The sequence below is a fragment of the Polypterus senegalus genome, chromosome 10 (assembly GCF_016835505.1).
Source record: "Polypterus senegalus isolate Bchr_013 chromosome 10, ASM1683550v1, whole genome shotgun sequence".
In the NCBI taxonomy this organism is placed as follows: domain Eukaryota; kingdom Metazoa; phylum Chordata; class Cladistia; order Polypteriformes; family Polypteridae; genus Polypterus; species Polypterus senegalus.
Genome location: NC_053163.1, coordinates 67,938,607 through 68,082,785, shown reverse-complemented (window position 1 = coordinate 68,082,785; position 144,179 = coordinate 67,938,607). Strand labels below are relative to the sequence as shown.

The following is a 144,179-nucleotide window of genomic DNA, read 5'->3' as shown; positions in this document are numbered from 1 at the left end:
CAAGAAAATTATTCTTACCTCAAGAAAACAGTACCAAGAATGTGTGATAAAGTGTATTATTTCCAGTTTACTTTTGTTGTCACAAGCATTCCTCAGAAATACATAAGGCACATGGTCTGAAATCAAAACCTTTGCTGCTTAAAAGTGGACATATTCAGTATATTTTAGGGCTTTTGTTTTCACGTTGGACCCAGGTGTCCTTTAAAGCCATTATAAAGCACAAGAGCAACATGGATATTTTTACAAATGTATAATATATGCCACGATTGTGAAGAAATATCTTTGAATTGAAAAATATCAAACTTACCCTTTACGCCCGCAATGTAGCACTGTGGCACAGCGATAAGTGCTGCTGCCTTACAGCTCAGAGATTTGAGTTCTAATCTCAGCACAGGTAATGTCTGTGTGGAGTCTGCACATTCCTCCTGTTTCTTCTCCAGGTGCTTCAAGGTTTTCACACGCATCCCTAAGATAACTGCTAAGTTGATTCTAAGTTGGCCCAGTGAGACTGAATCTGCGTGTGCCCTGAGACAGATCAGCTCCTAACAAAGGCTAGCATCCACCAAGAACCTGATACTGCTAGGAGAAGTTCCAGTCTCCATGACCCCATAATTAGATTGAACAGATTTAGAAAATCACTCTAACCTATTATATTGGGATATGCAGGTTGGGAAATTACTAAATAAATGAAACTCATATAAAGCAAACACCACAAGTCCTGCTTCCAGTCTCTGTCCATACTTACAGTCTTAAACTGTGAGTATTGTGCCAAGAAATTTTGCATAGGATCATTGAAAAGAAAGCAACTGATTGAAGTAGCAGGGGAGTCTGGTGAGAATGACCTTGTAGTTGCCTCAGATTGGTTTGGGAACATCCAGAAATGTCCAGACAGACAAGGTGTCTGTTGATGACAGGAAGGGAACCTGGTTTATCCTGTCAGGTTTTGTGGGTGTGTAGTATTACTTTCACTTTATTATTTGTACTTTTCATTTAGTACTTGTAAATACTGTATAAGCATTTTTTTAGTCAACTTACAGAGTGCCGTGTTTGTGACAACATCGATTGTCTTTTGATGAAGACATGGCTACCATTGTTGCCGACAGAGACACATGCACACTGGTATGGAACCTAATCAAAATCATTATTATTATTTTAAAAGGTCACTAAGGGTGGCTTAAATTTAAAGTATGGCTGAATTTTGTTAAAGGAATTACTTCATGGAAACAATTTGTTTTTCAGCATGTTACTCATAGTAATCTCACCATTATGACTTTTTACAAATTACAGACTTACATTTCTTAGTATATTGGATTTCCATGTCAAGTGTCAAACCCTTACCTGCTGACAGACATTGTTTCTGCTTGGCATCTTTAATGTCTGCAAGCCTCAATGAAAAGTGTGCTTCTGTGTAGATAGATCTATACGGTCACATTATAATTCTAGCCAATCAGTTTAGAAAATGGATTGATAGTGTGACCAGTAGTGAGCGAAACAGCGCCGCTAAACCCCAAACACAACCTCAGCAACTTTAAAATTTTAATTAACAAGGTACTATTGACAGGCCTGTTCCCCGTCTTGAGCACAATATAGCATAACAATGTAATCTATACTAATAAAAGGCAAACCCCTCACTGACTCACTCACTCACTCACTCACTCATCATTAATTCTCCAGCTTCCCGTGTAGGTAGAAGGCTGAAATTTGGCAGGCTCATTCCTTACAGCTTACTTACAAAAGTTAAGCAGGTTTCATTTTGAAATTCTACGTGTAATGGTCATAACTAGAAGCTATTTTTCTCCATATACTGTAATGGATGTTAGCTTGATGGCCATGGGGGCGGAACTGCGTGTGACATCATCACGCCTCCCACGTAATCACATGAACTGACTGTGACCGCAGTACGTAGAAAAGAAGGAAGAGCTCCCAAAGAGCGCTGAAGAAAAACGCTGAATACTTTATTCGCGAGATACAAGTTTAATGAGAAGATACGAGGTATAAACGAGACTTTGGATCAATTTGTAACGGAGTTAAAATTGCTGTAGTGAGAAACTTTTAAGTGCCGGGACTTAGCTAACATTAAACAAAACCGTGGACATCGCAACATCACACAAGAGAGCAGCTCACATGAAATGACTGAACGCAGTACGAGTGATCACTTCCATGCATCAAACCTGTTCAAAAAACATATTACACAATTGACAAGGTAGGAAAAGAATATGCTCCGAGTTGAGCTCCACAGCTAACGCGGTCTTGCGGAAGCAACTTCGTCACGCTGCCACCAAATACTCACAGAAAAATACACAAGTTAATACACACGTTGTCTCTAGAGTTTCTCCACACTCAATGTATTCCTCGCATACCCTTTATACCCTCTGATCTCCCAATTCAATTCAGATGCCTCCAATTTCCAGTAAGGCTCTGCTGCGCGATGACAAGTAATAAGTCTCAGGGACAGACCCTACAAAACGATGCCATTGATTTCAGGCAAGATTTCTTTTCTCCTGGACAACTATATGTTGCATTCTCAAGAGTGAGCTCGTGCAGCTTTGTCATATTACAACTGGAGTGCAGCCAGAAACTTTTAAGTGCCTGGTCTTAGCTAACATTAAATAAAGCCGTGGACATTGCAACATCACACAAGAGAGCAGACCACGTGAACTGACTGAACGCAGTACGAGTGATCACTTCCATGCATCAAACCTGTTCCTGGCTTTATATGTCATTCGTTTATAAAACAGCGGAGATGCTGTGTGAAGGCTGTTTCACAAAAAACCAGTGGAGCGTCTTATATGAGCAGGCAGTCAGCTAAAGAAGGGAATCAATAAATATCTATAATCGTAATAAACAAACAAAAAATAACGTACAAGCCGTGGTTTAAATAAAGGAAATGGGTACTTGAACAGTAAAATAAGTCTCGAATAGCTACACAATAACTATAAGAATCGTAATAAACGAACAATAAAACAGTACAGAACCGCAAAGCAAGGAGAAACGATGGCCTTATTTGGCGTTCGTTTATAAAGCAGTGGAGAAGCTGTGTGAAGGCAGCTACACAAAAAAACAGCAGAGCGCCACACTCTGAATATATTCCTGGCATCACCGTTATACCCTCTGATCTCCCATTTCAATTGAAATGCCTCAAATTGCCAGTAAGGCTCTGCTTCGCGATGACAATAAGTTTCAGGGACACACCCTACAAAAGGTTGCCATTGATTTGAGGCAACATTGCTTTCCTCCTGGACAAAACTATACGTTGCATTCTCAAAAGTAATCTCAGTGCACAGCTTGGTCATATTACAACCGGACTGCTGAACTGACAACGTGGTATACAAAGAGATCCTTAACAGATAGTTATTGTTATATTTTCCCTCAGTTTAAAAAGGTTTTCTTTTCTTCTTAATAAAAATTTAAAAGCAGTTCTTTGTCTCTGCGAAGCGCAGGGATTTTGCTGTATACAGTATATACGTATATGTAGATACAGTATATATGTATGTATGTATGTATGTATGTTGTCACAAAAGCCACGATGAGACAAAGCAAGGTTTGGGGCAGCCACCCATATAATTTGGTTTCCTGGCTGCAAAGCGTTCTTTACAAATGATAGCACTGCTGTGCACAAAACCGAGTCCAATACAGAACTGAGAGCATTAGGGAAAAGGAGGAGGTTTTAAAGGGGAAGACAGGAAGTGAGATCATAGGGGTCGGGCTCATTGTGGTCCTCAGCCATTGGTTCGAGCCCGAACGTGACATCACAGGGGCCGGAGCCGGCAAGGTCTCCTTCGATAGGCTTGGTCCCGGAAGTGACGTTAGAAGAGCCAGGCGGAATCTCCCGGGAATGGCCTGCAGGCAAGGAAGAAAAAGAGTCAGTGCACTCTGCCACATCCTCGTATGTCTCAGAACTGTCCTTACCCGAGCCCTTTAGCTGCCTCCCATGCGCACGTGTGTGACAATGTATGTATGTTTATATATATATATATATATGTAGATCTGTATATATATGTATATATATATATATATATATGTGTGTCTGTGTGTGTATATATATATATATATATATATATATGTATATGTGTGTGTGTGTATGTATTGTCAGGGATGCCAGGGGCAGCGACCCGGCCGGGACACCGTGAGGGACCGGATATGGGTCTACGCCCACCCTGGATTACGTAGGGGCCGCCTTCCTGGTTGCTTTGGGGGCCACGGGTTGAGGGCATGGAAGCCCCACCCTGTAGGGGCCGTGGTCACCGCCAGGAGGCGCCCCAATGCCTTGGGGACCTGTTACCTCAGCACTTCCGCCACACCAGAAAGTGCTGGGGGGAAGAATTAAAAGGGTGCCCGGAGAGCTGCTGGGAGAACAGCCGGCACTTCCGCCACGCTGGGGTGTGGTCAATGAAGGAGTGTCGGGAATCACCTGGAGCTCATCCGGGAGAATATAAAAGGGGCCGTCTCCCTTCATTCAGGGCTAGAGTCGGGTGGAAGAAGGACAATACACGAGAGGAGAGTGGAGGCAGCCCGAAGAGAGGCATCTGTGGCCAGGACTGTGTGTTGGGGTTTGTGCTCTATTGGACTGGGTCTGAGTGGCCATATTTGTAAATAGTATTGTAGATAATAAACGTGTGGTGGTGAAGAACAACATGTCCGCCTGTCTGTGCCCGGGTTGCTTCCACATCTGGCGTAGCCGGCAGGATGCTCCACCTGGGTCGAGGTGGGGACCTGCATTCCAAAAATGTTTTGTGAAAGGCCCAGTGCAACAGGGGAGCCCACCCACGTGCCACAGAGGCGGCGTGCACCCAACCCCGCAGCAGCAAAGTGCTGTATGGACCATTGGGGTCCATTAAAGGACTTTGTCATTAAGGGCGGCTCACCGACGCGGAGCCCAGCAAGGGGACTGCCGAGAAGGTGAGGCTGGAGCTGTGGAAGCCACGGCAGCCGCGATGCTGCCCGCAGAGATGCTCTCCAGGGAGAGAGGAGAGCATGAAGGCCGACCAAAAGTCCCTCCTCAATGCAGGCACGGAATTGGACAGCGTGTCCTGTTTTCTTGCCAGCAATTGGGCAAAGGCGAGAGCAGGGAATGTCCGTCCCGTGCAACCAGGAAACCCGAGTGGGCCGCAGGGAAAGGCCCATAGAGAGCAGTCCGTCGGTGGAACCCCACACAAGGTAAGTCCACCGCCGGCTTCTTCTCTCTCCTTGGCAGCTGTGTTACAGGAGCTGCAAAAAGAACTGCGCCTTGTGCTGTTGCCGCCGGCTGAGCGATGTGCCCTCCGGGCGGAGACGCTTGACTCAGGAGGGATGGCAGTGACGTTGAGTCGAGCGCCGCAGGCGAGACAGGATTGGTGTGCTGCAGGAGCTCCTGGACGGAGAGGTACAGCGGGGAAGGTAGGTGAGACCGACCCCGTAAAGCTCCGGACTCCCGCGGGGCCGGGTCTACGCTCTTACAATGAGCAGATCCAAGCCGCCGCGGTGTCCCAAAGTAGGCGGAGGAAGCGGCTTGGGGAATCCAGTTCCTCTGACATGGGAGGACGTGTCGCTGGGTGCGCACGTCCTGTGAAGGGCGGCGGCTCCTTATGTAGGTGGCTGATTGGTGACCACACCCAGCCACCTGCAACAGTATGTATGTATGTATGTATGTGTATATAAATATATATATACAGTAATCCCTCCTCGATCGCGGGGGTTGCGTTCCAGACCCCCCCGCGATAGGTGAAAATCCGCAAAATAGAAACCATATGTTTCTATGGTTATTTTTATATATTTTAAGCCCTTATAAACTCTCCCACACTGTTTATAAATATTCCCCGCAGAGTTATACAGCATAAGATTCATTGAAATTATGTATATAAACACACTGTTTATATACAGTAAAACCTAAATATTATTTTAAAGATATTGAGTGTCTCCGATAGCACATATGTTACAGCCATTACGATAGACATGCCACCAGCAATAAATACGTACAATACAAGAAAAATAGTATACAGTAAATGTGTGTACAGTGACACTAAACGCACGTACATGTAATAAGTACTGTAAGTAGAAAATTAATTATGGTTACTCACCAACAATGACACGATGACTTGTCCGATAACAATGAGTTTTATTTTACTGCACAACAAAGAAGAGCGTTACAGCCCTTAAAGGAGCCACTTCAGGCGATCGTGTAGCACTGCCGTTGTTCTTCTTCTGGCAGTCTTCAATGCAAATCCCTAAAGCAGATTCCATCCAGACTACTGCCTTATTACATCCACTTACAACTCGTTTTGCACCCTGATTAAAAGGACACTGCGGCCGTAGATCTTCTATTCCTTTCCTACTTTTTAAATAAAAAGAATCGTAGCCTTCAACAAATCCAAAACGTTTACCTTTTCGGCAATCATTAACATCTTCCGTTTGCGCTTGGGCACGGCCCCTGAAGCAGTAGCAGATCGTTTTGGAGCCATAATGAAGGGCTTGACTATGCACAAAGATAAACACAAAAGAGCACAACTCTTTACACAGCGAAACACGTTGATGCTGAATGAGCGAGACGAGACTTCCTGGTTAACACTGCATTCAGCAGGCAGGAACTTAACTGCGTGCTCTGATCGGTTAGCTTCTCAGTCATCCGCCAATAGCGTCCCTTGTATGAAATCAACTGGGCAAACCAACTGAGGAAGCATGTACAGGAAGTAAAAAGACACATTGTCCGCAGAACCCGCGAAGCAGTGAAAAATCTGCGTTATATATTTAGTTATGCTTTCATATAAAATCCATGATAGAGCGAAACCGCGAAAGTCAAAGCGCGATATAGCGAGGGATTACTGTATATGTATGTGTATATATATATGTATATTTATCTGTATGTATGTATGTATGTATGTATATGTGTGTGTGTATGTATGTATTTATGTATGTATGTATATGTATGTGTGTATATATGTTGATATGTGTATATATATGTATATATATATGTAGATGTGTATATGTGTATATATATATAGATATGTGTATGTGTAGATATGTGTAGGTGTAGATATGTGTATATGTAGATATGATTATATGTATATATGTATATGTACTGTATATATGTTTATATGTGTGTGTGTGTGTATATATATATATATATATATATATATATATGACAACACTCATAACAGTGACAAAACAATTACATTGACAATCATGTTACGTTATTTTTAAAATGTTTCCTTTTCTTTTTCATAACTTCTTTAACACACTACTTCTCCGCTGCGAAGCGCGGGTATTTTGCTAGTACAACATAATACTTTCCACTCTCTTCTCTCTTCCCACTGCTCCTCCCTGGTGAGTGTTGTCCAGCTCTGATTCTGACTTGACCTGAGTGAGGCAGAGCTCCTCCTACTATACAAGACCCAGAAGTACTTCCTGTACCATGGCATTGTCAATATGAAGTTCCAGTTCAGCACCTCCAAGGTAGGGCGCACAAAACCAGGCAGCACCCTCCTGGCAGCCTCCCTGGTACCCAACACTGCCAGCCTGCGTGACAACAGTTCCAAGCCACCCAACAGGTGTCCATACAGGTACTGTAGCCATCTAGTGTCCTGGGGGAGTAAATAATTCACCTAAGTTACCTCCCACCTGTTCTTCTAGCCTACTGGCTCCCCGACCAGGTAAGGATCCTCGACTGAGTCTTTCCAGAATGCCAGCATCTCCGCCACAGTGTTGGCACCTTCTGCCAATCTCCTAGTTAAGGCAGGAAATACCCCACCTTCCTTCTTGTCCATGTATTGGCTTGGCCTCCTAACAAAGTAAGGAACCTTAAATCAGCCAGTACACCAGCCAATACCTGCCATGCTTTACAATAGATACAGGAAACACAGAAATAAGAACATAATGCTCAGAGATTCCAATTGAAAAGGAAAATGCACTCTATATTATGATAAATATGAGCAATATGTCCACTTATTTTTTGGGAAAAATTAGGCCAGGAAGTGAAGCCTGAGCAAAGAAGACGGCACGTCAAAGCCAAAAAGTAGGTCAGAGTCAAAAGTCAGAAGGACAGAATTTTTTTCAAAACTGAAATCAAAGACAGAAAGAAAAATGAGGTCAACACCAAAATGACTAACAGTAAGAGATTTTCTGGCAAGAATCTGTTTTTAGTTTTTAGAGTTTGTTCAATCCAAAGATAAACTACAGATAAATGAGTGCTTGCATCTTTTATACTCACAGCAAACTGATATCACACACAACACTGGTGTCATGTCAGCATATGGCAGCAACCAACAAGGCCACAGCCAACAAAATGGTCACGGGCATGAAAAATATATATCTATATATGTATAGATATATATAATCCAATGTCTGTCTGTATGTATGTCTGTCCGCTTTTCACGAGAGAACTACTTAATGGATTTACATCGGGTTTTTTTCTGTAATTTGCTTGAACATTCTGGTTGATTTTGTGATTTCTCTCATTGCATTAAGTACTATAGTTCGCTTGTGGTATCGACTTATTTGTGCGAATCCGAGAGAGAGGCTGCGGGTCGAGGGGAGGTGGGTGGTGCCCTCCTCACTCACATGCCAGCCTCTGCTCAAGTTGGTCTACCTCTCGCCACGTGTTGGAGCATACCTTGCCTCCACTTAGCTAGCTATACCTGTTTTTCAACAGACATTATCATCTATAGATTGTTAAGGAGTAACTTTTGACGGTTTTGAGAGAAAGATCAGAGCTATGTGTGTTATAGAGGGTAGCTACTGATTTCCAGAGCTATCACTGCCACGTGCTTTTCTCCCCACGCGGAGAACGCTCTCCAGTCAGAGCTGAACACAATCAGATACAGAGGCAATGTTTGACGTTGGAGCTTACCTACTGTAACTTCCTCTTAGCCAGAATTATTATTTTTTATTATTGATTTTTAAAGTTTGTTCTGTCCCACTACTACGTGGGCGGAGCTGCAGAGGACTGCTAGTAATTAATAAAACTAAATAAAAATATTTGCAAGAAAAATTAGGAAAACATAACAGTAATAAATAACATTCACAACAAACATCAATGTCTTTTCTACTGAACAGTGTGCACAGATTCTCTGCACTTGGAAATTCAATGGAAGCAACCCATCTGTAAAGTGCCTTAAGAGCCACACTACTATGGTATGTAGCCTTTAAGCTGAAGTTACAATACCTTGTGTTACACAATGACAATAAAGTGCATGAACTTGAACTTGTATGGAATGAGCACTGGGTACCACAAGAGTGTGTTGACTAGCTTTTTACTCTTTTCAATGTCATAAAACAGTGCACAGAATAGTAGAGACAGCAGTACGTAACCTTTATTGATTTTTGAGAAAGACTTTTGAGAGTATCCACCGTGTCAGCGTTGGCACATACTAAGAGCCTATGGCATACCACAGCAAATACTTCATCTCATCAAGAACTTTGATGACAACTTTACCTTTAAGGTGGGCATCAGTGAGTACAACTTCCAAGTTAGGACTGGAGTGAGACAGGTATGCATAATGTCAGCATTGCTCTTTTTATCTGGTCATCATTTGGGTGATGTAATGCACAACAAGAGATCAAGTGAGAAGAATCAGTTGGGCCTTGTTCTCTACTTTGAATGATCTTCACTATGCAGATGACTTTGCTTTGCTCTCTCGTACACACAACAACACATGCTGGAAATATGTTTCACCTTGACATCTGTGCACAAGTGGGCTTGAAAATCAACAGACAGAAAGTCAGAAGTCATTTCACTTAATATCTCAAATCCCTCACCATTCAAGGTGAATGGAGAGGACTCAATTATGACTTACTAGTTTATTATCTACTGTAAATGCCACATGGGCATCCAACCAGAGAAGGGGATGGTTCCTTACCCAGATGGGAAGGTCCAAACAAGCAGATGGGTATCTTGACCAAGAGAAAGGAAGGACCAGACCCGGATGTGATGGCCAGAGGCGCTGGATAGACTGCCCACAGGAAGTGGAAGATATTGCTGGGGACTATTTATTCTCCCAGAACAGGAGATGGCAGCAGCCCTTCATATCAGCACCCATTTGGGTACCAGTAGGGAATGCTGGGAGATGTAATCTGGCAATACAGCACTGCTGGGAACCATGTGTGCCACAAGGGGCACTGTCAGGAGATGTGCTCCCTAACATGGGACTTCCATCGTGCAGTGGCCCTGGCACCAGAAGTACTCCCAGGTCCTTTCCCTCATCAAGGTGAGTCGGAGCTGGGAGGATGTAGAGCAACACTCAACTGGAGGAGGTCCGTGCGGTGCTGAGAGACAGTATTGTGGAAGGAGAAGAAATTATTGCAGAGAGAGAGAGAGAAACACATGTTTTTTTTGTTACTTTTGAAGGAATTTGGTTAATAAACTATCCTTTATTTGAACCCGGGACTCTTTGTGTGTTCGTGTTGGTGTTTGGGGCAGGCTGATGCCCCTGTTTCCATGACACTATCTAGACAGTGTTGTTAGATGGAAGGGCAGGAGCTGTCATCAAAAGCAAACTAAACAATGCCAGAAGTGCTTTCAGGATGCTAAACAATGTGTGGAAGTCATCTCAGTATAGCATCAACACCATGCTAAAGCTTTACCAGATCTGCATTATGTCCACAGTTTTGTATGAATGAGAATGCTGGTGGATGAGACATTTCCAAAATGTCAACATTCCACTCCAGTATCCTGAGAAGAATCCTTTGCATTTTCTGGCTAAGAACCAGCTCAACACAGGAGCTACTCATTAGATAAAAGCAAGAGAGCATGGACACCACCTTCATCAGAAGAAGATGAAGATGGATTGAGCATAACCATCTGAGGAGTGCAAGACTTTATCACAAGAGTAGCTCTCCACTGGACCGCAGAATACAGACGTAAGATAGGCAAGCCAAAGAATACATGGAGGCCATCTGTGGAAAAAGAACAGATGGCCATTTAAACTCAGGCTCTCACATACAAAAGTGGAGGAACTTTATTACTTCTCTACAAAGCAGATGGCATGGTGGGCAATTGAAGTAGTAATGGAAGAGGCACATCATTGCCACCCTACTACTTAGAATGATGCCAAGGTGACCAAAATATACAATGTAGTTTTTGTTTATTTAAAAGAAACTCAAATGCAGATGTTGTCCCTAACAATGATTGTATTTAAGCTCCAAGTAAAAGTGAAAGAGTACTGCAAACTACAGGTATACACACTTCATTGAAGATAGATAGATAGATAAATAGATAGATAGAGATCGTTTTCCTGAGACAGTCCACATAACCTACTGAGAAATATTCTGCATGTCACACTAATTGGTAACTTCATATGTAATACCACAATAAACAAAGACAATTTAAAGTCATACTTTTTAGGTGACATTTTTAGATTTTTTTAGGTTCCAATTCTAGTTGGAAGTATGCTCTTAAATAACACAATGAAGTCAGGTGGAGTCGAGGCTAAGAAGGACCCAGGACCTGGGACCAGTTATGGCTTTGCAGACTCTTAATGTTCTACATAATTTTCAACTCGATACTTAAAATTTCTCCGATCTTGTCTATTGATTAAAAACTCTAAACTGACCTAACATGTCTATGTGCCCTTCTGCTTCTTGCCTCACATCTGATGCTACTGAAATAAACTCTGGCTCCCCACAGTCCTGTAATATAAAAAGTGAGTTCAGAAAGTAGATAGATGGTTGAATTATCAGCTACAATTTTCCATACAGTCTAAGCAAAATAAATTAAATGGCTGGAAGCTCGACCTTCTGATTCCTCATGTACAGGACTGATGTTTTTCGATGTGCCTCTGCAATACTACAGAAAGCTCTGAGCTCATTAGTTAAACTCACAAGCAAAATCAACAAATCTGTCTGACACTATTTACAATGTAAGAGTAAATAAACAGAGAGCCTAATTGAGCTTGAGTGGTAACATCATGGGCAGGATTCCCTTGCGAGGTTCACCATTACTATAGCAATAACAGCCATGCCATGGCAACCACAGGTTCAACAGTGACAGTACCATATCTAGTAGGTGAGGCTGAATAACAATTAGTGAGTAACTGATCTGATGAATATTGTCGCTCTAATGGATATACTGTTAGCTTTATGTGACAAACCATTAATAGAGTTACTTAATGTATTATGAGTTTTATTTAACACCGCTAGTAGAAACTGACTGTGGAGAAACTTATTGTATGTGTATATGATCACTGTGAAATTTCCATTATACCGCTATGCCTAGGTTTGATGAATAATGGTGGGAATGGGTATGCTTTCTACTGTGGCATATGGCTGGTCATTCATCCCAGCCAATACCCCCAGGCCGCGTGATGGAGCCCTCCCTGCAGCATGGAGGTCCCCCGAATGCCAGCAAGGAATTATGGACAATGGAGTTTTTATCCACAGCCCTGCTGGATACCACAGGGGTCGCTAGAAGGTGCTGCAGGGAGGAATAACAATTGTTTTCCCTACAACCCGGAAGTGTGTCCTAGTCACATGGACAGAATAAATGATGTGCTTCTGGGTTGAAGAAAAGCAGTTTTTATCTAACCCGGAAGTGTTACCAGTCACATGGACAGAGAGAGAGAAACACTACCGGGTCAAGGAATTTAAAAAGGACTGTGGGAGATTCCAGGGTTGAGCTGAGCTGGGTGGCAGGGTGGCAACGCGTCTGGGAGAGAGGAGGATTATTGATTATTGTGTATTGTATTTATTTATATGAGTATTGTGGAGAGGAGGGTGCTTTGTACACTTTATTATTATAATAAATTCAACTATTGGACTTTTATCTGGTGTCTGACGTCTGATCTGAGGGTTCAAGGGGATGACAGCGCCCCTATCTGTCACACTACATATTTAATGGCTACCTATATGTACAGCATTTGAGAAGAAACTCTTAAGAAAGAGAGATATATTTACTGTTCCTGTACTCAGCTGGTAGCGCTGTGATCACTGCTGGCCATTGCACCTTACCACAGGAGCAGCTTGTAGGAAGCTGGAAAGAATATGGAGCAAAGATAAAAGTAAGGTGGAAAGTATTCCATAAATGTGGAATGTTCCCTTTTAAATAAATTGGGTGAACTTCTACATGTCTTGGCGAGACACAGCAGGTTTAGGTCCTGTGGCATTTGTTTATTGCAGAGAACCAGGTTAAACTTCTTATTTCAGGCATTATTTTAATGCTGGTCGGCTTTCATTAGATATAATCATGGAGAGGAAAATGTAGAAGGGGGGCTGAAAATGAGTGAATTAGTGATGGTAAAAGCAAGCATATTACAATTAAAACTCATATATGTCATTACATCATTGACATACTGGCTGAATGTGTCTATGTTACTCCCTAGGGAGGAAAGACACATTATCCTGATTGATATTTATTAGCTCGGGAACAGAAATGATTCACTCTGTACTAATATACTAATGAATGAATCATTCTGACCCCAGAATCCCTGTAACTTAACCAGGGAGACTTTGGAATGAACAAACTTGTTGTGGACACAACAATCTGGACTTGCTCTATTCAAATGTCAGTGCCTTCAAATGTAACCCTGCAGCACAACTTAGCAGATCTGACCACATCTTACTATACCCAGGGCCATCTTAAGAGCATTATAGACCCCGGGCACTGGGGCCCCTACTTACACAACCAATCAGCAAGTCACAACATACATAGATTAGCATGGGGACCCAATGGTTGTGTAGCTGACACCTTTATCCAAGGTAACATACAGCATTTGTGATACAACTGGTTACATTTCTTTTGATTTTCCACTTGCAGGTCACATGATTTGGTCAGAGTCACACAGTGTCACTGGCGGGATTTGAACCCACAACCTCAGGCTTTGAAGTCCAGTCCCTTAACCACTACACCACACTGCATCAACTGGACTGAGAGCATCAGCTCTCTTATTCAAATCAGAAGTTTGTATGTGTGTTTGAGGGGTTGTAGTTTGTTTATTTTATACATACATTTATTTATTTTTTTTTTTACTTTTCATATATATTGTAACCACAAGCGGGCACCACTGAACCCCAAAACAGAGACACAATGTCATCTAATACAATTCTGGGTTCAAATAAAAGGTTTTGTAAGCGCACTTTTTCCAAAAAAGCACAAGCCAAAACAATTAAGTATAACTAAAGATTCTCTTTCTCCTTATGTTCTACTGATGAGTGTCGCACATTACCTGCATTGTGAGGGGGCATCAGTTATGGCACTACAAATATATGGTACAATTCCCTAAGGGTCATCTGGCTCACAGGATCCTGTCTGTTGTGGACCTGAGCGGTTGGATCAGGCCAAGGGGACGCTCATATAACACCAAGCTGCGGCAGATAGATGGTCATTTCTGAGGGGGTAGGACTGGACCTCATGTCTGCCTATCTATCTATCTATCTACAACGAGTGTTCTTCTCTGGCTATGTAACTTTCAGAACAAGCTTTGGTCCTTAGAGACCTTGACTAGGAACAAATGAGTTTAGGAAATAAATAAAAAATAGGACTTAACAACACGAGTACCATCACATTGCGTACCATCATCATTAAGCAACATAAGGAGCCCTGTAAAGAGATACACCAGAAATGACAAATGTATTTTTGAATTCAGCTTATATTTACAACAAAAAGTATGCTTTCTGTCTGATGGCAAACATAACACATACCAGTCCAGTCACTCAGAATCAGCAAAGCCTCCCTGGTTCTCCTCAGAAAAACTCTAATCCTTGAATTCTCCCTCAGGCAAAGTCAAGTCCCCGAGTCTTTTGCTGGCTCTAGTTACAATGTGACTAGCATAACTGATCATTCAAAACTAAAGTCCTGGTTTATTTGCCTTCTCACTTCTTCTAATTTCACAATCCAATAAAGCCCAAGTAAGGACACACAGCCATATTTTTACTAATGAAAAATTGACAGTAAAAATTCAGCTTGGGTTAACACGTGTCGACTCCAGCCCATTATGGGGAATGCGTAAAATAAAAGTTGGACTGGTGCAGGTGATAAGGGACCTGCTGAATTTTTATATGCCCCTCAAGTTGATTGGTACAGAATTCCCAGAAATAAGAATATTTTGAATACTGGGTATTTCATATGATGATCTGTTAAGAGCTCTATTAATTACACTAACAAGAATCCATTGCTATTGAAGATAGAAAGACTCCTGATATTGTCACTTTGTAGATTTCTATGTCATGATAAATTGATAATACGTTTTGTTAAAAATATCACTTACAAAACTTCCTGCAGTATTATAAAGTATGCAATAAAACATTTTACTTATGTGCTTTACAAGTAATTTCAAATTCTGCTCAATTAAGCATTAATTATTTATTATATTTAATATAGTACAAAAGCTTGAAAAGGTACAACTTTTTTAATCACACATTTTTAGGCCCTGGCTTATGTTTAGGGTGTACTCACACTGGCAATTTGATCCATGCCCGAGCACGTTTGTCTGCATGTAACCCTGCAAAATCTAATTGGTTTAACTAGACTATTGGCCTTACTGATCGCTCCATGCCAGCCCAACTGTACCATCCCCTGCCCTGCTTGGGAGAGGTGGGCTCGAGCACGCCTCAGTAGCATTCGGGAACAGTGTGAATGCTAAACGTTCCCAGAGTACAAAAAACAGACATGACATCAATGATGCGACAAGTCAGAAAGTGCCATTCTCACTTCATTCAATATCTTTTGAGTATAAAACAGGTTTTTATTCTCACCTTACACATGATCGTGAATTATAGTTGACATCATTTGTCTCCGTAAAAATCTTCTTGTACATGCAGCACGATTAACAGCAAAACACTGCGCTGTACACTCAATAAATTTGTAAGAGGGTAGAACGTCATCCTGCCATACACAACTCAAAAACAACCACAAAATAAGTAAAATCATTTTGACATGCAAGCTGTCACTCCGTGTTCAGTTCATGGTTTGGCCTTACATGAAGTTGCACGGTCATGACGAAAGCAAAGAACGTTAAGTGCAATGTGAGTGCAGACCAGTGGGAGAGTAAGGAGGGGGGCAATTCGCATGGGCACGGTACTGAACAAACGTGGCAAGTGTGAGTACACCCATTTACCTGAAGTATTGCCAATAGTCCCAAAACATGTCGGCCTTGATAAACAACAGGAATAATTCCAGGACATGTGCTTTTTATTGAGACTGCTAAGGCTTTAGTTGTTCTGGACATTGTGATATATACTGTATATATAACACATAAAGTAAATGACAAATTAACTGACCTGCATACTTTTAATAAGCTTCTTAGTAAGTGAAAGTGTTAAATGTTGGAAGTGAATATGCTAGTTTAATATTTGAATTTCACTGTGTATTTAATCCCCTCTCTTGGTGCACTTTTAGCCACAGGCTCATTTCACTAAAGCGTGCCAAGGAGCACCTCTGGGGGTCTTTTCTGTCCATTGCTATCAGGCAATTCAATACTTACACCGGATGTACTTGTTAAGTTTATTTGTATTTATTTATTTATCAATTGATTCATTGATTAACTATTTTATCTGTCATGTGAGTCTCTATTCTTGCTTTCTGTGTTTCTGCTGCTGTATGCATTTTAATTTTCCCATGGCATTAATAAAGTTTATCTAATCTGTTCTAACTTAATCTAATTTTTAAGTGGAAGGTGGTCAATTGTAATTGATGACTTCTGATATAAGATCATTTTTTAAAATAAATGTACCTTCTGTTTCTTGTCCTTCAAGTTAAAGTAAATGTCAGTTCCAAAAGTTTATGTTCCCAAGCAGGATTTGTATTGAATTTTTAAATGCGACTTATCTGACTGACCGTTTTCTTCCAACAAAAATGAACAGTAATTCAGTCGACTGGGCAAAATCACCCAAAGATATCTTCCCGAACACAGAATTCTAACATATCATTTAATTTATTAAATCAGGGTAAATGAAAAAAAGTCCAAATGAATCAAAAAAAATTTTAAAATGTTAAACAAAATAAATAAATGAGGGCAAAAGTTCAAAGAAACAAAACTAATAGTGAAATATACAAAAAGATCCAAAAAGTTACAAAAGGAAAAAGAGAAAAATGCACTCAAACAAAAGACAAATTCTAAACTGATAATCTGAAAAGTGGGCCCAAATATCAAGGAAACTTGGAAAATTGAAACTTAAATAGTCAAAGGATGGATAAATCTACAGAACTGAAACACAAAAGGGAGCCGGAGAGCAGAAGAGCACTGCTACTGTCAAAGCGTAGGGGAAAAATATTGAAAAACAAACCATATTTACTGTATATTACTTTACTATTATAATTTGTCAAAAACATTCAATACGGCTTCTCTGTAAAAGCTGATACAGTCAGAAAAGATAACACACGTGTGTCTGTGATGTGGTGGTGTCTTGTTTTCAAATGAATCATTGCAGGTATGTTGTTCCTATGCATAGCAGCTTGTAAGGCATGTACATGTTACGATTACTCGTTAGAGTATTGCTGTTTTCTTTGTTTCCTTCACATCTGTATCACCTTACCTTCATGTATTCAGGGTCAATGGTGTGTTCAGTTGCACTGCAGTCAGATTGCAACTTGCCCAATACTTGATTAACACATAATTTAAATGCTTGTCTTATAGCAGGCATATCAGTCTATCTGTCTGCTACAGTGAACACATTTTGTCTTACAAAGAAGATGCTTAAGGGGAGGGATACAATTGAAACTTGGCACACACCTTCATATGCAATACTTATTATTAATTTTTATAATCAAACAATTCAATCATTTTAAATGTTTAGTTTATATTCCTCTACTTAATAAACTTTTTAAGGACTTCCTGGCCTGCTGTTTCTATTGCATAACAGCAAACAAAAGAATAATAATATTAATATATTTTTTAAAATTTTAAGTCAAAAAGTGGACATTGCTGGGAAAAGAAGACATCTTGTTACCCTTTATCTATCTATCTATCTATCTATCTATCTATCTATCTATCTATCTATCTATCTATCTATCTATTATATTTTGAAATCAATATCAATAGATCAAGTCCAGTTGTATGAATCAGTGAAAAAGAAAAAGCAGTCATGAATGGATTCATTTGTGTCTAAGTGATGATTTAAGACTATTGTGATAGTCTATGTGATGCTCTTTTAAGAATCCATGGGAATGCAGCTGGGAATGGAATGGAACCTTTAGCAGGCATGGGAAAAAGTCGATGAAAGTTGGCAGAAATCCGATTAAATTTTCTCGGCAGCGGGCAGGAGTGGTCGGGAGTAGGACTGAAAAATCAGTACATTACAGACCTCTACAACGAGACCAACTGTTAGGATACTTACTAAACAGTGGGTCATAAAACTTGAGTGACAGTGTCTTGAACACAGATTGGCTAATTGCTCTACCCTGGCTTTAGTTTATTTTCTTTATATTTGTTTATTTTGTGTTTTTTATTTTTTATGTTTTTAAATATTTTCTGTTTTACTCCTTTATGTTAATGTCATCTGGATATTTAATCATTGTGGATTTTTGCTTTTCTTTTCTTATTTCTATTCCCTTGATTGTGTCTCTTGTGTTGTGTATCTTGAACCCTAGGGAGGCAGGCACCCCGATACTGCAACTGTGGGACCGCCTTCAAGCCATATAAAGCCCAAGATGCCTCTGCAATATTGAGGAGAAATTAGCTCCGGCTCTTGTTCTTTGGCTGTCCTCTTCTTGGATTCCTTTTGTATTCTTATTTGTTGACAGTTTTTGATTTTCTATTTTGTTGGACTGTACTCTGGTTTAAGGGTTTGATATTTGGATTTTGGGATAACTTTCTATTTCTCTATTTTCCTTTTTTTTATTAATAAACTTTATTAAAAAGATTACAGTATTTTTCTCTTTGGCTCAGGGGTTTTCACAGTTTCCCTCTCCCTTTTACAGTTTGTAAGGTTGGTTTTCTTTTAGGGTGCAGGTCTCACGCTTGCTTAGGAGTTTCAGGGATAGGCCTAATTTTTATTCTTAAACCATCCTGCATTGATTCTGTCCCAAAGAAGGCAGGCCTCTCTGCACCTAATGACTACAGACCAGTGGCACTTACATCTTACATCATGAAGACCTCTAAGAGACTGGTCCTGGACTATACGAGTCCTCTTGTGGTAGACCACCGGGACCCACTTCAGTCTGCCTCTCAGACAAAGATGGAGGTTGAGGATGTAATTATCTATCTGCTCCACAAGGTTTATTCACATCTGGACAAAGCAGGCAGCACCATGAGGATTATTATTGTCTTTAATACTATCCAGCCAGCCCTGTTAAGGGTTAAATTCAGAGATATGCAAGTGGATGAGCCTATGGTTTCGTGGATAATGGACCATCAATTTGGCAGACCGGTTTGTGAGACTCAAAGACTGTGTTTCTGATACTTAGGTGAGCAACACTGGAGCACCTCAAGGAACAGTCCTGTCTTCCTCTGTACTTCTCTGACCATAAATATAATACCAGGTAGGTAGGTAGGTAGATAGGTAGATAGATAGATAGATAGATAGATAGATAGATAGATAGATAGATAGATAGATAGATAGATAGATAGATAGATAGATAGATAGATACTTTATTAATCCCAAGGGAATATTCACTTACACCAGCAGCAGCATACTGATAAAAACAATATTATATTAAAGAGTGATAAAAATGCAGGTATAACAGACAATAACTTTGTATAATGTTAACGTTTATCCCCCCGGGTGGAACTGAAGAGTCACGTAGTGTGATGGAGGAACGATCTCCTCAGTCTGTCAGTGGAGCAGGACAGTGACAGCAGTCTGTCGCTGAAGCTGCTCCTCTGGCTGGAGATGATCCTGTTCAGTGGATGCAGTGGATTCTCCATGATTGACATGCCACAGATGTCAAACTGTCCAGCTCCGTGCTTACAATAGAGCCTGCCTTCCTCACCAGTTTGTCCAGGCGGGAGGCGTCCCTCTTCTTTATGCTGCCACCCCAGCACACCATCGCGTAGAAGAGGGCGCTCGCCACAACCGTCTGATAGAACATCTGCAGCATCTTATTGCAGATGTTGAAGGACGCCATCCTTCTAAGGAATTATAGTCGGCTCTGTCCTCTCTTGCACAGTGCATCAGTATTGGCAGTCCAGTCCAATGTATCATCCAGCTGCACTCCCAGGTATTTATAGGTCTGTACCCTTTACACACAGTCACCTCTGATAATCACGGGGTCCATGAGGGGCCTGGGTCTCCTAAAATCCATCACCAGCTCCTTGGTTTTGCTGGTATTCAGGTGTAAGTGGTTTGAGTCTCACCATTTATTTTACCAGGTTATGTCACTTGCAGAAATTCTCAGATGATTCTGCACTTATAGGGTGTATTGATAAGGGACTGAGACAGAGTATAGGAGTCAGGTGGAGGAGTTTGTTTCTTGGTACACACAGAATTGTCTGAAACTTAACATCAGCAAAAACAAGGAACTGGTTATTGGCTTTCACATCACCAGATAGCCTCTGTGTGCAGTCACCAATCAAGGAGTGGATGTAGAGATGGCCCACTCTTACAAGTACTTGAAGCTGGACATCAATGACAGTTTAGACTGGTCTCAGGACACAGAGGAACTATATAAGAAAGAGCCTGTGCTTCCCTTTTTCCTTTAATAGACTGCATTTTTAAATGTGGGTAGTGACATCCTTCACATCTTCTGTAATTCAGCAACTTTCTATGCTGTGGTGTGCTGGGCTGGTAATGTCACTTCAAGAGAGGACCATCAAATTAAATAGCTAATTAAAAGAGCACGCTCAGTAAAAAGCCAAATATCTCCCTGGGGAAAAATACACATCTATCTGCCTTACGAAAATTTTTATTAGTTTAATTCCTTTCTTGAGGTTTGTTGGCTTGGGCACCATAACAAATCTGTCTCCTGTGAGCAGTTGCTGCTGTTAATCTGATAGCCATCTTAGTCATAATTCTTTCTGTCATCTTCTGTTCTAGCAGGATGCAATGGAAAACTTTGCCCTATTACATAATGTTGATATGCTACCTCCTCTCCAAGAATGACACCACCTACCCTACATACTGTTGAACACATCATGTTTGTAGGAATATATAAAGGTTATAGCTGCAGTCAACATGGGGGTCATGAGATTTCTGTCTTGTAATTTAATATCAGATATTTTTAAACAAACTCTACACATACAATAAGTAAACCTTCTCCTGCTATGTTAAATAACTAAAATGAGCATTTCTGAAAAAAAAGTAAAGTACTGTAATATATTATCTTATAAACTGAATAACACCTCTTTAAATTCACATTTTTTTCATAAAATGTACATATAAATTAGTGATGTCTAACCTCCTTGGCATTATATCTGAGCATCTCTCTGGTTAATAAATCTATGTAAAAACGGCTAATCCTGAGGAGTACTTGAGGTAGCACTGAGCTGCAATAAAGCTTGGAACAGTATTCTGCTTCCATCTTGTGAATGAAATAAAATCATACTACAAAAATATCATGATATAAACATCATTTGCATATAAAATGAAAGCTGTATAGCCAGTTTCAGAACAACATGAAACTGAACTATTAGTTAAATCAAGTGATAGTGATGACTAATGTGAATTGGTCAATAGAGATTGACACAGATAGAGAAAATGATGCATATGGCACAATATGAGCGAACTGCTGGGATATGTCTGGTGAATTTAGTTGTGTGGAGCCTCACTGTGGTCCAAGTAAGTGCATGGCAAATGGCAAAATGATTGTGATCAAATGGAAGGACACGAAAGATGTTAACCCCCCCCCCCAAGTAGTGTTCACAATGCAGCAACTGTCAGGAGGGATGTGAAAGACAGTAAGCCTTGTGCTGTGGTAGCTTGCAATAAGGCAATTTGTGGTGTCCATCATGCAGAAAAGGTCCTGACATTCTACCCTCCTGTGTGCAAGCAATAGAAAAAATATTATAAGAAAAGTGAGCAAAGAAACACACTTCTGCTGTGCCATTTGCGACATTGAGCTGTACGTTGATGACTGTTTAAACACATATTACACAAAGGACGTCTACTAAATCTGAATTAGTGCAGTAGTGGACAACAGACATACCTTACCCACTGTATTTGTGTTGACTTTTTGGTATTTAAGTGTTTCTGTTACACATAAGAATATTTTTTTCTTGTTGAAAATAAATTCAACCATTAAAGCAAATTTTTCCCTGGGGAGTTAATATAACGGTATGGAGGTTAATAGTTTGACATACTGTATAATGCTTGATATAAAATGCATTATAAGCTTTTATAACACAATTTAAAACAAAGCAAAATCACAACATATTTTAATAGCATTGTTATACTTAATAACTGTATTTAATGTTGTTAATAACACCCATCCTAATAAAAGGATGAATGTCTGTGTGTATGTGTATCTGTGTGTCCATCCAATTGCTATGTCCTGTCATTCCAACACATAGAGTACCACAAGCATTTGTAGCAATAAGATGCATTGCAATTGTCTTTTCAACAAATGGCACATCATAAACATTAACACTGCTTTATAAAACCCATACCAAATGGCATATAACAGAGATATATGCATTGCATTTGTCATTCCAACAGATGGTGCATCACAAACATTACACAGTAAGGCATTTTATTATTACAAACATTTGTGATGCACATCCTTGTTGTCCAGGATTGCAGATACTTCTGAACCCTTCTTGAATGATTTTTAAATTTAGTTTTCTGGCTTTGAACCTTTGCTGCTGATTTTTTGACTTTACTGTTTGGCTCAGAGGTTTTGCCCCTTTACTTGTTTCCTGGTGCCTTATTTGCTTGCTTTCCACATTTCCATTTTTCAAAAGAATATCAACACAAAACAAGCCTGTGATGAACTGGTGGAGGTGGGATTGAAGAAACACTATTTAGACCAAAAAATCTCAAGAGAGTTTCCCCAGCAAAAGCAACAGTTCGCAAAAACACTTTTTCTTTAAAACACTACTAACTCAAAAACAACTTATCATTGTTTTTCTGCAAATATACAATGTAGTTATTGACAAAAATCAATGACAAAGATGTCTAAAGAGAAAACTAAAAAAATGTTCTGCCACTCCAAGAAGAAGGTCTTCATGGTTTTCTTGGCAGAGGGCTAGTGTTTCAATTTCTTCTTTACTGCTTTACTTCATTACTTTGTCTCTTGCTTTCTGGCTCCTACTGATGGACTCATGTCTCATCTCCAGTGACAATCCACTGTTTCAGGAATTGCCAAACCTCCTCGTGTTGCTGCTTGTGCAGGTAAGTAAGCTGTTTGGGTCTGCATCTTGCACAAACTTTTAGGTACCCCATGTGCAGACTCATAGCTGATATCTAAATGTGCAGCAACAGTGGACAACATAATCTGTCGGTCTTCTGTAATGAAGTCATTGTGGGCGCGATGTTGATGGTTGACCATATCAGCTTTCGTCGATTACACTTGTTCTTCTCACTTTAAACCCCTCTACCCATTCATAAACTTTCCGTTTAGTCATGTTGTCTTCACTTCTGCACTGAGGCAACATCCATCCATCCATTATCCAACCCACTATATCGTAACTACAGGGACACGGGGGTCTGCTGGAGCCAATCCCAGCCAACACAGGGGGCAAGGCAGGAAACAAACCCCGGGCAGGGTGCCAGCCCACCGTAGACTGAGCCAACATCCTTTATTACATTTCAGTAGGTTTACTTCCTCTGCCCAAAGAATTCTCATTACAGTACAGAAGCAGATTGGCCATGTTCATTTGACTTTGTCTTCAACTAAATTAAGGAGAGACTGCTGCACTGTGCATGTTCGGACTACCAATAAGTCATTGCAGATGTGTTGTATTGCGTTATCTTCTATCCATTGCGTATACTGAGTAATTTTCAAATTGCCTTTACTTTTTCACTTACCATTTTACTAACAACAAAATAGTGGCTGTTAAGGGTTGCTCAGAAAGATGTTATTATGAATTGGTCAAAAATATATTACACATTCCTGATGATGTATGACTGGATTAAAAAATGTTAAAACTTCAGAAATATATGTATTCCATAAGGCAAATCTCCCTGAGTTTGTTCCAAGAGGTGACAATTGCACACAATTCTTTCAGACTGACAACAAAATCCCCAGATTGAGGCCATGTTGCTATGCATACCCGTGACTGTTAAGGACAAACAGTCCAGTCTTTGAACCATCATAGATACTCTGACTTTTCAGGCATGTTTAGCATGATCATCAGTCCAAATTCTTATAGTGTAAGCAGACCTATGTGAGAAGAGTAATGAACGAAAGAATTAGGAGGGTAAGAAAACACTTAGGTGGATGATATGGAAGCCAGAAAGAACTTCAAAATGACATCAATGGCATGCCACATGAGTGGCACGTGTGGACCCAAGAAGTGGATGGAAAAGTTGGTAGATGTCTGGCAAAGTTCTGCCCACGTCCCCTCAACCATTCTCTCCTTCTGAATTCCTGTTTTGTCCTCTTCTTTCTTCTCCTTCACATGAAATCACATGAAAAGAACAGTCATTTTCTTTTGTGTTTTTGTGGGGCAACAGAGTTTCAGAATAGGATGCTCTTTGTTGGAAGAAACATATTGCAATTTGTGAACATCATCTATGATGGATTGTGTAGTATGCAAACCACTGCAAGGATCTAAAACCACTACACCCGATCAAAAGAAAGAGGTCTGTGTAGTGTGAATGATTCAGTAATTTTATAAGGTTGAAAGTTGTATAGTGTGAGCCTGGCACAAGTACCTGCTAGATGATGTTAGGAACCTTGCATTGCAAATGTCTCAACCATTTTGATAATAAAAGGATCTGTATGATTGTTTTCAAAATGTATATTAATTAGGAGATTCACTCATCCATTTTCTGAGTCATGTGACCCTGCTCTGGAGCGAGTGGGCTTAAAAAATAGTATGAAATGGTATTTTTCCCATGTATTGATAAGTATGGCACTTTAAAGGAGAATGGCATGGATGTGCACTGGTTTGCTCCAAGAACTTGGACTTGATTGAATCCTCGTTTCCTGAAACATATGAGAATTTGCTAGAATATATTTTTTTAATTTGGGTGTTCTGATAAAAATTAATCTCTGGCATAGAGTCAGAAGTGATTACCATTTTGTCTTGCTTCGACAGACTATGTGGTGGAAAACAATATAGGATATGGGAGACAGTAAGCTCTATTATTTTGGTAAAAAAAAAGCTCCTTGCAAGCCGTGCAAATAGGTGCCTGTTAAAATGAAGACGCAGTCCATTTCTTCCCTAGTCTCGGAAACTGTGACAATAATGAAACAGAAGCTTGAACAGCAGCTACGCTCATCTTTAAGTAACATCTAATTAGGAAGGTAGATTTCACTGAGCCTTTAATTGGCCAATTTGCTTGCTGCTCTTATTCTCCAAAGGAAGAAGCTCAGTGGCGTATGTATTTGTTGTACATACATGATAATTAACCTAAACGTATGGGACAAAAAATCTTTCAAGTAATTTTTGTTTCAATTCAAAATATTCCCTTGAATTAGTGTCTTATAAAAAAGATAAAGGGAGTTTTGCAGGAACAAGTCTGTCAGTTGGAAAATGATTATGCAATACTGATAGAGAATGATTAAAGAATGATAGAGATGTGGTGAGAGAAGACATGCAGGTGCTGGGTGTCACAGAGCAAGATGCAGAGGACAGGAAGATATGGAAAAAGATGATCCGCTGTGGCAACCCCTAACGGGAGCAGCCGAAAGAAGAAGAATACTGATAATGAGTTTTATATTGTAAGTGTATATAGTTCTCTAGATGAATAGTGGTAGGCATGCACTGAGTAAGGCTGATGCACCGACCTAAAAGTGAGCTGAGTAACTTTATGTGCTCAGAACAGCCAAAGACGTCACTTAGTGCTGCACCAAGATGATCGCCCATGTCAGCTCCAGAGTTTCCACTACTTATTTAGTGATCCCAAATGGATTGAGATCAGGTCACTGGGGAGGTCACCATAGAGTAATTTCAGGACATTGTTAGGTGTGTGTCATGTGTGATTCACAACTGGTGTACACATATGAAAGAATGAATCTGATTGGTATCGATGTCCTTATATCCTGGTAAGATCATGTTGGGGAGCATGCACTGGTACAGCACATTGCTGCACCCACCACATGATGAAACAGCTCAGGATACTGGTTGGCAACTGTTATGATGTGAAATTTTACATATAACTTGATAAATATTTTGTATGTCTTTATTTGTAATTTAGGCAAAGCAATGTAATTTAGTGTTACTTTAGTGAGAAGCATACATGTTGAAAACACCCCCTTTACGACTGAGACTCTTTGAATTTTACGACAGAGTTGGGGGGATTAGCCTTAAACCAGTTTGGTGAGTGTTTCTCTGCTAAAGTCTTTCAATCCCCACAAGAAAGCCAGGCTGCCTAACTGCTAAGCTTTACCTTAACTTATGGTTTGGGGGCAGGTGTTAAGGTGTTCTATTTCCTCCATTGGTTTGAAGTATGGCAGTTTGGAATTGGCTTGTCTCAGAAGCCTTTAAGTACTATGATGCCCTATTGGCTCTAGGGGTTGGACAGAACATCTATAAATTTACTTGCTTAACCTCACACTCTCTTTCTTACCAAACTGATCAACTGAAAGGACAACACAATGGAGAGCACAGTTTGGCAGCCATATTGAACAAGCATGTGGCGAGCTGACTACAAATGATGCCTTAACTAGAGACATTAAGTAACAAACAAGTCTGTGTGCCACCTGAACTACACATCACCATTTAATCAAGTTGTATAGTTGCCAATACTCAAATGTACTTTGCATATTGTTATTATTTATTAATATTATCAGTAATACATTATTTTATGTGTAACTTAACTCCTGCTTGTCTTTTTACTACACCTAATTGCCTGAGGTTATCGATATAGAAGGTAAGGTGGGGATAACTATAATACCTTATAAACAGTGGTAAGTCTGTGAGATTAGGTATTCTGACAAAGGCTACTTATTAATAATACAGAAGGGGAAAGTAGAGCAATATATTACTCTACCAAGACAAAACAGCAACCCCACAGGCAGACATGCAATCCAGTCCCACCCTCCAGAAATTACCCTCTATCTATGTGTGTGTTATGTGGGCATCCCCGTGGCCAGGTCCAGTCGCTCTGGTCCTCAACAATAAGGATCCTGTGAGCCGGATCACCCACCGGGAATCGCATCACATGGCCGTAGTGCCATAACCGGCGCTTCCTCACAATGCAGGTAATGTGCCTCATTCAGGACTCCATGAGCAACTGCTCATTCGACCCAAAGTCAAACCAGTAGTACCCAAGGATTCTCTAAAGGGACACAGTACTGAAAGAGTCCAGTCTTCATCTCAGGTCACTGGATAGCGTCCATGTCTTGCAACCATATAGCAAGACAGGAAGCACCAGGACTCTAAAGACTTGGTCCTTTTGCATAGATATTGGGAGTGCCACACATCCTTTTCCAGCAACATCATGACCCCCCATGCTCTCCCAATTGGTCTACTGACTTCATAGAAAGAGTCACCAGAGACATGAATGTCACTGCCAAGGTAAGTAAACCTCTTGACAAGGTTGACGCTCTCTCCGCAGACAGACACACTGCTGATGGCTGTGCCCAAGAGGTCACTAAAGGCCTGGATGTTGGTTTTTATCAGGACACTCGCAAGCCCAGACACTCAGACTCCTCACTCAGTCTCTCGGGAGCCCCGATCAGAGCCTCCATTGACTCAATAGAGGCTCATATCCTGGGCCTTCAAATATTGTTCTACTCATAAATAGGGACATAATGGGTGTTGTAATTACACCAGCAGCACCAACCTGATTTGTTGACATCTGGATGTGAGTGTCCATTAACATATTGAGTTTACACCATTTTCTTTCTAGTCCTTTGCTCAGTGTTAAGTAGCACAAAATGAGATTTATCAGAACTGGTGATGGGTTTTTAGTCTTCATTGTCCAGGGTTTCAGATCTTTAGTCCAATGGAACTAAACCTTCTTGTTTTTTTATTGACACAAGTGGAATGCAGTTAGATCCTTGGCTGCCATATCATTTTATGAGGGTGGTACAAGGAGCTGTGTGTTCCTCATTGCATCTTGTTTGTATTTGGCTTTATTTTGCTATCTAAGGCCCTCCTGTTACTTTGCTCTAGCTTTATCTATGTATAATCACAGAACTGTCAGTAGGTTTTACTGGTGATCTATTTTCAATATAATTGTGATAACATTATGCATGAATCCCCCTCATCTAGTGTCAGCTTCAAGACCACTTAAATGTTGTGTTTTGTCCATCTAACATCTAACAACCAAGTTAAACACAAGCACAAGCACTCTTTGGTGCTACTCATTGAAAAGTCAATTAGATAGGAAAGGTGGATGCATTTAATGAATGTATAGCATGCAATTATGCATGTTGGTGTATATCCATCCAGCCATCCATTATCCAATCCAATATATCCTAACTACAGGGTCACGGGGGTCTGCTGGAGCCAATCCCAGCCAACAAAGGGCGCAAGGCAGGAAGCAAACCCTGGGCAGGGCGCCAGCCCACTGCAGGGCACACACACCAAGCATACACTAGGGACAATTTAGAATCGCCAATGCACCTATGTTGGTGTATATTTTATATATAATTCACATATATGCAATACATAAAGATAGAATAACAAATGAAAGGACTGCAATCTGCATGTGAGTACTGTATGGTCCAGTAAAGACTACACTTTGTTACTTTGCCATGTTCAAGTGTATTATTCTGTGTTGTTCAAAGTGGCTTGTGAAGTTGTGTTCTGTTGAAGGATACATTGTGTTTCCCCATTTTGCCTAAACGTTATCAATGGATACAAAGATATTGGGGAAAATAGGGATTTGATGTGATGGTTACATAATGAGGCTTTTCCTTCCATGTTCCTTCTTGCAGATTTCAGAGGAAAGGAGGGCTTTTGTTATTTTGTTGTACTTTTCCTCTCACTTAAGAGACATCTTAAAAGCATTATGAACTTAAAAAGCCAGTTTCTGTATATTAGGGCCTTCTGTGGCTGAAGCACGCAGCTAGTAGCTGGTGGATGGATAGTTTGGGGTGAGGCTATTTTGTACAGGCCAATCAAATTCCTAACTTGCTTTTGTGGCATTTTTTGGAGGCCTCAACCCCTTTTCATGATGATTTGGACTATCATGACAACTTGAGTCATCCTTCCAGGAAAGGCCCTGACTTCCCACCATCATAGAGTGATTCATCTAAGCCCCATAACTGAAATCCATAGGTTGGTTAGTCAATCTGGAGGACAAGAAAGAAATTTCTCAAAGTAAGGGGAAAGGGGAACAGCAGTAATATGTATGGTGGCACATTCCAACATGGAATATGGCAGGAACTACTACTGTAAGTTAACTGTTGCTAGTAGAAGCAATATTTTTGTATGAATATTGAAGGCACTGAGCAATGGAGCAACCATTAGGGGCTCAGGAGAAATCAATGCACTTAACTTGTTTAATTATTTGTCACCCTCAATGCCCAAAATCGCACAAGAATTGTCACAATGGGCTCTAACAGGCCCTGCCTCTTGACAGCCACCCAGCCTTGACTCTCTAAGAAGACAAGGAAAAACTCCAAAAAAAACCCTTGTAGGGAAAAATGGAAGAGACCACGGGAAAGGCAGTTCAAAGAGAGACCCCTTTTCAGGTAGGCTGGGCGTGCAGTGGGTATCAAAAAGAAGGGGGTCAATACAATACAATACACAGAACAGAATAAATCCTCAATACAGTATAAAAATAAAAAATTTACAAGTACAGTGCAGAATTTAACAGTAGATGATATCACATAATATGATTTGGATTTGTTTAAAGTCCTGGCCATTCCACAGCTGAAACAGCAATAGGCCAGCAAATCTGATGAAAGGACCCCTCTACCCCATGATTCCTGTGATCCTCCATCACGGATGACTTTACCTTAGGCAGGCAAAACAAGTTGGTAGGTGGGCCGTGGCACCAAGTGCCACATTTGAGTACCGAGAGGAGAAACAGAATAGATGAGGGTTAAAAGTATAGAAAACAAGTGGTACTGTGGCCTAGCGGTTCCAGGATTTAACAGATGCTAGTGTTACCTGGAGGTGAGCCTCAGTAAAGGGTTTAATGCCTCTCTAGTGCATGTATATCATGAACTTTTAGTTAAGAAAAAGCCATTTGAATATGCTTCTGAGACAGCTTAACGATTTCTTAATTAACATTTTTTAAAATTTGAATAAGTATTCATACAAGTTGAAAGCAGATTTAAAGGTTAGCTACAGTTTGCAGTTGTAACTACTTTAGGCAGCCTGTTAGTTTGTATTATATAAAGCACCTTTCAGTGTGTGATATGGTGATAAAATACTTAGCACTGCTGCCTCATGGCCAACATGTTGGGTTGGGATACATGTCAGATCTTTGCCTATGTGAAAGAAGAAAATTCACCAATGCCTGCATGGGTTTTCTTCCAACATTCCCAAAGATGTATGAGCTACTGTAGGTTAATCCACTATGTCCTGTGAATGTGCAACAACTGGCACACTGTTCAGTGCTGGTCTTGCTTTGCTTCTAGTTCTGCTGGGACAGATCTAACCCATCCATTCCCTGCAACTCTAAATTGCATTAAGCAGCTTTGAGAATTGTTCTTCCACAATTGACAATGCAAGAATACTTTAATTGAAAGGACCAGGGGCCTCATGTATAAACGGTGCGTATGCGCAGAAATGTTCCTTAAGAACGTTTCCACGTTGAAATCACGATGTATAAAACCTAAACTTGGCGTAAAGACACGCACATTTCCACGGTACCTCATATCCTGTCGTACGCAAGTTTTCCGCTTGGTTTTGCAGACTGGCAGCACCCAGCGTCAGAGCAGTGCTACTGTTCCTGTGTGGTTATCCTTTCTTTCCTGACGCAGCTTTATAAATACACTAAAATTAACCGCATATTGTTTATTAGTTTAATGCATCTGATTGTAATTAACCGGTAACAATATAATGATCCACGGAGTGGTCAGACTATTCCAAATATCATAGCTGCTTTAGTGTTGTTACTCTCACTGCACCTTATTTTACTTCTTTCAGCTGCTCCCGTTAGAGGTTGCCACAGCAGATCATCTTTTTCCATATACCTGTCACTGCACCACTCGGAGCAGCTGATCGGAAAGAGAATTATCGGTATACAGCATCAAGCACACGCTGCCTCAGCCATGCTTCGTATTTGAACTGTTTCTCAAACGGCAAACACTTCAAACCTTTCCTGTACGGACCTCACGGTTCAGAAAGAGTTTCATCCCAAGAGCTCTAAACACACTCAATCAAGTGATCCTTGTAGAACTATCTGTACTTATAAGTAGAATTACCTCACTGTAAACTTGCACTACAGTTATAATATTGCACAACCTGAGCCACTTTATAAAGTGCGTATTTAGTGGTTACTTGGAAGAAAGAAAAGGAAGTACAGGAATTGAAGGTTAGTACGTTTGAAAGAGACAGTACTGCAGGGCCGCCAAATCCCAGGGGCCGCCACACCAATATATATTGAATATAAAACAGAAAGAGAAAATAACGACACCACTAAAAACGCAGCGGCAAATTTCGACAAATTTTAAATGCTTTTGTCATGAACACAAGGCGGCTATGCAGTGTCCGCAACAGACGTGGCCATCTGCCGTGCATAAGATACCATATTGACATTGGTGGGTGAAGGGGCCACCGATTCTTTCTCTGCCCAGGGCCACCATGAGCCTAGAGCCGCCCCTGAGTACTGCTCGAATAAATGATTTCATCAAAGGTCGCGCATAATCACTGCGCCACCGTGTTTCCATGTTTAATAACATGCTTTAACTCCTATCATCATGAAAATGATTTAAGAAGCACGTAGTGATTCACACACATAGAGCACATAGAAGAACACATAGACAACGAAGCATTTAACGTGCTACTTTACTTACGATGTGATTTGAGAAACTAGTTAATTAAACGATTTTAAGATGAAGTTTATGATGTTCTACTTTAATGACAAAATAAATTACGTGATTACAGTGGAAATTTTGAGATTAAAGTTAACATTTTGTGCTTTTTCCACACTGTGTGCCTTTTTTTTTCTCTGTACCCTAATAAGCTTTCATATGACACTCAGACGGTGGGCTACGACTTGGCTTTTCACAGCGACTTTGATATGTGACAACTTCTCTTTTATTTCGGGCACTGTGCGACTTTGTGAACTTGAGCTTTCGAGTTTCTCCGACACGCTATGTCACTCGATCAGCTTCCTTTTGTTGTTTATACCACTGTTTAAACCAACTAATAGTAGTTTTTCCTTCCCTCCACTTCATATTCACTGATATTCTTCCATTTTCTCTCTTGTTTTTTGCCATTGTCTTTTCATAGAACGCTGAGCTTAATTGCTATTTATATTGATTTGCATATTCAAAGAGGCGTAATTCTAGGAGTAGTTGGGGCGGGACAGCAGGTGTGTGCACGAGCGTTACTTTTCACGCTGACCGGGATTTATTTAGTGGAAGAACGCGGAAGTTGGCGAACGCACAGATTCCTGCATCTGGATTTTTCTGTGCGTAAGCACATTTCGGCTTTTGTGCTTACGTCATGTTATAGTGCGAATTCTACGCACAGCGTTATGCATGAGGCCCCAGGACATGGTCAAATGTAGTCAAAAAACATATGGTCAAAACCATAATCTACAGTATAATAATAAAAGGCAAAGCCCTCTCTGACTGACTGACTGACTCACTCACTGACTCATCACTAATTCTCCAACTTCCCGTGTAGGTAGAAGGCTGAAATTTGGCAGGCTTATTCCTTACAGCTTACTTACAAAAGTTAAGCACGTTTTATTTCGAAATTCTACGCGTAACTGTCGATAACGGTCGACAACGTCCGCCATGTTAAACTTTCTTATTTATGGCCCCATCATCACGAAATTTGGTAGGCGGCTTCCCTGCGCTAACCGAAACCGAAGTACGTACTTATTTCGGTGGTATGACGCCAATGTCGGCCGCCATAATGAATTTTCCAAATGTTACTAATTCTTCAACTTCCCGTATAGGTAGAAGGCTGAAATTTCGCAGGCTCATTCCTTACAGCTTACTTACAAAAGTTAAGCAGGCTTCATTTCGAAATTCTACGCATAAGGGTCATAACGGTCAACAACGTCCGCCGTGTTGAACTTTCTTATTCATGGCCCCATCTTCACAAAATTTGGTAGGCGGCTTCCCTGCGCTAACCGAAACCAATGTACATACTTATTTCGGTGGTATGATGCCACTGTTGGCCGCCATATTGAACTTTTCAACAGTCTTTGTTACCTATGGGCCCATCTTCAAGAAATTTGGTACGCAGGTTCCCAACGCTAACTGAATCCTACTTACGTACATATATATATGTCCATAGCCTGCAGCTCAGTCACCGTGTGAGGCGGCGTTGGGTCCCCCATCCCAACGCCTCACATGTTGTTGGCTGCCTGCCTATATAAGGCCGTCCGTCGCTCCAGTCTCTTCATTCCCTTCCTTGCTTCACCACGGGATTCACGTCTCCCTGCTGATAACTACAGCCTTTTTATTTAATCCAAGGCTTCTCCACTGTTTTATTGTTCATTTATTACGATTATAGTTATTGTGTAGGTATTTTAGACTTAATTTACATTGTTCAGGTACCCATTTCCTTTATCATCCCAACCGTACCCGCATTAACATGTCTATCGAGGTGATCACTATCGATCAAAGAACTGTCACTTACTGAGTGGTTTCCATGCCCGGAGATGGCACCTATCTTTTCCATTCTCTGTGTTACATATTGCACGGCCATATCAGGCTCACTCTTGATATCCAGAGGAACATTGTGTCTTTATGTATTGAATGACTGGGACAGGTTCAAGGTGTGGACTGATGACAGTACAGGAGATAATTATACTACACAGGAGCACTATAAGAGTGAAATGCTTAAGCCCTTCACCTATGGTTCTGCATGTGAGTTGATGGCTGCCACTGAATTGTTCGGTTGTCGCTTTCAAGTGTACCGAAATGGCCAAATATTTTACACCTTTGGACAACCGCCAATGCTTCTTAAACATCTTAGATTCACAGGTGACGATATCAGTAGTAGACACTTTGATGTTTATGAATGTTTAAACTCTCAAAAGCTGGATATGAAGTTATCAATGAAACTGGTTGTATACTTACAACGCTTGACAGATGCCGAATGTTTCTTCAACACAAGTCCTACAAATACTGTCGTAATTGAAACAAACCATGAAACTCAAACCGATTATGACAGCAGCAATCCAAGCTGTGAGATTTGAAACAAGATTACTGTTCACATGGCCAACTGTACATTGCATGCTGAAGAGTAAGCTCAGTGCACAGCTTGGTCATATTACAACCGGAGGGCCGAACTCACAATGTGGTATACAAAGAGATCCTTAACAAATAATTATTGGTATATTTTCCCTCAGTTTAAAAAGGTTTAATTTTCTTCTTAATAAAACTTTTAAGGCAGTACTTCGCCGCTGCGAAGCGCGGATATTTTGCTAGTATATATATATAGATATAGATATAATGTGTGTGTGTGTGTATGTATGTACAGTATGTATGTGTATATATATAGAGAGAGATATAGATATATATAGATATATATATACTGTATATATAATGTGTGTGTATGTATGTATATGTATATATATATACAGTATATATATATTTATATATGACAGCAACACTCATAACAGTGACAAAACAATTACATTGACAATCATGTTACGTTATTTTCAAAATGTTTCCTTTAATTTTTCATTACTTCTTTAACACACTACTTCTCCGCTGCGAAGCGCGGGTATTTTGCTAGTATCAAATAAATGAGCATCTTGTAACAACTGAGCTCAGTCTCAGATGGCGGCAAGTTACACATTGCGGCTGTGCTGGAGTGAAGTTTGGAGTCGTCCACGCCAAACTGTACCTAACTCAGTTTCTTGCCTGCTCTCCATTCAAGCTCCCCAGTCGAAGGCACAAAAAGATAAATAAGTCAAATATAAAGGTTCAGTCGAGAAGAGGATGAAATATTAAAACACACACCCCAAATTCCTCGATTCAGATGCAAAGGTTCTCATCGGTGAGTCTACTGTACAGTGCAGGCCAACATCTGTGGGCAGTGGACGATGACAAGTCCGAAACAACTTACTGCCGTGTCTAACACTGATGAAAAATGACAATCTGTTGTTCTGTTCAATGAAATGATAGCAGTGTTTGTTATGATAGACCTCTGCTTTTTTCAATGCTTCCTGTTCTCCCATTTCTCTTGAAATTCGCTTTCCTGTCTTTTACTATAGGCAACCCAAAACTAACAAGAAACCTCTAACTCCAATAAGGTCAAACACTGGGATTGGTGATGTCCTTGCAAATACAGAGAGAAAAATCTTCTTTATATATATATATATATATATATATATATATAAATGTAAAATACAAGAAAAAGGTTAAACAAAACCCAACACTTATAAACATTGAACAGACACAACTAACATTTTATGTAGCCCCATTACAAGCTAAGCTCCCAAACTAAACTCTAAACCAGTTGTTCCCAAACCCAAACCCAAACCCTAAGGACAAGAATTAAGGGGTTTAAAAAGATTTTTTTAGACATTTTGTGGAATGGGTGTATATACCTTTAAAAATATAAGTATATGAATGGAGCAAGGGTACCCATGCGTAGGCCATTATCCCCTACACTAAACATAACCCTATGGTTGCAGGTTTTTGTTCCAACCAGATTGTCAACTGAGTTTTTAATTTTTTAACTGATCCCCAAACATGGAACTTGGGAAATAACAGCTCACATAATTAGTCTAGGAATCCAATTAAAAACAGAAGTCACAGCCACAGTGGGTCCCTAGGACTGAGTTTGGGATCTGCTGCTCCAGACCAAACTCAAAGTAGAAGAAACATTGCAAAGTGAGCACCTCAAATTAGATTGAATACAAAACAAGGAGAGTACACACTAGACCTGAGCTCTGAACAATCTTGGGTAAAGTGCTCAATGCAACACAGCCTTTATAGGGTCGCGCTAGTGATGTAATCACACGTCACTGCCAGGACCACGCCCCCAAGCAATGAGTCACATTGTCATAGCAATAGATTGATAAAAGGGCACAATCTGATCGAAAATAAAATGGTAATGTGGTAAAAACCACAACATAGCTGTAATAAAATGAATAAAGCTCAAACAAAAATACTTTAAGAAAATAAAAATATATCATTATTTAAAGCCAAATTTAAAAATAGTACACACAATCTTTAAACATCAATTGTAGCAAAAAAAATGGCAATGCAGTAAAAATCAAAATATAGTTGTAATACAATGAATAAAGCACACACAAAACTATTGTAAGAAACCAAAAATCTATCATATTTAAAACCAAATTTAAAAATATTACACAAAATCTATAAACACCCTTTGTAGCAAAATTGAGCAGCTACTAAGTTGGCAAAGTAGGATCTAGCATAAGTCAAATTTGCAATAAAAGAAAAGCCACAGTGCAATAAAGTGTGGTTTAAATAAGCTTTGAAAAAATTTAAAAAAGGAACAGATTACAAGAAAATGAGGAAAAATAAAAGGTGGAAAAAAGGAAATTACATTGTTAGCTTTCTTGTGTTAAATTTCAATTACACTTAACGTTGCTGAACTTGCATATGCTTCAGTATGGACTGAAATTTGCCAACCATCAGGTAGAACATTCAATAGACTCGTCTCTACTGAGAATGACAAGAAAGGAATTAGAATATTCCATTTATAATTCAGCTTGTAGGAGTTATAACAGAACCTTCTCTCATCTATGGAGTTTTACATACTGTAGCTAACTACATAAATACATCGATTTAACATAACCTAACTAACAAAAAAATGGCTCTTTCACCCATTAAATATTTATGACCATAACACTAAGCATCATACCAAGGTCATAAAGCTATGATCTTTCTAATATCTTTCTTAATAATTCATAAAGGACACTAAGACCTAAAACATCATGCAAAAGGATGTCATTTACAATCACAAATACAATGGCTGATACTGTCCACTGGGAAGATTGTGATTTCTAGTCTCTTGTCTCTAAGCTCACCTACTGCTGCTGGTAAATTCAATTCTCATAAAACCGAGGTGAAGCAGTTTTGGTAACGGAGTGATGGCATGAAGTGGTCAGCAAGCTGGCACTTAGACAATCAGTGTTTTGCAGTATATGGGACCTTTTGTTTCAAACACCATCCTAAAGTAGTTCCGAACTAAGGCAATATTTCCCGAAATTCCTGTCAATAAAGTGAAATAAAGTCACTCTTGCCTGTAGTCATACATTAGGAAAGAAGTTAAATTTGAATGTATAAATTCAACTGTTTAATAGTGGTGTGTAATATCTGCTGTTGTGAATGGCCACAAAAGTGGCAAAAACAGGAAGGCAAGCCAACAAAAGGCCCTGGCCATACTGTTAATCATTTTACTTCATTTATTAAAATTAGTAAAGATACTAATTTATTAATTGAAGCAAAAAAAGAAATTAAAACAATTATCAATTAAGAAAATCCTAAGAGTAAATTCAAAACTACAGATGAAATGTTATAATTTGGTTTCTTTTCTGACCTCATTCTGCATCTTTTCTGTTTTAATTCAGGCTGAATCTAATCTGGTGCATTCAAAATATTTTTGAAATGTATTTTAAGATGTGTGTTTATATATATATATATTTTTTTTTTTTTGCCACCATCTTGTTTTTGTAGGACGTTGCCATTTTGTGAAGTTTCCATCGTCTGGTTGTCATGGTTACCAGGTGGGAGGGCGTGTTGTTGTCATCATCGCTGTGACAGTATGGAGGGTGAACCCCATACACTCCGTGATGTGTGATGTGCACTTTGCTTTAGTTTAGTTTCTGTTTAGGCTTTGGCAAAAGACCGGACTGATATTTTTTGGGATGTGAACTTTCATTTGGTTTCTGGCTTATCATTTCTCCCAGTCTCCTTTTGGCAATATCCCTGTCTTTTCCTGTAAGGTATAACACAAAAATGCAATAATTGTCAATGCAAAAGTGCAAAAAAAAAAAAAGCAAAGAGTGTTGTTATAAATGTACACAAACAAAGCCAAAAAGTCTTAAATAAAAGCAAGAGACAAAGTATTGTATCAAGCAAAACAAACAAAAATAAAAAAATCAATAAAAACCTTAACAAAGTAAAATGGGTGCCCAAAAGCGCAGCAGATCTGACCAGCAGCTTAGCTGATGCCACTCATAGCTCATGTGGCCCTCGGGCACTGCATTCTGAACTAATAACAACACGTGAGGGCCATCACCTGATTAGGGTCTTGCCCTGGCTTCATTACTTTAAATACATAATTGATACAACGCAGGGAGGAATACTTTAGACTAAAAAATGACAAAACAGTTAACAGAAAAAAATTACAACAGACCCTGTTAGAAAAACAAAAAACAAGCAATTCTTATGTTGGACACCCAGCAACTGTAACATCTGATATCAGAGTTGTGTTTAATGTTGATTTTGAAAATTGTGTTCCTTTAGTGTATTTTTATGACTCTCTCTATTTTATATCTTTTAATGTGACACTTTGGTCAGGGTCACCACCTTACAGCACTGGGGACAGAGGTTTGATTCTTTATGTGCATATTCTCTCTGGTTTCTTCGTCCATCCTAAAGATTTGAAGTTAGGCTTATGGTTGACTCTCAGTCAGCCTGGGTGTAGTCTGAGTGGGGGTGTGTGCTGTAGTGGGCTTCATGATGGACTGGCATTCCACCCAAAACTGTTTGCTGCGGTATGTATGATCATCTGGCTCCATGAAGGAGCCAATCGTGAAAAAAACAATTTAAGAAAATATATGGTTGAATTCACTCATACATTTGTTTCATACATTGATTTCCTTAACTGCAATGCTTATATTTAGCATTATAGTGGTGCTCACCGTAAAAGATCCACTGATACAATTTCCAGACCTATATTTTCCATGACAGGTTTTAGAGAAGCATGTGCTTAACTCAACAGTAGTGAACTAAAGGCTGGAGCAAACCCTGGACAGGACGCAATTGTCCATCACAGGGCAACCCACTCACTTCAACATGCCTTTAAGGTGAGGAACCTGGAGAGAACCCGCAAAGATGGTCTCACCTATCCAGGAATCAAAGGCTGGTAAGTGCCTTATCTTTTTACATTTCTTGCATTTCTGTAAAATTTAAACTTCCTTTTTGAAGAAATAAAGTTCTATCTATGATATAGTGCCTTATCTATCTATCTATCTATCTATCTATCTATCTATCTATCTATCTATCTATCTATCTATCTATCGTATAGTGCCTTATCTATCTATCTATCTATCTATCTATCTATCTATCTATCGTATAGTGCCTTATCTATCTATCTATCTATCTATCTATCTATCTATGGTATAGTGCCTTATCTATCTATCTATCTATCTATCTATCTATCTATCTATCTATCTATCTATCTATCTATCTATCTATCGTATAGTGCCTTATCTATCTATCTATCTATCTATCTATCTATCTATCTATCTATCTATCTATCTATCTATCTATCGTATAGTGCCTTATCTATCTATCTATCTATCTATCTATCTATCTATCTATCTATCTATCTATCTATCTATCGTATAGTGCCTTATCTATCTATCTATCTATCTATCTATCTATGGAGAGCGATGTACGGAGTAGGAGACGAGTACAGGGGGGAGTGATGGTGGAGTAAACTGATTATGAATTGTGTGTTTATTATGGACAATTATTTATTATTTATGTGTGAATCAGGAGGCATGTATAAGGGAATAGTGGGTTAATGAACAAATTATGAATTACTTATTTAATATGGAAATTCTGTACTTTATGTGTGGAGTAAGAAGTGTGCACGGGGCAATAGTAGTGGAGTAATGCAACATATTTATTAACTGCATACTACTGCTGTGTTCAATTTTTTTTTTTTTTTTGTTGTTGTTGCACGAAGTAAAGTTTAATTTTTAATATTAAAATAATCTATTAATATGCAGAGTGGGAGGAGTGTAAAGGGGGAGTAATGGTGGTTTTTGTGTTATAATGAATTACCATCTGATTTTCTTAGTAATGTGTGGATTAGGAGGAGTGTAAAGGGGAGTAGTGGTGGTCTTTGTATTATAATGAATTGTCAACTTTTTGATTATATTTATGAGCGGAGTAGGAGGAGTGTAAAGGGGGAGCAGTGGTGGTTGTGTGATACAGACTTTTTTGTTAATATCCTGAATATTGGGATTGTTTGTCTTATGACTGTATTTTTTGTTATTGTTCATAATAAAGGTCATTTTAAAAATAAAAAAAAATATCTATCTATCTATCTATCTATCTATCTATCTATCTATCTATCTATCTATCTATCATATAGTGCCTTATCTATCTATCTATCTATCTATCTATCTATCTATCTATCTATCTATCTATCTATCTATCTATCTATCTATCATGTTAGCCTTCAGCTTTTTAATAAATCTTATACTTTTACTTTTGGACAAGTATCTATCTAAAATCAGAATTCAGATGCTTCCCGAGATATATTCCAACTCAACAAAAGTTTGCCGTTCTTTTAAATGAGATGCCATTAACAGAGTGACTAATGTATTCCAATGGTATGCACAACCCATAAGGCACAAAACCCTGAGAAGTAATAAATGGAAAATGACTCACCAGTCCAATATTTGTTTACTGGTATCTCCAGATTTACACAGAACCAGTGAGGTCAGCACTCCCTAAAGCTGCCTGCTCCATCCTCGCAAAAAGTCCCATTGCCAAGATGGTAGAGAAATAGAAGAAAGAAACGTAACAACCAGCAGCTCCACAGGTTGGAAGACGCGGTAGATAGGCTCCCTGCATGAAGCGTTGGCAAACAGCTCTGACCCTTTGGTTCACTTGCAGCTTGAACAACATCAGTCCCTGTGAGGCAGCACGCCTGCTGCTGTGGCTCCAGGCCCCTGTGGGTTTTTGTGAGAGGAGCAGAGAAGAGGGAAGTGAGGAGATGAAAGGCAACAAAGACAGCTCATTACCAAACCTCTTCTCAGGCTGAGGGCTCTTAGGCGTTATCGTATGGTAATTAATACATGCTACATTAGCACACACTTTTCTGCTCCACCTCATCTCTGTTGATAGTCAGATATGATCTACACTGTGTGTCAAGTTCATCATTTTAAATCTTCTTTTCTTGGCCTAAGGTCATTTTTGATTTTGATCAAGGATTGCTTTTCAGGTGTAAAATGTTTTGGATTTGGTGGAGGATTTTTTGGTTAAGGGTTATTTTTTCTGTTTTGTTGATTAGATTCAGGTTTTGCTAGTTATGGTTGATATCTTACTGTATAAAATGTAGGCAATCTTCTTTAATCTCTGCCATCTGATAATCCTATTTAGAGTTTCTTCTCTTCAGCACCTATCTATTTTCATGTCACATTCATTTGATATTAATGCAGCCAATGATTGACGGGTCATCTGAGAATTTCTGTAGATGGCAAGTCCATTGTGTAGAGGGTAAACAGGAAAGGGGGTCAGGGCAGTACCCTGAGGTGCTCCAGTTTACACACCACCATTTCTGACACACAGTCTCTCAGCCTCACATACTGTTGTCTGTTGGTCAAGTAGTTCATGGTCCAGGAGATTGCAGCGATGAGTCCAACTAATGTTAAAGGCACTAGAAAAATCATAAACATTATCCTGACTATGGTGCTGTCTTTAACTAAGTGGGAGTAGTCTATGTGGAGCATGTAGATCACAACATTCTTCACACCTATATGTGCCTGATAAGCAAATTGCAGATGATCAAGATGTTCTGAAACCACGGGTCAAAGCTGTTTCAGGACCAGCCTCACAAAGGTCTTCATGATGTAAGAAGTAAGTTGATGCAACTGGTCTGAAGTCTTTGGGATCACTGGAATGCTCTTTCTCTGGCACTAGGACTAGACAAGATATTTTCCACAGCTGGGGAACACAGGGATAGGGAGAACAGGTGCAGAAGGGCCACACAGAGCGCATGTTTTCAGTACCCTGGAGCTGATTTCATCCAGGCCTGCAGCCTTGTTTGTGCAAAATTCCTCAGCTCTCTCTTCACATGATCAGCAGAGAGAGAGACAGTCCAAGAAGTGGCTGGAGACATTATACGGAAACTGTAGAGATGGCAGTTGGGAATCTGGAACCTTCTAGGACTGCACACAGAGACTAGCAGTGTTAGTGGGGGGGTTATTGACAGAAATGTGTCAAACCTCTTGAAGAAGCAGTTCAGCTCATTAGCTCTGTTCCTGTTCCCTTCTCCTGCAGGTTTAGCAGCCAGCTTGTAGTCGGTGATAGAGCTCATCCCATTCCACACTTCCATCAAATTGTTCTGCTGTAACTTGTGCTCAAGTTCGTCTCTGTAGTGGGCTTACCCCTCACGGAGCTACTTCCTCAGTTCTGACTTGTTTTTTTTCCTTATCTCCAGACCTGAAGGCCTTCATCTTGTTATTCAGTGGGGCTATCAGGTCTTTCGTGATGCAAGGTTTGTCAGTGGGAAAGCAAAGCACTGTCTTTGTGGGAATTGTGTTATACACACAAACCTTTTAGAGTCTATGGTACTGTGGCTGAGTTCCTCAGTGTCCTCACTATGTGACTCACATAGCATGTTTTCTCATCCATCAGAGCCTCCTCTGTCTTCATGTTCCATTCTTGCACAGTCCTAGTGGGGACTGACAGCCACTGGATAATGGGTTTATTTGTAGGTGTGAGTTGTACCAAATTACGGTCAGATCTGCCCAGAGGTGGCAAACAACAACTACCCATTCTAATTTCATTTGTTGTACAGTCCACAAAGTACTAAAAAATGGTCAGTATGGAGGAAAGTATATCATGGCTATACTGAGCACTGGGGTGGTCAGTAGTGAGTCTGCTTACCACACTGTGGCATTGTAAACTGCCAGCGCAATGGCATGTGAAAAATCTCTTGGCTTTTATAATCCCTTAAGCCCTCTGCTAGCAGTTCAACATTTGAGTCGCATACTTGTTCATTAATTGTAATGTGTTTGGGGTTACACCATATTTTTATTCCCAAAAATGGCAAGTCCACCTCATTTTGGCTCCTGGTTTTGTCCACCCATATGATTTAAAATCCATCCAATGCAAACATGACATGACATGACATGACATGACATGACATGACATGACATGACAGTGGGTGGAGTGGTGGCTCTGAGGTAGGGATTTGCACTGGCAATCGGAAGGTTGCCGGTTCGAATCCCATAAACACCAAAAGTGACTCTACTTCAATGGGCCCTTGAGTAAGGCCCTTAACCTGCAACTGCTCTGTCCTCATTATGACGTTAATCTGCATCCAGCCCTGTATGTGGGCCGTCCATTTGAACTAGTGTGGTGCTGAGGTGTCACTCAGGTCCTAATCTGGGACCCTGAGTTGGTTTGTCATGTGTTAGGTGCGGTAATGTGCTGTATGTGCGCTGGATGTGCTCCTAACCTCTCTCTCAATGCAAACATGAAGTCTGCTGAGTTTGCATTCCCTTTCACTCCTGATCAGCACTGAGAGCTTGTCCACTTTATCCACCAGTGATCTTACATTGCCCATGATGACAGAAAGCAGGTACGGTCTGTACCTTCTCCTCTTATGTTGAGCTCTGCTGGCAGCCTAACGATCACCTCTGGCATTTAAAGGATACAGGACCAGCAGTTGTTGTCACGTGTGAGTGTGAGGCCTTCCTCACAACTTCTGCTATCCATGTTTTCCAAACAAAAAAAAGTTAGCAACAAACACAGGAGCTTCTGTAGCAGGCAGCTGCTCATGGGAGCAACGGAAGAGATTGGTTGATGTAACCTTTTTGTTTGTATTGTTATTTTTCACATTTATAAGTAAATTCTGTTATGCACTGTATTTTACACTTTCTTTGGTCTGCCACCCTGATGCCACCGGTGCTTTGTTTATATTCAGTTTAGGTTTTTTTACAATTCTTTTTTGACATTGTTTTAAAATGTGATTATGTTTCCTGTTATAATGCAATGACAACTTTGCTCATCTGTGGGCACCGCTGTTCATTATCTTTGCCATGCTCATAACATTCTCGTAATTTGGAAGGCTTTGCGATGTTCAGCGTGATAGTACTTAAGCTGTTATGAACGGATTGGATTAAAAAAAAAAAATTATGTGCAATTCATTTTGTTTTAGTGCTTTTTTTGGTTATTTTGTCCCTCTGCCTTGTTTTTCAGAGAGAGTTAGGGGTTTAACACAAATTGGTATTGTACGTATCTTTGGTAACGACCTTGGCACAAACTTTTGACCACGTCTCTTTTTTCCTGGTCTTTCACATAACACTTTTCTCTCTCCTGGTCCTCAGTTTTCCTTTTGCCTTGCAGCACAACAACATTTAACTAACAATAACACACTTAGGCATGGTGGCGCAGTGGGTAGCACTGCTGCCTCGCAGTTAGGAGGGTGACTAGGGTTAGGGTTCGCTTCCCAGGTCCTCCCTGCTTGGAGTTTGCATGTTCTCCCCGTGTCTGCTTCAGTTTCTTCCCACAGTCCAAAGACATGCAGGTTGGGTGCATTGGCGATTCTAAATTGTGCTTGGTGTGTGTGTATGTGTGCCCTGCGGTGGGCTGGCGCCCTGCCCGGGGTTTGTTTCCTGCCTTGCGCCCTGTGTTGGCTGGGATTGGCTCCAGCAGACCCCTGTGACCCTGTAGTTAGGATATAGCGGGTTGGATAATGGATGGATAATAACACTGGGATTTTTGATTGAATTCACAAAGTTGGACAGCCAGAAGGTGCACAACGCTGACCCTTATACCTTCAATCCAGTGATGTCACACTTTAATGGCAGTGCCCATACAAAAAGAAAATAGTACCGCTGGAGAATGGGATTAATTTTTAACATCATCAAAAATGCAAGAAAACAATATAAATAAGCACTAGAATCCCTTCAAAGAAAAGCTGAAAACAATTGAAAGCAACAGTCAGACAGATCATGACAATTATTAGCTAAATGCTGTCACACGTGTATATGGGAGGCAGCTACTTGTAATTACATGCTGGGCCGGGGGGTGGCACTGTCCACTAAGACCTTCTCTCGTTTCTCCTCTGAAGACCGACAGAAACCTGCCCGACTATCCTGACTATCCAGTTCCGGCTCTTGTGACCTCACTTCTTGTCAACCTGTATATACTGTATAAACGCCATTTTGACCCTCTGTAGTGAGCTCTGTCTTGAACTCCATCTGTAAAGACCAACATTTTGCCTTTTTTATTGCTTGTTTCAAGTATAGGGGTGGCTACCCCAAACTTTTACATTTGGTCCTTTGTGATTATTCCACAATGCATAATAACAACCACATTTTAGTCTCCTCCACCACCTTGTCACTCTGAATGCGTACAAAGCCACCTTATCTGTCATTCATGGAGCCTCCAAAAGAAGCAGGATAAAGTAGGGGATTTGGGGAACCCACAAGTGGTCTGACTTTATTGTCGAGGAGGAAGATGAATACTTCAACTATCTTCATGGAGGTACATTTGAAAGAAGGAAATAAGATAAAAGTACTGCAAAAAATAAGTCCCCAAACACTTCCATATATGCCCCCCTGCCCCACCCCAAATAAAACACATTAAAGCATGCTAATGCCCGGATCATATCTAAAATAGAGCTCTGTTTACTTCAGTTAAAACGTGAAGAATAACATCAGCCATGTAATATGAATGAGTTTAAGCTGCAGCATGAAATAACGTCTATGTGACTCATCAAGCAGATTTTTGCCCCACATCTGTTCCTCACTTTGATGGATTTCATTCAACCTTTCTTTCAACACATGCAAAACACTGATCAAAATTCACAAGAAAGGCTGTGATGGTGGAGAGAGCAGCTTTATTCCTTTCCAAGGCATTCACTTCCTTGCTCCGCTTCCGCCTGATGCTTTTGATGAAGTGTTTAATGAATGGCAGGTGAGCTGGTTAATTAAAATGTAAAAATGGCCAAGAAAACGGGATGTGATCTCTATAAAGCAGTGAGGACTGATAATACAATTCACACAAATTTTACTTTTTAATTATATTCTGATTCCTTAGTGTGAAATTTATATGCAAGAGGTAAACTGTACAAGCAGTCAGTCCGTCATTTTCTAACCTGCTTAGTCCAGAACAGAGTGTCGCTGCTGGAGCATCTATCCCAGGCAGCATAGGGCCAAGGCAGGAACAAAACCCTTCAGAGGGCACCAGTTTATCGTTGGGTGAAGACACACACGGGCCAATATAGTAACACTAACTCACATGTCTTTGGACTGTGGGAGGAAACCCACGCAGACATGGGGAGAACATGCAAACTCCACGCAGGGAGGACCAGGGATGCGGACCCTGATCTCTGCTTACTATAAGGCAGCAGCGCTACCACTTTGCAGGCAGTACAGAAGAAAAATCTGGGAAGCTATGAAAAACACACAAGTTTAAAAAACTAGCCAGGCATGTTTCAAACACAATTAAATATTTTTCTACTCCAGTGCCTGTATTTACAAGGTGACTCAGAATGAATGCTATTCATTACTCCTAGGAATTGCACTGACTAAGATACGTGTGAACCGCTAGGTGGAGGAGTTCGCGTGTGGTTAGGAATGACGTTACGATTTTATGGCACCCCGAATGGCTAAATGGCACTTGTGATAACATTTTGTAGTTTCCTTGAAAATCATGAGGACACTTTTAAGTTTTGTGATACTAACACTAAGGCTTCACCACAAAGATAACAAAAATTATTTCATTTTTTTAAACCAAATTTATCCTGAGCAGGGTCACAGGAAAGAAGAATACTAATAATGAAGAAGGAAAACATAAGGTAGCAGGATTGGGATCAGTTCAGGAATTAACTCAACAATTCCACTTCAAACAAGACAATGGAATTGGAATTAGAATTTAACAACTAGAAAAAGCTGAATTGGAATTGAACTGGAGTTTCAGGAAATGGAATTCAATTCAGTGAAATTCTGCCAAATTCCCTTTATTGCTGTTTCTGAGCATTTACTTAAGATTACATGTAGGGACATACATGTGAACTTTATTCATGGGGCTTTACAAATACCAAGTAATATATAAAAAAGTTGATGAAATGTAATTAAATAAAACATGATATCTGTACATTAACAACTGATAACTGAGGAGTGCCACTGGTCATAACTATCTGAATATACTGTTAATACCAATATGCCATTTAAAGTTTCTTGTAGCTCGGCTGGATCTGTGAACAGGTATACCACAATGCTTATAGACTGCTTTGTGGTTACCTGAAGCTGAAGGAGTTGGTTCACCAAAATGATCCTTTATAAATATTTTTCCAGAATTTTCAGATTTCTCTGCCATTTCCAGTTAAATAGGGATTCTAAATCTATGTGTTAATATTGCAATCCTGAGTTCAGACACAAATCAGAACCTTAAAACATTCTAAGATCGTACACAAAAAGCCATCCAATGTCAATCAAACTCACAGAAAATCTCACTCCTTCAACATGAGCCCTGATTGGCTTTCATTTACAGGTCACGAACCTTCATCTTGCATGGAATTCTGGGAAATATTGTTTTAGTCAAATTTAAGAAAATGTTGTTAGAGACATTAATATTTAGAGTGACACGTGTAAATAAGAAAATCAAATTTGATATTTAACTTTTTATTTATAACAGTGATTAACATGCATAATGTATAAAACATACATTACTCTTGTATTTCTCTTAAATGTTTGTGATTTCTGGGATTCATAATGTTTAATGTACTGTAGACCCTTTAGCAAATGAAGTCAAATTATCTTAGAAAGTGGAATTTCATGGAATTTATTTGAATTCAATTCTGTTTCCTGACATTACTGTGCAATTCAATTTCCCTTCAGCTGTATGTAATTCCAATTCCAATTCCAGGAGGTGAATTGAATTTACTATGCATTCTCAATTGAGTTCTTGAATGGCCACAACCCTGTAAAGTCGGATATCATGCTAAGCTACATGAACTGTTGGCACTCAATTTCGTGAACTAGGAGTCCCAAAAACACAAAGGTCCCATAACTACTTCCAAAATTACTCTCATGGGGGGATTACATTCAGAACCCAAACTAGAAACAAAAAGGGCCCTGAAGAATCTTTATAAAGTGAACGATTTATTTTTAACAAAGAAGCTTTGTAGCACAAAAGGAATTGCCTGAGAAGGCAAGGCAATCCACGCAAAACAGAGCACAGGTTTAAAAATCCAGAAAATTACAATAGAAAGACAAGGTAACACTCCACTCCCTAGCACATTTGAAATTAACTGAAATGAAGAATATAGTAAATAATAAATAAAATAAATATTAACATACATAAATGGCTCAAAAATGGATAAAACAGACAAAAAACATGACTTTGAAACACTGCCAGTGGAGAAACGCTGGCCAAAACATAACACTTAATTATACCAAAACTAGCAATGAAGATAAGTTGCGTCACTCTCCCAGATTTGCTTGCCATATCTATCTCCATTTCCAGAACATTCAGCCTTTTCTGGGAAGTGTTTGCTGATTTCTGCCTGAAGGCCATCTTCTGGCAGTTCCTAGCAAGTTTGGACAGCTCACAAGTTCTCCTGAATCCTGGTGAAATTGGGACCAATTTCCTAAATTAGGAAAATTGATAAAATGCTTTTACTTGTGCTCTTAAGAAGAGGACTGAATTAGTGTCACTCTGAGAATTCTGAGCCAGTGAGGGCCATTTTTGTACTCTTGAGTCGCTTGATAAATATGGCATAGATCTTCAAAATCTCATCTGCACTTATGAACTGTCTTTTAATTTCTAGAATACAAAGTATAGGAAAGGTTTTGTAATTGTCAAAAGATTCAATGTCAAAATTTTATATAATCTCAAAATATTAGACCTCCCTGACTTTCTTGTATATGAAGTTTAGGGAAAATATTGGAATCCTCCAAAAATTCCATTTCGAGATTTTGATGAATCTTGACGTTTTAGACATCCCTGAGTCCGAAAATACCATTTTTGGAATAATGTCTGTGTGTCTGTCTGTGTATGTAAACACGATAACATGAATACAGTCTCACTCTAGGTCAACCAAATGTTGCATACAAATATCAGGTACAAAATGTAGATTTCTATCAACTTTTGGGCTATTTCCATTAACCGGAAGTGATACTTTACCTTTTATTCATGCCGCTTCAGAGTCCGATTTATTCAACTTTACTTTTATAATAATTGTTCATTATATTATTAATTTGATTTTATTTGTTGTTGATGGTTCTTTAATGTGCATAATATAAAAATATAATCATTGTCTTGAGGTTTACTCCTCAAATATCCATCCCCATATCTGAGTATACGAGGAAGTCTAGGGGAGACCACTTCCAATTTTTTCTGCATAGCTAGTTGCCAATCCTTTATCAGTAAAAATACAATAATAATTTTTTAAATATATACGAGCGTGAGTCAAATTAAAACCTTAAAATTGCAATAGAAATTCTAAACACCATATCGTTGTCATGCAGACATATCTACACTACCCCTCAGTCCCACTTTAACATATCAGAGTCATTAAATAATTTAACAGGTAAGAGGGGAGAAAACAGACCAGACCATATAAATAACATAACATTATTTTAATAAGTACAGTATGTGATCTCTTATACAATTTCCATTATTCTTGTAATGTATTAAAACTTTGCCATTTTTTGCAGCATTATCAGGCAGTTGCCAGATTAGGGAAATATGTAAAAGAAAAAATCCAATTGAATTTCATTACCAGAGCACACAAAAAGCAATGAAGTGATTGTACTTGATTAGAAAATACACATACAAGCTCTTTTTAAGAATATTCAACAACCCATGAGGACCCATACCATTTATACATAATGGCCACATTAAGGATGCTGGTAGAAATAAAGGTAGAAATATTTGACTGTGTTGCTTCACATGGATTACAAATTTGTGTGAAGTTTTGAATGCTGAAGCATTCACACATTTCCAGCTGTTTATTGTCCCTTTAATCCTATTTCAAAAATTGTTCAGGCAAGTTAGATAATTAGCTGTGTCTTCACAGAAAATCCCCAAGAGAATGAGGATTAGCGGTCTTTAAGAAATGCAATACATACAGTATTTGTTACAGAAATTTCTAGTAAACAAACATGTAATGCACCATGTTTTATATTTAAAATGGGAAATTCATTTATTGTCTCTAACACTAGAAATTTTAAAGAGGTGCAAAAATAAAGGTGGTATTCTGTATAAACTACTATAATCTTTGCAAGAACTAAACCATCCTAATGCAGAGTTGTGGCTCCTTAAGGGTGTATTTTCTAGAATAATAGTGTTAAAAATAAAGTTCTAAACACATAATTTAAATGATCTAGTTTCTTTGGGTTTAAAAAAGAAGGAACAAGTCAACATTTAGTAAAACACTAAAATAACCAAACATCCATCTAAAATTTTGAAAACCTGATTTTTCTATTACTGGGTTTCAACAACCTGCCTTGGGCAAAACTCCTTTGCATCCCAGAGCAAATTAACACACACCAGTTAACCTAACATGCTGATCTTTCATATGTGGAAGGAAGCCAGTCTCTATGTACAAGAGAACATGCAGACTTCACAGTGACAGTGATTTGGCTGAGAATTTAGAAGACGACCCTGGAGTCGTAAGGTAGGAGTGATAACCACTGCATTGTCAGTCCACCTTATGAAACTCATGGAACTAATATACTTGATTCATACAGTATACTTTCCCGTCTTAAAACAAGTGTTGTATTTGCCACACAGCACATTATTTAATGGTAACACATACCAAAAGTAAATTGGTGGCATCACAGTAGTTAATGCTGCTGCCTTCGAGATACAGTCTCTGGTTCACTGGAGTTTGCATTTTCTTTTCATGTCTGCATGGGTTTGCTTCTGGATGTTTCTTTCGCATCCAAAGATATAGGTTTAGTTCATCTACCAAGTGTGAGTGTGACTGGGAGTGCCTATATGAGTGGGCCCTGAAGAAGACTGGTACCCAGTTATGTTATGGACTCCCAGACCAGACTTGGTTCCTGAGTTGTGCCCGACACATTGAAAATTAAATAAGCAGGTGTGATGATGGATGGATTGAAAACTAAATTATACAATTTAAAATATCAATGTATAACCTGTAGAGGGAGGGGATTTTTTTTAATACATGTACAGAACACACATCAGCTGTAAAACAGATCATGATACTCTTACCAGTTACCCCCTGCATAATGATCACCTGTTACATTTTTCTTTAATCTGTAAGTTATTTCGTTTTGAAAATTACTACATGCGGCATCCAGTCCTTTAGGAATCTCTCTGCAGATTATGTGCGTGCTTCCCTTGAAATGCTATATTATGAATATAATATTTCAGCAACAATCCACTTTTTCTATCTACAAGGTGGAAACTTTGGCAAAGGTAACTGTCTTAAGATTTCTTCCATCAATATCTACTCCTGCAATACTGGCCAGTTTTGGTGAAATATGGTTAGTACTTCTAACTCCTAACAACACATTTCAAAGAATATACACAGGTAATGATAAGAAAGGAATCATTCAATTGAAATAATTGATAAAAAGTGTATTCATATGTTTTGGGAATACTCTACACTCAAGACCATTTTGATTCAACATTTTTGTAAATCTGTCAACCAGATGGGATAAAAATATGCATTGACTAAGAAATCTTTTCTAGTATCCTACACTGCATTAGGTGCTAGAAGACTTTCTGTATAAACTGGAGCAATTCCTAACCCATCTACCATATCTGAATGACAAAATTGTATTGTATGTTATCTTAAAATGGGTAGAATTTAGTTGTCTTGCTCTGCAAGAAACAGTTTAGGATTTTTTAGAACCTGTTGGGACTTCATTGATGTTGTTCTAAAATACCAATGCCAGGTCATTACCAAACCTTTTTTGACATTTTAATACAAAACTGGGATCTTAGCATATACTGTAGCTCTCTGAATTGGGCAGGGGAAGGAGCTTGTGTTTTCAATTTCTTGCAATTCATTTTTGGAGTACAAAGTCTGTACTGCTGTATTATTTGTATAACTGTATTTTTGACTAACATGTGGAATTGATGTTTTTGTTTTCTTAATAAAATAATTTAAAAGAAAAAAAAAAAGATGAAAAAAGTGGTTTCAAAATGTCTTACTTCTAGGGTAATCCCAATATAATTCACATATTAATGTTTCATTGTGAAAATAAATAAACTATTAAAAGACATGTACTGGCATGTTTAAAATGTTATTTTAATTGAATCTATATTTAGAAAACCTGGGGTTACTTAACTATTTTTAAAATAATACATAGAAATAATTTAACTAAATTGGCTGTTCAGTGGATACTTAAGCTTGTTAAAAAAATTCCAAATACCTTCAAATACTGTATAAGCATGCAACATTTTATAACATTCTGAAAATATCAGGCTAGATAAATACTGTGTATACGAACAGTTTATTGCAATTCACAGACAAGAAAAATGCAGTTTTAAAAATGATCTGGCAGAAAAATAAGACCCTTAACATTGCATCAGAAGGGTAAATTGCCACCACAAATACTTTATCCAGAAAAGCCAAGTCATGATGTACTGTATATCATTTACATCCACCCTGTCCCTTCCGGCTGTTCATTTCTTAAATAGATGTTAAACAGAAAGTTAAATCTGTTTAAGAAAAGTCTTAATATGCCACACACCTGTGCTTGCAAATACAAAATGAGTCACTGAACTATTGCTAATTATAATTACTAATGTAATAAAAATAAAAAAAAAAACACTAAAATCTCCTTATTGAACTTTTAACTTTCTTTCAAACAAACTGTTGGGACTCTTTGACAGCTGCCCTTCCATTACCTCATCTTCTTTTGCAAGAGTGTGTATGTTTTTTAAAAAATTTTGTTGAAAATAAACAATGATAGTTTACCAGGTTTAAAATCTTTGAGAAAACTAAAAATAAAGTGCGTTTCAAGTGCGTTTGATATATCTGAAAATTGCATGTAGTTTATGTTTAGTAATGTTCCACATAGTTGATCAACCATTGGACATTTTTCCATTATTGATAATCATCAGCTGTGTATACTGTATCATGTTAAAATATATATTAGCCTTACCTTAAAAATCATAAATAAATATTTTCTACAATTGCCACAAACAATATTTTTTGGTTTTATTCGGAGTCAGCAGGGAAACCATGTGAATGTAATATAATGTGTCGGCAGCAGTGCACTTACAGTAAGTGTTACTCATAAACTACTCACATGTACTTTTCCGATCATCGTAACTCTACTGAAACTGCCCTAATGTGGCACATTTACCTACGCAGCCATAACCAGCTATTAAAGACGCAGGCACTTAACAGAATAGAGAACAATATAATTTCATTATGTCTGTGCTTAGCATTCTGCTTTTCCACTGCCATCAGTCTTCTAGTCATCTTGGTTACCTAAAAAATAAAAACACAAGTTTAATTTTTATTTCAAATACAAAACAGACCTTTAGAGCTGCTTGGCACATTTCAAGTCATTCATCATGCCTCATACCTAAAGAAATGAACCTAAGGCAATTGTTTTTAAGAATAATTTATAGTAGACGAAAATATTGTGACCAAGGAGAAAATAATAATAGAGTATCAAAGAATGATGGTGCATGAGACAGAATATATTTAAAGTATTAATTTTGAGTTAAGTTAAATTCATTCTTCATGAATAATTTAATAAGCAAGATACAACCTTAAATTAGAAAAGGTTGGGACGGTATGAAGAATGCAATTAAAAAAAAAAACTCAGTGATTCTTAAATTTACTTTGACTTTTATTTAATTGTAGACAGTATGAACCCAAAATATTTCATATTTTGTCTCATCAACTTCATTTCATTTGTTAATATACAGTGCATCCAGAAAGTATTCACAGAGCATCACTTTTTCCACATTTTGTTATGTTACAGCCTTATTCCAAAATGGATTAAATTCATTTTTTTCCTCAGAATTCTACACACAACACCCCATAATGACAACGTGAAAAAAGTTTATTTGAGATTTTTGCAAATTTATTTTAAAAAAAAAATTGAAAAAGCACATGTACATAAGTATTCACAGCCTTTGCCATGAAGCTCCAAATTGAGCTCAGGTGCATCCTGCTTCCCCTGATCATCCTCGAGATGTTTCTGCAGCTTAATTGGAGTCCACCTGTGGTAAATTCCATTGATTGGACATGATTTGGAAAGGCACACACCTGTCTATAGAAGGTCCCACAGTTGACAGTTCATGTCAGAGCACAAACCAAGCATGAAGTCAAAGGAATTGTCTGTAGACCTCCGAGACAGGATTGTCTTGAGGCACAAATCTGGGGAAGGTTACAGAAAAATTTCTGCTGCTTTGAAGGTACCAATGAGCACAGTGGCCTCCATCATCCGTAAGTGGAAGAAGTTCGAAACCACCAGGACTCTTCCTAGAGCTGGCCAGTCATCTAAACTGAGCGATTGGGGGAGAAGGGCCTTAGTCAGATGGTGACCAAGAACCTGCTGGTCACTCTGTCAGAGCTCCAGAGGTCCTCTGTGGAGAGAGAAGAACCTTCTAGAAGGACAACCATCTCTGCAGCAATCCATCAATCAGGCCTGTATGGTAGAGTGGCCAGACGAAAGCCACTCCTCTGTAAAAGGCACATGGCAGCCCTCCTGGACTTTGCCAAAAGGCACCTGAAGGACTCTCAGACCATGAGAAACAAAATTCTCTGGTCTGATGAGACAAAGATTGAACTCTTTGGTGTGAATGCCAGGCGTCACATTTGGAGGAAACCAGGCACCGCTCATCACCAGGCCAATACCATCCCTACAGTGAAGCATGGTGGTGGCAACATCATGCTGTGGGGATGTTTTTCAGCGGTAGGAACTTGGAGACTAGTCAGGATAAAGGGAAAGATGACTGCAGCAATGTACAGAGACATCCTGGATGAAAACCTGCTCCAGAGCGCTCTTGACCTCAGACTGGGGCGACGGTTCATTTTTCAGCAGGACAACAACCCTAAGCACACATCCAAGATATCAAAGGAGTTGTTCCAGGAGAACTCTGTGAATGTCCTTGAGTGGCCCAGCCAAAGCCCAGACTTGAATCTGATTAAACATCTCTGGAGAGATCTTAAAATGGCTGTGCACCAACACTTCCCATCCAACCTGATGGAGCTTGAGAGGTGCTGCAAAGAGGAATGGGCGAAACTGGCCAAGGATAAGTGTGCCAAGCTTTTGGCATCATATTCAAAAAGACTTGAGGCTGTAATTGCTGCCAAAGGTGCATCGGCAAAGTATTGAGCAAAGGCTGTGAATACTTACGTACATGTGATTTCTCAGTTTTTTTATTTTTAATAAATTTGCAAAAACAAATGTAAATGTGCAAAAGTAAACTTTTTTCATGTTGTCATTATGGGGTGTTGTGTGTAGAATTCTGAGGAAAAAAATGAATTTAATCCATTTTAGAATAAGGCTGTAACATAACAAAATGTGGAAAAAGTGATGCGCTGTGAATACTTTCCGGATGCACTGTACATCCATTCTTGTGTTTCAGGTCTGCAACACATTCCAAAAACGTTATGACAGAAGGGGGGAAACTACGGCCAGTAATGAGGTAAAGCAATTAAATAATTATGTGATTTCAAACAAGTGATGTCAACAGGTGATTGTAATCATGATTCAGTACAAAAGCAGTATCCACAAAAGGCTGAGTCTTTAAGGAGTAAAGATGGGCAGAGGATCTACAGTTTGTTAAAAAATGCGTAAGAAAATTACTAAAATGTTTAATAGCAATGTCCTTCAAAGAAAGATTGAAAGGGATTTTCTTATTTCTCTCCCTACAGTTCATAATATCATTAAACAATTCAAGGAATTTGGAGGAATTTCAGTGCATAAAGGGCAAGAGTTCAAGCCTAAACTGAATACCCGTGGTCTCTGATCCCTCAGACGACACTGCATCTAGAACCATCACTCATCAGTAGCCAGTAAAACCACACAGGCATGGGACTGTTTTGGCAAACCTTTGTCAAGCATGACAATACAGAGTTACATTCACAAATGCCACTTAAAACTGTGCAAAAAAGAACCCTTATGTTAACCATGTCCAGAAGCAGTGTCAACTTCTCTGGACTCAGAGGCATCTGGGATGGACCATCACACAGTGGAAATGTGAATTATGGTGAGATGAATTAGTATGCTAGATTACTTTTTGGGAAAAATGATACCATGCCTTCAAGACCAAATATGAAAAGGACCATCCAGACTGTTATTAGCAACAAGTTCCAAAGCCAGGGCCTGTCATGGTATGAGGCTGTGTCAGTGTCCTAGGAAAAGGTAATTTATACTTCTGTGACAGCAGATTTTAGGGCAACATGTGCTGCCTTCAAGAAGACATCTTTTCTAGGGGTACCCATACCTTTTTCAACAAGACAATGCAAAACCACATTCTACACACATTACAATGGCATGGCTGCAGAAGAAGAGGGTACAGGTACTAGACTGGCCTGCCTGCCTGCCTGCCATCTTGACCCATCCACAATAGAGAATGTGGGGAGAATTTTGAAATGAAAAATGCAACAATGTCCCTCTATTGCTGCACACATTAAGATTTGTTTGCAGGAAGAATGGGACAAAGTAACACCTGAAACACTTCATTGCTTGGTATCCTCAGTGCCAAAATATCTTTTGTATGTTGGAAGAAGGAATGGCAACATTACAAACTGGTGAATTCTTTACTGTCACAACTTTTTTGAATGTGTTGTGGGCCTGAAAAGCAGGAATAGATGTTTATTAACAAATTAAATGAAACTGATTAGACAAAACATGGAATATCTTGGGTTCATACTGTCTGCAATGAAATAAAAGTCAAAGTAAGTTTAAGAATCACTGCGTTTTTTTTTTTATCTGCATTTTCCATACAAAGTCAAGTCAAGTTGAGGAGCATGCATTGGTTTAGTGCATTGCCGCACCCACCACATGACGAAACAGCTTGGGTTCCAGATTGGCAACCCCCCAGGCAGACCAGTCCAGTCCCAACCTCCGGAAATGACCCTCTATCTGCTGCAGCCAGGTGTTTCATGGGCTACCCCTTGGCCTGGTCCAGCCACTCTGGTCCCCAACAATGAAGATCCTATTAGCCGGATCACCCTCGGGGAAATGCGTCACATGGACATAGTGCCGTAACTGACGCTCTCTCACAATTTGGGACTCCATGACCTTCGTCCTTTTGCATAGATATCGGGAGCGCCACACACCCCTTTCCAGTGACCTCATGACCCCCCTCCCCCCGCCCATGCTTTCCCAATCTGTCTACTGACTTCATAGGAAGAGTCACCAGAGACACGAATGTCACTGCTGAGGTAAGTAAACCTCTCGACAAGGTCGACACTCTCTCAGCAGACAGACACACTGCTGATGGCTGTGCCTAGGAGGTCATTAAAGGCCTAGATCTCGGTTTTTATCAGGGCACTCACAAGCCCAGACACTCAGACTCCTCACTCAGTCCCTCGAGAGCCCCGATCAGAACCTCCATTAACTCCGTGAAGATCACAGCATTGTCTGCAAAGTCAAGATCAGTGAATATCACTTCACCAACTGATGCCCCACAGCCCCACGACCCTGCCCAACACCCAGTCCATACGAGCACTGAACAGGGTGGTAGAAAGAACACACGCCTGACGAATCCCAGAATCAACTGGGAAAAATACAGAAGTTCTGCCTCCACTCAGCACAGCACTCACAGTACCAGTGTAAAGGCCAGCCATGACATCCAGCAACTTTAGGGGGTTCCCACGAAGACGCAGGATGTCCCACAGGGCAGCTGGAACAAGACAAGACAAGACACTGAGACAGACTGTGTTTTTTTTGTGTTTTTTGAAATTCACACCTAGACTCCCCCGGTCCCCTCTGGGACACCTTCCACTTCCTGGCTCCCTGATGCCCGGAAATCGTCACTGAGATACTGCAGTGATGGACAAGTTTTTGAAAAGGAAAGAACTGGACTCTGAACAAAATTTGGAGGCAGATGAGAGCCCAAGTATGAGTGGGGGTCAAAAGAAAGCAAAGATGGTTAACGCAAGCAAATTCTCTGGCGCAAGGCAATATAGCGAAAGCTATATTTCAGTTGGATTTACTTGCACTGGAGATACAAACAAACCAACTCCACTGTGCGTGGTGTGTGGTAAAAACCTAGCTAACAGTGCTATGGTCCCAAGCAAACTTAAACGCCATCTCCAAACGAAACATCCTTTGCTTCAAAACAAGAATGCGGACTATTTTATTCGCCTGCGTGACAACATGGAGAAACAGGCAACTTTCATGAGAAAAACCACAAAGGTAAATGAAAGAGCTCTTAAAGCTAGCTATCAAGTTGCTGAACTTATAGCCAAGTCAAAAAAGTCGCACACTGTGGCAGAGACATTAATACTTCCTGCCTGCAAAGCTATTGTAGAGGAGATGCTCGGACCTGAAGCAGCTAAGGAAATAGCCAAAGTCCCTCTCTCAGACAACACAATTTCCAGACGTATTAATGACATGTCTGCAGACATCGAAAGTGTGGTTTTGGAAAAGATCCGTATCAGTGAGAAATTTGCATTGCAACTTGACGAGTCTACTGATATCAGTGGACATGCTCAACTCTTGGCCAATGTGCGTTTTGTTGATGGTGATGCAATTAGAGAAAACTTCTTTTTTTGCAAGGCATTGCCAGACAAAACAACAGGAGAAGAAATTTTTCGGGTCACATCAGAATACCTTGAACAAGGAGGACTTATGTGGGAATACTGCACAAGTGTCTGCACCGATGGAGCTGCAGCCATGGTCGGGCGCACCAAAGGCTTTGTAAGCAGAGTGAAGGAAAGAAATCCAGATGTGATTGTTACGCATTGTTTTTACACCTTGAGGCCCTCGTAGCAAGACTTTACCAGCAGCCCTAGTTCATGTGTTGGATGATGTTGTGCATGGTAAACTTTATAAAGTCACGACCGTGAAAAGTCGCATATTTTCAGCTTTGTGTGAGGAGATGGGAGCGAAGCATAAAACCTTGCTGTTGCATACGGAGGTCCGGTGGTTGTCGCGTGGCAAGGTCTTGGTTCGTGTGTATGAGCTGCGGGAGGAACTTAAAGTGTTTCTGACAAATGAGAGGTCAGATTACGCAAAGCAGCTTGCAAGTGATGAGTGGTTTGTAAGGCTGGCATACCTGGCAGATATATTTTATCATCTGAATGAACTGAACACACGAATGCAAGGCCGAAGTGAAAACCTGCTTACAAGTACAGATAAAATAAATGGATTCCGTTCAAAGGTGCAACTCTGGCATCAACACGTGGAAAGTGGCAATCTTGAAATGTTCACACTCACCAAGCAATGGCAAGGTGTTCACACTGCTGCACTGTGTGAGATAATAGTTAAACATTTAACAGCTCTTGAGGAGAAGTTGTCATTTTATTTCTCTTCAGTCTCCACTGAATGCCTTGACTGGGTTAGGGACCCTTATAGCTCAGCATCAGTTGGTGGAAAGGACATGACTTTACAGGAGCAGGAGGAACTAACTGAACTGAGACAGAATTGTGGTTTCAAGCTAAGATTTGCTGATCTACCTTTGGACAGTTTTTGGTTGGATACCGCCAAGGAGTTCCCCCTTCTGGCAAATAAAGCTATTTTGACATTGCTCCCATTTTCCACTACATATCTGTGTGAGATTAGCTTTTCAAGCATGATTGCTATAAAAACCAAATACAGAGAGAGACTGAGAGCTGTTGACGAAGAGCTACGTGTGTGTCTTTCTTCGATTCCAGCCAGAATATCAGCTTTGTGTTCAGCCAAACAGGCCCAGGTTGTGCACTGAATTTTATAATTTTTCACTATTTTGTTTACTTAATATTTCATAATAAAGTAATTATAAAATACTTTCTTTGTGTTTATTTGATTCCTATTCAAGAGAATTACTTTATATATAGTCAATATAGGCACAGAGTTAAATTTTTTAACATTTTCTAATGGTGGTGTGCCTCGTGATTTTTTTCATGAAACAAGTGTGCCTTTGCCCAAAAAAGGTTGAAAAACACTGAATTAGAGAATCAGCCTCAAGAACTGTGGACCTAAAGATGTCCAACGTCCTAACCAGAGGATTAGCATTAAACAGCTGCTCAAAAGTAGCCAACCCAGTGGGTCACAATTGCAGTGTCATCCATAAAGACTGTTCCATCACTCTCCCTGACTCCAATTCTCCAAGAAACAGATTCGGATGTGTGTAATGCTTCGATTCCTCTGTCAGCAGTACGTCGGATACTAGACCACAGATGGTGTATCATTTGCTCACTGATTCCTCTAACAAATGCCCTCAGAGCTCACAGCTGTCTTTCTCAGTTCCCAGTACAGACCATAGTTGCCATATACATATATAGCAAATAGTTTTACAGTTATATATATATATATATATATATATATATATATATATATATATATATATACATTATAGTCAGAAATGGCTGGGGTGGCGACCCAGCCGGGAGACCCAGGAGGACCGGAGGAGGGCTTGGGCCTTCCCCAGACCATGTGGGGGCGACCACCCTGGTACCTTTGGGTACAGGGCTTTGAAGCTCCACCCTGGAGGGGCTTGTTGTCACCACCAGGGGGCGCCCCTATGCCTTTGGAGCCCTGGACCTCAGCACTTCCGCCACACCCAGAAGTGCTGGGGGGAAGAAGAGCGGGGACACCCGGAATGCTTCCAGGCATCAGCCGGCACTTCCGCCACACTGGGGCATGTCGGTGGAAGATTGCCGGGAAACACCTGGAGCACATCCAGGTGATTATAAAAGGGGCTGCCTCCCTTCATTCAAGGCTGGAGTCAGGTGAGGAGTGGACTAGAGCTGGAGAAGAGAGAAGGAGGTGATCTGAAGTAAGGCATTGCTGTTGTGGCCAACTACTTTGGGGACTTGTGGGGTTTGTGTGCACTTTAATAACTGTAAATATTAGTGTAAATAAACGTGTTGTGGGTGAAATGGCGTGTCTGCCTGTCTGTGTCCGGCCAGCTTCCACTATATATATATATATATATATATATATATATATATATATATATATATATACTAGCAAAATACCCGTAGTGTGTTAAAGAAGTTATGAAAAAGAAAAGGGAACATTTTAAAAATAACGTAACATGATTGTCAATGTAATTGTTTTGTCACTGTTATGAGTGTTCCTGTCATATATATATATATATATATATACCTGTATATATATATATATATATATATATATATATATATATATATATATATATATATATATATACTAGTAAAATACCAGCTTAGCGGAGAAGTAGTGTGTTAAAGAAGCAATGAAAAGAAAAGGAAACATTTTGAAAATAGCGTAACATGATTGTCAATGTAATTGTTTTGTCACTGTTGTGAGTGATGAGTGTTGTTGTCATATATATATATATATATATATATATATATTTACACACACACACATAAACATATATATATACATATCTATACATATACACATACATACATACACACACACATATACACACACACACATATATATATATATATATATATATATATACACACACACACACATATATAAACATATATATACATATACATACATATCTACATATATACACACACAGCTATTTCAGATCAGTGCAATACGCTGCTTGTTAAAACGGATAACTCCGCTCTTACGTGCAAGTCTGTGGATATTATGAACTATCGTATTTGTTCAAGTTCTATTTAAATTTTAAATAGAAGGAATTTTTATTTAGTCGACAGAAATATCTTTGGTAGGAATGGTAAAAACAGACAGGAATATTATTCTGAATAAATCAACTCAAACCTTAAACAACTTATAATATTTTGCTCTCCATAAAAATATATCCTGTCTAAATTATACAAGTTAGAAATAAAGTAAGCGTTAAAAGAACAAACATTCAAATTTCTTTACTCTTATGTAATTTTATATAAAAATAAACTTAGATTTTAAATATCCCAAAAGATTTTGCTCTCCATAAAAATATATCCTGTCAAAATTATACAAATTCAAATATGAACATGCTGCATAACAAAACCTGGAAATATAAATAAAATGTGTTCCTTTCAGCAATAACAAATCAAATCATTCAGTTGTCTTTGCTCATATGTCATTTTAGAGCTGGACGCCTGGCATCTTTTTGGCACAAGTTCGTTTCTGTTTGGTGTGAGGTTCTGTGTTGTGGAGATTCTCAGGATGGATTGCAGGTGCTCATCAGTGAGGCGACTCCTGTGTGCTGTTTTGTTAGTCTTTATCACTGAGAAGAGCTTCTCACACAGATATGTGCTACCAAACATGCACAAGGTTCGAGCCGCATGTAGACGGACTTTTTATGTTCTTCAAAGTCACCAAAGCGCCGTGCAAACTCAGTGCGCTCAGTTTATCAGCAAAGTGCGTGTTTGGGAACACCGTAGTGACGACTTGGTTTAACATTACTTGGCAACAGGGAAAGTGGGGCAAATTGCACTGGTGCATTTGTGTCTCCCATAAAAGCAGCTTCACTTGAAATCACTTTGTGATTGTGCACGGGTAAAGCGTCCGCTGAAGTGTCAGATTCTTATTTAATTATTCTGCTTTCTGTATCTTCTGCATTGCATTCAGGTTACCCTGATGTTTTGTCTCATAGTGCCGTCTTAGATTAAATTCTGTAATTACAGCCACATTAGCTCCACAAATGAGACACACGGGTTCAGTAAACATATACTCAGCCTCCCATCGGTTTTAAAGGCTCTATTTTCAGAATCAACTTTTCTCTTCAGCATCGTGTGAGCTAGCTTCGCAATAACTTGCAGCATCATAAGCTAGACTTGATTAACGGTAAGTGTTAGGCAAGGCAGCTGAAGCGCTGCATTATGGGATCTGTAGTTTATTGTGTTACCAGCGCTTCATATACCGGGCCATTAATAACAATAATACAGTATATAAAATGATCTCGGGGCGGATATAATTACGCCGGGCGGATGTGGCCCGCCCTTGAGTTTGACACATATGGACTAAATAGAACTTGAAAAGATATATTTTTAAATGTGATCGCAATTCAGATAGAGTTGACGCGCACTACAGCCTGCATGCCTCAATAAGTCATCCTCCCTCGCTCTTACTTTTTACCGTTCATCTAATGAATACACTGAGTATGGCTTTACCAAAACAATCATTGATGGCGAATAAAGTATCCATTATTCGAGTATGTAGATCGGGATATATATATACATATATATATATACCCGTATCGCAGGAGAAGTAGTGTGTTAAAAAGCTAGAAAAGAAAAGGGAACATTTTAAAAATAGCGTAACATGACTGTCAATATACAGTATTTGTTTTGTGAGTGTTACTGAGTGTTGCTGTCATCAAGGATTTGATTATCATTATTTCTTTCAATCAGGTTCGTATTTGTAGGATGTGTTGTGTTCAAGTTACATTCCGTGTTTGTCAATCGTTGTAAAGATGACAGGTTTCATTCATCGATTCGTTTCTTACTGCATCAATAAACAGCTCGTCTTCTTCTTTATCTGAGACCTGACACACTGCATGCACGGGTTTTTACACTGTCTTCCTTTAGCGGGACATTGACTTTTTCCACCGTGTGCTTTGTTTCCGCAGTAGCTGGATTTATGAATATGCTTGTATGTATCAGGCGCTTCATATTTTTGCTGCCTTTTCAATTGTGTAATTCGGTTTTGTTCAGCTCTTTGGAACTGTTGCTTTTATCTGTGCACTCGTCAGTTCACGTGAGCCTCGGTGTACATGCATCGAAGGTTCCCAGCTGTGCTGGTGCCATCTCGTGCTATGTCCATGGCTGTATTTAATGTTACCTTAGTCCTGGCACTTAAAACTTTCTCTCGCAGTTTCGCTGAGTTTGTACAAACACCACCCTGACCATCTCATCTTCCTCTGCATAAGCACAGTCCTTAACCCGTGAATATTTAGTGGGAGTTTGCTATTGGATTGCCGCTGACGGACGGCCTTATATGGGCAGGCACTAAATTACAAACGCCAGCAGCAGCCTGTCTATGAACTTAATTTAAAGTGTAGGTTTACATCGTGCTTTGTTTCAGTAGCAGAACTCATGAATATGGTTGTATATGTCACTTTCGCTTCGCTTCTTATTGTTTAGCTGCCTTCTCAATTATATAATGCATGTTTTCTTCAGCGCTTTTTGAGGTCTTCCTGGTTTTCTATGTACTGCGTGATTACGTGGGAGGCGTGATGATGTCACATAAACTCCGCCCCACGGCGTTCAAGCTCATCTCCATTACAGTATATGGATGAAAACAGCTTCCAGTTATGACCATTACGCGTAGAATTTCGATATAAAACCTGCCCAACTTTTGTAAGGAAGCTGTAAGGAATGAACCTGCCAAATTTCAGCCTTCCACCCACACGGGAAGTTGGAGAATTAGTGATGAGTCAGTGAGTGAGTGAGTCAGTGAGTGAGTGAGGGCTTTGCCTTTTATTAGTATAGATATATATATATATATATATATATATATATATATATATATATATACACATACACACACATACATACACACACGCACGTTTCATTAATTTATAGATAAATGTTGCCATATACATATAGTACAAATAAAGAATATATTACCTGCTGTTTCCTTTTAAGTTACACACCTGATGAAGGCAACACAGCTAAAACAATGTTTCTCTTATCTTTCCTTTTCAATATGGAAAGATAACATATGATATCCATCTTTTAATTTATTATACTACATTTTTTCAGAAATTATCGGCACCCCTGAAATTTTCCGAGAAAATGCCGCATTTCTCTCAGAAAATTGTTGCAATTACAAATGTTTTGGTATACAAATGTTTATTTCCTTAATGTGCATTGGGACAACATAAAAAAACAGAGAAAAAAAGCCAAATCTGACATCATGCCACACAGAACTCAAAAACCAGGCTGGCACCCTCAACTTAATGTTTGGTTGCACGCCCTTTGGAAAAAATAACTGAAATCAAGCGCTTCCTATAACCATCAACAAGCTTGTTACACCTCTCAACTGGAATTTCCGACCACTCTTCTTTTGCAAACTGCTCAAGGTCTCTCAGATTTGAAGGGCACCTTCTCCCAACAGCAATTTTGAGATTTCTCCATTAGTGTTCAATCGGATTTAGATCCGGACTCATTGCTAGCCACTTCAGAACTCTCCAGCGCTTTGTCTTCAACCATTTCTGGGTGCTTTTAGATGTATGTTTGGGGTCATTGTCCTGCTGGAACACCCATGACCTCTGATGCAGACCCAGCTTTTTGACACTGGGCCCTACATTGTGCCCCAATATCTTTTGGTAGGATTCAGATTTCATGATGCCTTGCACAGTCAAGGCATCCTGTGCCAGAGGCAGTAAAACATCCCCAAAACATCTTAGAACCTCCACCACTTTTGACTGTAGGTACTCTGTTTTTTTCTTCATAGGCCTCATTCTGTTTTCTGTAAATAGTAGAATGTTGAGCTTTACCAAAAAGCTCTACCTTGGTCTCATCTGTGCACAAGATGTTCACCCAGGAGGATTTTGGCTTCCTCAAGTATATTTTGGAAAACTCCAGTCTGGATTTTTTATGTTTCTGTGTCAGCAGTGGGGTCCTCCTGGCTCTCCTGCCATAGTGTTTCATTTCGTTCAGATGTTTACGGATAGTTCGAGCTGACACTGCTGCACCCTGAGTCTGCAGAACAGCTTGAATATGTTTTGAAGTTGATTGCAGCTGTTTATCCACCATTCGGACTATCCTTTGTTGCAGTCTTTTATCAATTTTTCTCTTCCGTCCACGTCCAGGGAGATTAGCTACAGTGCCATGTGTTGTGAACATCTTGATTATGTTGCACACAGTGGACAAAGGAACATGAAGATCTCTTGAGATGGAGTGCAAGCCTTGAGATTGTTGATATTTTTTCACAGTTTTGTTCTCAAGCCCTCAGACAATTCTCTGCTCTTCTTTCTGTTCTCTGTGCTTAGTGTGGCACACTCAGACACACAACAGAAAGGCTGAGTCAACTTTTCTCCATTTTAACTGGCTTCAGGAGTGATTACTATATTGCTAGCACCTGTTTCTTGCCACAGGTGAGTTCAAACAAGCATCATCTGCTTGAAATAAAACGATTTACCGACAATTTTGAAAAGGTGCCAATAATTTTGTCCGGCCTATTTTTGGAGTTCTGTGTGAAATGATGTCAGATTTGGCTTTTTTTCTCTGTTTTTTTGTGTTGTTCCAATGCACATAAAGGAAAAAACCTTTGTATACCAAAACATTTGTAATTGCAACAATTTTCTGGGAGAAATGGTGCATTTTCTGGGAAAATTCCAGGGGTTCCGATAATTTTGGCCATGACTGTATGTTCTGAAGAAAAAGAAATGTTTTAGTATTTCAAATGTGATAGTAAATTAGTAAATAAAATGGAAGATATTTGTAAAATTACTTTGGCTTACAAGTATTTGTTTGAAAATGTGTGAATTGATTTATGTCATCTTACCTGTCTTTTCAATGCAATGATATCCACAGGACTGACATCTTCTTGTTCAATAGCAACTCCAGAGTCAAGATTGCTACTAGGACAGAGAAATAAACGGCATTTTACCATTCAGAGTAACATTTCTTATCCATAAGGTTGAAGCCGGGAAATAATTTAAGGTTTTCTAATTCAAGAACAATGCTTGTATTAAGATCTTTAACAAACTTTTATATGATCACGTAAATAAATAAATTGAAATAGCCAAACCAATAATTTCCCAGTGTTATATAAGACAGTAGCCTTTTACAGCTGTGTTTTTCTTTGTGTTTTTGAACTTATTTTAATAGCTACTAATTCTGATTAATTTTAGGATTAGACATGATCTGGCTTGTTGCACGTCACAGAAGGTAGCCACTAGAAATCGTATAAGTGGATTTTTTTTTATTACAAATGATATGCTACTGACATCGCAAACGTGTTAGCTCTCCTTTAGGACAAGCTGTAAACTTTACAGAAATCACAGGGAAAGCGAAGAGGATCTGAAGGCTATGTTACATCTGCAACATCCAAAAATATAAGAGACACTGAGAAATTAAAAGTAATCTTGTAATGCTACATGTACTCGTACAATGTAATCCTGAGGACATAAGCAGCTCCATTTCTCCTAACCATAGAACCTGTTTGTCTGAAGACAGAGAGGAAAAAGAGCAATAATAAAAGTCCCACATCCTGAACACCTTCGAGAGTCTGGTCTTGAACTATATGAGTCTTCTTATAAAGAACCACTTGGACCCACTGCAGTTTGCTTATCGGGTGAAGACTACAGTAATTCCCATCTGACCATAGCTGACAGCATTGTAAGGATTATTTTTTGATTACTTCAGTCACTTCAATAGCATCCAGCCATCCCTGTTAAGGGGTAAGCTCATGGACATGGAAGTAGGCAAAAAAAGGCAGTCATGGAGCCCAGATGAGAATGTGGAGCGTTTGTTTATTTGCACAAAGATATGCACAAATGTCCATGGAGTGAGCAATTAATAATGCAATTCATTTGCTTTTATGTTTTTCGAAAATGCTCTGATGTAATTACACTTTGCACACTAACATACATTTGGTGATTTCTAAAAATATTCAGACAGATTATTTTGAGCAGGAGAAGGAGTAATGTGATTGTCCGAGCAAATGTCTCAGGAAATTTATTATACCTGTGGCTGCTAACTGCGTTGGTAAAGCAAACATATAAACAGATGAAAAGAGAGCAAAAGACATGCATGGACTACAAAATCCATTAACTGTAATCTAGTTATGGGTTTACATGGCCAAATAACTGGGATGCTAACAAAGAAATCTGTGTGTGTTAGCCTGGTTTCTTTAACTGGAATAAGTGATTGCATGGCATTTTAGAAACCAGGTTTCTGTGAAGAACCAGGTTATTAAAGTACAGGTAAAGGCACTAATTGAGTACTTTCTGCCAAGTACCATAATTATTCAACAGAAATGTGTCAAGAAATGCTACTAGGGCCACTTTATACCTATGACAACATGCTCTGATAATGTTTCAATAGTACCTTTCTGTTACTGCTCTGTTATCTTTAGCCAATTGAGAAGTTTGTTCTTCTTTTTTATAATTCTTGGCTGTGTATGAGGGCATTGTTGTTATTGTATGTTATAGTATATACTGTATTTCTTGATCTTACGTAAAAGTTAAATTTCCCATTGAGTGAAATAAAGTACTATCTGTCTATAAAGGATGTGATATACTGTAGGTCATTAGTGGGCGTTAAACCAATGATAAGGATGATGATTTAATTTTAAGATAATGGTAGAGGGTGGCACAGTGGTGCAGTGGTAGCGCTGCTGCCTCGCAGTTAGGAGACCCGAGTTCGCTTCCCGGGTCCTCCCTGCGTGGAGTTTGCATGTTCTCCCCGTGTCTGCGTGGGTTTCCTCCGGGTACTCTGGTTTCCTCCCACAGTCCAAAGACATGCAGGTTAGGTGGATTGGCGATTCTAAATTGTCCCTAGTGTGTGTGTCTCCTGCGGTGGGTTGGAGCCCTGCCTGGGATTGGTTCCTGCGTTGCGCCCTGTGTTGGCTGGGATTGGCTCCAGCAGACCCCCGTGACCCTGTGTTCTGATTCAACGGGTTGGAAATTGGATGGATAATGGTAGAAGGCCACAAAAACTGTCACTCCAATCATTAGATATTGCTGTTATCTTGCTGTGGGAGCTGATAATGAAAACCAGTTTGACTTCAACGGTATATAAAATTAAGCTATATTGATTGGTCATAGTAAGGCAGTCTATATTCATATTTTTATGTATACTGTACATTACATTTTCAACATAACCAAATTTGTTTTACCTTTTCCTGACATTTTCAGAAAATGAATGGCGTGTATTTTCAGACAAAGTGCCTTTTGGAAAACCATACCTATGAAAATAATTAAGACATATGTTGTGCCCTGTTTAATAGGCAAAAATAACATAACAGACAAAACTGAAATAGACGTACTGCAGTTCAAAATCACATTTAAAATTTACCAGCACACAAAATGGAAAAAAATCACACTACACCAAAGTTGATAAACATGGTTTCTTATTATAGATTTTCTAGTATTTGTATAAACAACATAACTGAAATAATAGTTAAATTACTATAAAATATGCAATTTAACAAATCATATCTGGTAAAGGAAGAGTTCAGAGGTTGCAATGTGACGTCCAAGACTGTCTACTTTTTGCTGATCATGGTGTTTTACTGAAAAACACCAAAATATACCCCTAAGTGTGTTTTATTATTTTTAAATGAATTTATGAGTGTTATGGGTATGCCTTTCCTGTGTTACTAAGATGTTCTGTACCTATCAGGTTCTAAACAATAACCAAGGGAATGATAAGATTAAGGTCATACTACTGTAGAACTGCCACATACTTAATAGCATCAGTGAGCAGTTGGGGGCAGGGTGCATGGGGGCTGGGGGTTTGTAGTGCATTAGAAGCCCCTGTCATGTCAGATCCCTGGGCACGCACCCAGAATGCCCTGATAGTAAATCAGCCCCTGGGTCAGATAATTATATGTAAATAGATTTTATATTTTTAAGAACCTATAAATAAGAAGCTTGTCTTCAAAGATAATTGTGTGTATCAAAGACTTTTAATAAGTTTAGGACTTTGGACAATACTTGTTGGCATACTGTGTTACTAGAATATTACTGCTGTATTTATCTGTGTACTGATGGATGCAAATGAAAATATATTTAAATATGTTATGTAAATGAACCTGAAAAAAAATTAAACTGAACTGATAAAAGGAACTCCTCTCTTAAGACGAACTAGCCTTGCCATAGAAAATTCAGATGTTCACATACTAAGCTCACAGATTAATTCTGTGTCCCTATTGATGTTTGTTTACAGTCTTAATTTTTCATATTCTTATTCTGTTTGGACTTCTTATTTTGTCTCCATTTTGATATTTATTTATACTTTTATTTTCACCTTCAATTGCTATGTTTTGGACAATTGCAATATTTCAGACTTAAGGCATACTGTAACTTTTTTAAAACAGATTTTTATACTTTATACTAGACAATAAAAATCCATCATAATATGTTTAGTACAGTAGATTTAAAATGTCTACACACCCCTGACAAAATCACAGATTTTGTGTAATAAAAAAATTAAAACAAGACATATCATGTCAGACCTTTTTCTGACCTTTAGTGCAAAATTGCAATCTATGAAAAGAAGGTGAAAGCAAATCAGAAACTGTTTAGTGAAAAAAGGAAAAACAAAATCATACAAACACCTGTTTGCATTAGTGTGCACATCCTTTTATTATCAAGGATGTGGCTGAGTTCAGAAACAACCAATCACAATAAGTCTTATCTCAAATAGTAGTTAGTATACACCATAAGTTTGGCTGTTACAGTAGGATTATTCTGATATCCTCTTCATTGTAACATACAGTACTCCAAAAGCCATGTTCTGCAAAGAGCTTTTAAAACATGAATGAGATCTCATCATCGAAAAGTATCAATCAGGACAGGGGAACAAAAAAGTATTCAAAGCATTAAAAATCATATGGAGCATGGTGAAGACAGTCATCAACAAGTGGAGAAAATATGGCTCAGCAGTGACTCTACCAAAATCTGGATGTCCATCCAAGATTAATAAGAAGACAAGGAAAAAACAGGTCAAAAGGAGCTTCAGGATTTTATGACAAGTACCGGTTGTTCCCTACATGTGACAACAATCAGTTGTATTCTTCTCATGTCTGGGTTTTGGGGTAGGGTAGCAAGACAAAAGCCTTTTCTCACAAAGAACAACATCCACGTCCGGCTAAACTTTGAAAAAAATTATACCCAGTCTCCCACGCCCATGTGAAAAAATATGTTATGGTCTGATAAGACCAAGGTTGAACTATTTGGCCATAAGTCCAAAAGGTATGTCTGGTACAAAAATAAAACAGCACATCATCAAAAGAACACCATACCCACAGTGAAGCATGCTGGTGGCAAAGTCATGCTTTGGGGTTACATTTCTTCAACTGGAACTGGGGCTTTAGTCAAGGTGGATTTAATCACAAATAGCTCCAAGTATCAGTCTATTTTGGCAAAAAAACCTTCAAGCATCTGCTAGGAAGCTGAAGATGAAGAGGAAATTCATATTTCAGCATAACAATGACCCAAAGCATACCTCAAAATCAACAGAGCAATGGCTTCATCAAAGGAGGATCAATGTTCAGGAATGGCCCAGCCAGAACCCAAACCTTAATCCAACTGAAAATCTGTGGAGTGAGCTGAAAAAAGCTGTAGGAGACGCAATTGTACTTTGACAGATCTGGAAATTTTTTGCAAGGAGGAGTGGCCAAAAGTCGAAAGGTCCAGATGTGCCAGACTCTTACCCAAAAAAGACTTGGTGCTGTAATAAAATCAAAAGGTGCTTCAATTAAATATTAGGTTAGGTGGTGCGCACACCACCAGTTTTTGAATGATTTTTTTTCCTTTTTCACTGAACACTTTCTGTTTTTTTTTTTTACCTTCTTTACAATTTTGCAGTAAAGGTGGAATCAGTTCTCACAAGATTTCTCTTGGTTTCATGTTTTTATTACACAAAACCTGTGATTTTGGCAAGGGTGTGTAGATGTTTTATATATGTACTGTACAGTAAATTTGCTTTATTGTGCCACTGTAGACAATGATACAATAACACTTTTGATAGAGAAGCCATGCAGTGGGAAGTCACCTTTTAGCTAATGTTTGATTGAAGGCTTGCAGAAGACGCTGTAAGGCATGCTGCCATAAATATTTAGCAAGGTGGTGAACACGATGGGTTGACAGGAGATTTTGGTCAGGTTCTGTAGTGGTGTGGATTGATGCAGAGTTCACTGGCTTCAGGCTTCTGCTGTGTTTACAAACATAAATATATTGGTGGATGTAAAACTGGGTGTGAAAATTGTATATCCAATATATGAAAATCTGAATGCAGAATGATTTTTGAGTGCCAATTTATGTAATTGTGTTTATCCCACACAACTAGCACTGTGTTCCCTTTAGTAAGTTATGTATTTACTTTTAATGCAATTTACTTGCTTCTTTGTTATAAAATGCAGACACTTAAAAATTTATTTTCAAAGTTGCAGATTAAAGTCCAAGATAAAACTGGGCAGTTTACACCAGTATCCTTAAAATTTATAAAATTTATAAAAATATGAATTTTGAACATCAGCATGACAAAAAGTAAAGAATATCAGATAGACGATGACATGAGATTAACAATATTAAAAACAGGTAAATCCATCTGGTTTATGTTCCTGTAACTAGAACTTTTCATTTAGCTGATAATTTTAACTTATTATTATGTTTTCTTATTTCCACAGTAATATTTATGAATTTAAAAGCAGCTTCCAATGACATGGTTATGGAAGTTGTCTAACACAAATACGTATCATTTATGATCTTGTAGCATTTGGCTAGCCCCTTAGTTCTGTTTAAGAGGTTGTTTAGAAAGTAGTAAAATTATAATTGATAGTTATTGCACATGTGAATTCATCCTTCATCATGAGGTTTAAAACATTCTCATTTAACAGATTTAATGTTTTTATGAAGAGTTTTTTCACAGAAAGAGGCAGACACCACTCATCTGTCAGAGCAGTTTATGTGTAGTACATGTTATTTACGAAGAAGGAAACTTGTCTTTACACTATGTCATATTTAAAGCCAATGATGCTACTCCACTGAAAATTAGCACTACTATCTTGACATGTATACTTACAGATTCTGCTGTTGTTTTAGAGCTTCACAAAGCCCTAATGGTGTCTTACTGAAAGTACTCTCACTTTGTGTTCTGCGAAGGGATACCTTAATAAACCAGAGATGAAAGGTAAGCTGTGAGAACTGCACATATGTGTATATATTTATGAAAGTACATATCAAAAAAACTAAACAATGTTATTTATTATACAAAGGTGTAATTACTGTATATACAGTTATCCCATATACTAATTTACCTTTGTTACTACACTTGAGACCATGTGAAACTAATTTTAACATCAAAATACATTTTTTTTTCACTTATACACTGCCTGGCCAAAAAAAAAGTCGCCACCTGGATTTAACTAAGCAAATAGGTACGAGCCTCCTATTGGATAATTACTGCATGGGCGATTATCTTTCAGCTGGCAACACGTTATTTAACCCCAACTGGTGCAATGAGTTGCTTCTCATTTCTTAAACAACCATCTCGTGGTCGTGGAAAAGATGTTAGTCTGTTTGAGAAGGGTCAAATCATTGGCATGCATCAAGCAGAGAAAACATCTAAGGAGATTGCAGAAACTACTAAAATTGGATTAAGAACTGTCCAACGCATTATTAAAAACTGAAAGGATAGTTGGGACCCATCGTCTTCGAGGATGAAATATGGCCGGAAAAAAATCTTGAATGATCGTGATCGGCGATCACTTAAACGTTTGGTGAAATCAAATCGAAGAAAAATAACAGTAGAACTCAGGTCTATGTTTAATAGTGAAAGTGAGAGCATTTCCACACGCACAATGCGAAGGGAACTCAAGGGATTGGGACTGAACAGCTGTGTAGCCATAAGAAAACCACTAATCAGTGAGGCAAACCGGAAAAAAAGGCTTCAATTTGGTAGGGAGCATAAAGATTGGACTCTGGAGCAATGGAAGAAGGTCATGTGGTCTGATGAGTCCAGATTTACCCTGTTCCAGAATGATGGGCGCATCAGGGTAAGAAGAGAGGCAGATGAAGTGATGCACCCATCATGCCTAGTGCCTACTGTACAAGCCTGTGGTGGCAGTGCTATGATCTGGGGTTGCTGCAGTTGGTCAGGTCTAGGTTCAGCAACAGTATGTGCTCCAAGAATGAGGTCAGCTGACTACCTGAATATACTGAATGACCAGGTTATTCCATCAGTGGATTTTTTCTTCCCTGATGGCAGAGGCATATTCCAAGATGACAATGCCAGGATTCATCGGGCTCAAATTGTGAAAGAGTGGTTCAGGAAGAATGAGACATCATTTTCACACATGGATTGGCCACCACAGAGTCCAGGCCTTAACCCCATTGAGAATTTTTGGGATGTGCTGGAGAAGGCTTTGCACAGCGGTCAGACTCTACCATCATCAATGCAAGATCTTGGTGAAAAATTAATGCAACACTGGATGAAACTAAATCTTGTGACATCGCAGAAGCTTACTGAAACAATGCCACAGCGAATGCGTGCTGTAATCAAAGCTAAAGGTGGTCCAACGAAATATTACTGTGTGACCTTTTTTTTTGGTGGCGACTTTTTTTTTGGCAGTGTATAAAGGTGGAGTGAAACCTGGAATATATACAATTATTGCAGAATTCTGTGTAATTCGCTAAACTCATATTTTTCATATTTTCATTTACAAGGTAAAAAAAAAGTCAACTAAATGTGAGTAACACAAGCAAGGGTTTATCTTGTGTGCACAGTGATGCTAGATGCAGAAGTGCACCATAGTAGCACATGACAAGGAAAGGGTAAGCAGAGGCTATATTGGTAAATGAGGATTGCCAGTAGTTGATAAGTCCTGTCTGTGCAAAGTCCTAGAGGTAAGTTCTCAAGGAGGACAGGAATAACAAAGTCTGTTGGACTAGGAAAGAGCTGAGAAAATTCCCCCAGGATGCAAAAGGGGCCAACTTTACTGTCATGCTTAATTTTAATGAAGTGATATAATTCTCAAAATAGACATGAATATCTAGCACTCTCAGCGCAGATTGGGTCTCTGGAACATATTAGACATCAATGATTGTACATGTCTGCCTTTGTCCCTGGAAGGGATTCTGGAGATGGAACACTCCATCTGACAGTCAGGTGAAGGCTGTAACAGGACCAGGAGATGAAGCGTATTCAAAACCAGAAACAAGTCGAAATCGTGAACCTTTTGCACCAAACCCCAACTGCTAATCACAATTCAAAGTCAGAGGGAAAACTGAAAGTTGAGAAACCAGGAATTCGAGAAAGTACTTTTTTCTATCCAAATCATGCGCTGGTATTTAGGGGTTTGCACTGATGATGTAAGATGCTGCACTTGTGAAACCATGTTCCTTGGCAATCAGGACCACCATATCAGTAATGGGAAAACAAATTAATTTTGTGGCACTATGATCTAGAATATTATACTGCAAAGGTAACTACTTAGAAATGTACCCAACTTTAAAGAAATTCATATTTCCATAGAAAAATTAGAGAAAAAAAAGAGAATATCTCAAAATAGGTATAACCTACATTATACAGAATTACTTACATTTGGGAACTATGTTTTCTTCTCTTGTACAAGCATAAACACACTGGTGCAGTATGAGTTCCAGTGTGACCACTTTAAAAAATGGACAGTGAATAAAACAAAACTAGATATTGTTGGCCTTGAATATTACACAATCTTTTAGATTTCTTTAAGCTTATGAAATATCAAGAAAAGATGCCCTAGCTCCATTACTTCCCAGGTAAGGACTCCACTGCTTTGAAAATGTTGTATGTCTTAATATTAAAGGAGTCCAGCCCTTCTTTTTAAAATGTTTATCTCTTTTAAGTTATTTAAATGTTTTAATCAAACAATAGAATTCTAAAAGGCATTAATTTAACTGTCACATTTAAATTTTTTATTACACACATTTCTTTGACATGTCTTCCTAGGCCAAAATCAAAGTCCAAAATATTGGATGGAGCCAGAAAATTAAAAGGCCAATGCAGGTCTAGGATAATGTGTTAAAAAAAACCAAAACTGTAATTTCACAGAAAAATTACCTCTCTTGCATTTCTTCTGTTCCAGTCTGTGAATTTTTGATCCCTATGTATTTGTAGAAGAGGTGGATAGTGGAGATCAGTGGCTGGAATCAAACATTTGGTAGAAGAGTTTGTAAAAAACGAAGGTCTGAAATTTCCACATGAGATATCTGCTTAAAAGTAAATAAAAAACATAAAATACTGTGATAATTACTGACACAGGATTTATGGTAAAACCAGAAGCAAAATTTGGCAAATAACTATTTTCAGAGTTTTCAAAAATCTTCATCATTTTCAAATGTTGTATATGCAACAAACTACACACACTGTGTGTTCCTAAAACGTATGCAAAATACACAATACAATACAATTCAATTTATTTTTGTATAGCCCTAAATCACACAAGGAGTGCCGCAATGGGCTCTAACAGGCCCTGCCTCTTGACAGCCCCCCAGCCTTGACTCTCTAAGAAGACAAGGAACAACTCCCAAAAAAACCCCAGTAGGGAAAAAATGGAAGAAACCTCAGGAAAGGCAGTTCAAAGAGAGACCCCTTTCCAGGTAGGTTGGGCGTGCAGTGGGTGTCAAAAAGAAGGGAGTCAACACAATACAATACACAGAACAGAACAAATCCTCAATACAGTATAAAAATTTAAATTTTAGAAATACGTAGCAGAATTTAACAATGGATGACATCACATAATATAATTTGGATTTGTTTATAGTCCTGGAGACATCATCCATCAAGCTGCCTCCCCCATTTGGCCATTCCACAGCTGAAACAGTGCTGGGCCAGCCAATCCGATGAAAGGACCTCTCTTTCCCATGATTCCAGCGATCCTCCATCAGGGGTGACTTTACCATAAGCAGGCACAACAACTTGGCAGGTGGGCCATGGCACCAAGTGCCACATTTGAGTACCGAGAAAAGAAACAGAATAGGTGAAGGTTAGTATCAAATTATAACTATCATGTTACTTATGTTTTAGTGCTAATAACTGACAACAGAGATGCAGTATGTACAGTTAATCAGCAGCTTTGGTCAGGATATGCTAAACTGAAGTAGTGAGTCTTCAGCCAGGATTTAAAAGCTGAGACCGAAGGGGCATCTCTTATTGTAGCAGGCAGACCATTCCACAGTTTAGGGGCCCTGTAACTAAAAGCTCGACCTCCCACTGTTATTTTATTAATCCTTGGAATCCTAAACAGACTGGCATCTTGAGATCTTAATGTGCACTCTGATTTGTAAGTCATGGTAAGTTCAGACAAGTAAGCCGGACCTTGGCCATTTAATGCTTTATTTATTAAAAGGAGGATTTTGAAGTCTGCCCTAAACTTAACCGGGAGCCAGTGTAAGGATTTAAGAACTGGAGTTATATGTTCGTATTTTCTTTTTCTTGTGAAAATTCTTGCAGCAGCATTTTGGATTAACTGAAAGCTGTATAAAGAAAAGTTTGAACATCCAGTGAACACCGCATTGCAGTAGTCAACCCTACTAGAAATAAATGCATGAATTAATATCTCAGAATCCTGTTTATTTAGAAAGCACCTTAATTTCCTAACATTTTTAAGATGGAAGAAACATGATTTGGACAACTTTGTAATATGTGCTTTAAATGACATGCTAGAGTCAAAGAAAACTACTTGTCTTTAAACACAGATGCAAAATCTGTTCAATGGAATTCGTTATACTCGAACCTTCATTTTATAAATCATACCTTATCACTTTCAATATTTAATAAAGATCTGGTTGCTAGGAGGTGTCCCTTCTTCATGCAACATCCAGTTTATTTCTGACTAACAAAATACCTGCGCTTCGCAGCGGCGAAGTACTGCCTTAAAATTTGTATTAAGAAGAAAAGTAAACCTTTTTAAACTGAGGGAAAATATACCAATAATCATTTGTTAAGGATCTCTTTGTATGCCACGTTGTCAGTTCGGCCCTCCAGTTGTCATATGAACAAGCTGTGTGCTGAGCTTACTCTTGAGCATGCAACGTACAGTTGGCCATGTGAAAAGCAATCTTGCCTCAGATCTCACAGCTTGGATTGCTGCTGTCATAATTGATTTGAGTTTCATGGTTTGTTTCAATTACGTTAGTATTTGCCGGACTTGTTGTGTTGAAGTGACATTCTGCATCTGTTAAGCGTTGTAAGCATACAACCAGTTTCATTGATAACTTCACATCCAGCTTTTGAGAGTTTAAACATTCATAAACATCAAAGTGTCCACTACTCAAATCGTCACCTGTGAATCTAAGATTTTTAAGAGGCATTGGTGGTTCTCCAAAGGTGTAAAATATTTGGCCATTTCAGTACACTTGAAAGCAACAACCGAACAATTCAGTGGCAGCCATCAACTCACATGCAGAACCATAGGTGAAGGGCTTAAGCATTTCACTCTTCTAGTGCTCCTGTGTAGTATAATTATCTCCTGTACCGTCATCAGTCCACACCTTGAACCTGTCCCAGTCATTCAATACATAAGACACAATGTTCCGCCGGATATCAAGAGTGAGCCTGATATGGCCGTGCAATATGTAACACAGAGAATGGAAAAGGCAGGTGCAATCTCCGGGCATGGAAACCACTCGGTAAGTGACAGTTCTTTGATCGATGTTGATCACCTCAATAGACATGTTAATGGGGGTACAGTTGGAACAATAAAGGAAATGGGTACCTGAACAATGTAAACTAAGTCTAAAATACCTATACAATAACTATAATCGTAATAAACGAACAATAAAAAAGAGGAAAAGCCGTTAATTAAATAAAAAGGCTGCAGTTATCAGCAGGGAGACGTGAATACTGTGGCGAAGCAAGGAAAGGAATGAAGAGACCGGAGCAATGGACGGCCTTATATGGGCAGGCAGTCAATTATGTGGGAGGCGTTGGGATGGGGGACCCAACTCTGCCTCACACGGCGACTGAGCTGCAGGCTATGGACGTATATATGTATGTAAGTAGGATTCAGTTAGAGTTGGGAACCCGCGTACCAAATTTCTTGAAGATGGGCCCATAGGTAACAAAGACCATTGGAAAGTTCAATATGGCGGCCGACAGTGGCATCATACCACCGAAATAAGTACGTACATCGGTTTCGGTTAGCGCAGGGAGGCCGCCTACCAAATTTCGTGAAGATGGGGCCATAAATAAGAAAGTTTAACATGGCGGACGTTGTCGGATGTTATGACCATCATGCAAAGAATTTCTAAATGAAACCTGCCTAACTATTGTAAGTAAGCTGTAAGGAATGAGCCTGCCAAATTTCAGCCTTCCACCTACACGGGAAGTTGAAGAATTAGTGGTGAGTGTGCGAGTGAGCGAGTCAGTCAGTGAGGGATTTGCCTTTTTTTAGTATAGATATTTATTAATTTGTGGGATCATATTCAAAACTAAGAGCTAAAATCTTAAAGTCTGAGTTGTTTCTGTGGGGAAGGAAACATTTTTTATGTGAAATGATTTTCTAAGTGTTACTTAAAGGTTTTGCATTCATTACAGATGTACATAAAATTAAATAAAAATGCACAAAAAATAATATATAAACTATAACTATGTGTTATAATAATAATATGTGTAATAGTGTAAAAGGGATACCTTTTGAAATCATAGATAACTAACCACTTCTAGGGTGGTATGGATATTCAGTAGTTAGTCCTGCTAAGTCTGATTCCTGGTCCTGTCAATGTCTGTTTAAAGTGTGCATGCTCATATTGCATGGGTTTCTAAATGTACTCTGTTTTTATTCCATATACCTAAAAGATGCGTATTATGTTAATTGCTCTGGCTTTTATTGAAAAGTTTATAAAATATCTCTCTATTATAAAAAAAAATCCTGTGGGAGGGAATGACTAGGAGACGATACGTGATCTTCACGTTAAGATCATGGAAGACAAAATAAAAGACCTGTGAGACAAAAGATCGCGGGCATATAGAACATGAGATTCTTGCAAGACACACCCTACTTAAAAACAATATCAGAGCACGGCCAGCAAAAAAAAATCAGTAGTGTAAAGGGAAGCAGCACACATAGATACAGGGGTCTCAGTGTATATAAGGCGTATAAAGGACAATACGTTATAAATGAAACGTCGACGACTACTAGATCACATCAGCGCAAACAAAAGGAAATTAATCATCAGGACCAGGTGTAATTGAAAAAAATAGCAGGACAAAGCGAGGTCAGAAATAAAAGGCAAAGAGCAGAAAGCAAAGTCTTTTCACATTTGCATCATTCAATGCATAAAACGTAGATTTACACAATAATGGAACATATGCTATGAGAATCTGTGGTCCCGCAACAGTTAAAGCAACGACAAGTTTAATTTCAAAGAAAACACAATTTGGTCAGGTGTATATTTATGATCACGGAGATCACAACACGAGCAGCAGAGACACGAAGTGGCAAAAAGGAGAGCGGCTGTACAGGCTTTAAAATGATTGAAGGGCAGCGAGACAGCAGCTGATCCCACAAGGCTTCACAACACGAGCAGTGTTATACGTCCTGCAAGAAAGAGATTTAACCATGCCCGGGCTGGAAATAAAGGACAATTATTGTTTTTACAACGTCACCCGAGACAAGGTAGTGAGCCATCATTTAAAACAAGTCCATGGACATCTAACCTAGCAGTTGTTGGATTGCATTTGGCAGACAAGTATCATGTGCTCCCAGCTCTTAAAACAACGACATGCAACAAGCAGAACAGGCAGCTCGAAAGCAGAAAAAAGGCAGCAGATGATCCGAGGGCATATCCTTAATGTGCGTTCAGCTATCCCACAACGCGAGCAGCATTATATGTCTGGCAAGAAAGAGATGTAACCACGCACGGGGCCGGAAATAAAGGACAAGTATTGTTTTTACTAAAGTTTTTAAGGTAAAAGTGAAAATAATGCATATGTAACAATTCCCATGAAAATAACAATCATTTTAAATTGTATATCCAGTAAACCAAACACAGGGGTGGATGAGCAAAGCCCCCTAGTAATTCTAAATGGATTAAACAATGTGGAGTGTTTTACCATTTCATATTTATAAAGAGGGCAGCACAGTGGTGTGCAATGGGTATCGCTACTGCCTCGCAGTTAGGAGACCTGGGTTTGCTTTCTGGGTTCTCCCTGCGTGGAGTTTGCATGTTCTCCCCGTGTCTGTGTTGGTTTCCTCCCACAGTCCAAAGACATGTAGGTTAGGTGCATTGGTGATTCTAAATTGTCCCTAGTGTGTGCTTGGTGTGTGTGTGACCTGCAGTGGGCTGGCGCCCTGTGGATTTGTTCCAGCCTTGCGCCCTGTGTTGGCTTGGATTGGCTCCAGCGGATCTCCATGACCCTGTAGTTAGGATATAGCAGGTTGGATAATGGATGGATGGACATTTAAAAAGAAAAAAACATTTTCCCATTGTCACACACTTTCAAATGGGAGGTAGCGAATGGGCCTGAATAGTGACAATTCCAAGCCTGACCAGGGGGTGGCGAGGTGCCCTGACTTTCTTTCTCAATCCTCTGCAGACCATTCACGGGAAATCCCACCAGGTCCCGGCGCACATGATGACATCACTTTCGGTTCTGTTGACCATGATTACGTCACTTCCGATATCGGCCTTTAAAGCCGCCATCTTTGCACCTATGAATCAATTCTGTTTTGGATTTTGTACCGAGCTCTATAAAAAATACCCATTTGCAGCCAGGGCATATTATATGGGTGTCTGCACCAAACCTTTGACGTCACCTGTGTATTCTTATCACACTATATTGAAAAGTAAGACTACCTGCTCACAGGCAAAGATAAATAAACTTCATAATAAAAGAATTATTTTGTTATGAACATGACTGTCCATCGGTGAATGTTTTAATGATCAGTAGATTTTTTTGTGGAAATGATTAATTCACAAACACTAGACAAATGTAGTATTCGATTCTACCACAGTTAAAAAACAGTCAAACCATTCATCAGAATGACAGTGCAAACTAACACACAGATTAACTCCATTTTTTTATTGTCAAAACCAAAACAATCTATTATAAAGTGTTTAAGATGTCAAAATTTTCTTGCACTGATAATTACCCCAGAATGGTTTTATGAATATAGTTGTATCTATCTTAAGTTAATCATTTTTCTTCATTTTCATTTTTGAAACTTTAATTACTGACATTGCATAATTTTAAACTTATCATTTTTATCATCTAATTGTAATTTTTTAAAAGTTGCTCTACCTTGTCTCTTTCAATTTTTGTGCTTGTCGACACAATTGTTTACATTATACTTTGCTTATTGTTGTTAATTTTGTTGCTATGTATAATTTACATTACTGTCTTACCTCTCTTTTCTAAAACAATCATTAATATTACTTGTTCCTTTCTTGCTATATTTTCTTAGGATGATTATTATCCATTCATTCATAACATCAATTTTCCTGCTCTGTATTGTTTCAGATTCCAGTTAATATGTTCTCTAATTTACCTGCAAACACTTTAAAATGTGTTAAGCTAACCTAGTGGACTATTTAATTTGATTTTCTAAAGATAAGATTAGATGTGGAGAATAATTATTTATGACAGTGATTTATGTTTTTGTTTTTAGACCTCACTAAGAATCTGTATGTCTAGTTAAATGCAGAATGGCCTAATTAAACCATGCACCAGGCTGTTTTTAACATATGTTTTCTAAGACTGTACTTTTATGTCTATAAAGAATATATAATCGACCTTATGTGAAGAAGCTCAAGTACCAACTTGATACAAGAAACGATACAGAAATAGTTCAAGAACCACTTCTTTATTGAACATATCCTAAAAATAAGATTATTTAATATATAAATCAAACCATGAACATGCTAATCAATCTCTAAAAAAATAAAAACATTACTGTATTTAGTGAATCCACCACTGTTTCTATCAAAGATGGCATTTATGCAACTTAATGGCATACTTATGAGTCAGTGTAAAATCAGTTATTGAATCATCTATATTCCTGTTCTAGTGTAATATTTTTCTTTGTGCTGCTGCCCTTTTCTAGTGTTTCAAACACCCCAAAAAATTCTTTCAGGAGTTCTGTTAAAATGTTACATTTTGGATGACCATTGTCAAACACAGCCACAACTCTATCTGGTAGATTTTAACTCTGTTTCACTAATTAAAATAAATGTGCCGTGCTATTTGAACCAGTTCAGTGACCAGTGACTGAAAATTCTGAGGGTTATTTAATGTTAAATTTAGAGAAAACTCTTGAGAGATCAATCTCTCAATCCATTTGTGTTGTCTAAACTTCAGTCATTATTTGGCCAACCTTTCTATATATTCAAATGGTCTTAAATTCATAGTTTATTTGACTTTTCATAAGATGTGCTAATTCATAATTAAAGTCTTTAAAATATTTGATTAATTCCCAGAGACTTTCACATTCTCTTGTGGTAATTTACTTGACCCCTGCTAATGACGTTAGATAAATACATATGAAGTTCACACTTATCCACCATATTTGCAGTGGCTTAAAGAACAGTGCCATTTTATGTATTTCCATTTCATACAACCACTATTAAAAATGGCTTGTTTTCAATCAAGGTTTGACTGAGAAAACACGCAGCCATGTTATCCTTTAACTTGGTGTGGAAAATAAACTGACACCCTTTTCCCTAAATTGGTTTGGATATAATGTGCCTGTTTGTAACACTGTCTTGATTAAAAAAATAAAAAGTAAGCAGATAAACACAGCATAATACACAATGACTTAATCGCCAAATTATCACCTATGATAATACCATTCTCCTTTTAATTTAATTATTTGTACCAGAGGTTCCCAAGTTCAGTCCTAAGATACCACTGAGGCTGTAAGTTTTCATTCCAACCAGTTTCACAAATAAATGTTTCAGTCTTACTTCTAAATTATCTAATTGTTCATCTATACTTTTTCATCTCTTATTTTGCATTTAGAAATATGTGGTATTATTCATTTACATGCAAAGAAAATTCAGAAATTTACGTTTTTCCCATAACTTTAAATGTTAACTTTTTGTTCCTATATCCTTTATAATTTTATAAGTTTAAGAGACTGGACAATTCATTTGTGAAGTTGGTTAGAATGAAAACCTGCAGCCACAGTGGTACCCCAAGACTGAACATTAGGAACCAAAGATTTATACAACCATTGATAATTTTGACATTTTTTTAATTGTTCATGCTATTCATAATGTAAATAGTTATTCAATCTGATTATATTGCATTGTTCCTTGGTGCTTAAGACAGCCCATTATTTCACATTTTACTTACATTTTAAAAGAAATTCATGAAAAATAAATAATTCTATGACTTACACAGCCTCATCCTGTCTTCAATAACACATCTATAAAGAATAACTCAGGGCATTCATTTTACTCTGTGGTATCTAAGACATCTTCTCTGCCATTCACAAGCCCTTCTTATTTTGCACCTCTCCTACACAGCTTCTCTTGAGACCTCTACCCAGCTTCAGAGCGTCATATTCCCTGGCAAAAAACACAGGTCTTTTTTCTTTATATTACTACTATTATTATATATTATTATTACTACTATATTATTACTATATTTCCTAAAATGTTTAGGAAAACCAAACAAGGTGATTAATGCTTGAACATTCATTACATTTAAATCCTCTTAGGTTTAGGCATTTTTTACAGGATTTTAGTAGATGATGTTGGTGGTACATAGTCCATTTCTCCTGACTTTGTTTATTGTTGAACATGTGTGGTTTATTGCAGAGATGTATTAGAAAAGTATTTAAATTACATTGCTAAAGGGTTCAGGCAACAAAAATATTTCTTAAGTGAAATGGCTTCATATACAGTATGAAAGGAAAACTGCAGCTGCAAGTTATCTCCATGATCGTAAATTGGAAATGCAAGTTAGAAAATGGACATAGACAATTATAATAAATTGACTAATTACATATACAAAGTAAATACAGTGTGTAATATATATACTGTATATATATATATATATATATATATATATATATATGCTTTGTGTAAGATATGTAGTAAAATACAGTCATGTCCAGGAGAATTTGGACAGTGACACAGTTTTCATAATTTTGGCTTTGTTCACAACCAAAAACAATCAGGATGTGATTGAAGTATAGACTTTCAGCTTTGATTCAAGGGGTTTAACAAAAATATTGTAGGAGCTGTTTAGAGAAGACAAACATTTTTATACACGATCCCCCTGTTTTCAGGTGATCAAAAGTATTTGGACAAACTAACATAACCCTAAATATAATGATCATTTTCAATATTTGGTTGAAAATCCTTTAGAGTGAATGACTGCCTGAAGTCTGTAATCCATGGTGATCTACAAGTGCTTGGTTTCCACCCTAGTGATATTTTGCCAGGCCTTTACTGCAGCTATCGTCAGTTGCTGCTTGTTCATTAGACTTCCTTCCATCAGGAAGTCTTCAGCAAGTGAAATGCATTCTCTAATTGGGTTGAGGTCAGTTGATTGACTTGGCCATTGAAGAATATTCCACTTCTTTTGTCTTAAAAAGCACTTGGTTTGCTTTCACAGTATGTTTTGGCTCACTGTCCATCTGTACTGTGAAGTGACATCGCATCAGTTTTGGAAGCAGACAGTATACACTTATACACTTAAGAATTCATCCTGCTACTTCTGCCAGGAGTCATATCACCAATAAACACTTCTTTGTTTTCCCAGTACGTACGATTACTTTAGTGAATAATAACTTCCCGTCTCTGCTTTGTTTATGTATGGTATTTATTTGTCATAGGATGTGTGTTTTTATATTATTTGTTCATCGTTGTTTGAAGAACTTGCACTGTTTATAGTTATAGCCTTTATAATTTCATTGTATTGGTACAATGACAATAAAGGCTTCCTTCCTTCCTTTCTAGTGACTGACTTTCATTAGTGGCCATGCATGATCATGCCATAAAACTGCCTCCACCACGTTTCACAGATGATGTGGTAGTCATCGGATAGTAAGCAATTTCTTCTCTTCTCTATACTCTGCCCTATCAAACATTCTAGTATATATTGACCTCAGTTTCCTTTGTCCAAACAAATTTTTTTCAGAACTAGAAAGACTTTTAAAAAATGTTTTCTACCAAAGTCTAATCTCTCCTTCCTATGCTTGAGGTTTACCAGCGGTTTGCACCTTGTGGTAAACCTTCTGTCTTTACTTTCATGAAGTCTTCTCTTGATTTTAGACTTGGACAATGATAGGTCTACCTCCTGGAGAGGGTTCTTGGTTTGGCTAAATGTTGTGAAGGGGTTCTTCTTCACCAATTCTTCAATCATCCAGCACAGTTGTCTTCTGTGGTTTTCCAAACATTCTGTCATCAGTGTGTCCTTTCTTTTAAACAGTGTACAAAATGTCTGATTTGACCACTTCTTGTATTTATGCTGTCTCTCTAAAGGGTTTGTTTTGTTTTCTCTGCCTAATGATGGCCTGTTTTTACTTCCATGGACAGCTCTTTGGGCCTCATATTGACAGCTGACAGATTACAAATGCAAATTCCATAGTTGGAATCAATTCCAGACCTTTTATGTGCTTAATAGTTAGTGAAAAAATGAGGGAACTGCTCCCACCTGGCTATGGAGCAGCTTGTCAGTCAAATGTCCATATACAGTACTTTTGAACTCCTGTTAATGGGGAGGCTATACAGAAAAATGGCTGTCATACCTAAACAGTGCATATGATATTTTTGGTAAACCCCTTAAATTAAAGCAAAGTCTACACTTCAATCACATAATGACTATTTTATTTCAAATCCATTGTGGTGGCGTACAAAGCCAAACTTATGAAAATTGTGTTATTGTCCAACTATAAACATCCATCCATCCATCCATTATCCAACCCGCTACATCCCAAACACAGGGTCACGGGGGTCCGCTGGAGCCAATCCCAGCCAACACAGGGCGCAAGGCAGGAAACAAACCCCGGGCAGGGCGCCAGCCCACCGCAGTGCCTATAAACAGCATAATCAAAAAATAGCATAACAGCAACACAGCTATGTGCGTACACATATTTCTTTGGCCAACAATACAGGAACAGTCTATCATTTCCATATCACCTGACAACTATATGAGCACTCGGACATTATAGACTTGGGAATATCAAAACATTGGATTTGGGAAAAACAAAATGAAAAATAAAAATAGTGATGGTTAAATATCATCCCGACCATTAAAATACTTATACACACACATTGCTTTGATATTCTTCTTGAGATAAATTGTCCTATTTTTTTATACTACTGTATCTCACTTATATTAGGTTTCTGATTTGTTTAAACTTATCAACTACTATATGTGGACCTGTAGTTTGGCTTTCTGGCCATGTAGTTTCAAAACCCATTTTTACCATTCAGAAACAGCAGGGAGTCACAGTGTATATGAGCTGCATGAACAGCAGATCAAGAGACAACTATGTATAGTATGCCAGGCTATCCCAAATCATACTCAAGTAACATCAATTTAGACACATATCCACATTTTTGTGATGCTGGAGAGTTTCTATAGCGATATAGGAAGAATTTGCAAATTCATAACAAATAATGACCAGTTAATTGATCCAATGTCAGCCACTGTCCAACCTGCTACATCCTAACACAGGGTCACATGGGTCTGCTGGAGTCAATCCCAGCCAACAAAGGGCGCAAGTCTTGATCCAATGTCCCTGGAAAAATAAGCCTGTAACTCTAGCCTGCACATTACAATCTCACCTACCTTTGGTCTTTTGAATGTATGCACAACTTAATGATATACATGAAGCAGCAGAGTAACACGCTGCATGTCTTGGGATAAATTCCCATACAGAGTAACTTTTGTGGAAAATTTCCATCTCATATTTTCTGGATATCAAAAGATTTTTAAGTTTAATAACAACTAGTTATAAATCATTTTCATTATGCAGTAAGTGGGCTTCTGAGTTTTGTTTGACTATCATTTAATATATTAAATAATTTGCAATAAGTGGCTACTCTTAAATGCATGTTATTTTTGGTGTACCTACCTGCTACAGACAGCCTGTCAGGTATATGCATGCTAAATGACAATGATGAAGAATCCTCTTGCTCTTCAATTGCATCATCTGAAGGTACCTCTGCCACTTTAAGTTTATCTGGGACTCTCATTTGTTGATTTATTGCTTCAGTGTACCCCAGATCACACCTCAGTCTACTGCCTTGTGCAGGATCCTCTGGATCCATCAAGTGTACAGAACCTGCCATGGCAACTGCAAGAGAAAAATCCAACTAATAACACTGTATGATCAGTGTTTGCACATCGAAAAACAGTTATTCATCCAGTTATTTACATCTTCATTTATAAAGCTGATGCCTCTATCCAAAACCACTTGCACATCACCAATGCAAATCACCATTTGCTTTCTGAATTTTAAAGGGACATTACAAAGGATGAAGTGGTGGCAATGTGGCTAAGGATCTGCGCTCATATCTGGAAGGTTGCCGGTTCAAATCCCATTACTGTTGGAAGACATCCTACTCCAGATTCTTAACTTGAAAATTGTTCCGGGGTGCTTTTCAATAGCTGACCCCATGCTCTCAACCACAAAGGTCATGTGAAAAGACAATTTCCCCTTGAGGCTTAACAAATTATACCTCAAAATTACCATTATTAATTTCAGAGAGTGTAGCCAGGGAAACTGTATGATTAAGCTAAAAAATCAAATAATAACAATTACTGACATCAGATTAAGAAATTGGCTGGAGCTGAAACCTGCAAACAATGGCAGCTGTCAAGATCCAGAACTGGAGGCGCTGGAATAAGGAGATCCTCTGATCTATTTAAACTTAAAACAACATACATAAGAACAGTCACTTTTCCTGTGAAAATGTTAGAATACACCTTAGTGCAGAGCATACATACTTAACATACTGCTCGGGAGACAGACAGTGAGTTCTGGTGAGATGGGTTAAATTGGCTCCGAAAATTGTGCGCCCCAGTTTGTAGGTCACACTACATATTTAGTGAAGACTTTTATATTATTGGCATTTGCCAATAATATGAATTTCTACTACATTATACACTAACCGATAGTTAAATATGCACGTGAATACTTGGATGTAAAGATCTAAATAAACGTTTTTTTGTATTACAATGCATTTCGGCGGTGGCCAATTAACGTTTAGACTCAAGGCTTCCAACACTCCTGACGAAACACGACATCTGCCCTTTTTCGTCACTAAAAGGTCTTTACATGCACAGCCGTGCAAACCTGTTCAAGCTAGAATTATCAGTTCTCGCCCACTGTCCACGCCTCGATATAGCGATACTGTAGGTGTACGCCCTCTTCCTGGCTTTGGATGACAATACAAGGTTACCGTTTAGAATGGTCTGGCACAAAATATAGACGTATATGTAATTTTGATGACGTAAAAACACGTACACCTTGCTATTTTTAGTTACGTAAGAATATTTTTTGAAAAGCCGTATTTTTGGCAGTTGTTAACCACACTCCCACCACTGCAATGTGTAATCTTTTATTTTAAACACCACAATATAAAACAAAAATGATACTAACTTTAACGACTCGCTCTGTACACACCACAAATACAATGAACTTTTCAGATGGGGCATAAACTGGGTTAAGTATTGATGGGCACCGATATTTTGTATCCTCAATGGCAGACACTGCGTGAAAACCCCTCGGCTGAAATAAGCAATCGGAGGCACCCATTTTACCAGCTTCTTTTAAAAGTTATTTGGAAATGATTAAGAAAACAGCGTTGGCATAAAGCGAGAAAATACTCGTTGACGTTTTCGTTGAAAAGTGCATGCGTACCTCCACTTAACGTTAACTTTATAATTTAAAAACAAACTATTTTGACAAGTCAAAGCGATATCGTGTATTTTAAGTAACAATCGGAGAAGTGTGATTTTTTTATATGAACTATTTAAATATACCAATCAGTACAAAATTCAAACAACGTCACGAGTCTAACTAACCTGCATAATAAAAAGCTTTCTTCCAAGTCAGCTAGTGACGTCGTAGCAGTAAACGCCTAGACTTTCGTCACCACTAACCAATCGCGAGTAATATGATCTTTTCGATTGGCTATTCGTGTTAGAGGACCCGCCCATGATCCCAAGGGGCAACGCGGTCAAGTGATTTGCCATCCAAAGATTCAAATGAAATGTACTGTATACTAGAAAGTAAAAAAAAAAATGAAATCCGAATAAATATTAAGTTAATGCGCCGTAAGTCTGAGATGTGGTATTGACATCATTATAATTTAATCATAATAGACGACATCGGAAAGCGACCGATGCGGGTATTATACTATAGAACGAAGCAGCTTGAAAGCGATACATATATGTTACCATTTCACGTTCTTAGAAGCATTTAACTGAAAACCATAAAGTCTCAGGTGACTATATCCAGGATTGTCATGCGTTTTGTACCTGGATTATATCCGCATATAATCGACCCGGATTACAGTTTTTTACAATCGCTATGACAGTTTTTTCAAAACATTTAACAAGTTTCCTAAACTCTGAACACGGTTAGCACAACATCCGTCTTTGTAGGCTATACAATTAACACGTTTCTTGTTGCTTTGATACAAAATGCATACAGTTAACACCAATTTAAAATGTTTGAACTTCTTTTACACACAAGCTCAACCAAGACCAAAACAATGTAATTTTACAGTCAAATTTACAAATGCTTTCACACTGTATGTCAGAACAGATAACATCATGTTTTAAACATAACTTATATAGGCTAAAGTCAAAGTGAACAGCTGTTCATATTGTGAATTGAAACACAAATATATTCCCTGTATTTTATTCCATTGCCAATGAGAAACAGCTTATTGCAGTTATGCAAATATATAAATCACAGCTGATTCCCATCTAGGAACCACACTCAGGTGTTGAGGTTTTTCCAATCACATGATCATATGTTCTAAAAGAGGACTCTTTGGGCTGATCTTGTGTGGAAAAGGAACAATATAGAGCAACACAAAGAAAGAAAGAAAGAAAGAAAGAAAGAAAGAAAGAAAGAAAGAAAGAAAGAAAGAAAGAAAGAAAGAGAATGCCTGCCTGCAAAGAAGGACCAGAGCTAGGGTAACTGATCAAATAAGAGCTACTATCATTGACCATGTCATAAACCATGGCCTATCATACAGAGAGGCAGGTGAACGAGTACAGCCAAATCTCAGCCGGGACACAGTGGCATCCATTGTCCGTATTTTCAGAGAAATAAACAGGTAGGATATTGCTTCTCCTACAGCAAAGTGTAAATAATTTTACCATTTACTGTATTAGAGTGACTGTATGCCTCCGGTCTCTAATATGAAACTGTATTTTGTCCCTCTAAGGATTCAACGTCTACCTCCCTCAGGGGGCAGAGGAAAGCTCTTGAATGAAGAACAGGAACATGCTATTGTCAACATGGTGATTGCTGACAATGAAATAAAACTGAAGGACATTCACTCCAGAGTTGTAGAGGACAACCTTGTCTTTGGAAACATTGCAGCAATCAGCATATCATCCATTTCTCGGCCTCTAGCTAAACACAGAGTCCGAATGAAACAACTATACAAAGTTCCTTTTGAAAGGAACAGTGAGCGCATCAAAGAACTCCGTCACCAATATATATCGCAGGTAAGGTTATGCGATACAGTCATTACTGTACTATACACAGTGTGTTTTGCAGTAAACTACTCTATAAACCTGGAGTGCATTAGTACATACAGTAGATATACAGTACAGCACAGCACTTACATACACTGTGTGTAATTACTTTCAGAGAGTCATGGAGTTGGAGGCCAATCAAGTCCCACATGAAATTATCTGTTGACGAGGCTGGCTTCAACTTGGCGAAAAGGCGACGCCATGGGAGAAACATAATAAGCCAAAGGGCCACAGTTACTGTGCCGGGCCAGAGAGGAGCCAACATCACCATGTGCGCCGCAATCTCCAACAACGGTGCACTCCTGCATAAATGTCAGATTGGCCCCTGCAACACCGACCACCTTCTCCTGTTTTTAGAAGACCTGAATGAAAGACTGGTGCCAGAGGTAGAAAGGGGACAGGTGGGAGACCACTTGCCAATATATGTTATCACATGGGACAATGTGGCATTCCACAATTCCCGTGCAGCAGTCACAGCCTGGTTTGACGCCCATCCAAGGATGATGTCCCATTTCCTTGCCCCTTACTCCCCTTTCCTCAACCCCATTGAGGAGTTTTTCTCAGCCTGTAGATGGAAGGTTTTTGACCATCGTCCACATGACCAAATGTCCGTCCTGGATGCAATGAATGCTGCATGCCAAGACATCACAGCTGAACACTGCCAGGGGTGGATAAGGCATGCCAAAAGATTCTTCCCATGATGCCTTGCCAGAGAAGATATCAGGTGTGATGTGAATGAGAACATGTGGCCAAATGCAGAAGACCGGGCAGAATAGAAGATTACTTTGGTTTTTGTTTTTTTTTTATTATAATTCCGGTGCTTTTTCTGTTTGTACATCTTGCAGTAATGTCCTTTTGCAAATAAAGTCTGTACTGCAGCAGTTCTGTGTCTGTATTTTTTTTTACATACAGTAAACTGTACATTTTATAAAGCTACTCTGAAATGGTCATTCACTTTTTTGTATTGAATTTCTGCAGCAAAAGAGACAAAATGCATGCATTTACTAAACCCAACAAAACAAAAAATGTAGAAAGGCTTCAAATATAAGGGCAGACCTGACACATAAAATAATGCAGTTCCTGTAATTTCAGCTGATGATAGTGTTTTTTTTGTCAATGTGTTATGATTGACTAAATGTTCCTGTTGGAAGAGAACATGTGTTACTGTTTTGAATAATTATTTGATTTTAAAACATGTTTGCAGTGTTTTGCTTGACATAGTGTACTGTGGTAGTTTATTATTGTATTTTGAAAATTAGTTTTGGGGTTTAGTTTACAATGTGTGATTTTGAGCATGAAATTAACCGTTTTGCCAATTGTGTGTTTTAGGTGTGTTGGTGCGTTAAGAGTTTAGGAAACTTGTTAAATGTTTTGAAAAAACTGTCATAGCGATTGTAAAAAACTAAGTCTTTAGCCATAATTTAATCAACAATGTACGGTTAAAGTGCTTCACTTTATGGTATTTCATTTTGCGTAATACGCAAGAGTCAAGACAATAGACCACAGTCAATAGACATAATCAAGAACGCACGCAGTTCATTTAAGGGAGTAGTACTGGCAACTGAATAATGAACCCGGACAGTTGTAAGATTTGAAAGGAGCTTTAACGTGATTTCACGCTAGCGTCCATATTGAGTCCCGGATTGTAGAGAAATAAAAATACATGCAAAAATAAGTTTTCTTATATCATCATTGGATACAATGTACTCCGTGTTTGTTAATTCAAGTAGTGTTTAAATTTGATACACCAGCCAAGTAGACATTCTTATTAAAGCTTGTGAAAAATCGTGTGCATCGCCTTTTTGATCATCCAGTATTGTGCCTATCAAACATTCGACTTTAAAGTGTTTCTTTTGAACTCTGCTATCTACGTTTCATTAGTTAACTAATTACTGTTGGTAATAATAAACAGTTGAAAGCATAGATTTTCATCTTGGTATATGAGCCTACCTGAGAATGACTGTGACAGTAGTAAATGATTTTTATTGTAACAATGAGGGGAAAGTCCACATTCTTATTTTTAACGTTTGAAATACATGCATATAATCTGAATTTTGTTGAAGGCTGTGCATCTCTCTAGCTTCTCACAAACCCCTTTAAAGTTATAAACCTCTAGCTGTTAAATAAGTTTCTGGTAATGTTTCTGTTTGAAAACAAATTTAGTTGAAGATCCAAGAATAATTAATTGTTTTATTAACATTTTGGTAAAATGGAGTAACATTTTTGTACATTATTTTCTGGTAATTATAAATGTAAGATTATTTTGGTTAACTTTTACCTAGTAATACACTTATTAATAGCTTGCAATAAATATCTATTTACTATTAATCTTTTCAGAAACATTTTCAAATCATAGTGAAGTTACAACTGTGATGGCAATGAACATGTCATAACATCAGCATGGTCTTCAAAATAAACGATACATATGGACAGATACATTATGGTTATGTTTTTTCTATAAGATCCCATAACTCCAGACAGATGATTTCTTTGCTTTTGTAAATTCTTTTGCAATGAAAAACTCTACCCATATTTTAGCTGAAGCATATCCAGACAGTATCGGGACAAGGCACTACTCATCCCTTGAGACGACAGCAGTCCCAACAGTCCATCACGGGGAAAAAAAAAAAATCACCTTTTTACTTGGGATACTTTGAAGACCACAGGAAATGCCACATAAAAGGCCAGAAATTAAACAATGGAACAAAGACTGTGCCGATGTGTTCCTGTAAGAAGATCCTGCTTTTAGAATTGTAGTACATAACCAAGAAATATATTCTTGTATGCAACCAAGATTAAATACATAGATAGATAGATACTTTATTAATCCCAAGGGGAAATTCACAAATTTACTACCTCTTGGTAAAACGAGAGTGCAGTCAAATGTATGATAGAAATTTGGTTATTTCCAGAAATACTGTAAAATAGTGCTCTTAATACTTTGTGCCAGCCAGATGCTACATGCTACCACAATTTTCAAATCTCCCCTTTTATTTGCCTAACATATTGTTAAAGATAAGCTCTTATGACTACTAACCATGTAATGCTGTCCTTGTAAGAGGCTTATTTATTATGATAAGCCTTGTTATAAGGAATACAATATTTAGAATAAAGACCTGTAAATGTTTACATTAAACCTAAGTATAACCGAGTGATTTTTTCTGGGGGAAATAAAGACAGATTATTACATACACCAATTAGATAACAGTTTTAAGGAAAGAAGGATGTGACATTTCAGTTCATTTCAGCTTTTCAAGTTATTAATGTGATAAATGCTATAAAAATTGTGAAAAAAAGTATTTTAATCGTGCTGAATACCAAATAACATGTCTTATGCACAAAATTAACCCACATTCAGAGTAAATAAAAAAGTGCCAATGAAGAACACAGATCATTATATATGCACAATTATTGATTATGTATACTGTATGTTTTAAATTAATTCACAGCGAGTCCATCATAAGGAATCTTCTGAATCCACAACACTAGGAGTTTTTTTTTTTTTGGAATACTGTATTGTCCATTTTAGTTTCTCCTGAAGTTCAGGTGGATGGGTAAACTGTTTCAGTCATTGCAAAGCATGGTTAATAATTCCTTAATGGTTAATAGTTCTCTTTTGGAGCTCTCGGCAAGCAAGTGTATTTTACAGGGTAAATCAACATTAAGAGTTTCTTCATTAAGTCTCCATAACTAGCCCATCTTTATACCTTTGTAAATAAAGTCATTAATAAAATAAATCGAAATCGTACTGTTCTCAACAATTTCTCAATTAAAATGTGAAGTGTCTAAAAAATCTTCAAGAAACAGTTTTGCTGTACATCTAAGAAATCACAAGATGTCAACACTGTAAAAATAAAGTCTGTTAATATTCAGAGTTAGTAGAAAACAAATAGAACTCTAAGAGTTACAAACTGTTGCTGCAACTGTACTCTTTACAGCACAGGTTTGAAAGAAGGTTGTAGGTAGCCTTTTTCTAAAAATTAAGCAGAAGAAAGTAGTGTTAGCTTAGTAGTTTTTTTTTTCTCTCATTTGTCAACAAAAAGCATTGTTTCTATAAAGTACATTATGTGCTTTCGTTTCGTTTGTTTTGGGAAATTTCCAAATAAACAGCTAATCTCTGTGGCAACTTTGTATTGCCTAAATTAGAGAGACTAATAATAATGCTTTATCTTGTTAGCATTCATGTATTGGTCTCCCAGTTATTAACACAATTCATAAATAATACTAACGATAACACACACACACTTGGCACGCCAAACTCACATGGCATTGCTTTAAATAATTATTCACAAGTGGTTATCAATCTTAAAATGAGCCAGTTAATATTTATCCACACAATGGATGCAATTCCAACTGTATCTATATAAACAAAATTTAAAACGTTTTTTGTTTACATTTTTAGTTACAACCTTATTTTCCACAAGTACTGTGAACTATTATATATGTTAGATTGTAGGCACATTATAAAAAAAACAAAAAAGGGCAGTTTTTTGGTATTACGAATTTACATTTACATTTGCAAAAGTATTTGTATATTGGTTGTTTTCCTCACACCACAAAGTATCCATGGAAACACCAACATGCACTGCAATAGTAAGTGCAGATATTATATATTAGGAGACACAAACTTTCAGGAACGATACAATTTTAACAGAGAGTACCTTCCCATGAAAAGATACAGTACTAGAAAATGCATCTCAGGTACACTTCAACACAATTTGCTGGTACCAGTTAAAGGTTTTCATCACATGCTTATACAAACAGGAAAACCTCAGTATGCTTTGCATTGCTGTCATATTAGTAGGTTAATTTACTTCATGTCAAGTTTGGTTCTTGACTGTTAAAAGGAGAAGAAATTAAGTGCTTGCTATGCAGAAGTCTTGGCCTCATAACAATTTAAACACACTGTATATACAGCTACAGCTTTACCCATGACTATACTTTTGAGTTAAAAACACTTTGCTACTCATAGTAAACATTTCACTGTAGAAAATACATATATTTTGACTCATTGTTAGCATCCACCACTATTGCAATATAGTACTGGAAAAATGTATTTTCTTTTTGAACAATGTACATTCTTTATTTAATATATCAGTACCCATTGAATGTTTCATTTTTTGTTCCTTCAGTTTAGAAACCTTCAACATCAATTTGAATATTTTTGTCTATTGCTTCACTGAAGATGACATGCCCACTGTACAAAATAAAAATACCGATTTAGGATCATATATTAATAACACAAGATTGCATTAATATTATATAGTGCCTGATAATTTACATTTTAACTTAACAGTGTATTTGCTGAAATGCATTATGGAAGCAATAAAAATATTGAAGTCAGTGCACGATACATACAATAATGGAGTAAATGGAAGCTGGTTCGTTTTGTTTAATGTAAAGTGACTTTGTCTCATGCATATGTGCTCTAATTATGCACAGTAATCTAGTGTTGTTGGATGAAACGTACAAGTCCAAAACTATATCCTCTCTTGTCGAGCGAAAACACAGTCTGACAAATATATCTCTAATGAGCTCACTCAGGGCCAGAAAATTACTAATAAACTTTATAACATAGCTGCACATGAAAGAGAAGCGGGATTACTTTGAACTCCTTTTTTTTTTAATAAAAAATGTAAATAAATAAATTTGGCTTTTTAGCAGTCTAAAAGGAAAACACCATTCTTTTAAAAGTCTGAATATAGCAAATTTGTATCATAAATTTTACTAAAAAAAAAAAAAACTAATCCTGTGAAGAATTTATAGTATCAAGTTCTGTGATGGACTATTTGTCCTGTACAACAGGGTTGTTTCTTGCCTTATACCCAGGGCTGAAGGGACAGACAATGAAGCCCACCTCCTCGACTATGATTAAGTGGGTTTGAGAACAGGGTGGTATTTGTACCGTTATCCTTTAAACAGTGGCATCTGTTGTTGCTAATAACTCATCAAATTTGAAGAATCCACTGATCATTAAGTATTGTCTAAGCCTGGTAAAGAAATGGTGCCTAACAGCGAGTTCTTTCACAGACAAATTCTCATTGCTGGCTATAAAAGAAATGTAAGAACAGATCTTAAGGCAAGTGGACTTTCAGGGTTATGTTTCAGGATTCAATTTGTGCAGTTTCTTGCAGCCCCTATTTTACAGAAAACACTTGCTAATTAGCCTGAAAATGTATTATTTTTAAGAAAATCAAGACACTAATCAAGCCATTAAACTCAAACCCTGAATTAATACAGTGATCAATGGCAGTGCAGCTGTGTTCTAACATCATGAAAAACATTTTAAGACTTCCAAAAATAATATAAAAGTTTTTTCCCCCTCTTATAAGCTTACCACTGCTATAGAAGGAATAAATTCACACTATTGTTTGTCTTGTTTATTTTTACAAATGATCAAGGAGTCAGAGAAAGGCATCAGGTGTTTATATTGGTCCATCCCATTAGAGAAGCAACTATCTAAAGAGCTTTGGTCAATTAAAGGCTTGGCATCTTAGTAAGTTTTCCATCAGTACATCCCATTAATATTCTCATTTGACATAATAGGGTTCTTTCCCATTCTAATGCATACTTTCAGAGAGCTCTGTATCTTCAAATTACCTTTCCTAGAGTTTTCAAAAAGTATCACTAAAGCTTTCCTGCAAATTGCCACCAATTCAGTTCTCAGCAGACAGCACAGCTTTCCATGCTTCATTTAGAAGTGGATGAGAAAATCCTGACAAAGCATTTTTTTCGTATGCTTAATTCAGACTCCTTCCAAGTAAAACACCAAAGCATAACCTCTTTTGCTATAAAAGTATGCATGTTTATAAAAGGCTATATATACACCTTTGCTGCTACAGGAATTCTCCTTATTCCATTTGTAACCAGGTATTGACTCATTCAACTGTTACTGAGAAGTAAGTCAATTCTAAAAAATCTCTGTTATAGAGTGTTGCAGTCATTAAACAGGAAGGTAAAAGATATGGCTACACTTTTAGTAACTGCATGAAATGTGCAATTAAGGAGCAGACTAGCTATGAAAAGATTTGTTTTTACACTCCGTTTAGTCATTTTTAAATGATGGTGTTCCTAAAGATGCATATTGCTTTTTATTCTTTGTTTCTAATACTGCCTATTAGATGACTTTATATTTTAAAAATATTTTCAAAATAGCCTGCTTTTCTAAACTTTGCTCTCATTTCAGTGTTTGGAATGGGTAAAGACTGGCCTCCTTCACGTGTCCTTTTCATTAATTTTATAAATTCAAAGAGTAGATATTTGCAGTGTGCTTACAAACCATTTCTGTCACAAGACAATCAGCGGCAGCTTTTATCCCCATTTCAGTCAGGGCTACTATACAATACCAAATTCTGTTTGGTTACCTTAGGATGCCTGGATAGACACAGTTGCTGCAGCATTACCGGAGAAAAAAGATGAAGTCATCTTCCTTCTCCTTCCACTAGCAGCTCTTTGTCCTTTCAACCTGTCACAAGTAAAACAGTTCACTTTTGTCTAACAATCTCCTCATATTTTGGTGGAGGTTCACTATAAGGTGTAGTGTTTTCATCACTGCTGCTTTCCATATGTCCTGTTACTTCTTCATACGATGGAGGAGGAGTGGCACTTGAAAGCCGCGAAGCAATGGAGACTGAAGAATCTTGGACATAGAGAGTTCTGCTTGAGTGTGCACCATTGTCTGTTCCTGCTACAGTGCGCTCTATGGCACCCGCTCTAGGATTCATTTCATGATGTGGCTGCTCAGGCACCGTATGAGATGCCTCTCTATGCACCATAATACGAGGCAAACTACGAGATGTCCGGTTTGAGAGATAGCGGTTCTGTGAGTATGCAGGCCTACGCCTTGTGGCTTTCTGTAGTTGGCATCTCCATATAATAAAAAGTGCAATAATGATGAGTAATGCTACTCCCAGAAGTGGCACCACCATGTACATAGCTTCAGTGCGCTCAGTCCTTGACCCAGAGTTGCTGCTTACTGTGTAGATATAGTTCTTCCAAAATTCCATCTGTAAAAAATAAAAATTTGTATTTACGTAGTGAATCTCCTAAAATACTGATCTAAAAATACATTAGTGGCATTTGATATTAAATAAAGCTGCTAAAAAGTAAATGGATACAAAAAAAAATCCATACACCAATATGGAAGAATGAAAACTGGAAAAACGAAAAATATACTGACTGCCTTATATGTTTATATTTGTGTATATATTTATAATAATTTTGCAGTTAATGCATTATAATACCTTCAGGAGAATAGAGAAATCCACTTTACTTTGGACAGATGCTAAAAGAAATAAAGACAAAAGACTAGTCATTAACAACTTACTCCCATTCCTGTTTTTTTATTTTTTTAAGTTTTATCCAAAAGATTACAAAATTCAGACAAACCCAATTATGGTTCCTATTAAAAACATTAATTCCCCTTGCATGTTTTCTTATCTTCATTGTGGTGTCATGTGGAATGCTTAATGTTCTCAGTTTGGATTTTTCTCACAGTTTAGCTTGAAGTCTATTTTATTAAAGTACAAAATACAGCTTCTAGAAATCACTCTAAATGAATGGATTTCTTAGTATTTACGTAACAGTTAGTAAAACTTTTATGAAGCCACTTGAATTCAGTCTAGATACTGCTAGCCATGGGATATCCCGCAATTGATGAATACAGGTTATGACAAAAACTAAAAATTCAAAGCATATCCATGATTTAAGGTCATTAAAATGTACACATATAGGAAATATATTTTAAAAACTCAGATCACTGAAGATACTCCTAAACATTCTTAAGTGAATTATAAAATATGATTAATATAGACATAACAGGACAAGAACAACATATGCAGACAAAAAGGGAATTAGACACACGGTCTATGTCAAATGTACAGGAATATTCTGCCATAGTTAAGACAGTGCAAAGCCCAGATGTGTCATAAATGCGTGCTTAATGGGAAACTACAAAACAAAGCCATTCTTAAATAAACTTGCATCACATCTTCACTGCAGAAAGCATGTGGTAGCCAAAGTATTTGGTTCTAAGGTACAATGAGATGTCGATTTTACCTTTTTGGGTCTTAACACTAAACAATCTGTATGGAACAAAGGCATTACCATCCCTATCTTGATGTTAGGGGTCAATAGTCTAATACAATTGGAATGTATGTAGTATTAATAATATAAAACATTTTGCCAAAGTCACACCATACTATCTTAGAAAAAATATCTCATCAAAGCTTAGATCTCCATCCATTCAAGAGTAAGTGACAAATTAAAGTGTTGCTTATGTCACACTTGAGGGAGCTTGAGAAACATTTTAAAAAAAGAACATGTCAAAGAAATAATGACTCAAGAAGGGTAAATAGTGATACATGTATTTTTATTTATAATTAAATTTTATCTGTAGAATTTCATTCTTAGTTTAAAATTATAGTGATTATTGTGATGCTTAATGGCAAAAATATTGTTTAACAAAACACAATGCAATCATGTCAGGAGTCAGGGTAAAATGCTGTTATGTCATAGCTGTTATAACATAAGCCATAAAGTTTCATCTCAAGCTGTACCTTTCATCATTGTCTGAGAGACTTTGCTAATTTTCATTTTGGCTAAAGGGCTCAAAGACTTTACAAACTGAAAGACTTGGTCTTCAGTAAAAGTTTACACATTTTTTGACCAAGAAAAATAATGGTATAAACTACTGATATATGTATATTCACATAACAATGTAGACAACGATAACGAGTCAAATGGCCACTACTTTTGTGATAAACAAGACAGCCCATGTAAGAAAATTTTAGACATAGAATGTACTTGTGCAGACCCATGAATATAAATTTAACATAATTAGTCAGGTATAAATGAAAACAGCAAAAACAGCTAGAATGTTGCTAAAATGTACAAGTAGTATTGCCAAGTGTACAGCGCACACTGAAATTCTTACTTCCATGTCTATCCAACATCACCACTCTCCCATGCCATGATAAACAAGAAAGTATTACAATACATAACTCTACTTATTTAAGACTAAGGGTGTACTCACACTGGTAATTTGTTCCGTGCTTGAGCACGTTTGTTAGCATGTAACCCCGCAAAGTCTAGCTTGTTTGACTAGTGTGATCGCTCCATGCCAGGCCAACTGTACCATCTCCTGCCCCTTTTGGAAGAGGTGGGGCAGAGTACAGTTCAGTAGAATTCTGGAACAGTGTGATCACTAAATATGCCCAAGCATGGAAAACAGACATGACATCAATGATGCTACGAGTCACGTAGTGCAATTCTCATTTCATTCAATAACTTTTGAGTTAAACACAGGTTTTTATTCTCACCTTCCACATGAACATGAATTGTAGTTGCCAAGAAAAGATGCAAACGCCTCCCTTAACATCACTTTTCACTGTAAAAATCTTCTCATACATGCAGCACAATTAACAGCAAAACATTGCACTGCACACTCAATAAATTTGTAAGAGGGTTGAGAGTTATCCTGCCCTACAAGACTCCAAAACAACCACAAAATAAGTAAAATCGTTTTGACATGCATGCTGTCACTCCATGTTCTGATCTTGTTTTGGCTTTACACAAAGTCACATGGTCATGACAAAAGCATTCCAGGGCACAGAACATTAAATCAAGTGTGAGTGCAGGCTAGCAGGGGACTATGAAGGGTGGACAATCACACTTGGGCACGGTTCTGAACAAACGTGCCTAGTGTGACTACACTCTAAATGTTGGAATTACTAGTTTACTACACAAATTACAAAAGCCCTTTCTAAAATGTCCACTAGAGGGGAAATATCACTGTCAAACTATGGCTAGTAATAATGTTAAGCACTGAAACTTTACAAAATAAAAAGTTTCTTTTTTACAAAACATTCTTCAATAACAACGGAGATCCGCAGAGCAAAGGAATTGACCAGAAAAACTAAGACAATCAAATTCCAAAACAGTAATCCAGAAACACAGTCAAATATAAAGCATGAAGGTGAATATTCCAATGGCACAAGCATAGCACAAAACACAATTGAACTCACCAATCCCAGGCACGTTCGAAAAGAACTGCCAGGAATGTGGAAGACCCTCCAGATTTATAGGGCAAGGTGCAGTACCTAGTGGCGATTGGCAAGTGGCCCTACCTCTTAAGGGACAACTCACAAAACACACAGAACACAGCAAAGGCAAAACCAAAAACAAAAGTATGATGTACATAATCGTACACAAACAAAAAAATGAAAAAAAGAGACACAAAACATGAATTTGAACCCCAGCCAAGGGAGGAGGCCAAGCTGACACATGACCAGATAAGCGAAGAAAAATAACAGACATTATAATAATTTTTAATTAAGCATCACAGACACAGGGAGCTGAAGCCTATATCAGCACCACTGTACAAAAGGCAGAAGCTAACTTCATACAGGATGCCAACCCATCAAAGGGCACACTCACATAATGTACACACCAAGATGCCAATTAAGAGTCACTAGTTCATTCATTCTTTGGGTAGTGAGAGTAAAACAGACTGCTTGTGGAAAAACCTCACAGGTACAGTAGGAACACACAAACAATTCTACAAAGACTGTAACCAGACCAGGAGACAAACCCTGAACAGGAAGGTAGTAATGATAATCATTGTGCTGTCCTTCAGGTATTAAAAAAAAAAAAATCACAGTACATCATTTACATTATACTGTATAGATAGATAGGCATTTTAGCTTAACTAGAGACTCCAAACAGATGCATGTGAGTGGGTCCCACAACAGGCTGTTGAGCCATCCCTGGTTAGTCTCTGCCCTGTGCTCTTTCATTCTGGCTGAGATAGTGTCCACCTCCCCAGTAACTTTAAATGGGTTCAGCAGGATTAGTAAATGGATGAAAAGATACAGTAGATAGGTAGATATCAATTAACTTTTATTAATCTTTTGCAAATTAATCTTCTTGGGACACTACACCCAAATCACAGTACTGCTACCATGATTCACCAGTTCATTGGAATTTGCATTCTGAATTCAGTGGAACTTGTGCACTGGTGAACAAGAGACAGATCAACTAGATCAAGGTCAGGGAGAGAGTCACTGAAGAAGAGATCATAAAAAGACTTTTAAGATGGTAATTTTAGCTTAACTCGGCAATCAGTCAAGCAATTCAGAAGACAAGTACACTGAACAGATGAGAATCAAAACGGTTTGGGACAGATAATGATCAGCAAGAGTTCTTTTTATAGCAGCATATTTTTTAGAAATAAGTGGCCCACTAAACGTAAACAATAGCATCTTATAACTGAAGGCATTACAGCCATTACTATGCAGTGTGTTAGTTAAAGTCACTCATGGGTTTCAGTTTTAACATAATGTGACTTTTTTTGTTATAGGTTTATTCCCATTCCTCATTTATATACCTGGGTGGTTGAGTATTTTTGTAGGTTGTTTCACACATTTAATTTATGAACTTCTCTTTACACCCAATTTTATCCTGCATGCCATATCCGTGTTCTATAAATGCTATACAAGATATTAGTTTTCTAGTAACAAAAACCTAGATATATTGGGATGACTCAGGTAATCTCCCAAAACAACAGCTTTTCTTTATATTTTTGTGTACAAAGATGTCTCTGCCTTGGTGTTTTTAGTGAAAACGAAATGGTTTAAATTAGAGTGAGTTTTTATTGCAACAATACATTTCTTTATCCTTTAATCCAATTCAGAGCTTTATGAGCTAGGAAACATCAACAGATAGTTCACTAGACTGCTGCAGTGTAAACTCAAACACAATCATGATTGTGGTCAAGAGCAGTTCTAACAGAGCTGTTAATTTAGTTGTGTCATTTAATTGTCAGTGGAAATTTTCAAACAAAACCCAAGGTGTAAAAGAGGGGTGTCAGGGACCTCTGGAAATGCACTAATTTGCAGGGTTTAGCTAACAGAAAGCCGAGCGCAGGAGTCACAGTCAGATGACTGCCGGTATGGGATCGTTGAATTCCAGTATTTTATATTTATTTAACATAAAAAAACAACTAAAACAATAAACAAACATGCTGTAGATAAACCAATATGGCGGAAAGAAAAGTCTGTCGTGGACAGGCAACCACTTCCGGTCGAGGGCGTGACCTCACTAAACTTTCTTACACAGGGTATGTGAACAGCTAGCAAATGATGCAGAAAAGGCACCATAGCCAGGTAGTAAGCTCTAGTCAATGATCTATGAATAGACAATTATCTGAACCACAATGAGACAGAATATATAATAAAATCTGCAGGCCTTATGTAATTAATTGTTTTCATAATATGTGTTTTAATACTACTCCAATCGGTAATTTAATTTCCTGTAATTTATTACATGATCAACATGTTTTATTCTAAATAAAATTTTTCAGATGAAATACAAATAAGTTTCCATTTAAATAGTAGACAGAACCACTGGGTGATAGGGATTATTCTGACACAGTGGACTGGGTGAGTACACAGAAGCACAGCTGCACAATTTCAGTAAGCAAGACACAGAAAGACTATGCGTGTGTTCTATGAATCAAAGCTTATTTGGTGGAAAGTATACCATATAATATTCCTTTACTGTACATACAGTTTATTTAAAATAGTAATTTTGCATGGACTATCTTGTGAAGAGAGGCCATGAAATTGTATTCGTTATGACTGGTTTTGCTACTTTTGGCTTCAAATATAACCCAGTCAAGGTCTGTGTAGAATTTGCAGGTCTCCTCTTCTTACACTCATTTCCTTTCACATCTTAAGCACATGCACCTTAGACTGAATGACATTTCTGAAATGACCTTGTACATTTTAATGTGATTCCGAGTGTACACAGAAATTTGTTCTGTGCTGGATCATTAGCCCATCTGAAGCTCGATGGTGGATGGATGAAGATATTGTGAGGAATGGTGTTTTCAGTTTAATAAGTTTAAAGATGTGTTAAAAAATAGTTTGGAATACTGAAAAATAGGAATACCGAATCTGTAGTTACTGCTAGACTACTGAATGAATTCATGTTTCTAAAAAGAGTAGCATTCATGTTTTTTTTAACCAAAAAAATCTATTCAGTATTATCAGGTATAAAACAAACAATGTTGTAAACACAAAATCAAAGAATGAGAGCACTTACCGTCTTTTCTTTGTTTTCAAAGACTTCCTTAGCCTCTTCGTAGCTACAGATCTCTTCCATGCACTCGCGCTCAATGTTTCCTTGTCTGAATTCTTCCAGGAAACCGTTGGCTCTAGGCAGCCGTTTAAGAAGAGAGTGAGCATCTTTTTCTTTTAAGAAAGCTGGGTCTGGAAGGCAGAAACCAAAAACTTGGTCTCTTCTGATGTCAGATATATATTTCACAGAGCCAACAAAATATTTTTGCTATGTTTAGTGACTGTATTATCCATATGAATATTTAGTATGTAGGAAAATACAGTAATAATAAACATAATTATCAAAGGTTTTTCAACATTTACACATTAATTACTTTGCAGAAGGTAACTAAAAAATGTAGTTGTTGTAATACCAATGACTATTCACAAAAATGTTTCTTTTCTTAATATTGTCATTGTACAATATGAGAGGGAATGAGTGGCTAACAAAGTCAAAGTGGAATTTTGCATTTCACTCAGGGATTGGTATGTATTTTAAAGCTGATGGATATGTAGACTATCATGATGTATTTAACAAACATCTCTGAATAATTTCTGAGCTACTTAAAAATGTTAAAAGAATACAATAGATTTCAAGCACTTGTACTTTGTTCCCTCTCCTAATCTTTTCCTGTAACTGTCAGTTCTTCAACGTGCTTTCATCCTTACAACAGTTAAAGCAGAATGGATAGCCAGGTTTTAAACAAGCAGGAGAAACTGGAATAAAGAAATGATCCCCATTTACAATTAATTAAAGGTGTGTCAAATATGAAGATTTTTGCTTCGTCTAAAACATTTACCGCCTACAGTAGATTAAGTATGAAATAACTGGTACAAAGCCATTAAATATGTGAACCTCTATACTGTGTCACCATGAGGACATGTTAAGTGGAGTATTGGATTAATGACAACTACAGTACAAAGTCAAGGTTTTAAGAGCATGTATTGGCAGATAAATGATGTGTTAATTTCACAACCACCCATCGATTCATTATCCAGCCTTCTCGGGGAAGTTCAGGGTCAGAGCCTATCCTAGCAGCATCAGATGCAAGACAAGAACCAATGCAGGATGAGGCACCAGGCCTCCATAAACCACACTGATGCACACATCTGCACAATGTTACTTTAGAGTATTATGGGGAAATAAATAAATAAATAAAAACCTCATATACATAATGAGTTTATGCAAACTCCATACAGTGTGAGGCAGCAACACTAACCACCATGCTGCAATGTGAATTTCACAGTCGCCTGGATTACTACAACAACACATCTTTTAATGCACACAACACCCCATAATGACAACGTCAAGAAAGTTTCCATGAGGTTTTTGCAAATTTATTAAAAAAAAAAAAAAAAAATGAGAAATCACATATACATAAGTATTCACAGCCTTTGCTCAATACTTTGTCGATGCACCTTTGGCAGCAATCACAGCCTCAAGTCTTTTTGAATATGATGCCACAAGCTTGGCACATCTATCCTTGGCCAGTTTCACCCATTTCTCTTTGTAGCACCTCTCAAGCTCCATCAGGTTGGATGGGAAGTGTCGGTGCACAGCCATTTTAAGATCTCTCCAGAGATGTTCAATCGGATTCAAGTCTAGGTTCTGGCTGGGCCATTCAAGGATATTCACAGAGGTTGTTCTGAAGCCACTCCTTTGATATCTTGGCTGTGTACTTAGGGTCGTTGTCCTGCTGAAAGATGAACCGTCGCCCCAGTCTGAGGTCAAGAGCGTTCTAGAGCAGGTTTTCAGCTGCAGTCATCTTTCCCTTTATCCTGACTAGTCTCCCAGTTCCTGCCGCTGAAAAACATCCCCACAGCATGATGCTGCCACCACCATGCTTCACTGTAGGGATGGTACTGGCCTGGTGATGAGCGGTGCCCGGTTTCCTCCAGATGTGACACATAGCATTCACACCAAAGAGTTCAATCTTTGTCTCATCAGACCAGAGAATTTTGTTTCTCATGGTGTGAGAGTCCTTCAGGTGCCTTTTGGCAAACTCCAGGCGGGCTGCCATGTGCCTTTTACAAAGGAGTGGCTTCCGTCTGGCCACTCTACTACACAGGCCTGATTGATGGATTTCTGCAGAGACGGTTGTCCTTCTGGAAGGTTCTCCTCTCTCCACAGAGAACCTCTGGAGCTCTGACAGAGTGACCATCGGGTTCTTGTTCACCTCTCTGACTAAGGCTCTTCTCCCCCGATCGTTCAGTTTAGAGGGCCAGCCAGCTCTAGGAAGAGTCCTGGTGGTTTTGAACTTCTTCCACTTACAGATGATGGAGGCCACTGTGCTCATTGGGACCTTCAAAGCAGTAGAACTTTTTCTGTAACCTTCCCCAGATTTGTGCCTTGAGACAATCCTATCTCGGAGGTCTACAGACAATTCACAATTCCTTTGACTTCATGCTTGGTTTGTGCTCTGACATGAACTGTCAATTGTGGGACCTTATATAGACAGGCGTGTGCCTTTCCAAATCATGTCCAATCAACTGAATTTACCACAGGTAGACTCCAATTAAACATCTCAAGGATGATCAGGGGAAACAGAATGCACCTGAGCTCAATTTTGAGCTTCACAGCAAAGGCTGTAAATTCTTATGTGCATGTGCTGTCTCAATTTTTTTATTTTTAATAAATTTGCAAAAATCTCAAGTAAACTTTTTTCACATTGTCATTATGGGGTGTTGTGTGTAGAATTCTGACGAAAAAAATGAATTGAATCCATTTTGGAATAAGGCTGTAACATAACAAAATGTGGAAAAAGTGATGCGCTGTAAATATTTTGTGAATGCACTGTGTGTGTGTATATATATATATATATATATATATATATACATACACAAATACAATCCTCGACCAAAAGGAGAACTTTGATTTTTACTATTCATTCATTTTTGTGCACTAGCAGCAAAGTCCAATTTACTTATTTAGCAAAACAATCTATATTACACAGTAATTGGTGACAAACAATGAGATCACAAGGGGCCTAAGCCTATCTTGGCAGCATTTAGGCACAGGCCAATCCTAGGAATTGCACCAACCCAGCAGACAGCACATTCACTCACACACACATTAACTCAGGCAGAGGCAATTATGAGTTGCCAGTTAATCTAATCTGCATATTTTGGGGATATAGGAGACCCATATGGATGCAGAGAGAGAATGTACTCTGTATAAAGATAATTCATCCAAGATCTGAACCCAAGACCATTAAGCTGTGAGCCAGCAATGATTATCGCTGCACCAATATGCTGCCCATACAATGCTGAAATTCATATACATGTAACCATTCACTAATAGAGAACTAACACTATTATTTTTACAGAGATTCAGAAGCCAGCAGACTTCAAAGAAATAATGATATATTGGATGAATATACCCCTATGCTATCTTCATATAAAAATATAAATTGGTTTGAAACCCTGCCCTGGATAAGGGGTTCATGAATGGATAGATTTTTCTGAATATGGCAAAAGAGTTGAGGAGTATGTGGACCTGATGTATGTGATGTCTCAATGTGCTGAGCAGAGTAACAAATGTTGATTAGCAGATGCAAGTAAGAATGTCACTGTACTCTGTGTATATCACAAAAATTACCCTATAACCTTAAAGAAATACAAGCTGATGTAGTTTCTCTTACTGCACAATTGGTCAGGATAAACTAAATATAGCTGTTCTGCATTCAGATGAAAATGAACCAAGTCACAGTTGACCTGAGTTCACCAGTGAAGTAACTGAAAGGTTTTACACAAGGAAACCTAAATTTGCAATGAGTTTTAGTTATGCTGACTACTCAGTTGCATAAGGCAGCTTACTCTACGTATTGCATTACTGCATATAAAATGTTTATATGCATATAAAAAGGGTGTGACAAAACTTCATGTTAAAGGAAAATTACTAATAGTGACTTTAATTATTCTGCTATAAATTATGCTATAAATATATAAAATATACACCTGTCCATTAATTTTCTAAAATATTTTATGACTGCATTTCTTTGGGGTAGAGTCTGTCCTGTCACTACTGGGTAAAAAAGCAGCAAAGACAGAATACAACAGATGTCTAACACTGGGCAAACACATTTGCGTATCCATACCAGGTATGGAAACCACCCGGGTCTGAGTTTGACATCCCTGCACTATAGAATTAGTTAGACCAATGCCTATTTTAGCTGTTGATATTGTAATCCTACTTTGTTAAGATTTCATGTCAAAAACTGTACAATTCACAGAACATATAAAATTCTAGCAAGTAGTGAGATAAAACAGCCAATGACAATTAAATACTACAGAAAAGAAACAAATAAATAAATTTGAAATTACATTCTTCAAATGTATAACTTTTATTTTAAATAGGACCCACGGACAGTCTAAGAAAGAAACAGCATTTCTCTTCAGGATTATTGTCTCTCCTATCTCAATACACTCTTTGCCACTATTACATTAAAGGATCGATAACACTGATGCAACCTTATCCTAAAATGAAATACTTACTCTCAGTCATACTGGCACAACGCCTCTTCTGATGGAATACATTGACCTATAAAAACAAAAAGTAACAATGAATGATCAGACCCATAAAGTTTGGTGTTGTCCATTTATAATTACAGGAAGAAATAAAACTTTCAGTTCCTTCTGGCATCTCGGAATCACAGTTATATTTATGCATCCTTCAAGCAAGCTGCGTGTCCGGGTGCAAAGAGTCCTTTGCATCTGGTTCTTTCTTACTCTCCTGGTAGGGTGATCCAGGGGAATATTCCCGCTCTGCTGTGACGTCCAGTTCCTCTTAGTCCGCGTCTGTCAGAAACTGCCCTTAGGGTGCCAAAGTGGAAGACAATGGACATTGATGGCACAAAGACAGCCACCATTCACATGACATTTTCAACAAGTGAATGGTAAGGGCACAGCGACGTGATCTACCTTGTGGCGCTTTTAAATCGCCGCCAGTGACACTCCGCTTGAGTGGCGTCGCTGCAAGTCAGTCAGCTCACTGCTTTGAAAGCGGGCGGCAGACGTGATCCCTCAGAATCACCACGGAAACTCCCCTCCCCTCCGCTAGCTGTGTCTCCGTCTTGCATTACTCATATTACTCGTTCAGAGTTTGCACTCACGGGAGAAATTCTTTCTGTGTTTCCAAACCTATAAATATAACCATCCCCTGGTTGTTTCCATAGCAACAGCAAGGGGGTTGAGGAGACAAGAGAAATAAAACGCCTAATATAAACAACCTGCCACGAACACAGAGCATGCAGATTCACGGAGCTTCCCTTGCTTTCTTGCGTTGCAGACCAAGACAAGCTCACAAACTCACATATCTTTTTTCGCAGCTTCGATATTGTGTGTCACAGCGACTCTTTCAGATTATTAAAAATGACATTCTATGTACATATTTATTGAGCGAACGTGTATTTAATGTAATGCCATCTTCAAGATACAAAGAACTCGGATACACTGGCCACTACAGCATACATAACACACAATTACAAAACAGGATTATTTAATATAATAGACTTTCATAAAATGTCATACGTTGAGAAAACTCCTAAAAGAAATCCGTAACTGTTTAAAATGGGAACGATAAATATTTAGCATATGAGTTTTCAGAAAGAATGCTTTAATGAAAACCTGTTAGCTAAAGATGAACGCCACCGAGAGGAAGTGCTAGGGTATTAAACACATTGCTGTAGCATCATGCATCTTTACGTTACCAAAATTGTAATTAAAAATAATAGATTCTTACCTGCAATATTGCTTACACCATTCTGTCTCCAAACGCCAGTAATAAGAATGTTTTATCGCAAATTGTGGACGGCATGGGAATGAGATTCGTCTACTCCAATCAACAGACGAGCGCGCTATGGCTTGTCCAATCACGGTGCCACTGGGGCGGAACTCCTGTAAGTGACAGCGCCCTTCGGGAAGTGAGGCATTCTGGAAGTTGCAGTTCAGTGTGTCGCAACTGCGCGTCTTAGCGCTGGTAACCAAGTAAACAGCCAGATGTGTCAAATTTCAGGGCAAATAAATGGTCTTGGTGGTATCAGAAGACGCTTAAGATCGCTGTGCAGTACTCCGGTATGCCAGTTCTTTTTTACTGTTTCCTAAAGCGAACGCCTCATGCTAACTAAACACACACAGCCACGCCTTTACACGAAAGACTACATTTTCCACAAACCTTTGTTATATATGGCAGGAAAAAAATACGAGAAGCTCAAAATATGAGAGAAGGAAAACCGAGATTTAGTTTGTTTGGTTTCTGGGTAGGCGGTGACTGTGCATTGACGGAGGTTTATTACGCGAACGTCATTGAATAAGTAAATAAACCCTATCGTGAGCGTACGTCAATCTGCGTGACAAGTGGATATTTATTCATATTTTCAGCGATTAGCAGTCTGCCAGAACGTGTCACGATTGCTGTGACCTCGAAATTAAAAAGCTAGAAAAAGTTATAGAAGCCCACACAGGGGTGGGCTGGTCCATTACTGCCTGCCCAGCTTCGGTTTTAATGGAGGAGTGGGAGACACGCTAGGACTTGGCACGACAGGGAGAAGCGTGGTGTGAGTGGGTGTTCGCCGGGGGCTAACAGCAGCTAACAGAAAACGGCACGACGCGGGAGTCAGACAGGGAATCAAACACGTAGAGGCTGCTACTCTTCCACCGGCGTGTTGGAAACTACAGCAGTGCCCGACCGCAGCGGATTTTGCAACTTGTATTTGACAAAAACGCTAAAAAAAATAAAGTATGTCAGAGTTTAATTTCCGGCTCATATGATAGTCATAATCGTGATTCATACGTATTTCTAAGTCAGCAACTTTTTTTTATTTTCTTACTTCCGTTCAGAAGGTTGCCTCTTATTTCGTTTGTGAATTCATTCAATCCCTGCTTGCATCGCTTATTAAAGTAATATAGTTTCAGTAATATCATTAATTAAATAAAACATGATTTTGTTGTGTGAAGTTGATGTAGTTTAACAATTAAATACAGTAGCATCCTTCAGTCCTTTCTCTAATCAATCCATCCATTTTTTACACCTACATGACCTAAATCTGGGCAATGGGGTTGTAACCTATCTTGGCATCATTGGGTGTAAGGCAGGAAACAACTCTGGATGGGACAGCAATGACATGTACGTATATAAGGTACATATGCCCATGCAGGGCTAGTTTAGAGTTGAAAGGTCGCAAGGAGCCAGGGTTCAGATAATTAACAAATGTTTATTTACTGACATATACATACAGTGTACAGTATGTAAATAAATTGGTATATTTATACAGTATATATACGTCTCCAGCTGGAAGATCCCCATTTTACTGTTAGGTTTAAGAGCCAAAAAGAGCAATGACAATGGTAGTGAAAGTAGCATTGTGGCATCACAATGCTAAAAGACATAGAACAGAGCTGCAAGAGAGTCATCTTCAGTCTCTCATATCTGCTGGTCAAATGACGACCTCTAGTGATGTGCAGCTTGCAAATGATTAAATCTTTTTAAACAACTCCTTTCAGTGAATCATTCAAATCGATTTGCAAGCACAAACAAATTGATTCAGTAAAGCTCAATAGGAATGCTAAAGCGCATGTGTGTCCTGTGTGATGTCATCAGCATCTTTGATTTCATTGACATTGGTAGATGTGTAAAGCACATGCACAAGAACTGCCTGAACCAAGAATCTCCACTCACTTTACTAACAACTCTTTTCAGTTTAAACTATATCAACATTGACAAACAAAAACTCTTCTCACTGATGATTTTCTCATTCATCATATAAGTACAATACATTAACAACATTTTTATATTGGACTTTATTAATTGTTTTGTTTTGTACAATTAGTTTTTGGAATTTCTCTAAACTGAATATATAAACAACTAGGGAGCTTCCTCTTCATTGGGAAGAAACACTACTTTTCCCTGATAGCAACACGAATTAGATGATCTACAAGTCTCCAACTTAAAGTTTAAATCCAAACAATATCTATATACTTCTTTCATATCACCTATGTCCATATATTCAATCTTTTTTCGCTGTTCCGTTATTTCACAGAGTAATAATTTCCATTTGCTTGCGCTAATAAAATCTTTACTATAATTTTTTTGAGGCTTTTCGAATTTTAGTACTTTCATTATTCCTAACCTGCTCTGCATGTGTATTGTGCCAACGTTTTTGAACCTCTTTACAATATTCTACTTTGTCATCTACTCTTTGTCTTTTATTTCCGGCCTCGGACGTGGTTAAATCTCTTGGCACAAAGTCTTGTCTCGCGGGACATGAAATTATCTCTCTGAAAAAGTCTTGTCTCTTCCCAGGCTAAAAAGTCTCTTCTCGTCCCAGGATTTTTTTATATAATAGAGAGATATTAAAACTAAAACACCTGTGTCCCTCTATACATTGAACAAATCAGTCAGAAAAAACAACCTTATAAATATATTATTCTAGTTTCTAACACTTACTTTCAACTTTAATTTAGCACACACATTTTCACAGCTTAGTACAGTACAGCTTTTCTGTACTGCACATGTACCATTATCTGATTCTTTTGAGTTCAAACTGAATCATAATCCAAGAACCAGTTGTCCGATTCTTGTTTATTTGATTCATGAATGAATTATTACCTGAGAACCAATTTCACAATGTCACAGTATGATGGAAGCACAGCTAGTCTTACATGTATACACTCCAATACCCCACAGTTACTTGCTGGGTATGCTCGTAGGGGCAGCTCCACAGAGTGATGGTATTGACTCAGCCATGTTACTGGTCAATGACTGGCTGCAAAATAAACACAAAAGGACCTGCTGCAATCTGTACACGGTGGGGCAGTTGAGCCTGGCTCTGGACAATGCCCTACTGTCCCAAGGTGACCCCGGGCCATGCAAAAGAACAGGTAATCAGCGATGATTCCTGCCCTGGCCAAAGAGTCAGAAATTCCTTTGGGAACAATGTCGGACCCACTAGCCTCCCTGGAGGTTCAGTATCAGCCCCTCCCCTCATCTTTTAAGAAGGAGCAGTGAAACAATGACTTGCTGAAGTTTGCAAGGAATGTGATATTCTTCGTCAATGGACAACCCACCACCCATCCCACATTTCGTGCATGATAATGATTTGTTATATTGGGTGGTGGAACGGCAAGGGGGGAAAAAAGACGCCAACTCCTGATCCCACTGACTTACTGCCACAAGATCTGAGATGTGGTGCATGCCGACATCCAAAGGAATCATTTAAGCACTGAAAACATCTGGTTTTATTGGCTCAGCATACGCAAAGAGGTGCACCACTTTTCCAGGTCATATCCAGAGTGCCATCTGACACAAATACTCTGACAGAACCATGCACCTCTTGTCACCCTACCCATCACTGATGTCCCCTCAAGTGGATCGACATGGACGTCATTGGTCTGCTCAAACCTTCAGTGTTGGGACACAAATATATCCTAGTCTTGCTGGCATTGGTTACGCCACTTGCTGCCCAGAAGCCATCCCACTGAAAACAGTTTATTCTAAATAAGAAATGCCTGGGAAGTTGTGGGGATGTTTGCACAAGTCGACAATCTTAAGGAGGGCCTCACAGACAGAGGGCCCCCATTCACATCTAGGATGTTTATTGAGGTCCCCAAACTGCTGCACATCACCCACCTCAAAAGGTCTGTATACCACCCTCAAATGGAGGGCCTGGTTGAGCGTTTTATTCAGACACTCAAGTAGATGATGAGGAGGGTGGTGTGGACAGAGTGAGGGACTGCGACTGGATTCTCCCTCTTATTTTGTTTACCTTTCAGGAGTTACTGTAGGCTTCAATAGTGTTTCCCTCATTCAAGATACTCTATGGGTGACAGCCATGAGGTTTACGTGACTATGTAAAGGAAGGATGGGAGGAGGAAACCCCTCAATCCTCACACAATATTGTCAAGTATGTCTTGACCTGGCATAACCACTTTGCTAACCTGCTGCCCCTAGATAGAGCTTGTGCAACCAGTACAACATGTTCAGACACAACTCTACAATCTGGGCTTCAGCCTCTGCAAACTCCACCCAGGGCAAGGAACATGGTTCTCATACCCACCTCCCATTCCAAGTGTCTTACTCATTGGCAGAGACACCTCAGAGTATAGGAGTGGAAGGGATTAGTGGCTTACTTGGTGTCCTGACTCAACCAATGACCACAGAATCATGTATACCATGTTAACCTCCATAGACTTTGGAGGGAGCTGGACAGCCATGGCCCTGCACAAGGTGCTGTACAAGGAAGTCAGCAGCCATAACTACAAGGGAGTGCCTAAGCACCCAGCAAAAATGTGAGCTGAGGAATATCATTGCCTCTGTGGCCATAGTGGTGAACTCTGAACCAAGTAGAACAACCCTGATCTTACTCAACATTATCACTGAGCCAGGCATCACAGTTAAGAAGCAGCCATCCGTATTGCCTCCTGGAGGTTCAAAAGGCAGAGGTTGTTCTGGAAACAAAAAAGGATGCTGAACCTTGGGGTTAATGAGGAGAACCACAGCCCTTGGTGTTCTCATCCTCAAGCCCGATGTGACTTGATACTTCTGCAACAATTTCCAGGTCTCCCAATTTGAAGCCTATAACCTGCCATAGATGGACAATCTTCTAGAACACTTTGGGAGTCTAAGGCTCCTGTCCATCCTCAATATAAAGGTTTATTTGCAGATTCCCCTGACTAACTCACCAATACAATTACCACTTTTAACCCCCCTACTGGACACTGGCAGTTCTGTATCCTAAATGGGGCCCTGGCCATAATCAGTCCACTACCTGTACGGTAGTCACAGTGAAATACACACTTTTTTTCAATCTTTGGCTATAGCTGCATTAATACAAAATAATGTGGAAATTTGTCTTAAAAACAGTTAATGCATTGCAATACAAAGCTTCACACTCTAAAAATTGTGCATCAAAGCACCATAACGTATGTGAAATAAACTTAGGTGTTACTAAGCCCACGAACTGTAATGATGTAGAGACAAGTTCATTTAAACACAAGACAGCAGAAACAAACTCATTCTAAAATATATAATAACCTAATACCTTGGAGCTTATGCAGCATTTTATGAATGGATCATTGCAGGAGGAAAACCAAGAAGTACTTTGGCAGATCAAGGGAATCTCTCCAGAGCTGCAAACAGAATGGGATGGAGTAACTCCAAGCTGCCCCCATCTAACCATGCAAACACAGATAATGTTTCATGGGTGTTTCTGAAAAGCCAAACTCTGTGTAAGTGCACTCCCTTCTGAGATCTACACAGAAAAGCTCCATCTCTGCCATATCCCGCAGCATGGACTTTCTCGGTGGAGACAGCATTTTGTGACCTAAAGAAGGTCTTTATATCAGCTCCTTGTGATTACCTGTAACATTACTGTACCTTATCTCTTCCAGACTGATGCCTTGGACACTGGCATGGGTGCCATATTAAGCCAAGTCTTCAATAGAGCCAAACACCCCATTATGTACTTGAGCCAGAAAATGTTCCAGTTTGAGACCAAGTATGCAACAATTGAACCAGAAGCCCTGGCCATCAAGTGAGCAGTTACATGGCTCAGATACTACCTGTTGGGGAGAGAGTTCATCTTAGTAACCAACCACACACCCCTGCAGTGGTTGTGGTCCCATATCCCCAGGTGACCATCTGGATCTTGACTTTGCAACAATATAACTTTGTTGTCCATCATAGATGAGGGACACTCCACACCACCCCTGAATTCATGACCTCTCGGCTATGTTCACCCACACCCCTCGGAATGAGCTTCTGTGTAATGCATAGGCAACCAGTGATTCTTTTCCACATTTAACTGAAGTTCTTGGTACCACTTTGGAGTGAGAAAGGGTGCTGTTGCTAAGAATTTTTTCCTTCTTCCCCTCAGTCTGGAGAAGATACCTAGTGTGAGCACCTTACCCCAACTGTAATGTCCTGAGCAATTCTTGCCTTTTCTTGTTGGGACACCAGAAGGTGACATCTCATTTGAGACCTGAAATCAAGTCCAAAAAGAGCTTCTGAGCAATAACATGACAGTAGCTGAGAACTCTGTATTGGCTGATTTCTGTATCAGAGTCTCTTTTGTTGTGTGCTTGAGCACTGCTCTTTATTTCTATTTTGATGTAAATGGGGATTACTTTCTTGGCATCCCCATGATTCTGGCAGTTCTCGAACTGGCTGCCTACCATCAGTCACTATATATATTGTGAAGAAAATAAGCAGTCTACAAAACAGATTAAGGGATGGGGAAACATCCTCATATAATGTCGGTAGTCCAGGCATCATTTGAGACTGATACTACAGTCAAAAGTGGATATATCAACCAGTTGACACCAAAACAATCTTCAACAGCACTTTTATGTGTTCATGGAAGGAAGTACAACAGACAGAGGAAATGGGGATGACATGAAGAGTGAGTGGTGGGCATGACGTCATCATCAGGAGCCGGAAATGAGGTTATTGAAGAGGGACTAGAAGTGAAGTCAATACGGGAGGATAGAAGTGTCACCAGATGGATGGGATGCGGAAATGGAATCATTTCCGGGAGTTGGGATGGTGTTTACGTTGGTGGAATTCAAAATGATGCAGACTTTTAATTTTCTGTTTTTCTGGTGAGGAAGAGAGAAAGACATTAATATTTCATCTTATATCCCATCTTGCATACCTTTGCGCTCTGTCGGGCCCATTGGCCGTCCCCTAATCGCGCATGTGTGACAATCAAGGTTATAATAGTTAACAAAAACTAAGATCAAAACTGAAACTATTATAAAAAAAAACATTTTTGTAAACTGAAATAAAATAATTAACAAAACCAAAATGAAAAACTAAAAGTAAACGAAACTATTAAAGTAGCTGAAATAGAGATAAAATAATTTACTAAAAATATTTTTAGTTTTCATTTTTAAATTAATATTCTTGCCATTAGTCTTTAACCCTTGTAACTTTTAACTCTAAAGCAGAAAGTCATCCCTCATGAGCCGCCCGCATGCATTCATCCAGTGAACAGCGGCTGGTGACGGAGGGCAGCTGTTCACACAGCATTTACAGTGACAGAGCGAGCTACATACAAGTGCATAAAGCGTGTGAAATAGAAAGTGATTTATGGGCAGTATTTCTTCGCGCTTCTTGCATATCAACATGTAATTCAAACGTCTGAAAACAGTATGGGAGATTTTTCAATGCAATATTGAAGGCATTCATTATAAGCACATTGACTTGGAGCAGGATATGTTGTGTGCTGCAGACATTTAGAGTAAAAAACCATCAGACCTTGTTGTTAATCAGTTTCAGCTGCTTTGGTGTTATTGAAATTAACAAGAGGTGCACTAGAGGGGAAACCATGAGACGACCCCCAAAACAGGAATGGTTTAACAGTTGGAGGCCACTGACATTTTTCCCTCCTCATCTTTTCTGTTTTTTCACTTGTTTTGCATTTGGCTAACCCATCAGTAGGACTGGTATCTGCTCCTTTGGGCAAAAAGGAACAGGATGAGTACTTCCAGAGCCCTACAAAATGACCTCCAGCAGGGCCCTGGTGTGAATGTCTCTGACCACCAATCAGAAACAGACTTCATGAGGATGGCCTGAGGGCCTGATGTCCTGTGGTGGGCCCAGTGCTCACTGCCCGGCACCGTGGAGCTCGACTGCCATTTGCCATAGAATACCAGAATTGGCAGGTCCACCAGCTGACGCCCTTTGCTTTTCACAGATGAGAGAAGGTTCACCCTGAGCACGTGTGACAAACATGAAAAGGTCTGGAGAATCCGTGGAGAACTTATCTGCCTGTAACATTGTTCAGTATGACTGGTTTGGTGGTGGGTCAGTGATGATCTGGAGAGGCATATCCATGGTATGCCATTAGGTATTGGGATGAAATTCTTAGATCCATTGTCAGACCCTATGCTAGTGCAGTGGGTCCTGGGTTTCTCCTGGTGCATGAAAATGCCTGGTCTCATGTGGCAGTATGCAGGCAGTTCCTGGAGGAATAAGGAATTGATACCATTGACTGGCCTCCATGCTCACCTGACCTAAATCCAACAGAACACCTCTGGCACATTATGTTTTGGTCCATCCGAAGCTGCCAGGTTGCACCTCAGACTGTCCAGGAGCTCAGTGATGCCCTGGTCCAGATCTGGGAGGATATCCCCCAGGACACCATCCGTCGTCTCATTAGGAGTATGCCCCAACATTGTCAGGAAAGCATACAAGCACATAGGGGCCATACAAACTACTGAGTATGATTTGGAATTGCTGCAATGAAATTTCGGCAAAATGGACTAGCCTGCCACCTCATTTTTCCACTTTGATTTTTGGGGTGTTTTTGAATTCAGCCCTCTGTAGGTTGATAATTTTCATTTCCATAAATTGATGTGGAATCCTTTTGTTCCTAACACATTACCAAGTCCAACATGATTTTTATGATTTTTTTTTCACATTGAGTTCTGATGTGTTTTCAAAGTATTCCTTTAATTTATATATATATATATTAGGGTTAGTTATAGTTATATTTATATATGCTGTGTGATATATGGCCGGCAATTTATCCCGGTCAATACCCCCAAGCCGCCAGGTGGAGACATCCCTGCAACGTGGGGATGCCCCAAATTCCAGCAGGGCATCATGGACCTTGGAGGTTTCCCTTCACAGCCCTTCTGGATACCATGGGGGCCACCAGAGGACGCTGCAGGGAGGCTCAAGGACTGGTATGTTCAGTATAGCCCAGAAGTACTTCACTGTCACGAGGACGGAAGAAATAAAGTACTTCCGGGCTGAAGAAAAAGAGGAGTTTTCACCTGACCCGGACTTCCGGGTCAAGGACTATAAAGGATTGTGGGATATCCCAGACGGTTGAGCTGAGTTGGGAGTGGAGGATTATTGTATTGTGGATTATTGTAATTATTTATGAGTATTGTGGAGTGGAGGGTGCTTGGTGCACATTATTGTCCGAATAAAATAATTTATTGGACTTTTATCTGGTGTCTGGCATCTGTTCTGAGGGTTCAAGGGTATGACAGAGCCCCCTTGTTATACTACATTTTTCTTTAATATTAATGTTACTGTCTCTATGCTCACTGGTATGGATTTATTCACATGTGCATGCTAAGTTTGGCACACAGGAGCTCAGCAGTTAGGATTGCCAACCAAGCATTGGATTAGATAGCCAAAGACAACTGGAGGATTGTATAGTCAGCTGAAACACAGAAGAGTATTTCTGTCCTCTGTCAGTACAAAGTCTTCTTTCCTTGTTGAGAGAATGAGAACCGGCATGTAAGCATTATGATATTTCTGTATTTTGTGGAGGAGGAGTTCAGCCCTTTCCTGCCCTTGTTTGGAGACCGAGAGGACCAGCAAGTTGAAGGAGAACAGTATAAAAGGCTTGGACAACAGCCAGACCCTTTGAGGCACGTGTCAGCAAAATTCCGAAAAACCTCCCAGTGTGGGGACGAAAAATGGCAGACTGTGTTGATCCAGATTCCCACCTGGATAAAGTCTGTCATGTGCTTCCCGTCTGTAACCGCGTCAACCGTCAGTAAATGTAAGCTAAAGTATATGTTTCTCATGTGATTCTTGTACTGCCATAATCACGATGGGAGGGATATCGCCTTTTCTGTTATATTACTATATTATTTAGTTACTTAATATGCCGCAATTTCAAAAGAACACATTTCCGAGAGAGCTAATGACTCTTAAGGAAACACCCCTATCTGTCACAACTACAACAAAAATACATAAAATAAAAGATTTGATTCACTTATATAGGTAATTCAAAAGAATCAATTCAGTAGAATGAATCAAAAAGTCCTTCACTAATGACCTTCTGCAGGCCTCATGTACTTTTATTCTTACTGTTTGGATGGGATGGAGCCAGAGAAGAAGCAGAAATGATGCCAGGCATGTTCCTGTTGGTGGTTCAGGCTTAGTTACTAAAGGACATATTAACAAAACAAATGCAGATGTGTTGTGAAAACAAGCTTCTCCTTCTTAACAGAAATGCCCTCAATCTTTTTACAGACAGGCTGTATGTATAAAAGGAGGATAGACCACTCAAATGCTGTCTATCTGGTTTTTCTGGTAGGGGTCTCTTTGACAGCATGCTGAGGTGAAAAGACCAAGCCACACCATCTCCTGCCACAGTCTTCAGTGCCTCCAGGGGAATTTTCTATCACTCTCAAGGCAACTTGGATGATCTGTGTTACATGAGTCTGCCCCTTCTGTGGTGCACATCCCACTATGAAAAGGAGAGGGTAACAAACATCACAGTTGATTTTTTAACCTTGGTGTTTTAAGAGCTAATCAGTAAACCAACTTTCAGTATTTACAAATTAGAAATCTTGTCATGTGTAATGCACTTTCCAGCTGTACTTCTGGATATAGATGCAATGTTATATAAGCTGAGCCATTTGCTGACTATACAATACACACAAAGCAGCTGATATTTACATCAAGGAGCACAATTTTAAAATGTACATAATAAACATCTTGATATGAAGGAAATAAATAGTATTTGAATATAAACCAGTGCAGACTCTGGGAGAACATACCAACTCCACCAGACATCTTCAAAATCACATTACTGAATGTAGTTTCCTAAATAATAGATTACAGGTAATGGAAAGGTCTTTAGAATTAAACATTCTCAATAAGAAGGAGCTTTTAGAAAACATGGCCATTGTGTTGAGAGCACGTTTTAGAAACAAAATTCCTTTTCCACAGAATGAGATTACAGTGTAAAAGTTAAAGTGTGCAGGAAGACAAGCTTTTAGAGCAGAGTGATATGGCAAATAAATTACTAATGGAAAAAGACAAAAGCACGTGAAGATATATTGGACCGACTAAATCTCAGAAACATCACAAGTGCACAGATGCAAACCTTGAAAGAACAGATGGATATGTGGAGCATCACAGAGTAAGTCAAATCAAGAGAAACACTTAATGAGGAGGTGATAGGGTTCAGGCATGAGAAGATAAATGCAGAGGAGGTGTCGTGAGAGCCAAAAATAGCAATGAAAAAGACAATGAAAGTAGTGCTGTTGCACCCTCCAGTAAGCCCTGGGGGTGAAAGTGATGAGGCCAAAGATGACATGATTGAAAGTGGTGTCAGATGGCCTGAGAAGAAAAGGTTTCACCTCAAAGGATTCCCTGGAGCATGGAGAGTGGAGGAAATAGATTTTGGGGCAAACTGCTAGTATGAGAAACTTGAACATGGATGTTAAGCAGATGATGGTGATGTTTATGATTTTGGTGGTCAGTAAATTATGCAGATTTGCCTTTCAATTGTTATCAAAGAAAAGTTCTCACTGACAGCAGTGATAGCATAAGCATTATTACATCAACATGAATGGTATGTCTTCAATGGACTGGTGTCTTCTCCAGGGTTTGTTCCTACCATGTGTCCTATGCAAACAGAGACAGACAGGCAGCCATCCCACCACCAAAACACAAACCTTGTCAGGATTAAGTGGGTTGAAAATTTTTTAAATAGTCAGTTTGACATGTGACTGTCACACCCACATTAATATCTACAAACCTGAATCACACTTCAGGTTCAACGTAATATAAAATGATGTCCGTACCACATGTCATGGCGTCATAGTCTCAGGTCATGGCATTACTGTCTGTAAGAAAGAATCCTCAAGTGTTAGATTAAGAAGTACTTAGGTGTAATAATCTGATCAATGAACATGACGATGTCCATTAGTTCTAAAATAACAAAAACCAAATAACCAGATTAACATAAGAGTGCAAATTTTATTTATTGTTTAATCATCCTTTATAAACTACAATATGAATTATGGTCATTTGAGTAAATTCAATGAAAAATCAAATTACAAAACTTTAAATAAGGAAAGATAAACTGCTCAAAACAATTAAAGGAACACTTTGAAAACACATCAGATCTCAATGGAAAAACAAATCCTGCTGGATATCTATACTGATATGGACTGGGTAATATGTTAGGAACAAAAGGATGCCACATCGTTTGATGGAAATGAAAATTATCAACCTACAGAGGGCTGAATGATACGGCAGGCTAGTATAGTTTGCCGAAATTTCATTGCAGCAATTCCAAATCATACTCAGTAGTTTAAATGGCCCCCACATGCTTGTATGCATACCTGACGATGTTGGGGCATACTTCTAATGATCTACTCCCAGATCTGGACCAGGGCATCACTGAGCTCCTGGACAGTCTGAGTTGCAACCTGGCGGCCTTGGATGGATCATAACATAACGTCCCAGAGGTGTTCTATTGGATTTAGGTCAGGCGAGTGTGGGGGCCAGTCAATGGTATCAATTCCTTCATCCTCCAGGAACTGCCTGCATACTCTCGTCACATGAGGCTGGGCATTGCCATGCACCAGGAGGAACCCAGGACCCACTGCACCAGCATAGGGTCTGACAATGGGTCCAAGGATTTCATCCCAATACCTAAAGGCAGTGAAGGTGCTGTTGTCTAGCCTGTAGAGGTCTGTGTGTCCCTCCATGGATATTGCCTCCCCAGACCATCACTGAACCACCACCAAACCAGTCATGCTGAACGATATTACAGGCAGCATAACGTTCTTCACGGTTTCTTCAGACCCTTTTACGTCTGTCACATATGCTCAGGGTGAACCTGCTCTCATCTGTGAAAAGCACAGAGTGCCAGTTGTGGACCTGCCAATTCTGGTATTTTATGGCAAATGCCAATCGAGCTCCACAGTGCCGGGCAGTGAGCACAGGGCCCATTAGAGGATGTCAGGCCCTCAGGCCACCCTCATGAATTCTGTTTCTGATTGTTTGGTCAGAGACATTCACACCAGTGGCCTGCTGGAGGTCATTTTGTAGGGCTCTGGCAGTGCTCATCTTGTTCCTCCTTGCCCAAAGGAGCAGATACCGGTCCTGCTGATGGGTTAAGGACCTTCTATGGCCCTGTCCAGCTGTCCTAGAGTAACTGCCTGTCTCCTGGAACCTCCTCCATGCCCTTGAGACTGTGCTGGGAGACACAGTAAACCTTCTGTGTCATCCTAGAGAATTTGGACTACCTGTGCCACCTTTGTAGGGTCCAGGCATCATCTCATGCTACTAATAGTGATACTGACCATAGCCAAATGCAAAACTAGTGAAAAAACAGTCAGAAAAGATGAGGAGGGAAAAATGTCAGTGGCCTCCACCTGATAAACCATTCATGTTTTGGGGGTCGTCTCATTGTTGCCCCTCTAGTGCATCTGTTGTTAATTTAAATAACACCACAGCAGCTGAAACTGATTAACAACCCCCTCTGCTACTTAACTGACCAGATCAATAGCTCAGAAGTTTCATTAACGTGATTCTATACTCTGATTAAAAAGTTTTCCTTTAATTTTTTTGAACAGTATATATATATTACTGGTCAAACGTCATTCTGATAGCAATATATATTGCAACATTTTTCAGTTTTTGGACTACTGGCAGTTCACTTTGTAACATTTTGGGATATTCACTGTACTTGAACTGCTTCAATTTTAATAAAAACTAGAAAATGAAGCTGTTCTGAAACTTTTGACCTGTATGTCATGCCATGTCATGTGTATATACAGAGGCAGCATGGAGCACTTCCCAGATACGTGCACCTTAAGTTGACTGATGACTCCAACTAAACCCTCTGCTTCTGCACACAGGTGGGACCTGGAATGGCTCCCCATCCAGGGTTGGTTCCTGCCTTGTGCCTGATGCTGTCCTGATAGGCCTTTAACCCCAAACTCTGTTTTGGACTAAAGATTTGAATATTCTAAACTATGTATACAGTATATGTTATATATACAGTAGTACATTTATTAGTTAATTCTTTGAGCAACCTGAAATTACTAAATTGACAGAAAGCTGAAAACGTTTGGCAGCACCCTCTAAGGCCAAGCTCATTGCACTGCATGTGGTTTTTAGTAAATATTACAGTGTATATCGGCCTTTTATTGCTCCAGCCCATTTTCAATATGTTATTTATATTGTGGTCTAATGTAGAAAAGATACTGCGTAAAAAGAAAACATTTTTTTGTAATAATTAATGAAATTTTTATGATGCTTTCAGCACCTTGCTGCTTTTAAACAAACAAACAAAAAGTTTTTATTATATATTTTTTCTTTAGTACCGTTTTACACAAAAGGCTCTGATGAGAGTCTAGCTTGAAGTGGGCTGGCATGCACCAGTTTGGAGCACTGGAACTTTTCCATTTTTCGCCGCAGCTTACTGGCAGTAAATAGTATGTACTGGCAGTTAAAGGATGCATACCAGCACTTCCCAGTCCGACCTTTAAGGAGGGACACCCCAAAACCCCCCCTGCACCCCCCAAAACCCCCTGCACCCCCCAATGACCTAATGTATGTAAATCAGCACAATCAAAACTCCAAGATCCAACCACTCCTTGTGATCAAAACGTCAAGGCTTTAGCTTGATTGTAAGAAATCGGGCAAAATTCACAATGAATCAGGTGAGGGCCAAGAAAACGACAAAAACAGAGAGCACCGGCACGTATCAGTTTCCACTGAAGGCTCTAGGTGAGAGACTTATGTAGATTTCATCAAGAATGATAAATAAAATAAATGGCACGCTTTTTCAATTATATTTATTTAAATAAATATTCATAAGAACTAAATCTTTCATTTTTTTTACATAATGTACAAAAATATCATCTTAATATATGCAGCTAAATGTATTTACACATTAGGCCTCAATGTGAGACAAATAAATTAATTGAAAGAATGTCGAGTACTGAAACTTAAAACTGTAGGATATCACAATTTAGGATTATTATTAGAAAACAAAATAAAACCCACACACTCTCTGATAAAGCAATTGCAGTGTGCATTTTGGATGAAGAATGTATGCAGGTATAAATTAACTTTTGTGTATATAATAAGAAACAAGTTCAAAGTCAATTGTACTGGCTGAGGTTCTGCGGGATCATTTTTCCCTTTTTTAAAGAAACTTCCTGTGCTTCGCAGCTGTCGCTTTCTGATTCATCACACTCTTCTTCTTCATCATCCTCCTCATCCTCACTGTCTGACTCCACATAAAAGCTAATGGTAGCTTGGACTGGGAAATTCTTCAACAGTCTCTCGCCATCACTGTATAAGTAGTCGTATGACTTCGATTTAGGCCAAAAGAGTCTGAAAGGGGAAAAGAGAGATATTTAATTTTACGAGTAGCTGAAAAGATTCCACAAGTGTTGACTTTGTTTCACGGAGAGTGCTGATGTGAAATACAGCATTAGCCCCCGACTCCAGTTTATTGTTCTGTTTTATCACACTATAAAACTGACTTAGGAATTTCTTACCAGTTACTGTACACAATCATAAAAGCTGACTGATGCAACAGAACATTAAAAAAAAAAATTAAGGAATGCTTAAAAAATAAACATTTACCTCACTGGATGCTGAAAGTTGGCATGGTTTTTTTCATTTAACACATTGTATTCAAGGCCTTGTGGTCTGGCATAGGGCTAAATAAAAACAAAAACAACAACAGATTTAGAAGTTAATATCTATTGAAAAAGAAATGTGATGTTAAATGTTAGCCCTTAATTCCCAGTTCCATACACAGTGTTTTCATTCATCCGTCCATTTTCTAAACTTGCTTATCCAACAAAAAGTTGCAGTAAGCCATGCCCCCCCTTGGCAGTAACTAATGCAGGCAAAGTGCCAGTCCATCACAGGGTGCGCTCTCTCCGTGCCAATGTAATGGACTGCATGCTTTTAAGACTGTTAATCGCATACATTTTGTAACGGGCAGAGGTCAATGAAAGATTATCCTGACTAACCCTTCTGTCAGTTTCACGTCTAACGGTTTCCTTTTTATTCGCTACCACAATTTCGATTCTTTTAGGCTTGCTCAGTTCGTTTTCGTACATAGCTCCCGAGCTAGATGTATTTAGTGGTTTACTCCACTGGGGTATTTAAAACACAGACTCGCTGTCCTCGCTTTTCCGTACAGCTCGTCAGGAATTAAAACCGTGATTCAGATCGCCTCTTGATTCCAAGGTCTGACCATACCGAATTACTGTTTCGTGCAGTATTTTACTCTCCGTCATAACTGTGAAAAGATTTCTGGATTTTAGTGAAGACTGCGGTGAACGTGCTTCAACAGTTGCACTTTGATAAATACTCTGTTTCGATAAATACTCATTTCGCGTCCCCCCGATCTGCCTTGGTTCTCTTTAGCCTGCTGTTGGATTTTCCGGCACTTGAAACTCTCAGGTACAAAAAAAAAAACGGACGCTTGGAAATAGCGCTCTGAACGGAGATGGAATTCTAAACATTGTACACGCTCGGCGATCTTCCTCCCTTTCAGCACATTCGGCTAATTGGCTGCGTTTGGCTGGTTTCTTCTTAACCGGAAATACTGTGCTGAGAGTAACGCTGCGGGAGACTATTTCAAAGGAAAGCTCCCGCGCACTCCAGTGCCGCCAAGTTAAAAGGCACAGCGACATGAAAGGACGGGGTCGAAAGTTGTTCTCACTAAAGCGTGCGAAATTTCAGCACGACACCTCCGGTGCTGGGTTCGATCAGGATTCCCCGAGGCACATCGGGTGTCAGCTCAGTAATTAGGTGCACGTCTAGACTCGCATATGTCCTCCCATCTCGGTGTTAATTCGTCCTTTTGCTCCATCTGCTAAGTCAAATGCCATTCCACACCTTCTTGCCCGACCAGTTCGTGCTAATTCTGTCACGGACCGGGGCAGCTGGCTTGAGCCGCAGCAGAAGGCGGTTAAAAAAGATTTAAAAATAATGAATGAATAGGCGCGGTGTATAGAACGATGCACGAATCCCAAAGCCAGTATAGCCCATAGTAGGAACAAAATTAAAATGTGAACTTACAGATGCCGACTGTCTTCTGATCTGTCTATCCTCGTCTTTTGCACTCACTGTCCAAGGTCTCCACAGCGACGAATTACTGTGAAAGAAAAGCGAAATTGATAAGTTGATGTAACGGGTCAAATCAAAGAAGAAGACTTCATCTTAGTTCTGTCCTCCGGTAGCCTTTGCACGTACGTATATGATTGGTGTGAGTGCCGCCGGGGTAGCCTGCGCCATCGGCTGAGCTTGCGTAGCAGAATGCCCTTCTGCGACAACCGCAAACCTCCACTATGCAGTTGTTTTAGCGATAAGTGTGTTGTAGTTACATCGCTGGATAAAAAAGATACATCCGCAATAAAACAAAGTAAAAGTGCAAAGCTCGGCGCTCACCTGCTCTTGGCCGAAAGCTCGCTGGCACGGATGCTGCACAGGAAGTATTTGGGAGCTCCGGCTGCTGAGGCAGGCTGCTTGGCTACGAAAGATTCCATTGCTGTCGCTCGTCCGACTCGGCTTCGCTCTTGACGACTCAGGTCGGCTTCAGGAAGGCAATCTGTGCTGTCAGGGGGTTTCTCCGGGGTTTATATAGGCAAGGGCAGCAAGGGGAAGGTGGGCATTTCTCTGATTAATGACTAAGGTCCCTTTTGCATTTTGCTTGTCAAAAGTGTCCCAGTTGAATAAACAGTGCGCGACAGTGGGAGGTGAGAAATTTGTTACGGGAGAGGTGGCTAAAGATAACACTGAGGAGGAAAGTTAGACACCATCTGTGAGGAAAACCGGCGGGGGGCTATGGAGCAGGAGGGCTGGAATAATTATAGGAGAAAATGAGTAGCCTGCCCCCAAATCCAGAAGAGCTGTCGCTCCCCGACGTGTCGAGACACGAGCTGACCGTTAATGCTCGGGCACTGCAGAACATAAAGATGCCTTCTCTGACCTGATAGGTGCACATCTCCGTATACTTCAGGCAGAAATGGGCTCTTTAGGGGGAACATAGAAGATCATGAACAATTGTGTGGTGGCCACTAAATGAGTAGATTTGCCTGTGTGTGTGATGGTACGATTTGAAGATCTGCATTTAGGGCACAGGCGCACTGTTGATGGTGTAGTTCGACTTTCTCTAAGCATCATTCGTGCAAAAGTGGGTGCTTAGCTGATAGAAACCGTTTATTGGTAAGAAATAGTAAATTCGAAGTAATATACCTTTAATGGCCCACGTTTGTCTAAACATTGCTTCAGTGTTTACCCGTTTCATTAGTTACACGGTATATGTATATTTCTCAGAATTACTATTACAAGGCGCTATACAAAAAATAAAAGGTGATGAGTGGATGGACTGATCTGATGTTATTGAGAGCATACAGAAAAAAATAAATTAGGCATATGGATACTGCCTATGTGTGCCAACGTATTAGGATATAAAATATACTAATGTATGTGCCTAGGATTACACTTTAAAAATAATGCATTTAATGGCATTGTATGGTTCTTTACTGGGTTGTGGGGTTCCTCATAGAGCTATTGCTTGACAAAGCACCATCTTTTCTGAGAAGGCTTTTTCGCACATAAAGTTGGTTCTTTGTGGTTTGAAAATACTTTCTAATAGGTAGGAAAAAAACACGTAAATATTTAGGCTGTTTAGCAGGACATTAACAGATTAAGAAAACCTGGACGTAGCCTGTGGTATTGAGTATATGTAGCAAGAGTCATTTTAAAATCAGGAGCCCTTTGGTATTTCACGGACCTGTTATGGTTATTCACTATAGGAAATCTGTTGCAGATCCAAATAAATAAAAAGGTCTTTCTGGAACCTTTATTTGGATGGGTCTTTTGGAAATTAAAAATGTTTCAACTATGGCATCGTCCTGATGAACTACTCTGGTGCCTCAATTTTAAGAACATACGATATTTCAATCAGCAATTAACTTATATAAAGAAGTGATGCAACAGACGGCGGATTATTTTAGCTCTTCATGCCAGTGAGCAGTGCAGTTGCTATAGCGAATTGGAAAGCAGAGTTCAATGTGATCTTACGGGTCCATCCATTTTCTAGGGTTACGTTTCGAATCATAGGAATAAATTCTTCATCGTGTTCGAAAGGTTTCGATGTCCAAGTTCAAAAGAGACATTTTATGACATTAACATGCTCGGATAATGTGATTGGATTCGTGTTGATCTTTAAAGTTTCGGTTCAGAATAAGCGCTGACACCTCGAGGGTCAAACGTCCCGAGTTCGAACTGCGTGCCCGGATGTTGGCAGTTTTCACGTGTTCATGTTCTCTCAGTGAGCCCGTGTACTCATTCAACTTTTAAAATATATTTCCATAGGCTTGATCATTTTGCAAGCACTTCTATGTATACATAATATTTTAAGAAAGTATTTTTTTCCGAAAGGACCATCCTACACAGTATTTTGAATCCTTTGGATTTTAAACCACAAAGGAATGGTTTAGCAAATTAGTAGTAGAAACGTAAGACCTTTAGGTAAAATCACTGAACAAAAATATCTTGATAGAAAATCTGTTCTTTCCACCCTGCAATACGTTCAACGTTTTGGGGTACCCAAGTAATCTTAGTCTTGTACCTGAAAAACACACATTTTTAGGCCATTTTGGAGTATATTTTATGCAGGAAATTGCATCCTTTATGATAAAGAGTAAACCATGTCTGCAGCAAAAAGCGTCACTAGGACTTGAGGTTGCACATGCCGTATCAATCGACCCCAAGGGGTTCACCCACTAATGGGACACGAGGGGGCAAAATTACTCCTTTTCACAAAACTTTGATAAAGAGTGGATTAATAATACTGGCATGTACACTCTTAAAAAACAATGCCTCTCATTGTCTCATCATATGGTGCTTTATTTTACACTATAGAGCTATTGCTTGACAAAGCACCACTTCATAGTTTTGACATTTGATTGTTTATCGGTGGTCCTATAGCCCTGTAAGAGCCACTCACAGAAAATGAAAAATGGCAGTTTTCAAAATAAGCATGTGGGGTATCATTTTAGGCTATTTTAAGGTCAGAGGTTATGAATATGATGTTATTTTTGATTTTTGTACCTTTAACTAGGGATCTGGCCGTCTATGGATCTCTGTCACTGGACGAAAAATGACAAATTTGCATTACAATTGAGGATATTTAGACGTTAAACAACTAACCTGAGGAACGCCTTTTTAAATTTTTAAATAAATGAAGTTAACTATTCTTAATTATTGTGTACTTCGAGTCATTATATTTAAACACCTCGAATTCGAGCGCCTTACAGACATCTATCTATCTATCTATCTATCTATCTATCTATCTATCTATCTATCTATCTATCTATCTATCTATCTATCTATCAAAAGTACAGTAACGTTTGTTTAGTGAAGACCATACTGGGGTTAGGCAAACTAACTTAATGTTCCAATATATACACAGTATGTTAGACAAACAGACAGAAAAATCGAAAAAAAATAATACTTAATTTCTCTTTCACTGAAGCCACCATTAGTTAGGCTATCAACAAAAATGAAGTACGGTACTGGAAAACAGCAATGGCCTTTTATAAAACGCGTATTGTAAACGTTGATTGTGTAATTCCTAAACATTTGACCTCCGAATGAACACGCGTCTCCGTCTTTGTTTGCAAGCGAAGTGTTAAAGAATTGTAAACGTGTTGCGCAGTAATGAGCCTTTAATGGGATCTGATCGACTCCCCAACCCATTTGGACGTGGCAGGCCACTGTCGCCCTGGGACATCACACCGAGGTGTAGTTTAATTTATTTATTGGCGAACCTAAAAGGATTTTTTTTCATTTTTTGGTGAACTAACGCGAAGAGATAACAGAATACGTTTCTAAAAGTAAAGTATTGTGGGTAGCCGTTTTTTAATCGAAGGTTAAAATCTCATTTATATGATTATAGAGTTATTATTGCTCAGAGTACAGTGAAATCCTTTGCTGCGTTTGCTAATTTGCTAGTCAATCAGTACGAAAAACTTGAAATCGCCTCGCCCTTTCAACCCATTGCACTTCTGCCGTATGCGCGGTATTAACATTGTGTGAATGCACATTACCACCCCTTGAAAGAAAGTCACAACATATGGATTTGTGTACTGGCCTTGTCCATGTGTGTCTTCTAGATTTGCTTGGGTGGGATTTCGTTCAGTAACGAGGATTTTAATTAACACTTTTTTAAGACGATAAGATACCTCAACTTAACCCCGAACAGATTGCACTGGTTTTGGACAAACGTTTATCCCAAAAGACCCAAATGTTTAATCTCTAAAAATGACTCCTAGGAAAACACGAATTCGGCTGCGTTTGTTTAGATTGCTCGTTTGCTGTGGACGGCTCTATTTTCACATTTGCTGAGCTGTTCGAGCGCTTAGCCTTACAATAACATCTCCTGGAGAGAGGCGCCCCCTGAGAAAGGCATCCCATTACAGCGGGCCTCCTCGGGGCTGGGGCTCTCGGCGTTCTCGGAGCAGTCGCTTGCTCGCTCTTTCTTTCTTTCTTTCTTTCTTTCTTTACGTTTAAAAATACATAAAGATCTTCACATATAGTGTCTACCACACGGAAGAACGAAATCAGGTTATTATTTTAAACGGCGCATGCGCCAACATCTCCACAAATAAATGCAATTTCTGTGTGTACTTTGGATCCGTGGTCATCTCGAATTAATTTATATATACAGAAACATGTCAATGTTTAAATTCTTTGTTTCAACACTTTTATGGGTACATACAGTATATACACTTATGTGCTGTATGTTATTGATTTTTTCAAATATTTGTTTTTTTGCTAGTCTCAAGATCTCAAGTGCTAACACATTTATCCTCAATGATGTCTTTTTGAAATACCCAGAATGCAAAGATGATTAAAAAATAATAATAATAATAATAATAATATGTCAGAATTAGCGCAAGCCACCCTAGATTCCTAAAAATAAAGGCAACAGAGAGGTTCTTTAGAGCGATGCCATAGGGAAATCATTCTTCCCAAATGACCCATCCATATAAACGTTCTGGAACCTTTTATTTATTTAGATCTATAACAGGCCTTGTACAGTAAATAACCATAAATAGATGGTAACAGATTTGTGAAATACCAGTGGGTCAGGATTCTACAAAGACTCTTGTCACATAGGTCCAGTAACAGGTTTTCTTAATGTGTTACAGCCTACTATACATTAATGATTTCATTTTTAAATTTTTCTACATTTTAGGAAGTTTTTCAAAGCACGAAGAACCAACTTCAGATGCAAAGAACCCACCTCAGAATGACATTGGTGCTTTGTCAAGCAGTACTTCTACAAGGAAACATACGAGCAAGTAAAGGACAATAACATGTGATTAAAAAAACAGTATTTTTAAGAATGTAATTCCGGGTGTTCATCAGAAATTTAATGCTTTATTTCATGATATAGAAGTACATAATATAAGTAAGAATAGTTGCATCATATGTTTGAATTATTAAATGTGTGCTTCAATTGAAATGATTAAAACCCAAACATTCTAGATTGTAATACTAATTTGCCATTTCCGCCCCCTCTGATAGAGGTCCATAGAAGGCTAGATCCCTAGTAACAGATCAAAAATCAAAAATAACATCATATTCATAATCACTGACCTTGAAACAGTCCAAAGCGATACCCGACATGCGTATGTTTGAAATCTGTCGTTTGTTATCCTTCTGGGAGTGGCTCTTAGAAGGTTTGGACCACAAGTTAAGAATCAAATATTACAAATATTTTCATATTCATGAGAAGCAACCTTGAAACAGCATAAAAAAACACTCCACATGCCTTATTACTGATCCCAATTTTTTCAAAGTATTGTAAAAAGGAGTAACATTGACCCCTTATATCCCATTAGGGTTTGCCCCAGTGATCTGTACAGACTACAACTGGCTGAAAGTGGTCAACATCAAGGTACAGGGGAGACAAACCATCACAGCTGAAGTGCTGCATATCAAGCCCACCAGACTACCAGTTTCTGCTGCTCAAACCTCACAAAGCTTTTGAAATTTCCTTATAAATTGAAACATAATTCTGGCAAATGCTTAATCAACTTTGTGGCACACACCCTATTGACCTCACTTTCAAATTCTGTCCATGATTTTCAGCATTCAAGTTTACAGCTTAAGTTAAATTTTTTTTGCTCTTATATGTTTAGCTGTCTTAAGATATGAGGGTTGATGCTGATTTTTAAATTTATGTTCTAATAATCTCTCTATTATAATAAAAAAAAATCTTGGGACGAGACGTGACTTTTTAAAGAGACTTTTTGGAAGGAAGTCCCACGAGACGGAGACTTTTACCATGAGATTCTTTCAAGTCATGCCATACTTACAACTATTTTCAAACAAGACAACGGTCATCAGATGAATTCCGTCACTTAACTTGGACAGACACCAATCCTTAAAGAGCTTAATTATGAACACATACACACACACTTGCAAAGATCCAGGTTAGAATCACCCATTCATCTAAATATGGCAGCGAGAAATGATGAAATGAAACGAATTAACATGAAAATTTTTCGATTGGTTGCACAGCAAATTGATTAAATGCGTATCAATAGACTATGCTGAACCAGTTGGTGGTAATCATGTGGAAGATGAAAACATGAACTTACAATATCCCATAGAATATCTATAACCGTTAACGCAGTCCGGTCTTCCACCGGCCGAATTACTGTTGAAAGAAGGACGTATCATAATGTTATTGCGTAATTTTACGTATGTCAGAGTGATGTGCTATGCAATGGAACAAGATTAGTTGTATTCAAAATTGGTCGACCAATTCTAACATGTAAAATTTTAACAGGTGACAAGAAAGGTAATGTGGGACATATTTCGCAAATAACCTAAGACATAAAAGGAGATCTTGATATGCCATTCGTGTTAAGACATTTACAGCTTCCCATTACAATAGATTTTGCTATAGCAATTCACAAATCACTGGGACAAACATTCGAAAAAGTCGGTTCATTTATTAGAGAGAAAGAAACGATATTCACTTACGGGCAGTTATACGTTGCGTTGTCACATTGTAAGTCCAAACACGGAATCAAAATTCAATGCGATCTTGAAGAAAAGTTAATTCCAAATATTGTTTTAACTGAAGTTTTAAAGTAAAAGTGAAAATAATGCATTTGTAACAATTCCCATGAAAATAACAATCTCTTTAAATTGCATATCCACTTAACCAAACCCGGGAGTTGGCAAGCGAAGCGAACAGGGGGCGGAGCCCCCTAGTAATAACAATAATAATAATGATAATGGATTTTGTTTATAGAGCTCCTTTCCCATTCTTAAAGCTCTTGATGAAAGATGCTATATAAGATGCGTGTTTGTTTGCCTGTCCATCAGTTGCATTAGTCTGCCATTCACGTCTCAGTTTCAAGCAGACTTCTCATCCTGGTGGGAGTCCATAAAGCTCTGATATGAAAGTGGAAACATTTATTTTAACATACTACCGGGAAAGTATATATTTCTGTTGTGAATGGATTGGCATCAAATGTACTCTTTCAAAAGTAATCATTTGGGTTTTATTATCTTTATCTGCTGCTAAGTGTCACTGCAGTGTTTTTTCACTTTTTACTTTAATCCGAAGTAAATTGCAAAGCAACTGCTGAGATTTTTCCTATAAAGCACTGACTGAACAGAATAGCAAGACCTCATACGAGTTACTTGGACTTGTCCCCAAAAGTTTAGAAACCCTGGCAGCGGACACTTCATCTCGACAATCAGTCAGTCCATCCATTGGTCCGTCAATCAATCAGCAAGTGCACAGGTATTAGGAGAGTGCAAAGGAGTGTGATCTAAGGCCTCGGCTCACTGTGAGGTCATGGCGGCACAGTGTTTAGCACTGTTGATCACAGCTCCCTCCCACAAAAAGTCACTTGCCATTGTACATTTGCCTTGTGAAGTAAATTTGTGTGTTTTGTTTTACCTGCACTTTTTTTTGATCAGTTTTACTTTGTCGGTAGCCCACAATTGGCCCAGTGTGTTACACAGATCCTGGCAATTTTCCAGTAAATTTCTCAAATAACCCAAGGAGTAGGTATTTGGAGATATGGCATGTAACATAATGTCATGGGACAAAACTTCTCCTGGTCTGATGGATGGCAGCATTGTAAGCCTGTGTACAATACACAATGGCTCATGGTTGCTCATTGGAATGGACAGATGTCCTGGGGTTGATCTGGTCTTTTATCAGGGCATGGGATTTAAGTGGTGGCCACTATAAGGATGTCAAGAGCAATGAACCCAGCATGTTTTTAAGGGCATTCCTTGTCCTAGAAGTGGGTGGTACAGTGGCACAGTGGTAGGTCTGCAACCGTGCAGTAAGGAGGCAAGGTTTCGCATGCCAGGTCCTGCCACTGTGGAGTTTGCATGTTCTCCACGTGTCTGTGTGGGTTTCCTTCAGGTGCTCCGATTCTGTCCCATGGTCAAAAGGCATACAGATTAGGTAGATTGGCGATATTAAATTGGCCCTAGCATGTGATGGGTGTATGTGTGTTCACCCTGCAATGGACTGGTGTCCTGTCCAGGACTTCTTCCTGCCTTGTGGCCTATGCTAGCTATTCAGGACTGAGCAGGTCAGAAAATGGCTGACTTATTCTAGAAGTTAGTCCTGGGACATAGTGCGTGCTCTAAGATAAAGGCCCTTCAGGCCAGTAGAGAACAGAACAGTTGGTAAAATGACCTTGATCGTTCCAAAGATGAGAGACTGGATATAAAGTATTATTAAAATTAATGGGAGGTGATTATGATATCCATAATTCTAGAGCGATGTAACTGTATGGTGCCTCGAAATGAATAGAGTCTGAGAAGCCTATTGGCCAAGAGAAGTTGATGATGCAATATGTCATTTGACTTTTATGTTACATGACCATTAACAGGCATACCAACCATAAACAATATGGCTTGAGCGGAGTAATAGGGTGAACACCTGCTCAACACAGAGAAGTCTTGTCGATAAATGAGATAAGAGAAGATCCTGAGATTGACTGTCGTGTGCATGTCATACCAGGCCATGGTGGTGAGGTAGGAGCCAAGTGTTTTGACAAAGCATTCACCTTACTAGTTAGCCTACATCCCCATTCTTACCTGTGTTCACAAGCTCTCTGAATTGACCAAATAAGTGAGGTCACAGATACAGACTGAAGGCATTGTATCTCTGTATTGTACAAAGACTGAAGAGACTGGGAGGAGTTGCTAAGGATAGGGGGCCCTGGTCAATGTTGCTACAACATCCATCCATTTTCTAACCCGCTGAATCTGAATACAGGGTCACGGGGGTCCGCTGGAGCCAATCCCAGCCAACACAGGGCACAAGGCAGGAACCAATCCTGGGCAGGGTGCCAACCCACCACAGGACACACACAAACACGCCCAGCACACACTAGGGCCAATTTAGAATCACCAATCCACCTAACCTGCATGTCTTTGGATCGTGGGAGGAAACCGGAGCGCCCGGAGGAAACCCACGTAGACACAGGGAGAACATGCAAACTCCACGCAGGGAGGACCCGGGAATCGAACCTGGGCCTCCTAACTGCGAGGCTGTTGCTACAACACCATAACTTTAATCAGGATAAGCAGATTTGTTTTTTACTATAGTTTATTAACCCCTGAGAGGAAATATCTTTTCAAATGACCTTTGGGGGTCAGAGCACAGGGAAAGCCATTTTACTGCACCTCTGAAACAATTTTGAGGTTAAGGGCCTTACTCAACGGAGTAGAATCCTTTCTGGCAGTAATGGGATTTGAACCGGCAATCTTCCAGATGGAAAATGATGATGAAATGATGACAGTGATAGAAAGTAGTATAACTGATCATTTGAAATAAAGAAAAAAAAGAAAGTTTTGATGTCTGTTTTCTATTAAAAGTAAAATTCATTGCAATGACCTACCTCTCTCATAGTTCAAAATGTTTGAAAATCCAGTCAAGAAAGAGAATCTAGTCACGTTTATCTGCGCAGTCTACAATATGCCTGCATTACCTGCTATAGCATCATTGCAGTTTTGCTTGTAGTGTTTTGGTAGTGTTTACAAGAACTGAGATTCTTCAAGGGTAATTTTTGTCATTTTGATCACAATATTAAAATTTCAGTGAAAGTGAAGATTGTTGCATGAGGTGTATTCTTCAAGAGTGATACCTATTTCCATAACTGTTTAACAAATGAATGCAGAAAAGCTTCAGCATATTGTTGTATGAGACATTTAATGCAGTATCAGTGAAGGATTACTCAAGTCACACACGTGGTGGGGCAGCTGAGTCCATTTGCACCCCCCATTCATTTTCTTGAACCGGGTTGTGTGGAATCAAAGGTGCAAGGTGGGAACAATTCCTGAACAGGCTGCTGCTCTACTGTAGCACACAACTATTGACACTCGTTCATTAAGAGGTTAGAGTCACAAATTACCGTATATACTCACATATAAGTCGGGTCTTGAAACCTTAAAAAATGGATCATAAAATCAGACTCCAATTTATATGCCTGTTCAAAAATGCGACACTTAAATTTTTCTTTTTTTACATCTTCTTGCCTCCTCCAATCTCGCACCAGTTTCCCAGACACATTGAATTTTGTTGCAGCAGCGCAGTTACCAATTTCTTTCGCTACTTCAACGAATTTTAATTTAAAACCCGCTTCATATTTTCTTCTGATCGAACGCCCCATCGTAGATAAAGGATGCTCTTACGATAAAGGTGTATGAGGGTGTGGGATACAAAAAACACTAAACAGTGCAAATGTTGCTCTGGAATAGTTTGGGTATTACCTTGTGGTCACGTAGGCACAATACACAGAAAAAAAAGGGAGTGTGCTGCGTGGTTACTCTCTCTGGTGGGCGTTAGCATATCATAATCTCTAGGATTAGTGAGTTTTCCGCATTCGACTTATACAACTGACATTATAAAATACCAGAAATTACACGGTAAAATCAAGTCCTGACTTATCCATGGGAGAACTTATCCACGAATATATACAGTAATTGACTATACACACTTTTTATTTTTCTGTTGTGTTTTGCAATGGTTTTAATTTAACTTTAATTTTAGCCAAAACCATATTTTTCTGAGTTCTTTCAATGTTGGACAATATTCATTTTATATGTTTAGTACTGGATTCCTCTCTGTGATATAACCGTTTTTGGGCAGCATGGAGATCACAGTGTATTGCAAATTGGAATTAGACTACAACACATGGAAACGAATCAGAGGGACTTTAAATAAGAAGAAAACAGAACAAAATACAAAGTGTTTCCTCATTTTGCAGGTGAAGTAGCGTCTCTTCTCTCCTCTCTACCTCGCCAGCACTACCCACCTTCTGTATTTCACCTCTGATCTGTTTCTTTTTGGCTGCTTTTGCTTTTCACCAGTAATCCTTTATTCAACAAACTCGACTTCAGCACTTGAAGGTCAATGCGCAGATGCCTAGAGTGATCTATGGCTACCTCTCCTGGAGGTCACAAATCTGCTGTCAGGCTTCCTGCAAATTACAAAGCTGCCATACAGTCCATCCATCTCTCACTGCACACTTGGCCACTCAGGCCATTTTAAAGATACACGGTAGGCTTTACCCTGATGACTGCGGCCTCTAAAGCACCCTGTCCAGGGAGACTTGTGCAGTTTCCAAGCATCTATCATCATAAAGGCATGACATGGGCTCCATTGTTAAGCCCAAATTCCCTTCTTAGGTGTTTGTTACAGCATGTAAAGGATTTATAATCTTACTTCTTAAATCAAGTGACAGCAACATGCATGTTCTGCTACAAACAGCTTTCATGTCTCAGATTGCTCCCCCTGATATTTTCAATATTAGTTTTACTGTCCTCTTATATTTATTAGATTCCTTTTACTTTGCATGAGATACAAGGGTAAATCAAAAAGAAAAGGCAATTTGAAAATTTAAATATTCATGATGGCTTCTGGACAGTGCAGCACTCTGCCATGAGTCTAGGTGAAGTCTAGGTGAAGCCAAGATGAAACAAAAATGGATGCTCCGCTGCAGAATTTCAATGTTGTTGAACTGTGCACCATAGTGAGATTTCTTTGGGCAGAGGAAGTGAAACCTGCTATAGACTGGTGTTGTCATTTTCTAGCTTTCCCCAATGCTGCTGGATAGGATCCAGGGACCCCGAATTGGGCTAGGTGGGTTTCAGATTATTATGGCACCTAAGTGCACGGTGCCATTGTGAAATTCTTTTGAGTTAATAAAGTTAATAAAGCTATTGTAATAATCATAATCTGCATGTCTTTTTCCACATGAACAACTGTAAAGTCTATTGTCACTCATATGCACATAAGGGAAAGCTTTAAAAGCTTTAAGGGCTCTGGTGATGGGAATTCTTCACCGCTCCAAGGTTGGTGCTGTGTAATGATGTCTTCTCTTGTCCTCTCTAAGCAGAAAGGAGGATTAATGGCTTTTCCACCACCACCGCCATTTGGACCCGCCACTTCCTGCTGAAAGTCCACAAAACCAGAAGCTCCGCCATTTTCTGGTCAGCCAGAAACTGACTCCCATCTAAAAAAGTCGTCTTTGCTAACCCAGTTAATTGGAGTTTGTTTTCTTTTGAAATTCACTTATAAGAGGTTTGTCCATGTTTGCCCCCCACACTTTTCCTATCTCTGCTTCTTATTAGAATATAAAATAAAATGGCTCTATGTTTATCTGGATGTTTCCTATACAGGACTAAACCCTTTGACTGGTCCAAATTTCTAAGACCATACAGACAAATAGGCCACAATGAAACCTGAACACTGCGCACCCTGTCTCTGATTTCATCCCCTTGACACATGAAAAATGTTGGTACTGTTCCTTTATTGACAAATTCAAGACAGCATATCCAAATATGAGATGATTTTTTCACATGAAAAATGTAGGTACTGTATTGGGGAGTCATTACTTATTTTTGATAAAAGCAACAATTTTAGCTGGTAATGCCAGGAGAAGATGTGCCCATTCCATGCATTTCTATGATACTCATTGACATGTCCTTCATTTTGAATCGACTGCAATATCCTGCATCCGACTTGCATTTGCCCTGACTATAAATTAGGCTCAAGGACAGTCACTGAGGCATTAACGTAGGAAATCCATGCTTTTCCCATAGCCAATTATATGTTGCTTGCTCCAAAATGGACACCCCAATCATTTACACATTTAGGAAAACCAAAAATGTTGTATATCGTAAACACCATACGTCGGATCATCTCAGGACTCCAAATTAGGACCCGAGTGCGGCTGTGCAATGGGTGACACCTGAGCCCCACACAAGTTTAAACGGAATGGAACAGTTTGGGCTTCATTTACAGTGGCTGACATGCCAATCCAGACGCCAACCCCCAGATTTTCCCTGCAGGTTGGAGGACTTGCTTGCAGGGCTGGATGAAGGTTAACATCATACCCAGAATGGAGCAATTGCAGGTTAAGAGGCTTTGCTCAAGGGACCAACTGAGTAGCGTCACTTCTGGCTTTATATTGCAAAGCATTTCATTAATTAATTGGCCATATTTTAATAATACATGTACAGTATGTACTTAGAATAGTACAAATTATACAGTATATGAATATCACCAAATTAATATGAATAAGTTATTGTTTCATTTTCACATTTCCACAAATATTCGCATGCAGAATACAAGAAGACTTGGCAACACGTAGTTTAAGGTATTATTAGCGTTTAATAAAACAGCCCAAAGATTCAGTTTTAAAAGCTGGTGCAGTAATTGCACTTCTATCTTGTACATTTCTCAGAGGATATGCACTAAAGCCGCGTGCCCACAAACCTTCACTGCAGCCGTTTCTATGCCCTTCATTTTACTCCTCACTTATCTTAACTTGGATGCATTGTATGTTTTTACCCATGACTTTCATTAGACTCTTGAAAATGCTTGATTAGCACTGATCTGCCTTTTCATTCTGGATATTCATCTACAGAATATGTATTTCTTCAAGTACACCTTATTTCATTTAGTCTAAACAGGTACTGTTTTTCAGGAACTATTCATGTGTTTCCTGTCCTGCAGGGTGCTGGAGAGCATTACAGCATCATTGGGTACATAGCTGGACTCAGAAGCAGCTCGCGTGGAGATGCCAGTCTATCACAGATCAGAATAGATTAAACAGTAACATTCCCAAACCTTCTCAATCCAATTCAGCATCATGGAGAATTCAAGAGTGTCCTGTCAGGAGTATCCCTGGCTATAAACCAAATCCCTCACTTGGGGACACTCACACGTGTACTCAGAAGCCTATTAACCCAACATGCATGTCTTTTGAGATATAGCCAGCCTATGGACTATAAGAACTCCAAAGGCTCTGGGTACACTCTTATCATCATCAATGGGACTAAAGCTGAGCATGTACCTGGCTTTAAATTCTAGGGTGTTTACATTTCCAAGGATCTTTCATGGTCCCTTAACACCTCTGCTCTGGTCAGAAAGGACCTGGAGTGTCTTTACTTTCTGACAAGTCTGAGGAAAGCCCAACTGTCTTGTCATATTCCAGGAAACGTCTACCACTGCACCATTGAGAACATGCTGACCAATTGTATTACAATTTGGTATGGTAACTACACACTCTCAGACCAGAAGTCTCTGAAGAGAGTGATATAAACTGCGCAGCACGTCACTGGTAACTTGTAACCTGCCATTGAAGACACGCAGCGTGAACGGTGTGTGCATTTGGTACATAGCATCATCGAGGATCCCCGTCATCCCAGACATGGAGTGCATACTGTTATAATATGTTTGTTATAATATTAAGTTTAATGTCACTGTCTCTGTGCACACTGTTATGAATTCATTCATACAGGCAGACCAAGTATGGTACACAGGGGCTCAGCATTTAGAATTGCCAGCCAAGCATAGGACTAGATAGCCAAAGACAACTGGAGGATTGTATAGTCAGCCTAAAGACAAAATAGTATACTTCTGTCCTCTGTCAGCACAAAATCTTCTTTCCTTGTTGGGAGAATGAGAACTGCATGTAGGTATTATGCTATTGCTGTATTTTTTGGAGGTGGAGTTGTGTCCTTTCCTGTCCTTGTTTGGAGACCAGAGAAAGATCCTGCACGTGGAGCAACCAGTATATAAGGATGGACCTACTGCCAATACACTTTGAAGCTGTCGGGCAGAAGATTATATCATCCGTCCGGAAAATCCTTTCAGCATGGTGAAGAAAGATGGCAAACTGCATAGATCAAGATCCCACCTTGATAGAGTCTGTCATAAGTTTCCCGCCTGTAACTGCGTAAAGTCGTCAGTAAAGGAAGCTAAAGTATATTTTTTTCTCTTGTGATTTTTGTACCACCGTAATTACTATGGGAGGGATATCGCCTTTTATATCATATTTCTATATTTCTCCATGCCGCAATTTCAAGAGAACACATTTCCGGAGAGCTAATGCCTCCAAAGGAAACACATACCCTTTTACCTTGTGGGAGATGGCACACGGGCATACAGGCCAGCACCAACAGGCTCAGGAATAGCTACTACCCTGTAGCCATCACCCTGCTGAACTCAAGTTCCAAGCGCTAGGCCACCTCACCTTAAAATTACACATGTAACACCCTAGGGCTCTGTAACCGCCTCAGGTCTGTCATGGCTGCAGTGTAGACTTGGACTATTACTACCTCAGGACTAGTAGGGCTCTGCTGTACTTGTACCAGTACAACTGTGCACACATTACTGCTTCTACTATTTAAACTGTTTTTATACTTTACTGTACTTATTCTGTTCTGCTGAAATGATATTCCCTGTATACACTGTATGTTAACTGTCACTAATCATTCTGCACATACTCTTGACATACTCTTGTCTGTAGTGTCCCTCACTGCTACATCTATTTATCTGATTACTTGCAACAAATTTCTAGTTGAATTTCTGGTTGGATG

The 144,179-nt window shown here is 38.9% G+C and overlaps 3 protein-coding genes and 1 long non-coding RNA gene across 13 annotated transcripts; 1 reads left to right on the top strand and 3 right to left on the bottom strand.

Annotated features, from left to right (window-relative positions):
• Positions 1 to 52,400: 52,400 nt before the first annotated feature.
• On the bottom strand, positions 52,401 to 89,752 carry LOC120537171 (mitochondrial fission factor-like). Of its 8 annotated transcripts, none has more exons than XM_039765908.1 (8): positions 89,682 to 89,752; positions 87,727 to 87,948; positions 75,756 to 75,907; positions 72,738 to 72,823; positions 71,709 to 71,867; positions 68,827 to 68,895; positions 66,490 to 66,565; positions 52,401 to 53,405 (listed from the first exon to the last, which is right to left on the bottom strand). In XM_039765908.1, the coding sequence occupies exons 2-8, from the start codon at positions 87,941 to 87,943 to the stop codon at positions 53,274 to 53,276; spliced, it is 891 nt and encodes a 296-aa protein (XP_039621842.1). In that variant the 5' UTR covers positions 87,944 to 87,948; positions 89,682 to 89,752; the 3' UTR covers positions 52,401 to 53,273. The 8 variants fall into 8 exon arrangements, with proteins under 8 accessions (XP_039621842.1, XP_039621838.1, XP_039621840.1 ...); XM_039765904.1 differs by lacking the exon at positions 89,682 to 89,752 and adding an exon at positions 88,602 to 88,623; XM_039765906.1 differs by lacking the exon at positions 89,682 to 89,752 and adding an exon at positions 88,602 to 88,623 and having other exon boundaries at positions 66,490 to 66,562.
• A 331-nt stretch (positions 89,753 to 90,083) lies between these two features.
• Positions 90,084 to 92,382, top strand: LOC120537173. Its single transcript, XR_005635275.1, has 3 exons — positions 90,084 to 90,946; positions 91,058 to 91,343; positions 91,489 to 92,382. It is a non-coding gene; the product is annotated as an uncharacterized LOC120537173 (long non-coding RNA).
• A 2,483-nt stretch (positions 92,383 to 94,865) lies between these two features.
• Positions 94,866 to 111,854, bottom strand: LOC120537170 (transmembrane gamma-carboxyglutamic acid protein 3). 3 transcript variants are annotated; one of them, XM_039765901.1, is made up of 4 exons: positions 111,231 to 111,854; positions 109,985 to 110,030; positions 105,477 to 105,643; positions 94,866 to 99,379 (listed from the first exon to the last, which is right to left on the bottom strand). In XM_039765901.1, the coding sequence occupies exons 2-4, from the start codon at positions 109,992 to 109,994 to the stop codon at positions 98,858 to 98,860; spliced, it is 699 nt and encodes a 232-aa protein (XP_039621835.1). In that variant the 5' UTR covers positions 109,995 to 110,030; positions 111,231 to 111,854; the 3' UTR covers positions 94,866 to 98,857. The 3 variants fall into 3 exon arrangements, with proteins under 3 accessions (XP_039621835.1, XP_039621836.1, XP_039621837.1); XM_039765902.1 differs by lacking the exon at positions 111,231 to 111,854 and adding an exon at positions 110,411 to 110,428; XM_039765903.1 differs by lacking the exon at positions 111,231 to 111,854 and adding an exon at positions 110,219 to 110,237.
• Positions 111,855 to 126,121: 14,267 nt separating this feature from the next.
• Positions 126,122 to 129,393, bottom strand: ripply1 (ripply transcriptional repressor 1). Its single transcript, XM_039764560.1, has 4 exons — positions 128,676 to 129,393; positions 128,307 to 128,382; positions 126,855 to 126,931; positions 126,122 to 126,599 (listed from the first exon to the last, which is right to left on the bottom strand). The coding sequence occupies exons 1-4, from the start codon at positions 128,771 to 128,773 to the stop codon at positions 126,365 to 126,367; spliced, it is 486 nt and encodes a 161-aa protein (XP_039620494.1). The 5' UTR covers positions 128,774 to 129,393; the 3' UTR covers positions 126,122 to 126,364.
• Positions 129,394 to 144,179: the final 14,786 nt, after the last annotated feature.

What these genes read in the sequence shown, in the direction of transcription:
- LOC120537170 (XM_039765901.1), bottom strand. An exon ending in TTGAAAACAAAGAAAAGACG is followed by an intron (nt 99,380 to 105,476) that starts GTAAGTGCTCTC and finishes TATTTTTTACAG; the next exon opens with ATGGAATTTTGGAAGAACTA.
- ripply1 (XM_039764560.1), bottom strand. Translation starts at nt 128,773, where the DNA reads ATGGAATCTTTCGTAGCCAAGCAGCCTGCCTCAGCAGCCGGAGCTCCC. An exon ending in TCAGAAGACAGTCGGCATCT is followed by an intron (nt 126,932 to 128,306) that starts GTAAGTTCACAT and finishes GTTTTTATTTAG; the next exon opens with CCCTATGCCAGACCACAAGG. An exon ending in AACTTTCAGCATCCAGTGAG is followed by an intron (nt 126,600 to 126,854) that starts GTAAATGTTTAT and finishes TTCCCCTTTCAG; the next exon opens with ACTCTTTTGGCCTAAATCGA.
- LOC120537171 (XM_039765904.1), bottom strand. An exon ending in ACAGAAGAAATGCAAGAGAG is followed by an intron (nt 72,824 to 75,755) that starts GTAATTTTTCTG and finishes TGGTTTATTAAG; the next exon opens with GTATCCCTTCGCAGAACACA. An exon ending in TCATTGCATTGAAAAGACAG is followed by an intron (nt 53,406 to 66,489) that starts GTAAGATGACAT and finishes TTTATTTTTTAG; the next exon opens with GTAACCAAGATGACTAGAAG.